The sequence below is a fragment of the Spea bombifrons genome, chromosome 12 (assembly GCF_027358695.1).
Source record: "Spea bombifrons isolate aSpeBom1 chromosome 12, aSpeBom1.2.pri, whole genome shotgun sequence".
NCBI classification, from domain to species: Eukaryota; Metazoa; Chordata; class Amphibia; order Anura; family Pelobatidae; genus Spea; species Spea bombifrons.
In genome coordinates, this window is record NC_071098.1 from 13,430,966 (window position 1) to 13,559,300 (window position 128,335).

Consider the following 128,335-nt stretch of genomic DNA (forward strand, 5'->3'; position numbering starts at 1 on the left):
TTGTCTGAAGGCTTTCTCTTCCTTAGTATTATTATATTCTTTAATATAAGCCGATGAATGTATTTTTTCCCCATAGCTAGCCTTTATACCCTAATAGTTGGCTACAAACCATACATGTTAATTATTTTTTGTATTGGATTATGGGTCTTTATTATCACATTTTAATGAACAGGAGTTTCTGGATCCAAACATTATCAGGACCCCTGCTGATTATTCACAAACATCACTTATGACCTTATTAGGTTTTCTCCAGACTTTATGGCACCTCCATATTTTATATACAAGAAAATAAGGGGGTAGATTGCAACATTTCCTTTTGCAAGTCAACATGCAAAAGAACATTCTCATGCAGTCCAGACAGTCCATGGGTGGCAGCAGAAGGCAACAATAGTTGTTTTTTGGTTTTCTTTTAAACAGGGAGCCATAGTTGAACTTGCTCCCATTGACAAGTTTTGACGTAAAGCCCACTGCTTAACTGATTGGTTACAGTCTTTTACATAATTTGTGACTCAGGTCTCCAGGTTGTCTGGAACATGGAGAAACGATTCAGTTGATGTATTCTTATCAGAAGGCAAAATTGGAACTGAGGGCTATAGTTGTTTCGACTGCGCTGGGGGTTTATAAACACATTTTGCCAGCTCTAATAAATAAACTTTTGACAGTGCATGGTCTATGAAATATTAATTAATATTCTAAAATAAAAGATAGTAATAGGACTTTGTGCAGAGCTCATTAGTGCCTCGTTATTCCTCATATATTTTCCGAAAACTCCTTGGTGAAATCGGATAATGCAGGAATTTGTCCACCGGTGCACACAAAGCAGCCCTATGGGATACATCTGATGGACCCAAGGGGTACTTCAAAACAGGCTTAATTCCTAAATGGAACAATTTTAGATGGTTGGAATGAAAATCGCTTAAGAAAAAGTTGTACACAGCGTTCTTGGTCAGAGAAACTGAATACCAGGGGTCCATCCTTGGAATGAAAAACGGTTTAGGAAAAACTACAATAGAGGAGTCTAACCTTCCCAAGATGCATCTCCACAGCAGGGTGAGGAACAGTGTTGGCAAGGTATAGCTCATTTTACTTGGGATACTTACAAAAATGTATTATCATCCAAAGCAGACTTATGAACAAGAACAAAAAAAAAACATGCCAGGCTGTGATGCGTGCTGGCATTGTGGTGAAATAATTTAAATGGAGCCATATAGTCATGCTAATTCAATATAACTCACATTGGCGCAAAATTCCAAAACTTGCAGTCAGTTATCACTAATCACGACAACTTTCTATACCGGTACTTGCGATGTGAAAAATAGTATAAATGTGGCTTATTATTTAGAGCCGATTTTAGATGATGCAGGATTACAGAAACTCATTTAACCCCTTCTCAACAAAGCCTGTACATGTACAATTAAAAAAAAAACCCACATTGTTCTCTGTAATACATTTTTCAGAAAAAAAAACTACACAGGTAATTAATAGTTTGCATGCCCAGGAGCGTACAGATACTGGTTCAAAAATAAGATCTAACAATCTTTGGGGCTGTTGCAGGAGAACCTTCATCATGCTGCCTGCAACTTTCCTACTCTTTTAATGGCATCATATCTTCCATTGTGTCAGAGGAAGCGGAGAACTCGAGCCATTAAACTTTAAGGTTTGTTAGTGCTCTGGAGCACTGCCTGCTGGGATAAAAGCTCTGCTCTCAAGCTCTGCTGGCAGGTGATAATTCTAACCTTCCATGTTCTAATCATCTGACACCTTCCAACTGAAAGGATGAATAACGTATGCAAAGAGGGGCTATCAAGACATGTCAGACAGTCACACCCCATACTTCTGTGGCATTTAGTCCTCTCTGTTGTTATCATGCATTAACTGTTCCATAGAATTAATACCTCTTAGTCTGTGGGGTATGTATGAGTACTCCCAGCATTAAAAACTTGATTTTAACTCCTACATGATCTCCCTGAGAAGCACATAACCCCTTATTATCTCCAAGGTCACGTACAGTGCATGTTCCATGGCTATTTTCTGCCATGGCTACTGCTTTTAGGTAATAAGAAGGTACTGTCTAGGGACGTGGGAGAAGCGGCGTTTTGCCTCTGCCTGTACAGATCTCTCTGGCCAAGTTGATAGAAACCAGTGCACACGTCTATAAAAAGAACAAAGCCGAAGAATAATAATCGTATAGAATGAATAGACACTGACCTGTATTAAAACCTACAAACGACCCAGGACACACATAAAACTGCAACAAAAATTATTAATTTACATTACAAAAAAATGACAAGCCTGTCATTCCTGCAATGTATGCCCTGAAGAAGAACCTGAACTTTTGGGTCGAAACAGATGCGAGCATTTATGTAACATTTTTGTTGTAATTTTATAAGTGCTCTGGGACTTCTCTTTAAATTTGAATAGTACTACTGCTGTAAACAGTCTGTGAATAGATGCTGCCCTTATATGACATTATATATTATATGTATTAATTAAAAGGAAAAAACATTTTTGGTGGCACTTATTTGTAGGTGATTAGTAGTCCCATAGGCATTCATATTATAAATAGACTAAAAAGGATCTGCTTGAAGAATATATTCTCTGAAGAATAAAAGAAGTGGGAGTTAACGGGTGATGGCGGCATTAATTTGATATTGTCGCGGCTGAAATATTATCTAGTAAGGAGAGTTGTTGACATACCAGCTGCTCCTTGGATACTGGACTGTAGATGCTTGTTATGAGTATAGCTCCAGTATTACAATAGAGACCCAATATTCCCTGCATCAGATGCAGCCTTTGTGGACTAAATAATTAGCCTGAATCATTCATGGATCTCTCTGACAACAGTGAATGCTGCCTCAGTGACGCATGAGTTTTCCACCTTAGAGATGAAGGTGTCCTTTTAGGCTATGCATTAATGATGCTCTTTCCAGCAGAAGTATTCTTAGGGGACTAGTGCTTAAAACCTACATTTTTGGACAAGGGTAATTTCAAGCTGTTAGAGAGCAAAAGTCTATTCCTTACACATAATTATTTTTCTTAGAACAGGCAATTGTTTAACAGCGTTGTAATAGGAACCAGGGGGTCTTAGTAGGACGTCCCTGACCCTTGTTGCCGCCTTCCTTGTAACGAAGGCCCGCTACTATTAATTGTTAGCCACTCCAGTTCTTGGAGTAAAGGTTTGCTGGGTATAAGCACATATACTAGGCCTTCCTCAAAACCAGGCGAGGATTGCACTATTGCAAGGGTGATCTCTGATCACTTTAATTGGCCCATTTACCCTGCCAGATATAGAACAGCCTCTGCAGTACTGTACCTGGCGCCACATGTTCTACAGAGGAAGAAGTGGGGGGAGTGCAACAGGGTCACGTAATGCATGTTAGTGGCAGCCGCATGTAAAGTGTGCGCTGCGGTGAAGATGGGGTTCTGCATAAAATAAGAGGGAGCGAGTACAGGAGGAGGCACAGCTGATAATGAGAGAGGGTGAGAGTGTGTATCGGTGTGAGTGTGTGGTGTTAGCGTTACTTTGGGTGTCAGTGTATGGTGTATGGGTCTAAGGTTAGTGGTGCAAGAAAGCCTAAATGTCAAAAAGTTTATAGAAACTTCGTCAGTTTCATGAATAGCTCTCAATAGGTCACAAGGGTAAATAACTGTATGTGGGGGGAGGGTGGCCGTGCCTATACATTTGGTCATAATTCATAAGGTTACATGTAAAGGAAACAAGAAAACCATTATTCTTTCTGTGCTAATTTTGGGACAGCGGAGACACCATATTGCAGACAGGAAACTTTAAAAAAAAACTTAGTATTGTCATTAACATGCAAAACGACCGTTTTTATTACTAAAGTGAAGAGAAACGGCTGCAGACCAGCGCTAAGCGAATTCTTTAGATCCTCCTACGTAAAATCTTGGCACATCAACACTTCTGCCGAAGTGTCAAGGTTATTATCAGAGTTCTGCTATGTGTGAGCTCCGCTAGATTTTCTACCACTAACAGAATGAAGGGAAATACCCCAGGACCCTCCAGACATGCGGTTTCCATACCAACTGGTAACACAACTGCTGTGTCATGTTCTAAACTTGGATTGTCTTCTTTTTTAACCATTTGAATATCAGAATATCATTTGTTACCTCCTTCACAATAAGACCCATGGAAGCGTGCTTTTATTTTTTGTGATATGCGCAGCTATTGGCATTTTGGGTGTTTGTGAACTTAAGATTTTTATTATTATTAATAATACTAATAATGGTACCTAGGAGCCCCTCAGTGCATGTAGAATACACCAAGCACCCCACTTCCTAGCCACTCGTGAGTTGCTGCAAGATAACCTTGAACCGGTGCTAAATTCTAGGCTCCATGCACCCCTAAGAGTCTCATGAGACATGCTTCCTCTTCTGTGTTTTTCACATGTAACCATTGGGAAAACACGTTTATTGACTTTGTGAAAGTATGTATCTTGTACAAAGTCAGCTTCTGCGTATTTAGCCAAATAAGCTTTATATGACATTATTTGATATGAATGTGAAAGGGTAGCAGCGTGGCTCTATCAGGAAGGATCCCTGAAGGTAGGATTCTAGTCTCAAAAGGAAAGGATACCATGAATTAACACCTCAATATACATCCATATTACTCAAGTCTGTCCTACATAATTTAAATAGGCAACCAATAAATGAATTAAAAAACAAACATACTTAAAGGAGACCTTAAGACGGGAAGACCAAAAATCAATGTGGTGAGTAAGATATAACAGTAAATATATATATTTCAACTGATATATAAGGATGAATCCTCTGAGAGACGGTGTACTGAACTTTAAAACAAACCCCGGCATTTAAACACAAACTGCACTTGACCTTAGGGGCAGTTCAAAAGGCACAGTTATTGTGTGGCTTTGCACTAGTGACCTGATTGGCTCATTGCTGGCCAATGAGGTTACTGTATTTCTGTTGGTCAAGGTGTTTGGTGATCATGGCTGAAGTAGGCAAGAAAATGACTAACGTTCTTTTGCGGTATTTCTAAATAATCCATTGCATTATGATATCTATTATATACATAAAACATTAAACAGCACAGGAATAACTACTGCGTTTTGAGCTGGTTGCAAGGTTCCAGAGCAGTGTTTATATATTGTGAAGGATTAGGGCTGGTATAGTGGGCTTGATTTGGTGTAATATCTGCCTTGGCTTCCACTTAATGTTGGCAAGTTTGAACAAAGTTATCATGTTAATTATGGTTATGTATTATTCCACCTAGGCCAAGCCTGAGCAGATGTGTTGGATGGGTAAACATCATTTAGATATAAGCCAGTCATGACCTTAACAGAGGCTCAGGGTCTCCAAGAACGTGAGACAACAAATGAAGGATGTTGAAATTGGCCAATGGCAAAACTTAATAAAGACAATTTAAATGCTATACTTTTATGAGTATAAATGTATATATAAATATACCGCTGTTCAATCAGCAGGGAGGTTGTAAAGGGTAGAGAAGCACTGTTAGAGGGGGTTTGGGGACATTTACACAAAGTACATAATGTGTTTAGGGTTAAACTCCATGTTGTACAGCTCCGCTACAAAGCCACAAATGTGAATGCTGCCCATTTACCATTAAATAAGTTTTGTCCATCCTGTCTCATGAAAAGTGGATTAAAAATAGAAACTTCAACCCCGCTTGTCCTCTTTGACTTTGTAACCCAGAAGCCTCTTTCCTTTACAGCTGGCGGAGCGAGGTATACAAGTGACATTCCTGTAAGCAGAAAACGTATACCGCATTTACAGATTTCCTGTCGTCGATGACTGTCCAGATCGATGCAAACTGCATTCCATTTCAAACATCAATAGGACCAAATGAAGAGGTTTCCTTACGCCTTTCTAATGCATTTGGGGTCCCAGTAAGAGAAACCCGTTAGTGAGGACTATGAGGTGGTCACACAAATGCAACAGATTCAAATTCCATCACAAAGTTTATGTTGTAGTGACATAGCGGCTATCAAATTGCTATAATAATTGTCCTTATGAATGCCATGACGTCTAAGGAGGAAATAATTTATTCTGAACCAAAATTACCTTATTTCAAGCAGGAGTTTTATCTAGATATACTCACGAGAAAGGCAGCAATTGAGATCAGTTCTCAAGAGACAGTAGAACTCAAACATCGTCATAGCCAAAATCCCTGAGCAGATGCCAGTTGACGTTATAGATAACAGAATGCAATGTGTGGCAACAAATGGCAATACCTTTAATCCACCCAATTATATCACGAATATATCCACCACATTCCTGCAATACTAGAAATATTATGGAGTGACACTCGGGATTCAGAAAGCTTGAGTGCACTCCCTGAATGCATGAGGGAAGAGCATATGTCATTATTACAGGCAAGGTAACACACATATTCATGGCATTTCCGGGGAAGTAAAAATCATAAGATCCCTGCCAATCATTTCAGTTATTCAGAGAGATTACCAAACTCTTCACCATTTGCTGTCCAGTTGTTAGCTTTTCATATGTCTGGAGAGCCGGACATTTGCAGAATGGTCAATGCCCAGAATTTTAAGAATGCAAATATTTAAAGGGATTTATGTATTAATGACATACGGTATATGATATATATATTCTTTTCATGGTATGCAAAGAGCTCCCTTATAGGAGCTGACTTCTGTAAAGCCTTTGAATTAAATGAATATGAGCCTTACCCAAGACCATGTTATGCCAGTGATCAAAGGGCACAGTATTGAAATGCATTGTTGCAGCATTAACCATGGCAGTGATGCACACTTACATTAACCCACACGTGCCCATAATTTTTGGCATAACTACATGTATTTATTGAAACTATCTTCACCTCTTTGCTTGTCAATCACAGATATTAGTTTAGATATATTTAGTTTAACACTTCCTTCTCTTCACACAATCTTACATGTTGCCTGTTCAACACTTAATAGATAAGCATAAGCAGTAACCTCAAGAAATACCGCAGATACAAAAATAGGAACTTACTTTATCTGCACTCACAGTATACACATTAGATGCATTATGCCTAAATTGCTTAGTATGAGACTACAGATCACTAGTCTGTACCGTCCTGGTGGTGTGTGGTTACCTTCTAAGTATTTAAACAGCATGAAACGATTAACAAAGGTTATAGTTTTCGAGCACAGCAGCATTAACAATAGGTGCATAAAGCACCAGCAAAGGTATGAACGCACATGTACACTGTATGCATATAAGTACGTGTGCATGGAGTGGTACCAGGGCAAAATTAATTAAACAGGTCCGGTCTGACTTGCACCAGTCCTGGGCGGCAGGAACACAATTGGGTCACATAAAAGTGTGGCCATCTGCACAGTGCACAAGAGATCCAGGCAAGGTAAGGGTTATAGGGGAGTGACTGTGTTTCAGAGTGAATATGTGTTTGTTAGCGAATGTCTCATATTGAGTATGTGGGCTACTGTGTATGTTACGAGAGGGATACTCTGCATTAGAGGAGGAAAAAAAAAAATAATAAAAAAAAAATCCACAAAGGGATATGCAACCCTTTCCTTCTCTCCCCGACCAGAAGGTCTGCAGGATCTTTTTTGATATTCCCTGCAGGGGTAGGGCAACTGAAATATTTGATAGAAGGACCTACCTATCTCCGCTCCTCACCAGAAAAGCCAGGACCTTTTCAGGGCACTCAGCTCCACCATGGCTTTTGCTGTGTCTCAGTCAATCCGATAATCTGTGCCCAAAAATCTGTATAAAAAAAAAACATTTGAAAAGTCATACTTGATCAAAAGGTACACAGTGCTCGTGGTAAAACTATATATATATAAAAAAAGGACTCCACAAGGAAGCCCCAGCCTTAGGCAGGTGTGATTAAAATTTCCCTGAATGCATGGACCCCTAGCCAAAAAGGCTGGGGCTTGTTCATAGGTGCATGGAGGGGAAAGAAAACATACTTATCAGCATGTGCAACAAAAAAGGTGATGTGCGCTAAGGTCTGGGAACATTTAGCAACCTCAGACTTCATGCCTTAAGGCCAGAGGACCAAAGTTCACAGGTACTTACTTGATCTTAGCCAAATGGCCAAGAAGCTATAAGAGGGCCAAGCCTAGGTTCACTAATGCCTGGGTGTAGAACTTTTTTGGAGCCCCCAGGTGGGTGTGGACATATTGCTAACTCTTCCCATTAACATTCCCGTTAACATTCTAACCACACCCATTTTCTATTGCAACCCGTCCACCACTTTTTGGGCCACTGACAGTGGCAAACCACAACTTCCATCACTACAACCATAACAGTATAGCTCCTATGATTATACAGTGATCCAGACACGGATGGTGGTACAGTGCATCTCTTATTATACCAAGACAGGCACAAACGGTGGTATGGCATATTTTCCATCACTATATATCGAGCCAGACACTGACGGTGGTACAGCATAACTCCCAGTATCACATCAGAATATTAACATGGCATTTTAATTCATAGTTTTTACACCAAGTAGTTGTAAGAAAAACATGCGTCCAATAAAAATACATTATGAAGGGCCAGTTCAAATATATGAAAGGACCAGCTAGAAGAAACTATGAAAGGTTGGCGCATCAGAATGCACAATTAAGAATATGAACATTGATCATATTGAAGTGAAAAATGCCATTCATTGACCCACATACCAGGTATAGATCACAGGTCACACACCCTAAAGGCCAGCCCTGGAACCCAGGTTGTACTTACAGGACTTGCCCCAACACCCAGACCGCACACATGGAAACAGCCACCTTTCTTTCTCCTCCTTATTATCTATGTGTTTCTCTTTATTTCAATATTTTTATTATCCCCCCCCCATATATCTACTGCTTTTATTATTCACTTACTTAGCTGAAGTTGGAGGCCTTGCGCCCCCCCCCCACCACCGCAGTCAGGGTAGCACTGAGGCCGATGATCACAGGAAGGGGAGGATAGGAAAGTTTTCAGCGACCGCTCTCTGCCACCTTGGCGCTGTGCACCCCGTACACCCACCTGAGCTATAAAGATAAAGCTATCAGATAAATACCCTAGCAGCAGTTCACATGTAAACAGCATAGATGGAATGTACGCTCTCTCTTTAAGTAGATCATGTCACTTACAGCAAAAATAAAATTGTTGTAAGACATTCAGGCTAATAACCTTATTCTTAGTTAAAAAAAAAAAAAAACTACTTGCGTATTAAATTTAATTATCTGTTCACGGTTGTTGAGTGGGGCTGTCCCGAAATCCTCCCCCAGAGGCTGTGAAAAGTTTAACTTCATTCCCAGGAGGAACTGTAAGAACCTAATTTCCATATGACTTTCTCACGTCTCCCCTAACATTTTACTGTTAAGTTACTGAGTGTTTCTCCACAAGCCGTACAGCCGGTGACACTTTATTATGTGCGTGATGACATGTCATCGTTAATCTCCTCTGTCAGAACCATCTGTTCTTGTCTTTTACTATAATACAGTTAAAAAGAACACATACTCTCTGGGAGACGTTACAATGGCTACAAACAATGGACAGGCTGAAGGCTTAACGCCCCAGTAATACAACGGCCAAACATATTTGGGACATGGAACAAATATGTAATGATTGGTTGCGGACAAGCCCTCAATGAACTTATATTTCATATACAGGCCCATAAAGGTAGCCAGAGAGTATAATCCTATAGTAATAAGACCCCTGAACATATGAATGTCACTCCCTTTTCCCCTGGGGCAAAACATGGAATAGCATCCAAATAGAAGATCATCCTATGGAGTATAGGAAGTCTTGAACCCAAATGCCTTCAGGGACCGTTGCCAACATTCCGATCATGGATTAGTGAAATTATTTGTCCCAAATGACAACGCTCCCCATGTGGGCTAGTAATGTCCAATACATTAAGGAATTGCACAGAACGGGTCCAGTAATGCTCAGGGATTATCGATGTATTTAGTATTGTAACTCATAATAAATTTACACTGCAATACCTATGATTTTTTTTAGTATAGGATTACTATTAACCGTGCGCTCGCACTTAGAAGAATGGGGCTCCTAAGGAGCAGTTTCCTCTGGTCATAGCCCTGGGGTGGTTGCACAGGGTGGCAAGGGGGTCCTGGGCTGCTCTGGTTTATACATTTAAGACACTACCTGAATCCATACGTTCTACTTGCAATTTTATGGCTAACTACACATTCCCTTTTTGTAACTGGGTGTCGTTATTATTGTTTTATATAGCGCCATCAAATTCCGTAGCGCTGTACAATGGGTGGACAGGACATAACAAGTAGTATGTAACTTAACAATTTGATTTACAGAGACAACAGATGATGAGCATACCTGGGAACTTCTGGGCTCCGGCTACCCGGAGCTTTCCCTTGCGGAAGGTCCCGCTGATGTCGGGGGCGTTCGCGTTGACGTCAATGGGCGTTCCTGCAGACAGCACTTGGCTAAACTTGCCTCTAAACTAGCAAGTTTCTCTAGCAAGAGGGCCTGCATAAAGTATAACTTAATGACTAAGGAGACTATGGAGAAATCTCACTGATTGAGTCATTCATTATACAGGACCAGCCAAGCCCTTCCTGCAGCAGAAGCTCACTGGGATTGGAACTTCATAATGTATAGTGAGGCCGAGGAGCAGAAACACAACTCTCCTGCAATCTCCCCTACTAACTTTAATTTTGATTGTTTTTGATGTATCGCGGTGTTCAGTTTCTATGTCAAACGTTGACAATAACAAAAGGCTAATCCCGTCAGGGCTCTAACATGAAAATGTTGCACCAACCTCACCAAACAAAACCAGGCCTTACCTCAATGGAGCAGACTATTCCGCTTCCCAGCAACTAAACCGTAAAAACCCCTCTAAGGTGAGCACAGAGGTCTCCGCAATGACGAGCAGCAGTGCTGGTAGTAAGAGACTAAAAGGAGTATTGATTGTAGCTTCGCCTGTTTGCAACCTGTCATAAACAATATATAAATAAGTATTTGTAAGTATATATATATATATGTATATATTCACTTCTGGCACTGAAGGGGTGGACAAGATTTTATGTGTAATTTGTATTGCAGATTTAAAGATTTCCATCTCTTAGCCATATACAGGTGATTACAAGCGTTGAGGGTATTATTAACATGACTGACGTCAATGCAGGAATCTTATCCACTGTCCAGGCTTGTAGCGAAAATAAACCAGACTCTGCATTATTAATAAGAAACCCAGTAGGAGCTGGGTGTCCGGAACAGTCAGGGCATTCAATAATGCTTACGTCAAGGGCACGGTTTTAAAAACACTCATTGTGAAACAGCCCATCGAGCCTTCTGGAAAATGCCTTTGGTTATCAATTTACATAGTGATTGTTTACCGCAGTAAACGTCATTCTAGATGTTGCTAAGAGGGGAAGTGATAAAAGCCGCATTTGATGTACATGACATCACCGCCGCTTGGCAGATACAGCTTCCTCTTGCTTTTGGCTGACCTTGAAATGAGATTGGGAGTAAATGTACCCCCAGACCATGGACCACAGAGAAAAATGGCTAATATGTTGTGTTAAATTGGTCAGAAATCCATGTGATAATTTGTCGAAGGCCTCGTACTATGATCCCGATGTTATATTTTGCAGTTTTCATAGTAAGACATGTGTGAAATACTAGAAATACTCGATAAAACAGATTCTGTAGTGTGGAAGCTCCAGCTTTAATAAGTTTTCATTTTCAGCCACTACGGAGAGTTAAGAAAAGACTGTTTTTGACCTGCGCATACATCCTAATACAGATAATACAGATAGAAATATAAAAACCCTTCAGTCCATCTAGTCTGCCCATTTTCGTGGATTTAAGACTCAAGTTTTTATGCCTGTTTCATACATATTTAAATTCCTTCACTGTATTAACCTCTACCACTTCTAATGGGAGGCTGCTCTACTTACTTTCTTAGTAAAGTAAAGCCTTAAATTACATATTATTATTATTATTATCTTTTATTTATATAGCGCCAACATTTTACGCAGCGCTTAATACGATACATAAATTCAAGGGATATGACAAGACAAGAATTGACAGACTAAGACAAACCGATCCATTTGGTGGAGAGAGCCCTGCTTGCAAGCTTACAATCTAGAGACCATAAAAACCCCTGACCATCTAGCTTTACATTGTGACCTCTTATGGCCCCCTGGGTTTAATGGATTTGTCTGCTTTTACTTTGGGGAGTTCAAGTAGAATGTCTTCTTTTCTAGACACACATGCTTTACTTTTACTTTTCTCCTTTCTATCTGGGGTCCCTTTCCTCTATATTCCAATGCAAAACCTCCATGTTCCCCTGTGAAAACTTCATCTTCTCCTATGAATTATTTACTTAAACAGTCAGCTAGATCTTTATCCTTACACTTAAGGTGTCTTTAATCTAATTGTTCCTTGTTCACATCTTCTCCTGTCACTTGTATAAATATGACTGCTTTTATTTCACATTATCTACTTTTATATCACATACTTCTGCAAAGACTTACCTCCCTGACACCATGTCCTCGCATTTCTTCTTGGGCTCCTGGGTTTGATTGGTCGCTTGGTTGTCACTTCACAAGACCATCTTAAGAGATAATGTGGATACCTAACTGTGCAAGAAACACAGGCTCTTCTGTAAGTGGATATTAAAAGGTGCCATTTATGCGGTTTTGGACTTAATCTTGATGTATGTAATGTAATGCATAATTGGTGCATGTTTTAGTTTATTTACAATGAGCCATAAAGGATGCATTGAATTGTACAATGTGCAATGTACATCTGGTTACATTATTGTGCTTAAGTAGGCCATCGTTTCATCTTCTTCAGGTCTCTTCCCTTCCCATGGTCTGGTTCTTGGTTTTAATTCTTGTTTAATGCTGCATTGACCCTGGCAGTTCCTAACTTGCATCTGTCTCATCGGGACTTTCCACATTATGCTGTAAAATTGTCTCTTTGCAAGAACCACACAAACCTCGGAGGAAGGACTCAGACCTGTTCCTACCTGCTGTGTTCCATCCTCAAGAGCCTGGCCTCCAATCAGCTAACCATCTTCACAATTGTTATAGATGTTTAGCATTTTCTCCTAGAATAAACAAATTGCCTGTGATTTCAAAAGATTTTCTTCTTTACTGCCTTCTTTTATCCTGAACATGGCTGTTCAAGAAACGACGAGGAAAGCAGGGATTGTTCCTTTGACGTTCATTTAAACTACAAGATGGCATGAAATAACACCATGTCAGACTTGTACTGAAACATCTTTATTTTACGCAAACCACATTATCCATTTCTGCTACAATAATGTAGACAAACTGTAATTGAAAATGTTCCTTGTGCGTTGAGAGCAAAACAGTCAACTGACTAAGTAGGATGTTTTCAACAAACCAGCCTGAAAAATTAAGTTCGGTACAGCATACCTAAAAATAAATTCCAACATTTCTTATTATTTAATTTTAATGACATTAATTTCTTAATACTATACCGACAATGTCAATACCAAAGATAAGGAGGAACCGTACAATATTGACACAATTTATTGCCTTTAGCAATGTGTTCCTGTGTGTTGAAGGCAGACTGAGGTCTTCCAAGTTACTTACACCTTTATCATATATTTTTACTTGATCTATTGCTTACATACAATGTTCCTTTTTCAATTCTTATGCTGCCCTATAATGTTGACTTTTTGGCAAAGGATTTCGGGAGCCATGGACAGCCTTGGGATACTGGTACAAACACAGTCAACTACCTGCAGGACCATTCAGACCAACTATCAGCAGCTGTCTAGGAGGCCAGCAGGGTAGAAGAAGACTACCATATTTCTCATATTAGTGAACAAATGTATGAGGGGACAGCAGACAAATTTTGTTCAGGTCTTAGTAACCCTAGGGCTGGCTCTTCCTTTGGGCCCTCTCGACAGCCACTGTAGTTTGGAGGTAGAGTGCATGAGCCACCTCAAAGCTCTCCATGGATGACCTCTTGTGGCTTGTCCTTTTAATAGGACTACTGGAAATATAAATATTTTTTTTTTATTTTATTATTCAGGTATCTTTTTTAATAGTTTGCTCACTTTTTTGTTTAACTTTCATTCTGTAACCCAATCCTCATTATTTTAGGTATATAGATTTAGACTGCAGATAAATAAACAATAATATGTCATATAATGTTTGGGACATTATATTACTGTTTATTTTTTCTAAATTGTTAGCATATTGTGGTAAATTTGGTCATTTGTATTACAGAATACTGGATATCAAAGATTATTTTAAATTACAAACTATCCCCTGGAAGCAAAGTTGCAGATGTTTTGCCTCCCATCAAAATCATATAAACTGTATTTTCTGTTGATTTAAAAAAATGAAACTACAGCATGAATCCAACATCTTTGAAGTCATAATATTACATTAAAATACGACTTAATGTTATGCTTAAGTGTATACCCATATTAAATACCTGATTATAAAGAAAATATTGTGACAAAAATGGAAATCACTCACTTTTGCCTTATGTATATTCATTGGTCTTGGTTTCTGATCCATTATGAAATGTACAAACAGCAGTTCCTCAGCCTGTTATACATTTGTAACGCCACACTAAGCATTACATTACAACATTTACAAAATTTGTGGTTAACGATATTACATTTTTTTTTAATGATTGTATGTTGGGTTCTTCTGCTATTGTTTTTATCACAAGTATATTGGGATATTGTGCTCAGTAAATATTGTGGGATGATACCAGGATGTAAAGTGGGACTAGAAGCCTCTGGCACAGCAGCTGCTAGGAAACCTACCCGCCAAGCATCATGGGAAACGCAGTCCATCGCAGCTGGAGTTCCAGAGGTTGCTCGTCTCCTGATGGGAATGAATATGGCACATTTAAAAACTATTCTGTTTATGGTTTCAGAGCACCTTAGAGGTCTGCTATTTATTTCCGGTCATACCCCCTCATCCATACAAAACTCTTCATATCTACAGTAATAACGAGGCAAAGATTCCCATAGAAGCTTCAAGAGGTTTTAGTTACCATAGATACCTGGGAATACATTTTTATATATTTACATTCAGAGTGCATTATTTAGTTTTGTTTAATCTCAATAATAGAATAGCAGAAATCTAATTATTCTTTGCCTCTTATACATGGGGTACATATACTCTATTTAACTAGGTGACATAGTGCTTTGCTTACATTCCTCCATGTTACCCCAAGAATATATTCAAGCTTTGAAGCTCAAAAGTCAATGAAATATGGCTCACCATAGCAAATAATATCAAACGATGAATAAAACCCAAGGAAAGAATGACTGAATGAGTGATTATAACAGATGTCAGGCTTGCGACTAACCCCTTTGTTAAAAGTTCAAATTATTAGTTGCGTCCATTAAATTTGGAAACCCTATGTCCTTCTATTGGGATAAAGGTACCTACATGGAGCAGGACGAGAAAGACTTGACAAAGTCAAAAGCACATGATTACCTGTTGGACCACCGGTGATAGCAGCCACTTAATAACCCCTCTCCTTGAGGCTGAAGGTATAATGGTGGAGGACAAACATAGATATGAATGCTCACAGTATGTAGAACACGCTCCTTCATAACCAAGTTGTGGAAATTGTATGTGACAGAGGTTGAGTCAATGACCCTTCAAACCTTAATTGGTATTAACAGTGGTTAAAAATGCATGGATTGCAGATTACCTCCCTGACTAGACCTCAAATAACGACTGTGGAATCTAGATCTTGGTTTAAAAAAAATCATTTTCATCCCAGTATTTGACACATTAATGTAGTCATTGTTTAGATCTTAACTCTATCTGTTGAAATGTATTATTTGTTGCCATAGAGGTAAACAGACATTAAGACTACTGGCTGTAATGAGCTTCTGCAGTAGCAATGACTTGCTCTTACATCAATTAAACATGTTTTCTTAGATTTGGGTAGGACATGGAAATATCATACCTTGGGTTGTGATTATAAGGTAGGGGCTTTAAACTTACACACACATTTCAGCTATTAGTGATTTTTTTATTTGTGCCTTGGGAGTTGAATTGCTTACTTGATTTTAGCTTGCAGTTTTCTGTAAGCGTCTAGATTTTAGGCAGGTCATTGAATCAAGCTCCAGGGGCCATGCATAATGCCAACCATGGGTAGCGGTCTCAAGAGTAACAAAGATGACTCAGACAATCAAAGCAGTGCTTAGATTGTACAGACGTCATTCAATAATTTTCAATTGGTTCAGGGTTTATGACATTTACTTTTTAACACAGCTAGAGATCAGTCATCATTTAAATTTCCTGTTACAAAAAAATTTCGTTAATTTTGTTAAAACCCGTATTACAGCAATCTCACTTTGACTTGACTGAGTCCAGTTGTCGAATTTGTGACTTGCATGATAATAAAGGATCCATGATATATATATATCTATCTATCTATCCTCGGGTGGGCATCATTTGATTACAGCCAGCGTTTTAATGAAAATTGTAGTGTGCTGGTGTTTACAATGTTAGCAGTAACAGCAATTCTACTCCACAAGTTCACAAGAAAATGATCTAACTCATTAATACTACTGGCTTCTTTTCTAATCTATTTATTAAGTAATGGTATTGACCAGATTATGGCTATTTTAATTCTTGAGATTTACAGAAAGTGCAACATATATTGTGAATGATTAATAACAGGCGTACAAACTATGTTCAAGGTTACTACCTACTACGTAGGGTAACTTATTGAATACTAACGCGTGCGACTTAAGAATATTTGTATTCTTGAAAGAGAATTTCCTCACTTTAGCATTGTACAAACATCCCACTGCCATGTTTAATATATCAACAGTTCATGACATTAAATAGAATTAAATATTGCTATAATACTTTTTCAAAACATTTTTTCTACACATGAGCGATCAATACATTGAATTCATTAAACAATTTATGCATTCCACACAGTGGAACAAACATATGCACACACAAACTTGGAATTTACTTTGGATGTAGCATTGATAGAAATGGGGTATGGTCTAATTTTTCTTTTTAATCTGAAAAAAGAAAGGTATAATCTAGTATGAAAAAGAACCCAAAAGGCACATAACTACCACATTTCACACATTATTTTTTGTAGCTCATTTTGTGTTTTCCTGACTCTAAAATCTATATAGTTTACCAAATGTACAAATCTTTTGCAACAAACAGCAACATACAGTATTACTGTGACTTCAAAACACAGTCAATATTATTAATAGTAATATTATTATTATTTCTTCCTTTTCCTACAAATGTTGAATGTTTGTAATAAGAGTTACACCTTCAGAGAGAAACCTCTGTCTGCATCCATCTTTGAGATATATGGAGGTTTTAGGAGATTTGCTTCTATGTATGTCCAAGCTTTCGCCTACAGGTCTTTCCAAAACAAAAACCTACATAAAGCCTGCACAACTGCATTTGTAGACATAAAAGAAGACTGTTGTAGTCACCCAACAAACAGGAGATTGTAATGCACCATCAGATCTCTTAAGGTAGTCTTCTGGTTAGGTCAGCATCAAAGTCACGCCAAGGCTTCATTTTACAGGCGTCTCCAAGCATCATTAATGTACAAATGGGTTAATAAGTCCCTATCTTCTCCAGATGCTTTTGCAAGGTGCTTTGTTGTCATATCAGTAGCTTAAGAGTAACATTGAAGAAAATATCCTGAAAGTCTTTGCATTCAACTTTTGGGTCACTTAAAAAAAAATGTTTCCCAAAAACAATATTGCTTTTTGATGTTGCTTTTCATACAAATGCCACAATCCAAATCCTTAGTTCTAACTATTGAAGTTTTGATCTGGTAGCAGTTTTAGGCTCTCAGCAAAGTAGAATGTTGACTTGAGGAGAACCACATAATGGCTTCGAGATAGAATTACTTTTCTACAGAACTCTGTCACCAGTCTTCGAGGTTCCAGCACTCAGAACACAAACCTGGGAGCCGCAGCCAACTGAAGGAGCTTTGCCCATATGCTGAATTCCGCATAAAGGACCAGGTCAAGGGTAAGAAAAGAAATGATTTTTTTTTTCTCATTTAGGTTGAAACACAAGAAAAAAAAAACAATCAAAAATTCACACGCTATCCTTCGTTACACCTTGCCGTAACATATGTTAACACACAAAGATACCCCGTGTATTTTTCTAATTAACCAAAACATAGCCACTGTGTTGTGAGTCAACAGTTTCCATCATCTCACAGTCAAAAGGTTCATTGAGTGTCAACGTTTCATAAGGTGCCTGTGGGTCATTTGCCCCCTGGTTTTCATGCATGGCTATGCCACCATGATGAGTTGGGTTCATAGAATACTGGCATTGGCTAGTGTACTCTGTTTCATGTGATAGCACCCCTGGCAACTCGCCAGTCTGATAAGGATATTGTAAAGATGGCTGCTGCACCTGCATCGGTGCTGCCGCCTGTGGCAGGCTAGGCTGTGCCAAGTGCTGCATCTGCTGGGAGTGCAGCTTGTGATACTGACTTAAGAATGGGTCGTATTGCATTTCGTCGGAAGCTGGCTCTATCACAGGGCTGAGCGGCTGGGATAAGCTGAACTGCGTCTGCTGGACTGACTCCTGGTGCGACATTGGAAGCTGCGGTCCTTGCATTGGGTAAGAGCTTTCTGCTATATGCAACTGGTTGAAGTAAGCCTGCAGCTGAGGCTGCTTCTGAAGGAACATACGCTTCTGGTGCAGCCTGTTGGATTAAAAGTCAAAGTCATTTAATCGGCTACTATATTATTTTCTATGGGCGACATGCAAGAAAAGAAAGATACAAAACTCAAAACTGAGCTATCAGAGATAAATGGTTTGAGAAAAATGGTCAGAAAAATGTTTGAGGGCAATAGGTCCATGCCTTCTTCAAGTTTCCATGTTGTTTTAGAATTTCCCAAAAACTTTTGCTCCTCAGTATGCTTGCTCTGTCTATCCGGATGAGTTATGTCATGGACCGCATAAGCCATTTATTGTTAATCAGAATAGTATAGCAAACATTTAAAAATCACAGTCTGTGATTTCTGTCCCCTAGCAGTACAGTCCATTATCCTCAATTCAGTTTTAACAGTACCTGTCTTATGTATCTGTGCTAGAAGGAATTAATCTCAGACCCGGTCTATTAAATTTTAAATACTCCCACATTTCAAAACATTATCCCTAACCCTATTATTATTATTATTATCTTTTATTTATATAGCACCAACAATTTAAGTAGTGCTTAGACGTTGACCTCAGAAGCTATAACGCATGTAGAAACAAGAAAAAAAAGGCAGCCCAACACTGCAGTTTCAGCAAGTGACCCTATATTTTACCATCAAGCAGGGAGACCGTGTTTGAACACTAAGGCACCCTTTGCTTGTTATGAGAAAAAGTCATTATACTTTTTGAGACTGCAGTGTTGCTGACTTGTTTTGCTACCTCAAAAAAGACAAAAAAAGTTGTATATGGTATAAGACAGAGAGGAGCATGTAAACATTGCTCACCGGCATCACATTCTCACCTGTGTTCCTGCAGCTGTTGCTCCAGACTCCTTGGTGTTTCTTTACAATACAGTTGGCAGCTGTTCTGAGCTTTTGCCAACAGACTTACTTTCTGCAACAGAACCAAGATTGAATTAAAGTAACAATTCCCATTAAACACGAACAAAACTAAATGTGTTTGAGAAAGCTTTTATCTGTAGGTCAGCTTTCAGAATTAGAAGCCTACAGGAAATGTCCTGTTGGCCGCACACAATTCTGCTGGTGAGCAATCAGTGGAGCTTCTCAATTGGCGTCCTCAATTAGCAACACCAACCCAGCACATGGACACCTCTTTACTATAGGATTATCCTAGAAAAAAATTGTAGGCTTAATTTCCACCATGTTTCTTGTTGAGATAGCGGCTTAAGACACCTGTTTTTATTTTTGTTACTAGGAATTCTCTAGGTGTTTGTTATATCAATCACTGGCTCGTATTTGTGTAAATTCTGTATTTACTTGCTCTACAAAATAACTTGGGCCTACAGTAACCTTCTCATAGCAGCTTCACACATGAAAATGTGCACCACCAAAGAAATTGTAGACAGGGACAACGTTTTCTAGTGAATGTGTAAAACTGAGGTCTACTTAGCTCTCAATTATTAATAATTTAAAAATGTTAATGTAAGAGGATCACCCTTGAGTTGTATTGTACAAACTCTTTTTCAAATATTGGTAACAGAATTTTTTTCTATATTAGAAAGAAGAAAAGTAACAGAATCAGAAGAATCGATTGCTTGCACTGTAAGTAATATGATTGGGAAATCAAGCAGAAAAGAGACAGGGCTGCTGGATGAGAACTAATATTTATCTTCACCTGGGAACAAATTATAGTGATTTACATTTCAGATATTAGTGTTCGTTAACCTTTGCAAGTATTCTAGAGAGGAGAGCAAGAAAAAGCTAAGAACAGGAAGAATAGGATCCCCGTGCCTCTTCCAGAGGTCTATGCAACAGCAAGTACATTTCATACCTGTAGTCTGTGCTGTAAATACTGTGTCTCCAAACTTTGCCGTCTAGAAAGCAGTTGGGGATGCATGGGGAACGTAGACACATGAGGAAGTTGTGTAGACACATCATGCTGTAAAAAGGCAATCACAAGTAAATAACAGTGCATATGTCTGTGCACATGTCTGTCCCTCACGCACACATGAATGGGCCTTATATGCAGGAGTGTTTATAAGCATCAATGCATACATACACATGTGTTAAGTATGTGTCTGAGTGTACTTTTGTATAGCCACATTTTGGGAATGAAGTCACAAACATCATGTAACATCAAACACTGATCATTTCTGAAAGATGTCGCATTAAACCTTACCGATACATTTGGAATCCATACCTGAGGTTGACTGAGATCTTGGAGGTGATGGGGGCCGTAAGCAAGGTTGGGATCTTCATCTGGTCCCATCTGTTCATACAGCATCTGAATTTTATTGAGTTCCAAGATGCCCTTGGTTCTGGCCAGGTTCTGAAGATGCTGCCGAAAGGCCACAATACCTAAAAAGTGTTATGACAAGAGATATTTTTTGTGTAGACAGGTATATTATATCTACAGGATATTAGAAAAAAGAGTTTTCACAAATATCAAAACAACAAACACCTTAAGTATTTGTTGTTCCACCTTTCATTGTTGTGAATATTTGTCAATGTCTGCATATATTTGTAATAGTCAGACTATATGATATGTGAATTTAGGCAAGGTTTTTACCTTGTGTCAGTGAGGTGTCTGATGCTCGTCTTCCCTCACGGAAGCTGACTGGAGACCTGTTGTGGGCTTCTCGTTTTTGAGAGGAAAGAGCTGGCATGGCCAGATTTGTTGGTGGCAGCCCCATGTAAGGTGGCGTTAGCCTGGTCGCTGACTGGTTGGCCATAACAGCTTCTTTCAATGCTCCAGCATCCTCCTGGAAGTTGAGATCACTCTGAATGGAGCCCATATCATATTCAGAGTCAACACTTCCTAGAGATGGGTTGTTTCCAATGGTGAAGAGTTTTCCTGTGATGGACAGAAAATGAATCAATGATATAATTCACACGGACAAGGAACAGCAAACCAAATCGGGACAGACAATTTTGTCAACTAGAATAATTAAGGTACAATGATCTAATGTATGAACAGAACACATATCTAAATTTTGCAATGGGCAGTATACATTTAACAAACTATACATTTTTTGTTGGTATACTGAATCCACAATTGCAGAAAATGAATATGCATACAATGCACAGTCTGAAATGGAAAGGTCAGGTAACTATCAAGGAAAAGAGGTGCGGCAAGAAGTGTTGACATTGTGTTGAGTCAAATTTAAACTGTAAAGATGGCTACCATTAAAAGAAATCATGTTACCATGGGTGAATAATACTCTCTATATTTACCCTTTATTTCCACTATGAACAATACGTAAAAGTTCAGATAAAATACACTGCATTCTCATGAGAAAACTGTATACATTTAAGTATAACAGAATCAAAATATGAAACATATTTTTGCTATTAATATCTCAGGTAATTAAAGGGACACTCCAGTGCCTCATGCAGCCCCCACAAATAATGCATTTTAAAATATTATAATATGCATTATTTAATTAGAAGAAAAAAAATACTGTTCTGCTTGTTTAAAAACACATCATTATTTTTTATAGCAATTCCATTTGACGATTATTCCAGTTATCTACCAGCGAACATGTCCTCATATCAGTTAAGGAACCCAACCTTCCAAGGAATCCAGGAAGTGCTGAAATTCCAGAGAGGAACTTGAATTACAATTTGGATGGAGTTAAAACACCAGCTTCGAATGCTATTGATTCCCAATGGCAGATTGTCCTTTTTATATCACATATCATGCAAATATGAGTTATAAAACAGGTGTGCTTGCTTTCTTTTGCTTTGATTTGTGTCATTGACACACCAAAACCTCTGATTTGTTTGTTGAATCCCTTTCATTTTAAAGATGTATGATACAAATTAAGTTGATCATTCTGCTTCCTGTGGAATCACAATTGTACCTACAGGCACCTGATCCACATAATTCCATACCAGAAGCAGATCAGTTACATCTAGAAAACAGATATTATAATATCTCTTTGACCATAGCCCATATTTCCATAAAACACCGGCTAAACAATAATATGCCTGTCCTAGCTGAGTCTTGGCGCTCACAGAAGTGAACAACCTGACAAAAAAGAATCTGTATTTATGGCCTAAATAAAATGACAATTTTCCCATAACGTATGTCATCAGCATTTATCCATGTGATGTTATGCTTATAAGCAAATGTATTATGGATGTTTTATGCTATGTATTAAAATATTTGAGCCATTACCTTCCATGTCTGGTCCCACACTAGGCAGTACCACTAACTGGTTAGTCACTTCAGCAAGTGTATGGCGCCGCTGTCCACCGCGCTTTCCTTGGAAAGCTGCAAATGCCAAAGCTGGGTCATCTTCAGAGTCATCTTCAGTCTCTATGCCTTCATCGATGGAGGTCTCCATCATATTGCTAGGCAAAGACTGGCATCCTTTTCTCACCGACACTGGAGGGAGTGGGTCAAACAGACAGCCGTTCACCTGTGAAAAGTGAGGAGAAGGGCAGATGTTGAACAGAGTGGTTGTGTGAAGGCCCACAGAACCTTAATTAATACACTGGTAGGGAAGACTAGTTTGTAATAGGAGGGAGAAGGAAAGTAAACCATTAACTGCTGTTGTGCCGCACTACGCTTGAATGATCTAAAAATTATAATAAATGTGCTGCAGATCAGCATTTCCCAGTTCAATCCTATTCGTGCCAGAGTAGTGAAGAAAGCAATGGACTATTGTTGAACACATAAAAGGTTAAAGCTGTCATGTTGCTGGAGAAAAGTGTTAAGCAACTTTGCTTACATTTGGATATTGCTCCATGGGATTCTGGGAAGTGAGTTAGTAACAAAGACTAATCACTTCCATGTACAGACCATGTGAATTTCAAGGTCAAATGGTTGACCCAAGCCACAGAGTTGCTGAGCTATAGGTAACTAACTGCCCAACTGCGAACAAATATTGTTACTTGCATGGAAAATGTATGATTTTTATCAGTCACACGTGAAAACACCAAAAACAAAAAAGTTAAAAAAAAAATAAAAAAAAAATTGGGCAAGATATAACTAAAAGACAACAATACTACCCATGGCAGGGGAGGAGGTGGAGGGAAAAATGCAGGAAATGGTGCCAGAGACTTGGGAATTTAATCTTTTCTCTTCAGGATGTGACTAAGAAATCATTCCAGGGAAAAACTGCATCCGTGAACAGCTGATCCTATGAACTTCAAAACCAGCGAAGGCCTCCGCTGCAGTATAATTTCTTTCCGGTCTTAATAATGCCAGCGCACGTTAACATTTATTTTAACCGTATTTCCACATTGAGAGGGCAGTAAAGCCCCTGTTCTCACAGAAGGAATGCACAGGCTATGTTCACATAAGTGGAATAATTAGCTCTGCAGAGTCTACAGGGCCCCGTATGAAAGAGGAATCCTACGTGACTTACAATAAAGCACGCTGTGTATGGAACATGGCTTTGCCAGAATGTGTCGTGATTGAAGATGCAGTCTGGAAATAGAATGGGCGAGCAGGCACGTCTCGGTGCGTCCACTATAACGAAAGTTAAATGCTGGGCAATGTTGGCACTGTCCATCGGAGCTGGATAATATTACTAATTTCTGAAATTTAGGAATTCTATTGGGATAGTTAGTGGACTAAAAATAATTAACCAGTTTCATTCAATTTAACACCACTCTTTTGAAATATATCGTACTGATTAAAAATGTCTTTGAGCTTGACTTTAAAACATGACATACATATCATCGTGGGCACAGGAACCAATGTAAGAATACAGAATATTCCACAGGTTTTCAGCAGCAATACTACTAACAACAAGTTTTGTTTTGTGAGACAAAAGGCTACACTTAAACCCCCCACAATATCTACATGGTGCTTACACCCCTGATCTGCACTGCTTATGCTTCCCCTGAATATACTTAGGTCGTCTACCAAGAGTGAAGTGTAATCCATTTATAACCTACTTGCTCACTGTGCCTAAGGAGATAATGGACAACCTTGATGGACCAACCTCACCACATGGTAAACTTTTCAATCTGTTCCCATATTAGCGTTGCCCCCAACGTCCCCTTGGTGACACTGCCAGGGGGCACCAACAAGTAGTACAGGGCTGCACATGCTGAACTGTGAATTAACCCTAATGATGCAAACATGGGGTGGGGGATAACTTGGTAAGTCGTCCAGGGTCCAATGGCATCCTAACTTGGCCCTTACTTTTTATGTTTAAAAAAACAACAAAAAAACTTTTTCTGTGTGTCTGACAAAATACATATGGCCACATCATACACTGTATCTATACTAAATGTTAATATCTATACACTGTATGACCTCAATATGTACAATTGTCATACAAAATAATCCATTCATAATAGAACAGGCTGAAAGTAGCTCTCGTAAAAAAAAAAAAAAAAAAAACACTAATCAGCACTGGCTAGCCAACTTGTTTCTCCTAATGAATGGAAAATAATTTGAAAAAAAGGATACCGAAACCTGCAAAATGTCAACTAAATCAGTAGGCATTTCGAGGCCCTTTAAATACCAGTGTAAGTTTTAATGATCACACCATTATTTTAAGCTTGCATGAAATTTCATGCAGGTTTTATTGAATCATCATATTAAAGTAGGGTTTTAAGAATGCCTGACCCGGTCATCCCCTTACCAAACCAACAGTGATAAGGTTAATATTGTAGGATGATATTTATTAGCTGCGTAGCGTGAATAGAACAAGGATATAAGCTATATACGAGGAGGGTTTTAATTACCGTATTTTTCGCTCCATAAGACGCAGTTTTTTTCCTCCCAAAGTAGGATGAAAAATCAGCCGCGTCTTATGGAGCGAAGATGCAGGCAGGGAGGGGGGGGGGCATATACTCACCAAAAGCGCACCGGGTGCCGCTCATCAGGGGGTGCCAACTTGCCGGCACCCGGCACCCCTCCAGAGACGGACAGTAATGTCCGCCGCTGGAGGAGCAGGCTTGCAAGAGAGCGGTATCGGAGGTCTTTAACAGACCTCCGGCTCCCTTGAGTGATTTTAAGCCGGTTCCCTTGAACCGGCTTAATATCACTCAAGGGAGCCGGAGGTCTGTTAAAGACCTCCGATACTGCTCCATTGCGATCCGCGCGGCAACTGCTGCTGTGGGCGCGGCTTCAGTGCCGCCGGGATCTGACAACAAACCCCGGCGGCACTGAAGCCGCGCCCACAGTGCCCTCTGACCCGGAAGAAGACAGAAGAAGAGGAGCGAAGAGGAGGATTGCTGTAAGAAGAAGACTGCTGTAAGAAGAAAAGAGGTAGAAAAGAAGGTAGGAAATCATTCAGTAAGACTGAGTGACAGTGAGAGTGGATTGGTATGTGTGGAATCTGTGGATTGGTATATGTGTGGATTGGTATGTGTGGAATCTGTGGATTGGTAATGATGGTTCTTAATGCTGCTGTTGGCTATTGTTCATGTTAAGTTATTCAGTTATTGTAATAAATATTTTAGCCCATTTTTTAGCTCAAAATATTTTTTCCTTTTTTTTCTCCTCTAAAATCTAGGTGCGTCTTATCAGCAGGTGCGTCTTATAGAGCGAAAAATACGGTACATTCTTGTTTTTTTTTTTTTTTTACCAGAAAAAATGCACGTCTTACACAAAGGGATTTGGTTTTCTGTTTATCTGTATCTACAGTTTCATTTTTGTTTATTTCTAAAGCGCTCCCATGTGATGACTGCTCAGGGGATATTTGGACCTAGTCCTGTCTAGGCAGTGCATTTTCATGTTGTATTGCTCAATGTTAAAATTTGTTTCTGTCTGTTCTTATTAAACAACATTTGTGCCTATTTCTTTTGATAGAAGAAGAAGAAGAAGAAGAAATATGTTGTGGAACGACCTACTCGTAAAAGGGACCATTGATGTTTGTACTTTAAAAAGAGGATTTGTAATACTAACAAAGACAAGCTTTGTATGAAGGTTTTTAGAGATTGTTCCTGAACCCATCTTGCATCAGCAGATAGCTGACTCATTCATGGCGCCAATAACATGTTTGAAGACCGAGATGTACCCATCTGAAACTGAGGTGACAAATATGTGTTTATCCAGTTTATGGCATTTTAAGGCAAAACATTCCTCTAGTTTTACAGCTTTTCAGCTGGTCTTCATTGTTAGATAATTGAATTAGAGGTAGCATTTTGAAAGGTCGATGGGTAATTATGTTTCTTTTCCATAGCAAATTACAATGCAACAGAAAGCTTTTTTGAGCTTAATTATTAAAAATATTAATAAAGTCTAATCTACAATACATGTGTTCCATATACATATATCCCGTTTTATGTATAATAACCTATGTATTGCTACTATGTAAGCTATGTACCATGTCTGTGGGACAAAGTCGGGGCGAGGGAACTTTGGGTGCCGGAGGTGCTTGTGAAAAATATTCACAAAATAAAACTAATTAGACACATCCACCGCACATATACTCTAAGAAGCATTGTGTGATATCCCTATATACCGTATGTAAAATTATTTTATATAATGGTACTCTGCTGCTTGCTATAGGTCTCCACAGATTGCATACCCCAAAGGCCAATTACAATTAAAAAGGAAATATTTTGCTTCCTTTGGTGCTTTTGAGGTTCTGAAAGCTGTTACTTTCCCCCTCCGAGTCTGTGAGTGCAGCAGCGTTTCAGAAAGGTTCCCTGCGGTGCAGCTAAAAATACAGGATATTACACATTGTTTTTACAGCTCACAACAGCTCGGCTGAGATTTTCTGCAGCTGAACTATCACGACTCTTGAAGTGATTGTTCATCTTTGAAACGTTAATGCACCTATTTTAACCTCCCCCTCAACACAGCTGAACCGCGGGCTTTTACCAAGGTGCATTTCCATAGGGACTGCAGTTTACTGATGGGTGGGAGGTTTAAGATGAACGACCCATTGGCAAGATGCCGGTTAATAAGGCTAAAAGGGTGAGACTTCAGTCTACACCTTGGACAAATTACCTTTAGATCCCAAGAGGTCCTATTTCAAACATTAGACGAGCTATAAACAGGACGTAAATAAACACTGCGTGAATGAAAAGTTTGGTAAAGGAAGCTAATGTAACGTTATAAATCATTATCACAATAATTATATCTGTATATGTCTCATTTATTTCCTTAAGGAAATGATGATGGTATTTCAGTGGGGTGGTGACCGAATATCTATTTGACCACCATTGATGGCTGTGTCCTGACCAAGATATATATTCCTGGTGTTGGGTGCAGCTACACAGAACTTGTGCTTTTTATGGTCCAGATCTCTCTTCCATGGTCTTCTATGATTCTCCTGCAGTCATAACTAAGGCCATACAGATCGATGACAGACAGCACAAAAAAGAATGCTGATGTTGGATCTTAGTTTCACATAAAACAAAAGTAACAAGGCCACAAGATTTAGTGACTGGGAAAATGCTTACGGTGGGTGTATTCACAGCTTCCTCTTCTAGGAATGCAGTCTCAGGCTGACAGGTGCTCTGGGGGTAGGAAAATGGTTCCACTGCAGATGATTCTTGGACAATTGGACCTCTCATCATCCTTACATTCTGTGGCATCATGTTGACTGGAGACATCACTGTGCTGGCCTATAAAGAGATAGGGATGGGCACGAATTTACATGCACATTCTGTCTTTAAGCAAACCAAACCAATTTCTACTACAAAAAAAATGAAGGGGAAGTCCTGTGAATTGTTTTAACTTGAACATATAATATAGTATGCAGTAATGTAGGTTAGCATCGACAAACTCCCTTTACCTGTACAGCTGTCTGTAATGTGATATTTTGGGTGACCTTGTCTGCACCATCACCACATTGAGCCGATTCTTTATGGAAAAAGTATGTAATCTCTTTGTACATAAACTTTCATTGACCAGAGTGGCCGGCTGTGTGATTAAGACCAAAATATTCTACTGTTTATCGCAGATGGTATGGTAAGGAGTCAGAGTTTGTATCTTACAGACAAAACTAGAAAACATACAAATGGCTAATATGCAGCAGCCTGACAAACTAGCACTATTTAAAACAAATAAAGAAACCATCAAAATATTTAGCAAACATATTTTAATCTGATACTAACATATGATGGTAAAGATCTGTGGAATAAAGATGGGGTGTGGGAACTTTCCTGGCAGTGGAGATACACAAGTACCAAACATTTTCTTTCATGGGCTTTTATACGTCACAAAGGAAAGGGCCATCAACAATATACACTCAAAACAAAGTTCCATGTGTGACCACAGTAGTCTATAAAACAACACTAATCAAATGGCCTATGCTGGCCACTTCAGTGAGTGTTAGTGTTACAACAATGTGTGCTGAACTTCTTGTGGGGTCTGTGTGTCATAAGTGTTTTGGGCTTCTATATCACTTCTTCATCAGCTTGCCCTTTCCTGCTAGACCAAGAGTTGGCAGCCTGTGTCTAATAACGTCTAATTATAAAGAGCAACAGTGTGAGTCGTTATCAAGCAGCAAAAGGCCGTGCACAATGCGCTTCTGCATTATAAATCCCAAAAGGGAAAACCACATAAAATTGATAATTTTATAGATTCCTGTATGCTATATTTATAAACAAACTAGTGAAGACTGATCACCCTTTACCCATTCAAAGACATTGCGCCAAAATAGTGCATTGTGTTTGTATGAAAGTGAAACACCTGCTGAGTTAATAATTCCTGTAATCATAATAGCACTTTTGTACAGAAAATGTCAAAAATAAATGGGCTCATGTTTCCTAAAAAGTAGATTTATAACTCCTCCGCTAAGGTTCCTGGTCCTGGTAGATGTCTTTAGTTACTTCTAGGTCCACCTAACTGCAGGATCATTACAATACAACACTCCCTGTTTGCACTTGACAGGACAGTAATAGGTAAAGATGCTGCAATAGATTGCGGTGTTACAGAGATTTGTGTTCCTGTGTTCACCAATAAAACACAAGCACAGTAAGGACTCGATAGAGCAACAGATACTAATCTTCCAGCACCACGGACAAAGCAGTCTGGGCTGAGCTGTGACCTTTACCAAGGACATTCAAGCTTCCAGCTCCAAACCACGGATAACACAAAAATATTTCTGCTCTTCGAATTATGCAGGGTTTGCTGTACACAAAGCCACCGATAACTCTGTCTTCTGAGATATGTTGTGCAAATAACAACGTTGGCTATGCAAAAATGAGCTCAGCTTAACACACTATGCTGTAACTGTCATTGAAATCCTGTTGTGCTCTCTGATTTCTAAGATTACTTATTTGCTTATGAAATAGATGGCTTGTCCAGGACGATATACACAACAGCCAGTTTATCTGTTCTATCGCGGTAATTATTGTTATTGACAGCACATTAACTTCTGTCGTCGTGGTTAATAGGACGTGCAGCTCAGCACATGAGCCGGGAACATGACTGGAATAGGATTTATTAACAAATCATACGCAGCTTAACTCTGGAAGTGACTGATACCATAATGAGAAGGGGTTAAAAAGGAAATATATTGACAGCTTCAGAGCCGGCCTTAGGTGTTCCGGCGCCCTGTGCGAACTACTCCTCTGGCGCCCCCCCTCACTACCCCCCCTCTGCCCCTTCAAACTACCCCCCCCTCTGCCCCTTCAAACTACCCCCCCCTCTGCCCCTTCAAACTACCCCCCCTCTGCCCCTTCAAACTACCCCCCATCTGCCCCTTCAAACTACCCCCCCTCTGCCCCTTCAAACTACCCCCCCCTCTGCCCCTTCAAACTACCCCCCCTCTGCCCCTTCAAACTACCCCCCCTCTGCCCCTTCAAACTACCCCCCCTCTGCCCCTTCAAACTACCCCCCCCTCTGCCCCTTCAAACTACCCCCCCTCTGCCCCTTCAAACCGCACAGGGCGCCACACTCCAGGGGGCGCCGCCGCCGCCGCCGGGTCCTCCCCCGCCGCCACGGGGTCCTCCGCCGCCGCGGGGTCCTCCTCCGCTGCCGCCGCCGCGGGGTCCTCCTCCTCCGCCGCCCCCTCTGCACCTAAATGAAAACGTTGTTTTTCATTTAGGTGCAGAGGGGGCGGCGGAGGAGGAGGACCCCGCGGCGGCGGCAGCGGAGGAGGACCCCGCGGCGGCGGAGGACCCCGTGGCGGCGGCGGGGGAGGACCCGGCGGCGGCGGTGGCGCCCCCTGGAGTGTGGCGCCCTGTGCGGTCGCACAGGTCGCACACCCCAAAGGCCGGCCCTGGACAGCTTCATATTTAATTAAAAGGAATGGAAGAATAGCATGATTTATAGCGGACCAGCAGTGGATAACAGGACACAATGTTTTATGTATTACAAGGGATGCTATCAAGCATTAAAACCTCCATCAAGAGATAACCGGATTAATATGTCATTTTTTTTATTATGCATGGGAAAGAATTAAGTATAAAAATTGGTTCTCTCATCTATGGGAAACTGCACAAGCCTTGGCACCACCGACCTCTGATAATAGAGGTCCAGCAAATGCACAATGATTGGACCTTTGTCTGAAGTCCCATGACTGATGATTACCACAGCGACTTTCCTTTTAGGTACAGAGATGCATAGAGACCCGCACCGTTCATACAGGTGGCAGTATGAATGTTATCAGATCCTCCTCAGTTATTACAGCTCAAGAGGTTGGAGGTCTCTGGGTAAACATGCAGAAGGACTTCCTTTTTAGAGCACCTTTTTGATAGGCATACTGGCAAAGATAGATTAGCCCTCCATGGGACCCTCGGTCATGGTGCCAATCTGAGCCTCCCCCTCCAATCATGTTACATATAGGACAAAATCCTTACTCGCCAAGACCCCAGCATTTAACCTTCTGCACCTAGGCTGGGCTGAAGTTGGTGGCCGGCACTTTCAATGTAAGAGTTGGCAGTGATCCATCGGCATGAGCCCCTCACACAGCTGCCAACTCCTGAGCGGCATTCCCACACCGCGCCCCAAATCTGGAGCGGCATTATTCTGTCCCAGAACCAATATAATTGTCATATTGAATAAAAATTATGTAATCAGCTTGCTTTAGTGTAAAGTATTACTCTGGGCGAGAACACTTGGCATCCTACACTATTTTCAACTAATTTGCGTGTTGCAAACACTGGCAAGCACATGTGGAACATCTTCTACCTCCGCGTCTCCTGTTTCCACGTGCTCCAGCCGCTGCTCACATGGCAGATAAGGTGAGATCCTACCCAGACTTGGTCTTGTATGATAAACAGCATGTGATACTCCTTGGCTCCTAGCCCAGAATCATATTCCTCACCACACCTGGCTCATCAGTTCCAGAAGTCGGAAATCTCTTCCCTATCTAGGACATTCCAGCAATGCAGAACTAGCCTTATCTGCTCCACGTTATCAGAATTCTAGAGAGAACCTAAAAAGCTAACAACTAGTGCCTGAGCCCAGATGGAATCTAAAATTTTTTTATTTTTACTTTTAAACCTTAATTTACAGTGCAGTCACACCAATTGCAAATTACAATGTAAGCATATGTTGGTTAAATGGTTGATTTTTTTTAAAGACTATAATTGCATTATATTTTCACATGCTGGTCATTTGTGTTTTTAACAAAGTCATTTTACATAATTATCGGATACAAATGTGTTAATTACAGGGATCATAATTTCTTTTTTTTTTCTTTTAAACTCTTCCGTAAAATACATTGAGAAAAAAATGAAATCATAAAATATCAACATGTTATCCTGAGCACTTAAAGTGGCACAGCCACCTAGAAAAGGCTGTACGTTTGTGATTTTGGAAGATGAACAGCCAATAAATGATTGGGGTACCATGTATTAAGAAAGATTATGTAAGCACAATTGTTTTAAAATCGCCACTAACAAAAACACATATCGTACAAATTTCCTCTTATTAAATGGAGAAGACTGTTCCCCTCTTTCTTTGTTGACTAGTGTAGTTAGTGGCAGGGCGACTTTAATTATAGTGGCTTTACTCATACACACATTGCCCAATGTAATGTGTGAACACAGTGATACAGTAGACACCTTTTAAAGGCAGTACAAAGGAATAGATTATTATACGCTAATAATACACAGTGAGGGTGGAATATATTGACATATACAATGTACATTTGTACATATGCTCAACATTTGGCATCTTAACCAAAAGGTACTAACAACCATATAATTAGAGTGCTCTAAAACATAATGATACCCTACCCGATGTTCCTTCTATTAGTCACAATGCAAACCAGTTTTCCAGCAATGTATACAGTGCTAGGAAAAATATTTGCCCCTTCTCTATTTTTTTGCTTATTTGTCACATTTAAACGTTTGGTCATCCAACTGATGTTAATATAAGAAAAAGACGATGCGAGTAAATACAAAATGCAGCTATTAAATGATCATCTGATGCATTGAAGGTAAAGATTTATTCAAAACCTCACCCTTGTGAAAAAGTAATTGCCCTCCTAAACCTAATAACTGGTTATACCAGTTACCAGTAACAACAGCAATCAAATGTTTGTGATAACGGACAATGCGTCTTTTCCATTGCTCTGGAGGAATTTTGTAACGCTCTTCTTGGTGTAATTGTTGCAATTCAGCCACACTGGAGAGTTAGAGCATAAACTGCCTTTTTGAGGTCATTCCATGGCATCTCAATCGGATTCAAATCAGGACTTTGACTCGGCCACTCCATAAACTAAATTTTGTTTCTTTTGAGCTATTCAGAGGTGGCCTTGCATGTGTGTTTTAGATCATTGTCCTGCTGGATAACCCAACTGCGCTTGACCTTTAGGTCGCGAACCGATGGCCGGATATTCTCGTTCAGGATTTTCTGCTAGAGAGTACAGAATTCATGGTTCCATCAATTATGGCAATTCACGCAGGTCCTGAAGTAGCAAAGCACCCTCAGACCATCACACTATCACTACTGTTTTCTACTGTTGGTATGATATTCTTATTGTGGAATGCTGAGTTAGCTTTATGCCAGGTATAACAGGACCCATGTCTTCCAAATAGTTCCACTTTTGACTCATCAGTTCACAGAATATTATCCTAAAAGTCTTGATGGCCATCACAGTGTTTTTTTGGCAAATTAATCAAACCTTTGGACAGCAGAGGTTTTCGCCTTGTAACTCTCCCACTTACCCCATTTATGCTCAGTCTCTTTCTTAATGTGGAATTGTGAACACTGACCTTAACTGAGGCAAGCAATGCCTGCAGTTCTTTACATGTTAGTTTGGGTTCTTTTGTGAGCTCCTGGACGAGACGTCATTGAGCTCTTTTAAGAATTTTGGCAGGACGGCCACACAGTAGCGTACCTAGCGGGGGGCGGGGGGGGCGGTCCGCACCGGGTGCCGCTCATCAGGGGGGTGCCAACTTGCCGGCACCCGGCACCCCTCCAGAGACGGACAGTAATGTCCGCCGCTGGAGGAGAAGGCTCGCGAGGGAGCGGTATCGGAGGTCTTTAACAGACCTCCGGCTCCCTTGAGTGATTTTAAGCCGGTTCCCTTGAACCGGCTTAAAATCACTCAAGGGAGCCGGAGGTCTGTTAAAGACCTCCGATACCGCTCCCTCGCGATCCGCGCGGCAACTGCTGCTGAAGCAACAGTGAAGCCGCGCCCACCGCCGTCCGTGCCCTCTGAACCGGAAGAAGACAGAAGAAGAGGAGCGAAGAGGAAGAAAAGGAGCTGACTGCTGTAAGAAGAAAAGAGGAAAGGTAGGAAATCATTCAGTGAGTGTGGATTGGTATGTGTGGAATCTGTGGATTGGTATGTGTGGAATATGTGGATTGGTAAATGTGGATTGGTATGTGTGGAATCTGTGGATTGGTATGTGTGGATTGGTATGTGTGGAATCTGGATTGGTATGTGTGGAATCTGTGGATTGGTAAATGTGGATTGGTATGTGTGGAATCTGTGGATTGGTAAGTGTGGATTGGTATGTGTGGAATCTGTGGATTGGTATGTGTGGAATCTGTGGATTGGTATGTGTGGAATCTGTGGATTGGTAAGTGTGGATTGGTATGTGTGGAATCTGTGGATTGGTATGTGTGGATTGGTATGTGTGGAATCTGTGGATTGGTATGTGTGGATTGGTATGTGTGGAATCTGTGGATTGGTATGTGTGGATTGGTATGTGTGGATTGGTATGTGTGGAATCTGTGGATTGGTATGTGTGGATTGGTATGTGTGGATTGGTATGTGTGGTAAGTGTGGATTGGTATGTGTGGGAAGTGTGGATTGGTATCTGTGGTAAGTGTGGATTGGTATGTGTGGAATCTGTGGATTGGTATGTGTGGTATGTGCGGAATCTGTGGATTGGTAAGTGTGGATTGGTAAGTGTGTGAGAGTGATGGGTGTTATGCTGTACCATTTCCAATGTCTTTTTCATTATATAATTATGCTCTAAAGTACATCATAACTCCCATCACTCTATACTGTTCCATACAGTGGCAGAGCTGGGAGACAGAGGCCTTGCACCCCCACTGCAGGACTCCTGAAAGCTAAGTGAACTTCAAAGGGGGAGAGGGTAGATAGTTAGGAGGGGTTAGATAGGGAGAAGGGAGTGAGACGGGGGGATAGGGGGTAGATAGGGAGAAGGGAGTGAGAAGGGATAGATAGGGCAGAAGGGGGTGAGAATGGGTAGATAGGGAGAAAGGAGGGTAGCAAGAATATTGAAATAAAGAGTCAGAATGAGAGCGAAAATGAATGGATTAATGTGTGGATGAATTGTGTGAATGAGTGAGAGAATTAATGAATTTGTGAGAATGCATCAATGAATATGTGTAAATAATTTGTGTGAAAGAATAAATGATTGTGTGAATGAAAATGAATTAGTGAGTGACTAAAAAGTGTTTGTGTTAATCATAGGTGTATAGTTGATTTGTCAAAAAGGCAAAGATGGTATAAGCAGGGTGTTTATGGGACAAAAATGGCACAGGCAGGGTGTTTATGGGACAAAGATGGCACAGGTAGTGTGTTCATGGGACAAAGATGGCGTACACTCGGCTGTTTGGGAACAATGCTGACTCATGCTGGGCTGTTTGGGGGCAAAGATGGCACGTCCTATGTGTGTGTAATTTGGGTGCTGGTCAGGTTCTATGTGGGCAATGTGGACGCTGTTTTTTTTGGAGGGTTATTAAAGAAAGCACTATTATATGTTCAGTAAATGTTATTTAAATGTATTTATTTTACTTATAAGTTATTAATTTATTTTTTCAGATTTCTTGTTGCTTACACTTGACATACAGTTTACAAATTGGTGCAATAAATATTCTTGCCAACATAATTTTGTAGATGTCTTCACATTTGGGGGGGGGGTGCCACTTACAGGATCCGCCCCTGGTGCCAAATACTCTAGGTACGCCCCTGCGGCCACAACTGTTCCAAGTTTTCTCTGTTTGTAGATAATGGCTCTCACTGTGGATCACTGGTGTTCTAGAGCCTTAGGAATGGCTTTGTAACTCTTTCCAGACTGATGGATGACAATTACTTTGTTTCTCATCTGTTCCTGAATGACTTTAGATTGAAGCATCATGTGCTGCTTTTTGAGACCTTTCAGCTCTACTTCACTGCAGGACAGGTTCTATTTAATTGATGATTGGGTTCAGCAGGGCTGGCAGTAATCAATGTCTAGGTGTGTCTAGTGAAATTACACCCAATTATCAATTAAATTTGGTTAATTAGTTGATTTAGTAACTAATGGGGCAAACAATTCACATAGGGCTATGTAGGGTTGCATAGCTTTTTTCTTATATACATGAAAGCATCATGCATCATCACATTTTGTGTACGGGTTTGTCTTTGTCTTATATTAAAATTAGTTTGATGATCTGAAACATTTAAGTGTAACAAATATCCAAAAATAGAAGAAATTTGGAAAGGGATAAATACTTATTCACAGCACCATATGCCTTATATAACCTCTCCTAAAAATATTACAAGCCTGATAAAGCAGGACCCTATTAATACAAGGTGCATCATATGTCCCTTCTGGTTCAATTAGAAAATAGAAATAATGATCAGGTTAAAAGAAATCTGTGAGAACACGAACTTTTTCCCCTGGCGTTGGAAGACAAAATGAATCACTTATTGCTTACAAATAATTGAAATATAATGGGAGGAGTAATGACATAAATGCTCTCCATTTGCACGATAAGACTGAAGTTTACCTTGGCCACTGTCTGTTCAGCAACTGTGCTTGGCCTTCGTTGACGCGCGTCAATCCTGGACTCTACTGGGAAGCTGCTGCGATGAGATTTGAGCCTTTCAACTAACAAGTAATAGATGGCAGCAAAGTGATTGTAGCTGCGATTCTGTAGGGACTGGATAAAAAAGGTTAAGTGTTTAATGAATGAAAAGTAGTACAAGAATTAAAAGAGAACACAATGATGCATCAAATCCATTGCATAGTGTCTATGTCTTCTTGTTGCATGCATGTGTATGTATTCACTGAAAGTCCTGGATTCTTTGCACAAAACATACACAATACAGAATCTGCATATTCATACTTTAATAAAGGCAGGAGCCTGTGGCATAGCAGGCATTACCTAATCATTTTTTCAGTCCTGAAGTTGTCTCCCTTCTCCTTATCTATCCTAATAAAGATTGTCTCAACCAATCAACAGATTAACAGAAAATAGCACAATAGGGAAGACTAATCATGCAGATCCATGGAACAGATACTTCTCTTCATTGTATACATATTTTTTTTAATACCCTCTGTGTCCTTAAACTCACCTCTATGGTTTTCTGCTGGTCTATGCCAAGGCTGTGCATGAGCCTCAAGACCTGTTCATTGTATTCTCCGATAGACGTTTCTTTCTCCTGACTCTGTGCGTACAAAACAGGCCTATGCACAGGGACCTCTGCCACCATCCACTTGTGCTCTTTAATTTGAGAAATGGAGAGACGTTTCGAGGGCTCCAAAACCAGCATCCTCCTGATCAAATGTTCACATTCTGAAGACACAAAAGAAAAGCAACATATTTGTTACCCAATCAAAAAGAATGAGTGCCAGTGATATCTGTAGGCCAATACATCCTTGAAACAAAGATCTTGATCGGGTCAACTCCTAACGTCACAATTTAATGAGTGTAATTTTTTGTGGCCAATTTAATTACATTAGCTATCTGAAAGAGTTCAGTTGTTCTTAAAACAACATTTTTTAGCAATATTTTTGGCATGAAACACAAAGGTTTATTTCTCTAGTTGAAGCATGAGGAATTAAGGGAACAATTTGACCTCCGGAAGATGCCAATATGGCTAAAGACATCTGCGCGTCTTGCATACTTCTGTCCCAAGCGCATCATATAAATTACCCTAAAGGGTATTATTTTACGTATACATACATATGCAAGATCACCAAATAATTCTACCATTGTTTTCATGGATCAAAGGAGGCCTAACCTGGCAGTGAAGAAATTGAGGATGAGATTTATTACTGCCCTCAAAGGCATCATTATTAGTACTAAACAAGGTAGTGATTACATGGGTAAAATGTTGTCTCCGGGCTGTATTATGGGAGGGTTTGGCAAATTCTGCCAGTCTTGATGGTACATGTGAGGACCAAACCTGTCCAGATTTCATCTATGCAGCCAGTATTACAATTTGTCTTAAGCTAATGTGGCAATGTCCAGGCAATGTGGACTCCCCCGACGTTGTTGTGTTGATACACACAGTGAAACGCGTGTCGAGAATGATTGTGAATTAGAAAGCTAGACAGCACTAGCAAGTAATTTAACAAGTTATTTTGAGAGCAGATTTAGATTTATAGTAGTTCGTTTAGGGAAAAGATAGTGTAGTACTCATATAGATATCAGACAAGTCCAGGAAAATAGGAATTAGCGAATGAATGAGTTTTATATGATATATCTAGGCTAGGTGGTGTGTCCTCTAATTGTATATTAAATTGTAAATATTTATTATGTAAATATTTTTGTTTTCTTATTGATTATGTCTAATAATCATCTGAATATACACATAATAAATATTTTTTAGACCATAGAGTAGGCTATATACTTTCTTGAAAATGAAAGTATATAGTGTTAATATGACTTAGCTGTTTTGGAAGACTGGCAGTCTGAAGTATCTGGGATTTTCACAAACAGGACGGGTCATCTTCCAGCAACAGACTCATGATTTCACGACCCATTTCAAGTAACTACGCCATGGTTATATTTTAAGACAGAGTGTACAATACTTATAAAAGGCAATTTCAAATTAAAGCGGTAAACGTTGCACAGTCAAAAGAAATTGAATGTCCCTGCTTACCGCTTAACATCCAGAATGGCTGTTTATGGATGTGGTCTGTGCCTCAGCCATAGCACTATTGTAAAGACTTACTTTTATGTGGCTTCTGCTCCATCTCATGATTTAATATGAATACTTCACTGCATCACAAAATAATACAGTACAATGGACTGTGAATGTGCTGTGCCATTCTTTTACTTTTTAATAGCCCAAACGTGGAAAAATGACCGACCCCAACACCACTAAACCGCAGGTAGCTGCGACACAATCTCAGGTACCTATTTTGGGGTGGTTTCAACTTTGCTTAACAAAAAGACTGCACCTTTAAGAAACGGCCCATCCACAAGACGATGGGATTATATCCAAATTGTTCAACAGTGACTTTGCTTTATCAGATCTCACAAAATGAGAATAAAATAATTTTCTTTTATATAATTTCAAGACTGCTTTTATGAAGGAAAGAACTTCCTGACATAAGAAATTAAAAAAAAAAAAAAAAAAAAGAGATAAGCCAATTATAAAAATGCTATAATGTAGGCTATTTTCTTGGGGAACAAGTTTTTACCATTTACTTTGATAAGATTCAAGAGACAAGAACAGAAGCGAGGGTGGGCTTCCGTATACCTTTTGTATAATGGTGAGGGCAATTCATTATTATGTTTCATTGGCAAACATTTATTAAATAGTAACAGGAAAAATAATAATACTTTAAGCTCTGGGTTTTGCAAAGTATTGCCATACACATTTTGAGTGATGCTTTTTTTTTTGCTAGAGGAAGAGGGTAGATTTCCAAGTGGTTAGATTTTAAATAGGTGTCATTTACATTTTATGTTATGATCCTTGTCAACTTTAGGTGTCCTGACTTTGAGCTGCTACTCTGCAATACATAGGCCTGGGTCCCCTGCTCTGCCATCTCTATGAGCAATAAGGTCTAATGCAGGGGCGTCCAACATGCGGCCCGCGGGCCAAATGCGGCCCGCGAGACCTCGAGGTGCGGCCCGCGTAAGATCGGCAGCCAGGGCAACCGATCTTACGCGAGCCGCACCTCAAGCCCTGCTACTTACTTGTGGGAGGGTCATCTGGACTACACACAGAGGAAGCGGAGTTCACGTGACATCCTACTTCCTCTGTGCTTTAGCAGAGAAGGCAGAGGGAGGCCGCGCCCCCTGCTGAAGTCTGTAAGCGGCATCGAGGAGCTGCCTTGCAGGTAAGGAGGTGGGGAGGGTGTTTGAATGAGTGTGTGTGATTGAGGGAATGAATCTGTGAATGAATGATTATATGAATAAATGAGTGTGTGTGTGTGTGTGTGTGATAGCATGGATGTGTAAGTGCTGGAACCTAGGCATGATGGGACTGTGATTGCTGTTAGCAATCACACTCCTATCATGCTAAGTCAGCCAGTACATGCTGAAACCTGGCCAGCTGCCCCCCTTGTGTATTGATGCTGCCAGCAGTATGGGGTCTGCACTTACAGCCACCCTGAACCAGCATGTACTGGCTGACTTGGCATGATAGGAGTGTGATTGCTAACAGCAATCACAGTCCCATAATGCCTAGGTTCCAGTATTTACTGGATGGATGTGTAAGTGCTGGAACCTAGGCATGATGGGACTGTGACTACTGTTAGCAATCACACTCCTATCATGCCAAGTCAGCCAGTACATGCTGAAACCTAGCTAGCTGTCCCCCTTGTGTAGTGATGCTGCCAGCAGTATGGGGTCTGCACATCACTTACAGCCACCCTGTACCAGCATGTACTGGCTGACTTGGCATGATAGGAGTGTGATTGCTAACAGCAATCACAGCGAGCACAGTCCCATCATGCCTAGGTATCAGCATTTACTGGTTGCCAAGTCATATTGCTAATTTTGTCCAATTGTGTGTTACCTACTTTTATTAAAAATGTGAGTTTTTATTATTATTTTTAAAGGTGGGGGTCATTTTCGGTTTTGGCTAAGTGAACCCTGAATGTTTTGGTCCAGAATTTTCATTTTAGTTCATCCCTAGAATAAATCTAGGGAATCCTGAGTGAGAGGAAGAGTAAAGGTTTTGTGTTATTTACTTTATTTTAATCTGCATATTTTATTAAAGGCCATATTTTTTGTCACAGTGAAAAATGAGTGCGGCCCGCGCACGTATACAATTCTGATGAAGTGGCCCACTGCAGAAAAAACTTGGACACCCCTGGTCTAATGCATGGATGAATTGAGTCTCTAGATGGGTTACTAAACTTTTACACTAATGACGTGTTAAAATACAAATTAGATGGTTAAATATAGGATGAAAGAGACTCTGGGGACAAGGATCTTAATAAATCTACATACGTCAGAGATTTAGCCTGAGGTCTGGTTTCCACCACAAGGAATCTGAAGAAAGATTACAGCTTTGTTAGTACCAGTAATCCCCTGGCACCTTCTTTGTAAACATCAGGATAAGCACTAGGGGAACAGGACAATGCAGACCTGGCTACGTAAGTGAAATCAAATTAATTTACAGCTCTGTAATTTACTGTTATTTTGAGTCAACACCAATACGGTCACTTAGTAACTCAGAGATGCTAAATCATCCCAACACAATACACTTATTGTTGTTAACCGCATTCTTATTGACATCAGGAAGATTCTTTAGGCTGTACAAAGCAATTTATGTACTATACTGTACTGTACAAATAAAGGCCCCACCACTATAGTTTGGTGCCATTTTAAAAAAATACACATTAGTAAAAGGGTAAAATAGTATTTTCTCACTCTTACTCACGCTCTCTCAAACACTCAATGTCTCCCTACTGCCTCTGCCGCTTCCGTGTCCTCATCTCCTTTTCCGCAGCTCCGCTTTTTCTCATGCTTCTTCTTGGTTCTTCGTTCGCTTCTCCCAGTTATCCACTCAGCAAACCGGGCCTTCCAGAACATATATGCAGATAGGCGGAGCCTCCGGGCACATCACCTCCCCAATTGGAGGAACGGGGGAGAGGCTGTCCATGTGGTGTGCGCCGTGGCTCCATCCTTCTGCGCAGAGAAAGAAGAGTTTCCGCATCTCTCTCTCTTTCTCCAATAAGCCATCTGCATTATTTTGACTTCTTGGAGCACTTCCACAAAAGTGATGTCCTTTAGCAGAAGCGCTCTGGGAGGCCCGGCTCACAGAACCGATACAGGGGAGAAGCTGACAAAGAATAACAAGAAGAGGCAAAAAAAAGGAGACAGGGACATGGTTGGCGGAGAAGGTACAGAGAGATTAAGGATATCCAAACCCCGATTATAGGCTGTACCGCTAATTTAATAGGACAAGAGAATATACAATAAAACTGTTTAAGGTTATTAAAAGGGTTGTGAAAACATAAGTATATTTTCTGTATTTGTTTTTATGGATTATGTAAACAAAATATAGTTGATAAACCATAAGCGAGAACATGCCATTCTGCACACGTGTATTTAAAAGCCTCCAGACCCTGAGAGGGGTAAATCAGCTAAACAACCAATTTTCTAGTTATTATTGCTCTAGAATATTTCCTTCATTATTTCTGAAGAAAGGCATATACATATATAAGAAAATGTTTCAAATGATGATTTGGGAAATATGTTTTTAACACTAGTTTTCTCTTCTAAGTATCATTGATAACTTTTTACTAGATATATTAGATATTGCTCTAGTAAAAATAGAAGAATATTTAGTTTTGTGTTTTGCTACTCGAATTCTAGTCTTTGATCTCAGTACTTTGATCATAATTTCTTTTATTTCTTGGAGGTAAATTCAGATTTTAATACACATACACACCTTGGTACTCGTTAGTATAATATTTTATCCCCTTATCAGTCTGTCGATCATTAAGCTACAGGAGATCGAGAATGCAGTATGAATGCCCAGCTTAGACTGGTGTCAAGAGGCAGCTGCCAGCCCGTTACAGAACAGAGTTCCTCCGTGAAACTCAAAATCAGATTGCCAGGATGCCTAAGTAACATGTGCATAACTCGTTTTAAAGTGAACACAGTTATTTTATATTTATTTCTTTAAACGCATGTTGGGGTCATTTTACATAGACTTTTGTACGTTCTACCTTGTGCAAAAAAATAAATGTGTTTCCTTTTTCAATGTATATTAGAGGTAGAAAATATATCCTCTCTCTCTCATTGTTCCTCTTGTTACTGCTGCTGTGGGCCAAATCCTACTGAAATACAGCAACACCTTTAATGTTTAACTTCAAAAGAAAGCCATAGGCGACTTACATGTTATAATATGGCAGTTAAATAAATGATGGGTATGTTTTATTTCTTGGTTCCAGATTGTGACATGCAGATGTGGTTTTTAGTTATCGGGGTAGAACACAATTTCACATGTACAGGGAAAAAGCTTGTCTAAACTAGCAGGCTATACAAGCACTAACTTCAAGCCCTAACATTGCCCTAGCTCCATGAACATTTTCATTTAAGGTCCCACAAGACCATGTTTTGATTGCAAACATGAAATGAATTAAATGATCTTCAAAAAAACAGCGAAAAGGGAGATGCTTTCCAGACAGTTAAAAAAGGACCCCATAGAATCGATGTTGCTATGTTTAATTGTCAGGAGGTAACTCATTTACAGAAGCGACAAGCAGATGAGCTTTTGTTGAATCTGCTAGAAAAGGTTCATCCACTCGGGAACTTGATGTTAGTAGAGAAATGTTGAGTAAATGGAGCTAGCACCAGAGAAACAAAGGATTCTGTATAAGGGCATATCAAGGTCAGGGAAAGTCTTCTATGTAATTGCAAAATGAGAAGCAAGCTTTAAGGGTATTTCTGACTCAATCACACAGAAATAAATAAAAAAAAAAAACAAAAAAAAAACCATAATATTTTACTCAATATAGACACACAATTTAGTAGCTGTGGGAGGAGGAAATCATTTGTCTCACATGGGGGAGATATAATGCAAATTGCACCCAAATGTTGAGCTAGAATTATTTGGGGTGTAGGGACTTTAAAAAAAAAAAAATCTGAAAAACTATGTATATTGACATTTAGTTAATCAAAAATAAGCTGATATAGCACATCACATTGAAGCACTTTCTATTTTTTTTTCAAAGAGGGAATATTTGATTCATGGCTAAAGATGTTTGTTACCCAACTTCTGCTTGGATCAACGTTATACCTGTCCATCCCCAACTTGCTCAGATTTGCCCAATCACCTGAATGAGTCCATTATACCTGCTTGCACAACAACTAAAGGCAGTGGTATCTAGTTGCCACCCTAGGACTGACCTGGGCCAGTGCTTCCAGGGACCCCACAGGGCATAACTATGCTGAGATACTGTATGACTTCATATCCCAGAGGAACTGCCTCGTAAGGCATATCAATTTTAAAGTAGAACTCACATTTAGGTTTAAGAAGGGTTAAGGGAATATTTGAAGGAACAAATACAGAGGTCTCAATCAGGAGAGAATCCTCTAAAAATGAGGCCATCTGCTCACCCTGACCAGTATTCATGAAGTCTCTAACTATACTCGTGTAGACAAGCTCCGCTGATGCAAAGCTTTATTGGAAGTCATGGTTTTTGAACTTTATAGAGATGATTATGAAACATTGAATTTTCATTCCTTTTCCCAGCTACATGTGGGTTCCGGTTCTAAAGAGCTTAAATCAGAGACCTGTTTGACTAATTCTGTTTCTGACCTTCTCTATAGAATAAGACCAAAACTGGAGTATGCTTTAAGGCATATAGTTTGAGAAAGCAAAAGGCTGGAATGTAATTGTGGACGGTGACTGACTTTTTATAAAGTATGAAAATAGAATTCCAACTTTCATAAAAGTAGAGATCAAATACGAAAAATTCAGCCCATTTTTATAATAAAAAAAATGTATTATAAAACTGGACTGAAACAACTTCATGAAGAACTGAAAAAACATGGATACAGAAATAGCACATTGTAAATTAGTCAAGTGCTATTAAACCAATCCAAACTAAAGGAATCGGTGCTTCCACGGTGCGTGAAACTATTATTTTCATGGAAAGGAAATTAATTACCATTAACAGTTCTCAACACAATTCAAGTTTTATATGCGCGTTTGGATCTCTGTGTATCCCTGTAGAGCAGACTATACCTTCTGACATGAAATATGGAATCCGGAACCTCCCTTCCAGCACCCTCTGTCTCAAGATGGGTAGTGTAGGACCATCAAAGGGCAAAGCACCACAGACTAGGACATAAAGGACAACCCCCATGCTCTGCAACAAGAGGAAAACAGGAGTTATTTTATAGGCTGCTACTGTAAAACAGACATACATGGCAGAAGAACTCCATCAAGTATACAATGTACTTATTAATTCTTATTTAAGAATGTTTAAACAAAGGAGACCTATTAGAACAAAAGGTTGTACATTGCAGACTGCAATTTGAGGGAAGCAATCCCCCCCCCAAAGCTGGTGGTACAAAGTTACTACACCTCTGTTTTACCAGGAAGATAGTGAGGGAATGCACTAGATGGTTCTGGACAACAAACAGCTATGCATGGGAATGGGCATACAAGGGGATCCATCTGGTTTCATCAACTTGCGAGGAAGCAGGATTGGGTGCTGGTGGATCAAGGCAAAGTTGGTACATTGTAAGATATTGTATAAGAACATTGACTATGAAATAAATTAATGCTGTAAACCCACTGGATGCAATACCATCTTACTTTTTATGTTTATTTTTGCAACTAAATAAGAGTTAAGCACCTCCCAACCTAAAACAAGACAAGCTATTGTATGTAAAGTGAAACAACAACTAATATAAAGTATACGCTTATCGGTCATAATATTATGACCACCTGCCTAATATTGTGTAGTTCCTTCTTTTACCGCCAAAACAGCCCTGACCCTTCGAGGCACGGACTTCAATAACTCTCTGAAGTTGTGTTGTGGTATCTGGCACCAAGACGTTAGCAGCAGATCCGTTATGTCCTATAACTTGTGAGGTGGGTCCTCCATGGATGCATGCTGGTGCCATGTGTTCTCCAGGTAAGTGATGCGCACGGCCATCAATGTGATTCATCGGACCAGGCCACCTTCTTCCATTCCTCCGTGGTCCAGTTCATATGCTCACATGTCCATTGTAGGGACTTTCAGTAGTGGACTGGGGTCAGCATGGGCAACCTGAACCAAACTGCGATGCACTGTGTGTTGTGGCACCTTTCTATCAGAACCAGTATTACGTTTTTCAGCAAATTAAGCTACAGTAGCTCGTTTGTTGGATTTGACCACACAGGCCAGCCTTCGCCCCCCCCCACGTGCATCAATGAGCCTTGGCCGCCCATGACCCTGTTGCCAGTTCACCGCTTTTCATTCCTTGGACCAATTCTGATAGGTACTGACCACTGCATACTGGAAACACCCCACAGCTGCAGTTTTGGAGATATTCTGACCCAGTCGTCTAGCCATCACAATTTGGCCCTTGTCAAAGTTGCCCAGAACATTACGCACATCAGCTTTGAGGACGAAATGTTCACTTGCTGCCTAATATATCCCCCACCTACTGACGTAATGTTATGGCCGATTGTTGTGTGTGTGTGTGTGTGTGTGTGTGTGTGTATATATATATACATACACACACATTTTTTATTTATATTTATATATATATATATATATATATATATACACACACATATATACACACATATATACACACACACACACACACACACACACACACACACACACACACATCTTTAAGTCAGCAACAACACGAAGCAAAAGCAAATAGATGAATGCATTCTTACCAATTAAAATGGTCATCAACATTCTATACTACTGTCGTGACAAGTTGCGGTAGTGATGTCATGTATGGGGAGTTCTGATGTTTCCCCAGACAATGCCCCATTTTACGTAGAGGTAAGATGCAGTTCACAAACAGAGGAGATGGAGAATGTTACAGGATTTATGCCTGGGAGGAGAATTCCTTTGTTGAATTTATTGTACCTTACCAAAGAATTTGCCAAATGTACAGCAATCGTCCTAGAGCTGCATATAAATTAACCCTTTAATGCCATTGTTGAAAGCACATGTAAATGGGACAGCCTGTCAGCAAGAGTATACCTCACAAAAAATTATATGTCAAAGAGGGACTATTTGTATTGTGGCGGCTTGACCTTACCAGTTGATTTTAGGTAACACTGTATGTAAGTAGAGAAAAGGCCAAAGAGCTGGTAAGAAAGCCACACATGAGCAGAGCTATAACATAAAAAAATACTGAGTGCAAATACAGAGGAATGTTTGCTGGCTCGGCTCTGCCCCATTACAGATTAGCTCCAAGGCAGGCTTTGGTCTCAAAAAGGATTTATATACAATGTAGTTATATATTTTATTTGTAATCATTGTATTTATACAAGAGAACTTACATGCAGATTTACTGACGTTTGGCCTTTTCATTACTGTGGGGCAATATGATGGATACACACGGGACTCTGGGTTAGTATGACCCCTGGGCAAGTGAGCAGCATTAAGTCATGCCCACTCCTGATCATGCTCCACCCACTCATTATGCTCCACCCACCTCATACTTTCTACCCATTTTAAGTGATTATGACCACATGCTGAGAGTGGGAACCCTAGGGAGCTCCTAGGTATGCTTATTTCCCTTCATGGTCTCTGGACAAATGTTTACCAAACAGACCGGAAGAGGCTGACATATCAACAGCCTGGCCATGTCCAGTTCCTTAACTCTGTCTACTAAAGATGTGGATCTGACACAGACCTTGCAGTGAAAATGTATATTAATATGTATACATTACATTTTTTAACCTTTTCAATCAATGCAATTGTGTTATAACTCAGCTGAGCTGAGAGGCGTGTAGAGTAAAACCTGTATAGCTGGTTGTTCCATGTCCTGAACTAAACTCTCTTGAGTCTGATTTCCCTCTGAGGCAGCCAGACCAGCTTCCACCAAAGAAGAAGGAACATTTTCAAAGGTCGGAATAACTGTGTGTATCCCGTGACACGTGATTTAAAATGGCTGCCCTTGTGAGTCTACTGATAGAGTCGGTCTCTAATACATACATTGCTTATTGTAATTTGAAAACATCATTTAACATTTATAAAGAATATTCAAGTGTAAAATTATGGTTGCTCTGACATTAATAAGTCAATAGGGTAGTCTTTATTTTTTTTAACTGAACACATACAAATGGATACAGTTATGTACATGAATACATGAATGTGAAAGAATGATAAGAAATATACCCAGATATCCAGCTGTGGTCCCTCATACTGCTGCCCCTCGAAGACTTCAGGAGCTGCGTAGGGAGGGCTCCCACACCATGTAGCCAGAGGTTCTCCAGTCTTATAAAAGTTGCCAAACCCGAAATCTAGCAGAAGACAAAGAACACAATCATCCTTTGGTGCTTGTGGTTAAATAAATGGAAAGACCTACAGGATGAGCAGGAGAAAGGAACGTTCACTGTGCAATCTAGAATAAAATGAAGATAGTTTGCATGTCCTGCATATAAATTTCAGGCAGGTTGTCCCAACCGGCAAGATGCATCATACATTGAGGGCTTTATACTTTACAATTGTACATGATGTATCAAATTTAATCAGTACTCTACTGCATGTGGTGTTTTCTTTTCCTAACAGGATTTACCATTCAATAGCTATATGGCTACAATGTTCTCATGATGTTGATCTCATGCAACATAGGCAACTTTAATGTTTTATCTTGTAGGCCTCCTTCACAGCTAGGAAATCCTTCTTGGCTAAGCTCCATCCATAGCAATGTGATCCCACTCACATACATGCTACTAACTGCAATAAGATCCTCCTCTACACTTCAATAAGATAATTCTCTCACACAAGCTATTCTCTTTCTCACACATTCTATTCACTACAACGGGATATCGCTGATGAACATCAGATTCTTTGAACAATATCGCCGTGCCTATGACAGTAGCAAGGTCCTAATACGAGACTAGCCAGGATAAGCACAGGAGCTGCAGAGACTGACACCAGCTTTGTGAAACACACTTGCGTTGCTATGGACTGATCTGAGCTGCTGACATGTGAATGTCATGTGGTCTGCGAGCGCGCAGGAATGAGATGCTCTCAAAAAGCATGAGGTCAGATCATTACAGCCGGATACTGCTACCGCACGCAAGCGGTATATTGAATAGTGACCCACTAAAGCTCCTACTCTTGCTTAGGTTACACAAATCTGTATTTGCCGAGGATGGGAAGAGAGGCAGCAAACGGGTTGCAGTGAAGTCACCACTTACACAAGAGCATACGTTTTGCATACAATGCGTGATGCGCAGTGTGGTCAGTCAAAGGTTTTGAGGCCATACTGATTATAAAGCAAAACATACATTAAGTAAATCAATCTATCATTTTACTGTCTGCAAATGGTTTTTTCACCCTCTATTAGTTTAGATACGTTTGGCAATGATGTAAAATGCATTCAGTATTGTTTTTTTATTATTATTATTAGTCTTGGTCCACCAAGATTACGGTATTTAATTCACATTCGCATGTAGTAAACGTTAACAGACATTAGAATTTGCTACTCCAGCTTAAAGAACTAATTAATTTGCCAAAACTTCACAGCTGGTACTTTTTTGTTTTGGAAATATCTAACTTGAAATGGGGACTTCAGGAACTCAACAAGTTCAAGATGACAAATGCACCCCATCGCAGAAATGTCTTTATCTGGAGCAACGTGTCGTGCTTCGAAGCTAACCCGCACAATACTGGTTGCTATAAAAGCTGGCCTGCCAATGGCTTCCACACGACGTAGGTGAGCTGTTTACATTATACTGTTGACCCGCCTGCAGTCACAAGATTAGCCATAGTACATGTGGTTAACAGTCTCACATGAATGCAGCTGTAACTGCTCCAAGCCATTACATCAGATGGAGGTCAGCCGAGGAACACGTACAAACCAAGCTATAGAACACATTATGTATTAGCGGCTGTATCCCAGGTTCTTAGAAGGACAAAACTCACAAATAAATCATAAAGCTTAAAAACATACAGGGGGAAAAGTCAATCTAAAAATGCTATTCATGGTTAAGCCACGTCATTTTCCAGTGTACGATTTCCATATTTTTGCAATATTCTAAAATCACGTCACTCGTGTTTGCCCGAGGCACTCCTTAATGCATCTTTCTGCAGGCTTAACATTACTGTTCTTCTAAATCATGGAAAGGGGCAGCACCAACACGAGGCAGGGCACAGGAATGTCAGGGGACTACAGTTTTCCATCAATCGCATTTTACAAGCCGAGATCGTATAGCTTCCGACTGTCTGGTTTCACGAGGGACTGTCCTGATTTTGGGGACAGTGGGGAATTATGGGCTGATTTTGAGAGGTCCTCCGATCTTCCATGACTGGACCAGTAAGCTGTGACATTGGTTAAAATCTCTTTTTGTACAGCTTCCACATGGTGTCATATTTCAACTAAAAGCTGCAAGATGGCGGGGCCTGTCCTACATTAACCATACCCTGTCCCAAAATGGACACATGAAATGGGGTGGTATAATAATGGGCTGCACAGGCTACCATGAACACTTTATGATACAGAACAAAAGGACATCAATTTGGAATCATTGCTACTTACAATATTATATATATATATATATATATATATATATATTTTTTTTTTTTTTTTATTTTTTTTTTATGTTTTTGTTTTAAGCTTGCAAGCTGGACTCTCTCCACCTAATGTATCGGTTTGTCTTAGTCTGTCAATTCGCGCCTTGTCATACCCCTTGAATATATGTGTTGTATTAAGCGCTGCGTAAATTGTTGGCACTATATAAATAAAAGCCACTGCTCCATGCTGTCTATTTATTTGTAAATATGTCTTAATTTTATCCCGCTAAAAAATTCTCACACAACTAATATTCTTGGGGTTTTTTCAACCAACTTTATTTATAACATTCCTAGTGCCACAATGAATATTTTTTCCGTGACAACTTTATTGATAAAAATGCTCCCATCACAAATGTCTTCGTTTTTTTGATTACGAAATGATCCCTGAATCTTATGCGTTTTAGATTTCAGCAACGTGAAATCCTTTGTGACTGGAAGTTAACTTTGATTTTCAGTTTGTTCCCTGTCTATATCAAATCACTCATGTTTATAATAAACACCATTTTGATTGGCAAGGTACACAGATGTTTATTGGACATGTCGGGAAATGTGCGTCCAGAAACGTGTCGAAAACCAAGTCAGGTTCATCCGCCAATAAAAGCTGGCAAACGTCTTGGCACGCAGCAAGAAATGCTGGTTATCAATGAAAACCTTTAAATCCATAACAGACACTTTCAGATAAACATTGGCATTGTGATTATTATAAAACATGTAATTGTGCTCAGATTTTATGTTTATAAACACTATTCATACAATAAAAATAAGCATGTTTGTTTCTACTTAAGTTGCGTGTTACAAGACGTTGCCAAGACACAGAGTGTTGCGTACAAAGAAGCACATTGTATTACAGTGTTTTATCCAAGCCATGTTAGATCCCGTGCTTAACGTAGGAAGCTTGCGCCTGGCTTATTCACGGTGACCATTAAATCCAAATAACATAGAGATTTCGACTCACGCATGGCCATAAAAAGGGACTGCATAGTAAGGATCCAGTTGTGGCGTAAATGATGCCCAGGTGTTGTTACTTCAGAAATCATGGCTGTTATATGTGGCACTTCAATATAAATGTCTAAAACAAAAAAGCTCTGATAGAGGCCCAAAAGTTTCCTCAACAGTCCATTCAGTAGCGTACCTAGCGGGGGGCGGGGGGGGGGCGGTCCGCACCGGGTGCCGCTCATCAGGGGGGTGCCAACTTGCCGGCACCCGGCACCCCTCCAGAGACGGACAGTAATGTCCGCCGCTGGAGGAGCAGGCTCGCAAGAGAGCGGTATCGGAGGTCTTTAACAGACCTCCGGCTCCCTTGAGTGATTTTAAGCCGGTTCCCTTGAACCGGCTTAAAATCACTCAAGGGAGCCGGAGGTCTGTTAAAGACCTCCGATACTGCTCCCTTGCGATCCGCGCGTCAACTGCTGCTGTGCAGAGGGCACTGTGGGCGCGGCTTCAGTGCCGCCGGAATCTGACAACAAACCCCGGCGGCACTGAAGCCGCGCCCACAGTGCCCTCTGACCCGGAAGAAGACAGAAGAAGAGGAGCGAAGAGGAAGACTGCTGTAAAAAGAAAAGACTGCTGTAAGAAGAAAAGAGGTAGAAAAGAAGGTAGGAAATCATTCATTAAGACTGAGTGACAGTGAGAGTGGATTGGTATGTGTGGAATCTGTGGATTGGTATATGTGTGGATTGGTATATGTGTGGATTGGTATGTGTGGTATGTGTGGAATCTGTGGATTGGTATGTGTGGAATCTGTGGATTGGTAAGTGTTGATTGGTAAATGTGTGAGAGTGATGGGTGTTATGCTGTACCATTTCCAATGTCTTTTTCATTATAATTATGCTCTAAAGTACATCATAACTCCCATCACTCTATACTGTTCCGTACAGTGGCAGAGCTGGGAGACAGAGGCCTTGCACCCCCACCGCAGGGTGCTGGTCAGGTTCTATGTGGGCAATGTGGACGCTGGCTTTGGGGTGTGCAATCTGTGATCTATGCCTGTAATTTAGGGTGTTTTATCTATAACTTTAATGCTGAGTTTTTTATGTGAATTCCAATTGATCAATATCTGCAAAGCTGGGTTTGCGTGTTAATGTGTTGGTCTGTATCTGCTATGCTATGTTTCTATACATTATTTATGTTTACCAGCAAATACAGGATTTGTATGTCTTATTCAGTTGATCAATACCTGGGGTGCTGTTTCCATGTGTTGTTTATTTGATCTATACCTTCAGTGCTGAGTGATTTCCAGTTGATCTATACCTGCAATGCTGGGTTTGTGTGTTCTGTTGATTTATACCTGCAATGCTATGTTTCCATACATTATTTATGTATACCTGTAAATACAGGATATTTATGTCTTATTCAGTTGCACGTGTTGTTTATTTGATCTATACCTGAACTACAGGGAGTAATTAAAAGAGAGTTGTGGTTTAGTGACCTAGGGGACAAATGGACTTTGGGGATGATTACGGGGAGAGGACCTCCCAATGTCACGGTGCAGTCAGAAGAAGGGAAGGCTGTACTGAGTCTCACAGTGTTCCCCTGATCTGCAGTTGAGGGCAGTACAGCATAATCCCTATCACTATACATCGATCTAGACATTTACAATAATGCAGCATAACCCCTACCACTATATACTAAGCCAGACACTGAAGTGGTAGGCCTACACCACATCAATGGCTTTGTATATAGTGATATGGGTTATGCTGCATTATTGTAAATGTCAGGCTCAATGTATAGTGATATGGATTACGCTGCCCCACCGTCAATGTGTGCTCAGTATAAAGTGATAGGTGTTATCCTGTATCGCCGGCAATGTGGGCCTCAGTATATAATAACAGTTATGTTTTACCACCGTCAGCTTGTGCCTCAGTATATAATGGAAACAGTTATGTTGTACTACTGTCAGCGCGTGTCTCAGTATATAATGATAGCAGTTGTGCTGCACAACTGTCAATGTCTGCCTCAGTGTATAATGAGAGTTATGTTGTACTACTATAAGTGTCTAGCTCAGTATATAAAGATAGCGGTTATGCTGTACCACCATCAATATCTGGCTCAGTTATAGTGATAGGTGTTATGCTGTTCCACTGTAGTATCTGGCTCATTGTATTGTGATAGGAGTTATGCTGTTTCACTGTAATGTTTGCCTCAATATATAATGAAATTACTTAAGCTGCACCACCGTCAATGTCTGTCTCAGTATAGAGTGATAGGCATTATGCTGTACCACCGTCACTGCCTGGCTCAGTATATAGTGATAGGTGTCATGCTATACCACAGTCAGTGTCTGGTTCATATGGTGTATATATAATCATGAGTCGACATGGCAACACCACTATATATGCAAATGCTTAAATGAAAAGAGAACAATGTTATGGTGACTCCTGATTATAATATCAGAATTTTTTTTAGTTTATAGTGTCTTTAGCTGCTTAGCCAGTACTTAATGTGTAATGTTTGTCACTCATTTGTTAGGTCTTCTTAGAAACTTGTTGTGTTTGTTGTTTTTTTGGGGGGGTTATTAAAGAAAGCACTATTATATGTTCAGTAAATGTTATTTAAACATATTTATTTTACTTATAAGTTATTAATTTATTTTTTCAGATTTCTTGTTTACAGTTGACATACAGTTTACAAATTGGTGCAATAAATATTCTTGCCAACATAATTTTGTAGATGTCTTTACATTTGGGGGGGGGGGTGCCACTTACAGGATCCGCCCCGGGTGCCAAATACTCTAGGTACGCCCCTGAGTCCATTGATGATCCAATCTAATCTACTTTCATTCTTCTCTATCATCTCTTACAGCATCCCTTGGGATATGACCTATCTTTAAGGCGTCTCTAAATGCATATTATATATAATTTTGATTGTTGCCAATATTGAGATTTCTGATCCTGATCAGCAATGTAGTTGCCATGATGGCTGATATACGTCATCTACCACTGTTAAATACCTTCTAGCCTGGCACAGTTATGTTTATGAACATGCGATCAGTAGAGACAATCTGTCCTTGGACTAACATTTCTAAGAAAAGAAAAAAACTTCTATTTCTAAAAAAGGTGATGTAAGTCGAGTCTTACTTTCCCGCAGAAATGTGTAAATTGAGTTGTGTTCATGAACTATGGTCAACCACTTTGTACAGTAAAAAGGAGGATTTCTGCAAACTTTCGTGATACGGCATAAAACACGCAAGAAAAACACATAAAACAAAAAGGCTCCACCTGCTGCAGAACTTCGAGAACTTGAAATAGTTCCAACAATAGAATTTGGCCACTTGGCCCATTTTTTCTGATGTAAAAGACTCAGACGTTAATCAGTCCTTAATCTTGTCTTAGATTGAGGATAGCTTTATATCTATCCCATGCATATTTAAATTCCCCCACTGTTTTAGCATCTACAACCTCTGATGGGAGGCTGTTCCATTTATCCACCACCCTCTCAGTAAAACTGTTACATTACATCTAAGCATCCGACCCTCCGGTTTTAGACCATGAGTCCTTTTTTAGTCCTTTGAAATAAACGCTCCTCCTGTACTTTTTTAAACCCCCTTAAGTATTAAACGTTTCTATCACATGCCCCCCCCTCTCCTCCAAGCTACACATATGGTGATTGACTGCACTTCTTCCTGTGAGGTTCCGCAGCAGCTGTGGCATCAGCTACACACACAAAATGCAGAGGATTTCTGTCTTTTCCCAATCTGAGGTATAACGTTTAAAATCTTGTTGAGCAGCAATTTGCCGAGAATGAATAAATCTCAGCATTAGTAAGTAGCGGCCCATAAAGAGATTTGCAGCAGCGGCGACTCTCTTCCACCATTAGGGTTAATCATTAAACGCCTAATTAGCAGCATTCTGTACGGTATCTCCCTTTGAGATTGTGGTAATGCGGAGGTAGAGGGAAGATTTGGGGAGGGAAGACGTGGCTGATAATGGGAAGGTACGAGCGAGATAGGGACAGCTAATTGTCAGAGCTGACCCATTTCATGCTCTGAATGTTAATGAGCCGTGTTTGACGTCAATGCCAAGCTAGCTGTCCGTCAGTTAAACAGAGCCAAATATCTGGGGAGCCGCTTAAAGAAAAACATTCACTTTCACCTTGATTCACTTACAACTGGAAGCGCTGAAGAATTTTTCTTTGCACGCTATATATTTTTTTTTCTTCTTTAAAACACCAGAAAACCCTGCAGTTTGTACCGGGAAGCTTCCATACCAATTTTCTCTATTCAGCTATGTATAAAATTGGTGAAACTGAAATAAAGAACATTCCACTGGTTGCTATGGTGATTGCACCACTTCACACAGAAACCGAATTGATCTTTTTACATGACCCCTTAGTGCCTTAGGGGCTCACATATATACGAATAGTTATTTCTCAGAGAAAACTGAGAATTTCCAAGGGTTAACTTAAAGCAACGTGCGTAGAATACACATATACGCTGTTACTTTATAAGATGCTGAGTAATATATTTGCATTATGTGCTTTGCATTGAAGCGAATGTATTGATGCGTATGACTGTCTCTTTCTATCTAGTGTTGCAGCAAACTGGCCGCTATAATGAGACGCCTGTTTGTAAGACTGTCAGTTGCTTAGCGTTTATCTGAGACTCCACGTTATTTTACATCACAGTATACCTGGGATGATAAAGAGTTATTGTTGTGAGCGAAAGAGATAAGCGTCGCAGACTCTGACATGGAAATGGATCCGTGCATTCAATAGCCCAAACCGCAACGGCGTAAGTAATCGGTCACTATGGAACAGAAATACATCACGCTACTTAAAGAGGCAGAAAACATCGCTTATCTTCGCTTATGGGCCAAATTACATTGCGTGCAGTAATTAATATAAATATACTGATTCTGAAATGTACAAAATGGCATCTATACAACTTCTACACAATATAATAACAATCCACATGAAATGGATGATATATGCAGCCAAAAAAATAAAATAAATAAAAATAAATACATACATACATACTACATATGTGTATGGTTAGACTATCACATATCATTATAATGAACAGATATAATGAACAGATATCTCTCCTAAGCATAGACAAGCGAAAATGCTAGTATATAGGGTTACACACTATAGATTTCCTAAATATCTGTCCTTTGATGGCCATTACACCCTGCCTGGCCTGTTACGCACAAGCGGCAACCTGGAAAAATATTTTGATTTCTTGCAAGTATGGGAAGCGTTAAGAGCAGCGCTCTGGTTAGTAAGGCATGTGACCTTTTTAGTCTAAAGGTTGCGCAGGATTGATTTGAAATGGCTTAGAAGCGAGTTTGGAATGTTCTAAGGAGAACAGTTACCTCCCTCTCAAAAATGTGTTATGGACATAACTATATAAGCAATACATTCCTAATTCGATAAAGGAAATCTAATATGGGGTTACACGCATCCTCAAAGCAATAATATCCAGCCTATTAAGGGTGGGTGGCCGACGACCAAAAAACACTTGGCTCCTAATAGATTTCTAAAGCTTCTAGTTCATGTATCTGTGTGTCAGGTTTGCCGAGAGAGAAGGATGCTTATGCTATAGTTATTTACAGATTCATTAGAACCTTTACGTGAAAAGCCAAAGCTTTCGGTGTGTGGTTCTAATAAAACTGCATCTACATCAATTGGAATGTTCTCGCTAGCTTGCCATGGCATCTTTGGGTCTAATACAAGGGTGTAAGTGACCTTTGATGTAATTAAGGTCTTGGACAGGCTGTTGGCAAGAACACCGGCACGCTGGAAATCCAGCATGTGAAAAATAATTACGTGATTCACACATTGGGTAAAGTTCCACACACCATATATTCTGCTTTTAAAAATACAAGTCAGTGGACTGTTAATTGGAGTTTTGAAATCATATACAGGGACCATATGTGATGCAGAGACTAGAATCGTTATACCGCCATCTGAAGATCAAAGGTAAGCAGCTAGTGGGCCTTTAATGTAACTGCCTCCTTAAGTGCTCACATATAAACTGGCATTATTCCACATGACAAACCTTCTAAAGCAATAGTCAATAATATTGCAAGAACTACACTCGCTTAACGCTACATCAAAAAGCAAGGGATGATCACCAAAGTAGTTTCAGAATATTAATATATACAAATATATACATACATACACAATGCACCCCAAATGCCCTTATGGTACTATGAACTAGACGCGGCTGACTGTTTGCATGTATGTGCCAACCTGGACTCTCCCACAGCAGAAGTTAAGTGGTTGCCACCATCAGAGCAGCCCAAAACCTAATGGGCGGAGGAGTCTGAGATGGTTCCACTCACATTGCTCTCTTCATGACTCCAAGCTGAGAACTGTGTTAGGCTTGAGCCTATTAGCCAGCTTGACCAGCAATATTTTGAAGTGACTAAACCTTATCCTAATAACAAGTCAAATTAATATGCCATATAAATTGAGGGAAACAACGAGGTGCACACTAGAAGGCATCTAAATAGCTTCCATTGCGTTGTCTTCTCTTCTGAGGAGGCCTGACAATAAGCAAGCACTGGGTTCCACAAATAGAGTTATTTGTTCCACGTACACTTAAGTGCAATCCTAAAAACTTGGTTAGCTACCTTGCTGATATTTAAGTAACTTTTGATAATACATGTAAATGCATATGAAAAAAATACCTGCTATCTTGATGTTCATATGATTGTCCAGTAGCAGGTTTTCAGCCTTCAAATCTCTATGTACAATATTGCGACTGTGACAGTACTCCACCGCGGAGAGGATCTGCCAAAACTTCCTTCTGGCTTCAGACTCATTGAGGCGACCGTGATTAGCCAAGTAATCTATTGAGACAAGGGTAAATAATTACATTATACGTTAGCTGTGGTGCATCAACACATACAAGTGCAATACCAATGCAGAAGACTATGAGAACTGTGCTCTATTACAGCTAGCCACTATTGATCAAAGCTGATTGTTAGAAGGGTCCTGCTTGGTTGGCTACCTTTTATGGACAACCTATGAAGTGTTGCATTTGGTGAACATCATTGTATTGCCCTGAAGTCCAACTAAGGATTTATGTGTACTCCCTGCATGCGTGGGACATCAGCACACCCAGAACGTCTTCGGGTGAACCTCTGCCTCCACTGATCCCCAGGTCAGCTTCTTCTACTCCCGGGGCATAAGAGTGGCATTTTTTCCATTTCGACCCCCCCACCTGCTAAAGCCTGTCTGGGGTAGCAACATCCATATAATGTGGCATCATATGGTTTATATAAAATAACGTAAACAGTTTTGTTTAAATAAACATTTTATTTGAATACATTTGTACTAGTTGTATGAAAGTTATCAAACTAGCAATGGTCTATAGGGAACATCTTCTTAAGACTGTGAGCCTTCATTCACAATTGCCAGTTGTAATTAATTCTATATATATATATATATATATATATATATATATATATATATATATATATATATATATATATATATATATATATATGTATGTATATATATAAATATATGTATGTATGTATATATATATATATATATATATATATATATATATATATATATATATATATATATATGTATGTGTATATATATATATATATATATATATATATATATATATATATATATATATATATATATATATATATATATATATATATATATATAGGCTTTTTCAAGTAAAGGAGGACCCTGGATCCCAGTACATGTTATTTATACAACTCTGAAAGAAGGTAACAGGGTTAGAATAAATGACTTGTTATATTATAAAACAGTGCTTTGCTTACATCATTCCAGGAAGAGAGCGGCTCTGTGTTCCAGGAAACGTGTATGATGCACAGCCTTATCACACAAGGCATTCTACCCTTAGCATTATTAACCCAAACGGCCGACTCAAAAACTGGGTTGTTTATGCAGCTATGTTTTGCTCACATGTGCCTTTTGTATCCAAAAGCAACCTAGAAATATTTAAAAACAACAAATTCTTCCATTCCATCAGGAGGTAACAGTGTAACACCAACAAGGTTTGTATAATAATTCTTTAGACCCGTACCTAGTTGGGACATACGAAATATCGAAACTGTTTTATACATGTGACTGGAAAATGCATAACTTTTTGTTTAGTTGCAGATTTAAAATGTACCGGTACGCAGTACAGATGGTAGCCACACCGGGCTAGGATGTCAAATGGACCCTGGGACATAAACCCAGTTCTGTGCTCAGTAATGTAGGTTAGCAATGAGAAAAACCTGACTATCTCATTTAAAAGTTCCTTAGTCTGGAGGCGGCCATTATTATCAGTCATGTGATATTTTGGGTGACTCTCCCTGCTCAAACCACCACACTGAGCGGATTCTTTATGGCAATGCTAATGAAGTCCTCTTGTTTGTTCAATGAAATCTTTGCCATACGGGCCCTGGTAAGTGGGGTTACTCAATGCTGGCCCACCAGACGTTTGCCCAGTTTGCTAGATGGCCGGTCCTGGCCTGGACTATTGTATAAGATTAAGAATTCTGAAGAATTGGTTGCTATGGTGATGTAGTTGTAAAACAGTGCCGGAGTTTTAGAGAGAATTAACCATCATTGTCAGCAACAAATATTTCACATAATTATTAGAAGTTTTTTGCACACCTGTCCCATTGATCCATTTAGTTTCAGCCTTTTCTTTCAAGATGCAAATATAAAATTCCCAGTGTAAACTATTTTTGGTTTTGTTGTCTCGGTTTTCAAACAGAAATCACATATAATGAACTATCCGAAATGAAAAAACGTCTTTATGGTTAGATATTAATTATGCGAGGAGAAGATTAAAGGGCCTCAACCATGAAGAATGCATTTTACGGATCTGTAGGGGAAAACAACTTTAAAAGAGCTGTTCTCCACTATTTGCACACGTTTTTAAATTAATGGAAGCTCTTTCAGTGCATGCGTGTGGGGGGGAATCTCAAACCCCCGGGAATCTTATGCAAGCCAATACGGGAGCTGGCCACATCCGCCATGTTTTCCAGGACGCATTTACTTTTTACATATTGCTGATCAGCTCAGCTAAAATGCTGCCCTGCAGTATGTGGGATGTATAGGCTTATGGAAGGGAACCAATTAGTCAGAAAAACATCCCCCATACTGCAGGGGAGCATTTTAGCTGGGCTGGTCAGCAATATGTAAAAATGATATGCGTCCTGGAAAACATGGCTAATGTGGTCACCATAACGCGCATGTCCAAGCACGTCTCCTCTAATTCAGACAGCTGGGCAGCAGGACCACACTCACGTATAAAATGCATTAACGTGTCCCTTTAATTATTATTTTAAAGGTACTTTGCTACGAAACATTGCAATAGAAAAATAATTCATTGTGTTGTTTTATTCTTTCCGCTGAAGGTTTAATCACATATAAACAGAAAACTTTTCAGATTTTTTAGGGCAAAGAAGCTTGGTTTTGCCTCACAACCTCACAGTGTTCTAATACGCCTTGTGAAAAAAATGGCTGCAACGAGCAGTAGTTTGGGGTTTGTCTTGATGCTATAAATGCACTGCAGCTAACACGTGAAGCACATGTACTGAGATAGATAAGATCTTACAGACACATCAGCCCATGTAGAAGCACGTGTACCAAATCCATTCTTCCATCTCAGTCTACGTCTGGGTTTCTCATCCTTGTCCTCACGTACACAAGGTTAAAAGGATCTTCTAGTCTGAGCACAGGTGACACAGTCTGCCCGACTGAGATGGATTATCCTACTTGTTCTTCGGGATATAGGCCATGAAGTCCCCAACGCATTTTAGAATGTAAAGGACAATAGATTTGTTTCCCCTCCTACCGCCTAGGCAAGATATAGAGACATCATATTTAAACCACTTTCCACCCCTGATCACTGGATTTGGTTTATCATTCTGGCAAGAAGACTGTCTAGGTTGGGATCATCATCTATTGACCTTTATAAAAGTTTCCTTCCACCTACACTCTGAGAAGGCGAAAGGTGCATCTGACTTTCAAACTTTCCATGAATAGCTAAATTATTTTATCATCGTTACCTACAGCTGGTGTTTTTGTGATTTATTTTAAATGGAAGCACATATTATCCCTCAGAAGGCTCATATACTGTATGTGGCAAAAGGTGGCCAGACTGGTATAACTATTAATTTCCAAATGATCACTCTGGTTGAGTCTACATTGCGATATTCTAAAAATTATTGAAATGCTTGACTCTCCTGCAAAAAAACCTTAGTTAGTAAATATAATCTACCCATTCATATGTCAAAAATATCCATACATTATACGTGGGTTTGAAAGAGAGAATTTCACCATGAAGTCCGGATGAAAGGAACCGTGTGTGCGATAGTTTTACGGCTAATTGGGACTTGAGATTTCACAGTAGATGCAGCTTTCAACAGCGTCACTAATTACAATCATTTTCAAATAGAGAGTCCTATTGGAGTCTACTGACCTTCAAACCTCCTCTGAGCTATTCCTAATGAGCTAGATGAGTGATCCAGGGAAAAGCGTCCGTATTGGAATAATCTCGCTTAAATGTCCCTGTATGTTCTGAAGCCATTACTCAGACCCCGGGGTATATGCACCTGCATTCCGCCAGCTAAAAGGCAGCAGACACAACAAGCGGATTCAAATCGCCATTAACCATTGCTGCGCCAGGCAATCCAATGCTTTTTTTTTCTGTTGCGTTCATATTTCTTATATACGAATAAGCGCACGTTCAATGTGTTTTTAAATTGCACTTTTGTTTGTGCATTAGAATAAATGTACTTTCCGATATAAACAGCAGTTTCCATGACAACACCCATGCAAGATTAATAAAAAAAAAAAAAAAAAAAAAATTATATATATATTAGGAGATTGTCTATGGCAAGTCTGGGCAAATGCAGCCCAGCCGGATTTTAAAATAGTATTTTTAAAAAGTCTTCTAAGGATAATCTTTCATTTGATTACGTCCCTTTGTTAATTATAGGCACTGCCAGACTACATTTGTCACGGACCGGCATGCTGTTTTAAATACCAAATTCATCAACCTTAAAAAATATAGTTGTTTTTTTTTTATATATAAAATAGGCAAAATATAGGTTGGCTGGGCACCTCTTTCTGGGACATTCAATAAAATATAAGGGGCAGAGGAGTTTTGGTGAGTTTAAATATTTCATTGTAATGACTTCACTGTGTATTAACGTATTATTTATTGAGTTATGCATGCCGAGCTAATTCATCCCTTCTTGCTATATAAATGTGGCTGAGATTGGTCTTCTTAATACGCCAATGGTTGTGGCTGCCTTTCTTTGGTTTGGTTTGGTTGTTCACGTTTCACTTGGAGACACACTTTTCAGCCAAAGCCATGATGGCAAGTGCCTACAAGACTATTACTCCAAAAACAGTTCCTAAAGAACCGGTGACCATGAGAGGTCAAAGGGAAACACATCGGCTCAAATGGATTTCTATAAAGCTCTAAGACGAAGCATGCGCTGTGGCTGGCCTCTCCGCCAGGCAAAGGGTTCGAACGTGACTTTCCTCAGCTAGGACAGGTCTCAAGTTACACTTCACTGGGGAGGTGATAAATGATGGCTTGTTAGCAGTCCTATGAACAGAATATTTACAAAGTGCTGGGATGACGCAGTTAGGCTCTTGGCATCTGCCTGCGATACTTACTCTTCGTCCGGCAGGGGAATTTAGTAATAGAGGGGGGGTGGAGGACCTTTTAAGTCACACCAGAGATTACAATTTAGAGTTGAATAAGAAAAAACTAACACTGACCTTATATAGTAGAAACATCTGACCTAAGTTGCAAATTACTAGGTTTAACCGGCAATGCCTCAGGGGCTTTTAGGGACCATAAGCAAGTAACTGAAGACATTAATACACTAGAAAAAAATGATATTGTACAAAACAAGCAATATATATACATTTTTAACACTAGACAACAAAGGGTGCTTGTGATCTGGGTAAACATGCAATCTTTACGCATGAGAAAGTTACTGCCCCTTCTAGTAAACTAAACCCAGTGAAAGGGATTAGTAGAGTCAGGTGTTTGAAGACTTTGGTGAGCAATCAGGACCAATTTGGACAAGCCCAGTCTAATCAATTTTAGGCTAGAACTTGCTATCAGCTGAAGCTGTCAGCACACAAGGTTCTAAAGCCACACCAGACCACTTTCAAAAGACATTGTTGAACACTGCTGGAAAACAGTTGTTGATGCATATCAATCTGGATAGGCTTACAGGGCCATTTTTAAGGCTTTGGGGCTCCACTGAACCCCTGTCAGAGCCGTATTGATCAAATAGAGAAGGGTTGAGCCAGTAAACACTCTTGCCCAGAGTGGCCGTCCTGACAAGTTCTGTCATAGCAAGCTGTAAAATAAACCAGGAAAGCACACAGGACTATAGAACAACACATAGGGATCATCAATCCCCTGTCACCTTGACTAAGGTCAGTGTTCAAAGACATTGGGCAAACATGGGCTTCATGGCAGACTAACAAGGTGATTACCACTTCTCTCTAAGAAGATCGTTAATACTCGTCTATAGCACCTGGATGCTCAAGAGTTCTGGAACAACACGAGTCAAAAGTGAAAAGCCAATACTGCAGTTCACATTTAGAACACCGTACCATATACAAAAATGTTCTTCTTTTCGACATGTTGTCTATGAACATCATACCAATGGTCAAGCATGGTGGTGCTGGTGGTGTCAGGCCTTGGGGATGCTACATTCATAAGTGGATAACTTGCCATAGTTAAAGGAATCATGAAATCTGCTTTGTATCGGGGAACTGTATAGGAGAATTTCATGCCATCTGTCCATCAGCTAACGCACAACTGGGCCAATGTTTTGGAACGGCCTAAGCTAAAGCCCAGACCTAAACCTAAGCATTTGATTGCAGTTATTGGTGCTAAAGGTCCTGTATCCAGGTTTTATGTACAAAAATTCAAAAGCATCAAAGTTTCAGCATAATACGTGTGTCTTCACTCAGGTTTTAGCTATTAGGGTTTGTTTTAAGATCTAATTAACTTGCCAAAATATGCAAAATAGGCACTCACAGGGATTGTTTTTGTCAAGTCTCAACCAAATTTTTGATAAATAACAGATATTTTTTATTCATAAGACATTGTAGAGCTCTGTTCCAAATATAGGATACCGCAAAAAGCTCATAGCCCCAACTTTGCATACCCATGGCAATTACACAACTGCATGCTGTATGTGCCTATTGTATGTCCAATCAGTAATTTAGATTTTTCTGGAAAGATTCCAACACCCAGAGCCATTCTCAATGTACCGGAAAACATCTAGTTGGATAACCTCATCATCCTCAGTATTATATAAAACAAACAGAAAGCACAAACGCTGGACTATTAAGAGAGAAGATCAGGTCCCAGCCCTTTGTCACGGAGATTATTGACTCAAAACAAAAACAGAATACTCTTTAGCATTCCATGCGCAACTTTAGCTCGGGAAGAGCGTCCTTAAAGAAACACAGGTCCTTTATTCACAGGTCCGGGATCAAGCATTCTCATGTGGCGGTGTCACCGCGAAGTGTCTGACTGTAAACATTTTAAGAACGCGGCACTAAAAAGCAAGTTTACAAAAGCATCTTCTATTCTGATGTCAAAAGACACTGGGCGAGACTCAAACCGTCTTGACGGCCACACATATCCAAAGGAAACACTTTCATTTGTAAAGATAATTATACTTATTTTAAGATTTTTTTTTTAACCTAAGTGAACAATGCGGGAAAAGCTCAACGTTATCTATTTCTCAGTCTGGCGAGGTTACCCAAAGTTAAATCGCAATAATTGCCTACAAGTATTCAACCCAGGGGGGGGATCACAACATTTGTTAGAATCGCTAGGCAATGAGGAATTTACAATTATAAATTCTTTTTACATTTTCCTGTAAAAAAACACACTTTGTTGAATTCATTAAGGTTGTTATAATGCTGAATGTATTTTTTTAACTATTTAAAAAGGGGGTAAGCAACACATTGAACATAGTTAAGTTTCTTTTGCAAAGTTTTGCTTAAATAACGTTCAGATGATTGTGAAGGAGGTAAAAGGGGAGAAACAGCGCTGCGGTGGGAGAGAAGCTGCAAAAGGGGTACCTCTACCAGAGAAAGGATTAGTGACGGCAGCACTACTCCAGACCCTGTGATCGAAGGCTGAGCCATAGATAATGGGGACAAAAACATGAAATTATAAATATATATATTTTATATACATAGCAGCAACATGTATATTGTGTTTCTTTATCTTTAGTGTTTAGGTATAGCTAAATCATGTGTCAATATACGAACTCTACCTGAAAATATATAGCCACTCCTTGATGCCCCTCTACACCATGTAAATAGCATTTCATTCACTGTTATTTTTCAAACTGTTTGCAGCCGAAACTGAGATCCCCCACACCTCTTTAACCTAAAATTCCCAGAAAAATGACGGGATTTTTCCACTTATCCACCATACTCTATCAACAGGCTGAACTCTATGACAAAAGACTCCCACGAAACCCGTAACTCCCTTAGCCTCGCTATTCTCAAAAATGTAGCAGGAAATTGCAAAATGTCAAATGATTCCCTTTCAACTTGTTACAGGAAGCCCTGAACAAAACCGAAGTATATCAGGCGTCAGAAAGAACATCGCCAACGAATAATTCCGAGAGCTTATCCCTGGATGATCCAACGGAGTCATATCTGCTTGCCAAGATGAAGAATAAATATCATGAACACAGAATGATAAGATATAAAGAAATATCCCGTTAAATATCAGTGTGACCGTGTCTTAATATAAATACCCCCATGCCACTGCTTGTCACTGGATCGATGTCTCCTATCCTCCACATGTGCCCTTCATCCCAGGGGCATTATAAGATGGTATTATATAAATCAATAAAGAATAATAATAATAATGATGATGATAATAATAAATACTAATATGACCTCTGCTCCTAGTAGCACAAGAGTTGGAAGAGCGCCATGTTATTCTGCACCCATGAATTCCAGGCTGAGAGCTCCGCTAGTGTCCTGCAGAATAGGGGGGGTCCAGGGGTGCAGAGTTCTGGGTCCCCAAGAACGTAAGATGTGAACGCATGCGATGCATTACCTGCAGTTACACGCCACTTCACATGCATGAGACACGGATGAGCAAACATACACTGTCCATGCTTGTGCCCTCAAGACCTGTACACTTAACGGCACGTAATGACACATGTGCAACTGTCCATATTATGTCAAAGAATGCCCTTCTTCAATTGTTTTATGCATGTACTGTGCTCGGTTCCAACATTGCGCACGCGCAGCTGCCCCCTGTCCCAAGGACTACAGCAAAAGACATAAGCCTTCATCAGAACTGTACTGGCAACTTCGCGCTGTTCTAATGCATTATATCGATTATATTTGATTGTTTTGATCTGTTAGTACTGTTACTGGGGATTATCAAACACACTACACAATAAGTAGGATTTGGGATGATGACAGGCTGATCCGAGGTTGAATTATATTCATATTGGGGTTTTTTTTTTTCATGTTTTGTTCTCAGTACAAATAACGTACGCTGATCATTAAATCGCTGTTCTAAACTGGAATCTGTTACTGGTTTATTTCCGGGAATGCAAGGAATACAATTACAGCGAGCCGTGAAGAGCAGCTTCCTGTCCCAGAGCAGTCACACTTTCCTGATTTGGCTGCCATGTGCAATAATGTGGAGAATATAAAAGTAGGTGTTTATCAGACAAAATATTCCAAGGAAAAGTTAAAAAAATACCAGTATGGCAAAATAGACAAATTAATACCTCTGCTTATTTAGAGAAAGACTCTTAAAGAGACTATACCAATATCCATATTCTCTGGTCTCGAAAGAAAAAGAATTGCATAGAGCCGTGTTTTAACTATTTCGGCGCTGAGAACCGCTGAGTAGCTTACAGAGCCCTTCAACTCCCATTGTCAGTCACCGGTCAGATATGGCGGAAAAAATAGATTGCAAGCTCATTTGAGCAGAACTCCCCCTCACCTTATGTGATATACTACTTGTTATGTCATGTTTACTCATTGTACAGCGCTACGGAATATGATGGCACGATATATAGTGCCAACTGTCCAGCGAGGCTATATGTAAAAGGGCATTTTAAACTGAGACAGAATGTGTAGAGGACTCCGCTCATTAGAATTTATAAAAGAATGCAGAACAAACAAGGTAAAATAGCTACAACCTATGGGAACTTCATATTAATCATTAGAACTAAAAAAACATGTTTTTAAAAAAAAAAAAAAAAAGTGGAGCTGTTTTTAAGAGATGCCCGCATTATGGCCTGGTATAATGAGGCACACAAAAGTCATCCACCTCATGTCTTCCAATCTCATCATCTGCATTAGTTATAAAACCAGTTACACGTTTTTTGTTCAGAAGTGGATTGTTTCAATTCAGTCGAACTTGTGAATTTTTACGAATGCTTTGTCTAATAATAATATAATGCTCGTTGTGTGTGAGCTGATATAACAATGTTTTATTTTGTCCTCTTTTGAGAACCTAAAACAAAGTTGACTTCTCTGGACCAACCAGGGACAACAGATGTCCTCTGTTGATATCCACACTGGCACAAATCAATATGTTAAGGTACCTTGGAACCTGTCATAAACTGTGTGCAGGAAAGGTGAGTGGGCGCAGGAAAGGTGAGTGGGCGCAGGAGGTTCCTCAAAGGTCCTGGACACCGGACTTTTTTCTTGGCCACCATTCTCATACTCTACATTATAAAGTGAGTACATTTTATAATGGCTTGTGCTTCACTCATCTTGCGCTTGTTACAGGCCCACATTAGGGATGACATCAGCCCAGCTGCATAGTTTAATGCCAAGAACACAGAGTCATTGGACTTGTTCACTATGATGCCGATTCCATTAATGTGGTTGGGTAACAGGGCATGTTTCGGCACGACATTCAGGTTTGCGGAGATCAGACAACGTTTAAGTTTTCTATTTTTCTGACTAATACCGACAAATAACTAATCATCTGATCACAGCATGATTTTCAAGTGGAACACACAAGCCATCATTATTTTTAAACCCAGATGTGGTTGTTACAGCATAGGTCTTCAACGGCTAAAGAAACGCCCTATTATATAAATATGTTTTGTTTTTCCTTTTTTTTATAGAAGTGTTCTTTAAAAGGGACATATGATCCCCACAGGCACCCCCCATCTATCCGCCATGCGGGATAAGTGTCCAGCCAAATTGCCAATCTGTGGAGGAGGCAGTGCACTTCAGATCTGAAGCTGCAGCTTCTACTAAAAGTATTTTTTTTTCAAATAACAAATACATATTACTTACAAAGTACATTAATATACATACATTGTTCAAGAAGCTACCTGGGACACTGTCTCTTTAATGATATTTACATCATTCCCCAGGAGTTTTGTTAGCTGCCGATCTCTCTAATATCACTACAGCCCACAGAAAGTGGAATTATATGACCGCATAACTCCGCAGAGGCCCCTGTTCTTCATTTCCAACAGTACAAATACCGCTTCCATGGCAGTGAGTGCTTTGTTCAGAAATAAGAACAATTATACATAATAATCATTGTTAAAAGTTTGTCAAAAATTAGGAGCAGTTGGGTCCCAAGGATTATTTTCTGTTTCTTTTTTTAAATTTAAAGATGTATTGCTTTCGCATTAGAGGGGGGCTGTTCATTGACAAGTAAAGCAGGCTCCATTCCTACCACATCAGACCATTTCTTTAACACACCAGGGTATTAGTCGTGCCAATGTGTGTGCGTCACCTCTGAGAAGAACGCTGAAAATTTCCAAGAACAATTCACTTTGATTGGCTAAGGAATTGCATGTCAAATGTTGTTTATTAGAAGGCCTGGCAGCCAAAATTCCCACAGCATGCATTCTGGAAAGAAAGGCACAGCTTGCATTCAACTGCACACATTCAGGGAATCTCTAACTCTCCACACATTGCAAAGTCATCAAAACGAAAATGCCAATTTTTTGTGATCAACGGAAAAGCAACCTGCGTTAAAATTCTTCAACACAATTCTGCTAAGGTATTATGTAAATATATTATCATTTGTCGAGTCAAAGTAAGGTTTGGACAAGTTGCTACTACATGACTACAAGGGGCCTGCTGATGATCATAAGAGGTTAAGCCCACTGTTTGATAGGCATCTCCTGGCACTTGAGATGCTATAAATGGAGGCTTTCGCGATGCTCAACTATTCCCTTTATCCCACCCTTAGAATTTCAGTTTGTTCCTTCCAGGAATCAAAAAGGAACATTGATATAGACTTATTGGTCCAAGAATGGTGGAGTCTGTAGTTGATGGAGATACATTTTACTGGAACAACACGGGAAAAGATGTAGAGTCACATAACCTCAGTGTCATAAAACATTTTTCACATTTGAAGGAGAGACCTCTCAAAACCTCGTGACTACATTTTTTTCTCCATCGGCCGAATAAAAGGCATGGCCTTTGACTAAAGACTCCATCTATGAAAACAAAACAAAACAAAAAAACAAGATATTGCCGGTTGAAGTAGGAGAAGACCACGTCTGATGTAACTGGCAGGAACAACTCCACAACAGGAGGAAATCTTTATTTAAGAATTGTGCGACAGCTGTTGATCTACTGCACACGTGGGAAAGGTGGTGATATCATGATTAATCTGCTTTTTGTCAGCCTGAAAGAACATTGGAAACAGACAAATATGTACATGGTCTATAGCCAGAGAAATTATCAAGTTAACTCTTTATGGTCTCCTGGTCTTAACGGAGTCATCTTATTCTACCATATCTGGCACATACCAGCTTGGCTGTTATTAAGGCGTACTTTGAAGTGGTTAAAGTTGTGGCTCCCAGGACCACAAGTATGTCAGGTTGCCCCTGTAGCTAATATAAAAAATTCATTCTTATACATACACTGCAAGCCTATGTTTGCATACCAGGCCAAGAGGGGACATTAAGACCTGTGGCGTTTGGCAGTAGCGTGAAGCAGACAGACATTCCAGATGTTATTCTGCAATTGATTCAGAGCACTATCCAATACCAAGCAAAAAATAACTGGGTCGAATCTAATATCTGTATGATGAAGAATTAAGCAACCAACATATTTTTTTTTCTTTTAAGTAATTTTATTGCTTACGGGATTTTTGCGCTAGGGGTGAAATCAAGAATGATTACGATGAAGAAGAAATTATTTTTGATGCTTTAAGGGGAAAAATGTAAATAATTTTTTTTCCCCCCTTGGTGTAGCCTTGGTAGAAGGAGTGAGAGGAAAGTAAGATGCTTCGCCTAAAAATGTATTAATTAAGCAGGTTTTGCCATCCATGCCGGAAGGTCCCTTATGTTTAAAGTAAGAATCTTTAAAACAGTGAAATGATAAACAGTCAATGAAAATGGAAAAAGTGTTGACCATATCGCAGACCTCCATTGATTTTAGAGCTCCTGGGGAGATCAGAGTATAAACCCCAACCAGCCAACTTTCCAGTGAAACAGTGGGGCTCCTACACATGACAGTGCCTACAAAATCGCGGCATACTCGAAGTATAAATGTAATATTATAATGTTAGATCCACTTGCAAAAAATCAATCTTCTGGGGTTACATTCATGCATTTTATCCTGATTGAAAAAAGGCACTGCCAAACTCTCAAAACATATGGGTGTCTTTAGAATTCCTGAAATGGTACAAAAAAAAAAAAGAGAAAAAAGTACAGAATGTTTAAGGTCAACTGCAAAAGAAAATCCTTGTTTCCAAGCTCAGAAGAACAGGAAGCAAATGTTAAAACAATTAAGGGGGAATGAATTAGTCAGGTAGAGAGTGACGTTATTTGAACATCCTGGATATCACGCAAGATGTATAATCGCTGTGGAAAACAAACAGAAATCCTCTCTGGAGTCTCCTGGACATAGAAATGTCCCCTTTTCATTATTTTTATGAGATTCCGTTGGAAATTACCATAAAAAAATACAGATGCTACTTTGTGTGATTAATAGGTGAGACCTGGCAAATTCTGTGCTGATTTTTAAATAATATTAATGATGATGACTGTTGTACTATCCCAGCAGTGACGCAAGCGCATAATCCTGCCATATCCTAGAAGACTCTGCTAGTCTTAACAGTTAAACATTTGACACACAGGGCCAGATTCACTAAACCATGACACAGGAGTTTGGGTGTTGATTGTGGGGATGCTCATCAAGCAACTCCTGGCAGGAGCACAATTTGCAACTCCCGAACGAGCAAGACTTTCACACGAGTTGCCCAACTCTCAGAAGCACTCAATACAAATCAATGGGACTCACCAATCCTTGGTGTAGTGAGAGACCCTAGTAGGTTTCCACTGCCCAAGTGCAGGAGTCATCTTAAATGGTGCTAATAAAAACCCAAAGATAAAATTTCATCTCAAGCCTTCTTTGAACCAAGAAATACATTACGCAGATCTTTGACTCTCCCCGTGTAGGTCTTGCATCTATATATCAAAATCCAATACCAAATTACACTTCAAAGTTTTACAAACCCCAGACCTCTACTTCTGATGTCATGTCTAGCGTACAATTAGATGCTGTCAACCAATACATCACTTTTATTATTGCTATATTACTGTGCCAACTATGTTTTTTTCCAACCCCTGTCCATACATTTTCTCATCTCTAATTTCTTTCCTTACTGATCCATCGCTATCATTAAGCGGTATGCGTGAAGCCATTTGCGTGATGAACATAGACACCCAAGTGCAGGGCTGCACCTTTAAACCTTCCACTATTACACAAGTGACGGCACTTCAAACATTCTATAATTGCCATACGTAAATGCAATCTTCCAGATGATGGAGAAATTCAGAGCACGCACAGATTGAAGGCAGATCTTGTGCTGGGAACGCAGCCATATACAGGATATAGATGTGCATCCACTGTGATGAAAGATATTCGTCTGTTAAACATAGCCCCGCACATCTTCACATCATCAAAACTTGGAACATCTCATAGCTTTTGGGAATTTAAAACAGTCTTAGATGTTAGTTCACATCAGGGCAACCTGTAGCTTTCCAGCTGTGGTTAGCCCTGTAGGCCACTCATCCCCAACACTCCAGAGGAACAGGGATGCTGGGAATTTTAGTCCATCTGGAAGGTCACATTCATCTGTTCTATTTGTTTTTCTCGGATGATTTCATAAAGAAACTAAATATTAAACATTGATATCATAACTGTGCACATTTACCCTGACTCAAGGTATTATTCTCCAATGTGATGTTATTAGTTCTCTGTATTTAAAAACGTTGCAGGCTTTTTATGTGTTTTGTACATTTTAAGGGATATTACTAAAACTTATCACTTAACAAAATCAGCATGTTCTAAAAAGCTAATTTCACTGCGGTTCTACCCATGCCTGAAGTATCCCAGACTTGCTTGGTGGTTCCTACACCTTACTTCCAAATTATGAAATGTATATTTAGATATCCTAGAGAGACAGAGGAAACAATCTCGGTAACTTTGATCTCTGGTTATCAATGTACAAGTTATATATAGGCTAACAGATGCCCCGCATTAGAAAACTGTGGGGGCTTCAGATTACCCAGTAGGAGGTCAGTAAGTAAATACCCATCACATATCTTTTACACGCTCCGCATTATACAATGCGTGAAATGTTAAACATGTTTAAGAGGACAACAGCGGTCATATAACTGAAGCATCATATTATAGAAACTGATACAGGCGTGTGAACACGTGGATGTGTGTGTTAAATGTTTCAGGGGTGATAGCAACGAGGCCACTACATTCGTATGTAACTTATTTATGATAAATGGATATATCCCCAAATGTTCCTCTTTAGGACCCCCTCTCCAACCCAGAACGCTGGGTATGAGTGTATCATAGTGTTCTACATTCTTACGCATTACAAAAATGAGCATAAACAAAAACTATTCTAAATGTTTAAATCAGTTACCAAAATGTATCTTAATAGGCCTCAAGGTCATTTAAAAAGTCTTGCTACCTGGCTATGCCTCCAACCACATCCCTGAAACAATGGTGTCCCTCTTTGATCGTTGTTGGCTGTAAAGTGACATGCATTTGCCCGCTCTCATTATGTAGACTTACTTTAGTTATACCTGGGAACATCCTAGGGCAGGATACCCAGAGCTCTCCCTCTTCTCAGGGAGTGGCTTAATCTGTGGAGGTGGGGATAGCCATGCATGGGGCTGGGCTAGCTGCACTTGGGGGCGGGGCATAGGGAGAGAATGGGTATGCCTTTCCCCTGCCCAGATAAAGAGGCACATAACAGAGACCCTAGGAAGCCACACTTCACTTGGAGACTCTGGGTGAAACCTGGCATTCCCATGTATGCCTATAATCGGCAATTTAGTTACTGTTCATTCCAAGCTGCCCCCACCTCAGCCGGCATCGGTACTGCATTAAAGGGCATACTGTGCCTTTAAGACACACAGCACCAGGATATGACATCATGTCCCAGCGCTCAGTGTCTGAAAGGCGTGCAGAAATCTCCTGTAACCGGCCTATTGAGCAGAACATCGGGGGCTGCCTGTTGTCCAAGTGTGCGATCTGCCCCCAGTTTGGCAACAGGGGGACTTCTGCCAGCAAGTGTAACTGCCTATAGTATATTTTAATATATACAAAAGGGAAGGGAGAGCAGCCAGGATCCTCAAGGGTACAGAGAAAGTTCCAGTTTGGTAGCGCATGGGAGAAGAGAGAAGATCTCTGACCACAGATCCGTATGACAGTATAATGTGGGTGCCAGGGAATGGCAGCAGGTCCACAGAAGAACCGAATCACTCTACTCACCTACACTGTCTCCCAGATCTCTCCGCACCCATAGAGGGGTGGTAGAGAACCGTATCAGTGGTGTGGCATTAAATACTTTGTAACCCGTGACAAACCATGCAAACTATCCATCAATATACAAACGTTATGCATTTTCTGAGAAAAGTCTCTCCTTGAATAAGTTATAGATATACTAGAGATAACATTCCAACACTGAGAGGAATTTCTGCATACGCCATTATACAAAGTCCCTGCAAACCCTATACGTAAATTCATTATAGGGCCTTAGGTGGGTTTTAGCTATTTTTCCTTCTATATTTAATAAGATTGGAAGAACGGTATCAGTCACTATCTAGCAGAAAATACACGTCCAGGCATTTCCGTTGCTATTGTGGTTTTTGCAGCTCAGCTCTCACGGTTTAAGATCATTTGCAAACTCTAAAAAACATATTCTTCAGACAATTTTAATAATAGATGTACTTACCAAAAATCTCTCCATTTTTGGCATATTCTGTGACAAGATAAAGCATGTTTTTGGTTTCCATAACCTAAAAAAAATAATGATATCATATCTTAAATTCTATTTTATTTTGGTTTATAAATGTTAACATGCACATGGACAAAATAAAGTGATTATACACTATTAATAATCTAAGAAAAACAAACTTAAAAACATTTGCTGTGAATTCTTGTGCAATTTTAGCACTTTACAAATATTTCAAGTTCGAGTATTTTACCATTATACTAGTTTTATGGTACTATTTTTTTTCATTTAGAATCTAAAAGTCTTCAAGCAAAAGGGTCCCAAAATAAAAAAAAAACTACCATAAATAACATCAAAAGTAAGCAGAATGTTTTAATCTGATGACATCACCACTTGTTGGGAGATCTTCCTAAAACAGCTAGAATGTTAGATGGTGCAAGGAAGGGGGGGTCATTTATCAAACTCGAAATAAAAGTTATTCACTTGTATAACATTTAAGGAGCCGCGGCTCCCTGGTTACTGGAATTTAACAAATCCTGATAAGACTGATATTCCTGCAATCAGACCCATGGATGTTTTGCCAGCAGCACCCGCTGTTGACCGATTAGGCCACTCGTTCTGAATGACCCCTATGACTCCTCCTTATGTTGTGGAGAACGGATAAGGCACGTTGCACAGTAGAGTAAGAACATATACCTCCTCAATCACTTTTTGCATGTTTAAACACGATATGCTTATTTAAAGTCTGTGGTTGATCGGCCTCATATGTTATCGAGCGTTGACTCATTCTTTCAAGGAGTCTTAGAAGTCCTATCCTTATGTAACCTTAGTTCTCCAGCTTTTTTACCCAGCTGACAATGATAAAATTAGCATCCTAATTATTCTTTGCCCCTTCTTTTTTGGATATATCACCACCAGAAGTAGTTGGCCCAAAAAATTAAAATACGAAAACTTGATACTCGGACCAGCCCTTGGTTATTCCAAAGCTCTTTTAAGGGTGACAACATGGGCCATTTTTTCCTTGACTCACATACATGTTACGTGTTGCTCACTAGTCTTCCCTGTTCATGAAACTCACATAAAGGAATTCATCAAGGTTATACATCAAACATGCTGCGGGGCAGCACTTTGCACGTGCAGGTCCGCAACATAGGAAACGTATATATGTCCTGGTAAAAATGGGGTCACCCTAGCTCTGGCCCGAATGGAACATTCCTGCTGACTGGACCAGATTTGCAGTTGCTATGGTGATATGACCACTTTTCAAACTTTGCATTAAACGTGCTCTTTATAAAAGGCTCTCGATGTGTTTGGAGGTTAATTCACCTCTGATATGATGTTTATTAATGTAAAACTCGCCAGCCTGGGGTCAACGGGAAAAGCAATAGCAACACGGGATACATAACTGTAATTATAGGGATAGTAAATTATGTTTTTTTCAATTATATTACAATGCAAAAAAATACCTTTGTCCGTCATGTACAAGAGCACACAAAACATGTTAAACTGTGGATGCAAATAGTAAACCTGTAAAAAGTGGCGCATCCCCATTTAAATATTTAACCTCTACATCCAAAGTAATATATATGGAAAACGTATACATATTGCGTATCCATAATAGAGCGCAACTTTACGCATCACACTAATTGCTAAATCCCCCAAATTTCTACCATTCCTTACATATACAGGGCTGTGCCCCCCAATTTAAGGTCTAGGATTGTCACACTAATTTAAATAGAATATTCTAGGTGAGTGATGATGCCCCGTTAATCCAGTGAAGAATACACATCATCAGGTGACGCAAGGTGGGGAAATATTTTTTCACAGAGCAAATATATTCATGTTTAACATAAAGGTTTAGACCAGGCATGTCCAAAGTCCGGCCCGCGGGCCAATTGCGGCCCGCGTTCCGGACTGATACGGCCCCCAAGTGAGCCACGGGACTTGGCGTCATCAGCCGGCGCAGGGAGAAGGAAAGCGCGAGATTTGGGCTTTCCTTCTCCCTGCGCCGGCACACAGCCCTCAGTAGCGTACCGAGTGGGGGGCGGTCCGCACCGGGTGCCGCTCATCAGAGGGGTGGCAACTTGCCAGCACCCCTCCAGAGACGGACAGTAATGTCCGCCGCTGGAGGAGCAGGCTCGCAAGGGAGCGGTATCGGAGGTCTTTAACAGACCACCGGCTCCCTTGAGTGATTTTAAGCCGGTTCAAGGATCTCCCTTGAACCCGGCTTAAAATCACTCAAGGGAGCCGGAGGTCTGTTAAAGACCTCCGATACCGCTCCCTTGCGATCCGCGCGGCAACAGCTGTTGTGCGCCGGGGTTTGTTGTTAGATCCCGGCGCACAACACTGAAGCCGCGCCCACCGCTGTCCGTGCCCTCTGAACCCCGTGCCCTCAGAAGAAGACAGAAGAACTGAAGAAGAAGAGGAGCGAAGAGCAGGAAAAGGAGCTGTAACAGAAAAGAGGAAAGGTAAGAAAGCATACAGTGAGAGTGGATTGGTGTATGTGTGTGGATTGGTATGTGTGTGGATTGGTGTATGTGTGTGGATTGGTGTATGTGTGTGGATTAGTATATGTGTGTGGATTAGTATATGTGTGTGGATTAGTATATGTGTGGATTGGTGTATGTGTGTGGATTGGTATATGTGTGGATTGGTATATGTGTGGATTGGTATGTGTGTGGATTGGTGTATGTGTGTGGATTAGTATATGTGTGGATTAGTATATGTGTGGATTGGTATGTGTGTGTGGATTGGTATGTGTGTGTGGATTGGTATGTGTGTGTGGATTGGTATGCGTGTGGATTGGTAAGTGTGTGAGAGTGATGGGTGTTATGCTGTACCATTTCCAATGTATTTTTCATTATATAATTATGCTCTAAAGTACATCATAACTCCCATCACTCTATACTGTTCCATACAGTGGCAGAGCTGGGAGACAGAGGCCTTGCACCCCCACCGCAGGACTCCTGAAAGGTAAGTGAACTTCAAAGAGGGAGAGGGTAGATAGTTAGGAGGGGTAGATAGGGCAGAAGGAAGCGAGAAGGGGTAGATAGGGCAGAAGGGAGCGAGAAGGGGTAGATAGGCCAATCATACTCCTATCATGCCAAGTCTGCGAGTGCCTCCTGGAATCTGGGTATGCCTGGGCATGATAGGAATGTGATTGCTGTTAACAATTATATATATATATATTGTTATTTAATTGTTTTGTCCTATTTTGGTGTGTTACTTACTTTAAATAAGTGTTAGATTTTTTTTATGGTGTGTGTGGGGGGGTCATATTCAGTTTCGGCCAGGTAGTTTTGAAGTGTGTGTGTGGGGGGGTGCCACATACAGGATCCGCCCCGGGTGCCAAATACTCTAGGTACGCCCCTGCCCTCCCCTACACAATTTCTTCATCAGATGCCCTTGTGGCTGTGTGTGCCGGCGCAGGGAGAAGGAAAGCCCAAATCTTGCGATCTCGGACGTCGCTAGATTTGGGCTTTCCTTCTCCCTGCGCCGGCACACACAGCCACAAGGGCATCTGATGAAGAAATTTGTAGGCAGTGGCGGAACTACCGGGGTCGCGACTGCGACCGGGCCCTGGAGTTCTGCCAGTCAGTGGGGCCCAAGGGGTGCCGAGCGGTTGCTGAAAACGACCGCTCGGCACCTCTTGGGCCCCCCTGACTGACAGAAATCCAGGACTCCTCTGCTCGCCGCTGCCGCCGCCGCCTGCCTCTGCGCTGCCCAGAGTGCCGTGTTGGAAGTGTGAGGTGTTTGTCTCGGGTGCCGGCGCTTCACGATGAGCGCTGGCATATGACGGCACTCAGCAGTGAAGCGCCGGCACCCGAGACAAACGCCTCACGCTCCCAACACAGGAGTTGACGGTAAGTGACCTACAAAGGGGAGTAGGGAGGGAGTGGGTAGATCGTGAGAAGGGGGGGTAGGGAGGGAGGGAGAGGGTAGATCGTGAGAAGGGGGTAGGGAGGGAGAGGGTAGATCGTTAGAAGGGGGTAGGGAGGGAGAGGGTAGATCGTGAGAAGGGTAGGGAGGGAGAGGGGAAATTGTGAGAAGGGGGGTAGGGAGGAATAGGGGAGATTGTGAGAAGGAGGGGTAGGGAGGAAGAGGGGAGATTGTGAGAAGGAGGGGTAGGGAGGAAGAGGGGAGATTGTGAGAAGGAGGGGTAGGGAGGAAGAGGGGAGATTGTGAGAAGGGGGTAGGGAGGGAGAGGGGAGATTGTGAGAAGGGGGGGTAGGGAGGGAGAGGGGAGATTGTGAGAAGGGGGGTAGGGAGGGGAGATAGTGAGAAAGGGATAGATGTGGTATGCCGTTTTCAATAAACTTTGCATAAAATAGTTAATTTGCATTTAATTTTAATGGTTCAGAAAATGTCAGGCAAAATGGTCGGCCCTCGCACATGTTCACTTCATCAAATCTGGCACTCTTCGAAAAAAGTTTGGACATGCCTGGTTTAGACAAACTACTGAAAGGTACACGAGAAAAATGTATTAATATCATTGGTACAAATACACGTCACAGAGTGATCCGACGGGAGCAAAAAGCACTGTTTGCCGTTGGCTATTGGAGGAAGGCAAAAAAGCCTTTCACTTAAAGGTGCAGTTCCATTATTTGCACGCTCTAGTATGTTAAACAAATAAACCTATTTTTTTTTACTCCTTATTTTTCACTTAAAAACAATGGAGGTTTTTTAAAGAAACTTTTTCCTTTGTCAACAACCTATCAGTGGCTGCATTTTGAATCACATGACAATTAAGTGTTCCCAGCAAAAATTATGAATGAGGAAGATTTTCCATAACTGCTTTTTACTTATTTTAGTACCAGAAATGGTGTTTGTTTAAGCATTCTAATTTAGTTTAAGTGCTAAATTCAGTAGAGTAGTCAAAACAGCGATTTTAAAGGGGAAATGTCGCAGAAAAAGTATACAGCAGGGCTGCCTTAACTTCTCTGCTGCTCTGTAAAATGCCATTTTGACCGTTCCATGTCGGAAAGGCTAATGTGTGTGGGCTTATTCATTACTTTTTTGGCAAACTCTATTTTTATGCTTCAAAAAGTTATATAACTCTTTGATTGCCAGACGACAAGTTTTGCGTATATGTATGGCGGAGCGGGTGGTGGTGGTGTTTACATTGGTTACAAATGGTTGCACGTTCTATGGCCTGGTAGTCAAAGTGTTAATGACTATTTCTCGACCAGCTCTAACAGACCACAATCTAGGAAAGTCTTGAATCCTTAATCAGAGGTTCAGTTTATCTCAATGACTCATTAGTACTAAAGTAAGAAGCTCCACTGATCGTGCCTCGTGAAGCAATCCTTGGTATGGAATTCCTTTTTTAAAATGCTTCCTAGAGCATTCATCAATCTACAGTACACCGGAAGTGAATGAGTTAAAGGAGGACTCATTTTATATATACATATATACACATATACACACACACACACACACACAATATTTTAACTGCTTCAGTACAGGATTGCTCATGTACGTACCAGAGTTCTATAGTTCATTCCATCATACCTTTTGGAACTTACAAGGTTAATGTTGAAGTTATATAAGGTTTCGGAAGCAGAGCATATGGAAGAAAACTTATTACAGACCCTATCACCAAATAACACCTGCCTATTAAATTGGTAGAAACTGACTGCTGCACATTACACCCTCCATTTCGTTACAGAATTTAGTCAAACCCTGCACATAAAGGGTAAACGTTACCTGGTAAAGTTTGATAATGTGGGGATGATCCAGCATCTTCATTATCTGCACCTCTCGGTAGATTTTCTCCAAATTCACAGCATCCAGCTGAGACTTGTCTATTATCTTTATTGCCACCTAGAAGAAAACAGACATTATTAGGAACCAGAGCTTACCAAGGTATATATTTACGTTAACTATGTAATTATAAAACAGATAAAAAGGTTATAACGCAGGGAGCTCTCGAGGTAAACACATATTCTGATGCCAGCAGAAACCCGGCTGCTATTCATTGCTCATATACTGCACAGAACCTGCATAGATATAGTGTTATCACATTCTACAGCAAAAAATGCAGTAAAAAAAAGGGTTAATACGCGATACGGTATACACTATGCTGTGAGAGTTTTCTTAACACCGTACCGGCCGCCTACAAAAACACTCTTTAACAAAGTATAAATGTGTGTATGTAATGTTTTTAAAAATGAAAAGAATATATTAAAAATGATTTTAAAAAAAAGTTAAAATTGAACCTCCAGTTATTACGCAAAAGCAGCCGCAGTACACAACAACCAACGCGCGATGGTCACGTGGTGACCTGGTGGTGACCGCCGCACGTTGCTTGTTATGGTGTACTGCGGCTACTTTTGAACAGCTCTGCTCACGTATTTTTAAGGAGATGAAATAAATTGTTGTTTTTACGCCCCGTCCTCTGTCTGCGTTTTCGCTGTTGGAAGGCGGCCTGATACCGGGGATTACCACTTATGATGTAGCGGAGGAGGTTGTGATTTGGATTCACTCCGCCGGTGTGGAAGTCCCATGGATCAGTATTGAGTGCTCCTAACTATGGGGACGAAGTCGCCGCACTTAAACATATAAAACTAAGAAATATAAATCTAGTTCTGTGTACAGTAACGTAGGACAACATTAAATAAATATGGGTTTATCTCTTTTTTTGTTCCAAAAAACCTTCGTTTATCTGCAGACCTGGAGGCCGCCATTGTTATCAGCCATGATATTTCGGGTGACTTTCCTGCTCAGACACCCCACTGAACCAATACTTTATGGCAGTGGTTGTAAAGTGTTTTCGTCCGTAGACTTTCATTAGTGAGTGTCTGACTGGGTGATTAAAACCGAGCCATTCTACTGTTTACCACAGGCAGTATGATAACAAGTCAGAGCTAGAACACATAAATGCATCTGCCTGAAAACATTATATAATGACAGTACTAAAACTATTATAAAAACTATTAAAAAGATACCAGTAATAAAAAAGGTGGAAGTTCCGCTTTAACATCTTTTATTCCTTTTCTCTTTGATCTCTTATCGCTATATGTATGATACATAACTTTTCAACATAAAAAAAAAGAAAAACCCACACCACTGACAAGAGTCAGGTTAGTAAAGTGTATTGCTACAGATATTTCAAGGACTAAACGGCTTAAAAATAACGATTGCAAAGTATAATATGCTATTACGAGGAACGTGCGTTTCTTGGAAGTAACTGGTCTGGTTTACGTAATACTAAATCGTAAATCTGTCGAAAGCGGCACATTAATTATAAGTCCCTGACCGAAAACATTTGTAATGTATTTGGCGCCCTGGAAATACATAATCTATTAACTGTACGTGAGGCCGGGTGACACGATTTAGCTGTAAGCAATGCTAGACCGAAGAAGCAGTATATGCCCTATGATAAGAGGATTACTGACCCTAGACACCCTTGATAGTTGGCTGACCGCTCTATGTGACACTGGTCAAGGCCGAGGATGGGAACCTACCAGAGGTGCACTTGGTGGCCTCCTCTAGTCACACGCAAGGTTGGCCAACCTGCCATACCTGCAGGAAATCATTGGTGTTATGCCCTTGACACATATATATAGAAAAGGGCTACCTCATCAACACAGCGGGTTGGAGTCCCCCATATACACCTGAAACACAATGGACGCATGGAACGTAACTCATGTCCTCCTGTATTACCCTTCTAAGTCGACCCACGCTGTGAATAATACTGCTGACATTTCATGACTCAAATAATTTCTCCGAATTATATTCATGTCCTCTGACACCCTGCGACAGCTGGCAAGGGACTATAAAGATTGCAAAGAAAGACGGACGGATTACGTTCACATCCCTCAGGATACCTTGAAGACATACTTTGTTTTACCTCGGTATGGAGTTTTACAGTGTAACCCTTTCCTGTTATAAAGACAGAAAAGCACTAAATGCTACAGATATATCAACACAGTAAAGCTTAATCGGGTGTATTAAGGACAAACGTAAGCATGCATCCCTATTCTTGATATGGGATTAGAACACTAACATTAACACCAACACAGAACATTAGTTCTCAGGATATGCCGGGTATACATTAATATAATTCTCAACTTTATGTAGCATGATGTATTGTTTGGTATCATGGTAACTGAATGACATCACTGAGTAATGGGTAAAGAACATACAATATGTGTTTACATATTCCAGGTAATCTCTGAATCATGACAGACACAATGACTCTTTAAAAGACACCTTGTGCATAAAAAGGTTGCCATGGTAACTGCATCAGTTTGACTACATAGCATCTGAAACGTTCTTTGTGCACAACTTCAGATTAACGTACGATACACACTATTGTATGATATGCATGCATAATAATTTTTTTCAGAAAAAGTATATGTTGTATACGTGTGTAATACCATAGTGTACCATACCATGTATGCATTAAGGGCTACCTTACTGTCCCAAAGACATACAAAAGAGTATGACCCCTATCTCCTTCAATTATAGAAAATCAGTTTTCAAGCCAAAAACAATGTTTAATTACAGATGCGCTAATATTCACACCATCTGTAGAGAATCCTAGGACGCTGGCAGGTAAGAATCCCATGGGTATTGATTTAAGCAATTGCTTCTGTACAAACCACTTATCTCTATTTTTCAGCCGCTGCCATGAGATCGAAACAGCATAGGAAACAATCAAATCTGTCATATTCACATTATTTCATTTAATGTATCATTATGAACACTCAAAGTCTACTGAAACGTTTGCTTCATTTGTGTCCGGTGTATAGAACCCATAATAAAACATTCTAAAGGTGCTATTCCATTTAGATAAAACATTAATTGCACATTGTAGTGTGTGGAACAAATACACCTTTATGGATCTTTCCTCTTAAGGTTTATACACAGACATTTTCAAGAAGCACATTTCCAGTGCGCAGGAGAGATAAGAAGGTGCGGGTGGGAGGGGGCATGTAGGTTTGTATGTATATGAGCATAAATGTCTACCCGTAAGTGTATGTGAGCATAGATGTCTATGTGTGTTGGCACAGATCTCTATGTATAAGTATATGTAAAAATCAATGTGTGTATGAGCATGAATGTCTGTGTATTCATGTATGTATGTATACAATGTCTATGTGAGCATGGGTGTTTATGTGTAAGTGTGTGAGGATAGATGTGTATGTGTAAGTGTGTGTGAGCACGTATCTGTAAGTGGTGTAAGATGAGTATGTTAGCATGGTGTAAAAGTGAGGTTGTGTTAAAATAGACTGTGTACCGGTGTATTAGTAAGTATGAGCAAGTGTGTGTGTTAGCATGTGTAAACTTTGGTAAGTGTGTTTACATAAGCTGCTTGGGGGCAAAGGTGGCACTCATAAGCTGTATGGGGCAAAGGTGGCACATGTTGCTCTTTAAAATTGGGGGGCTCAGGGCAATTTTTGTACCAGGGCCAATGTAAGAGGATGTGCTGGGACACCAAGACCAATCTTTAGCCGTCGCTTGTTGAACTTTTTTAATTCCAGAGAGACATGGACACAAACAGATAATGGCTCATGCCAGATAAAACGGGGAACACATGTATTTATTCGTTATCTGAAACACACATATGTACATTTAAAGTGCTGCAGAAAAGCTATACTGATAAGGGGAGTTTTTCTTTGGGGTGGGGAGTGCAGAATCACAAAAATTTTATTACAAAAAACATAAGTCATAACAACATCCATACGAAGCATTCATTTATGCTAAAACACCGTGCACCGTGTATAAATCAACATGCTATTATCTGTGGAAAATGGCATGACCTTGACCAAATCAATTGATTTCCTAAAAGCTAAGCCAATTCATGCCAACAATACCCCCCCCAGCGTGTTGCCCGAATACATCCTATGTTGTTGTAGAAAGCAAGCTTGCTTAAATTCAGTCCATAAAACTCCTGGCAGCGGATTCACAGCTAGGATGTGTCCCAACGGCTTGATTTCCAGTCTGGAGCGAAGCTGGGCTTGCAGTCATCGCGTTCCAGCTCCCTCCTTCTATCAGTTCTATTGCATCCAAAAACGAAAGAAACAGACAGCCAAAAGCAGGAGGAAAGACCTTGCGGTTAAATAATGAGGGTTAATAAATAATAATAAAACAAACAACTGGGTTTTGGCTTATCAACGTTCGTTTTCTTAGGCTCACCCGATAGCTTAGCTACTGGCTGAAAACGCTACTGCTAATGACGTTAGCAACCGGAGTGAAAACGTGCACCTATTATGTTGCAAGCCAGGACAATACCTAAGCAAGGACATTAAACGTTTACAAGGGTATATTCTCTAATAGACAATTAAATGTTCTACGTCAGCAGTCCCCATGCGGCAGCAGATGACCGCACATTGCCGGCCAGTTAACAGCTATTAAAATGTAAATAAAGTAAAATGAAGATTTTTTATAAAAAAACGAGCATGTTTATTATAAGCATTTCTGGTATGAATGCTGTATGTGGAGCAATCAGCAGGAATATTCTGTGGTTTCCATAGTAACTGCCCCACATTTAGCACGGTGGCCTGGAGTTGCTTGTCATAGTGACTCCGTGATCGGCCCTTATATGTTTTATATTTAGAATATAATTTTAGTCTCCCAATAGTATTAGATTAAGGACAAAAAATTGGATGACCATTCTTTGGTGAATCCCACAGGCAATGATTTCCCGAGAATCACCAGACCACAGAGGAGCAGGGAGCTGCAGCTTCTCCCTAACGTGAGTCAGTTATTTTTTTATTTCTTGACATTGAAAAAATGTTCTCAAAGTACTTTAATATACATTCTTTTTTTGGAGAGACTGTCAGGGACATTACACTGTCCCTTTAATGCAAACAGAAACTGAATTGCACAAGGCTGTGCAGCCAGTACTGGTTGGGAAAGTTCTGTGACTTCCTATGACCTCGGTGTCACAGGGTGAGAACAGGAGCCTAAGACAAGACTAAACATTACATCATGCACGCCGGGGCCTGACACACATAACACACATTGCTGGAATTAGCCTGCTGTCATTGTGTCATACTTTTGCACATCATATGGTTTTGAAAAACAAACACAAAACAAAGTTAATTGATTCCCTACGCCCATTACACGTGAAATTCTAATGTAACAAGTGATGCTAAACATGTTACCATTAAACCGATACTTCCAGGGCGTATCTCAAGACAATTAAAGTTCTTCAAGACAATTAAAGTCCTTCAAGACCACTACATGCACTCCCGCTGTCTTCTGACCTGGCTAAAGACATTTTAATGCTAAATCACTGTGGTGCATTCAGTGGACTATAAGAGTCCTGGTAAGATAACGTGCATCATACCATACCTCCCAAATGTCCTGGTTGTTGTGAGACAGTCTGCCCCTATAGTGAAAACCCTTAATAAAGACAAACATTGAAATATAAACCACAAGAACTGCTTTTACAATAGTTGCTGACCTGCATGATGCATTTTATAAGCAATCACAATTTAAGTAGACAGCTGACCAAGCTATTAGCAAACAACCATGCAGACAAACTGCGGGTATCATGTGAGAGAGCTACGAAAATAAGCTTTTCAGAAGATGTGGTAGAAGCCAACACAGTGAGGGACTTTAAAACCACGGCATAGGCATATTATACTGAATTTAAGACGAGACCAAGGACTGGTTAAGATTTGCGTCTTTACAACAGGAGTAGATGGGATTTAACCTTCGAATTTAGATTTTTGTATCAGTGGGGCATGGCTGCATGCAGGCTCACTATATAAGTGAACTAGGCGACTGCCTACGGCTGCGAGTCAGTGCAGAGCTCCAAAAATCACGTTCTTTGCTATGTTAGCAAGCAAGGTTAGGCTGGAGGTTCCACCAGAAACCCTAACTCCAGCCCTCGTCACCCGGGTGCAATAGAAGCGACAGCCACCTGGATCTAGAGGCACTAGTATGAAAAATAATACAAGAACACAAAGACAATAATAAAAGAAATAGCTAGAGGATTTCGTTTTATTAATTGCAGAGTTTATAAAAGCTTTTTTTTTTCTTTCAATAAATAGAGGATTAGTCATTCCACAGGCCAACGGAGTCATTCTGTCTAAAACACCAGCCTCAGCAGGGGTAACATTAATAAAGGTGTGATGAAGAATTCAACGTCTGTTATTTATAAACTAGGGCTGTGCGTTAATGGCTCTGAATGCTCGGTAAAGACACAGTTTTTATCCCTTCACAGACAATACACAGAACATTCTAGGAAGAGGACTCCTGTGGGCAACGCTTCAGTAGGGGAAGGCAAACCAATTCACTTACACTGACTGAAAATTCTAAAATGTAAGCTCTGGAATTCTATATGGTGGAATATATTCAGGAAACTTGTGTGTTCCTGCACATTCACCTTGAGATTATTCTGTAGTAATGCTTAGATATCCACTAACATGAGTTGGGTCAAACACACCCCAAACTTGGCTGAATTGGCTCAGCAACTGGGCCAAACAAGGTTTGGTATCTACCACGTTAGAAGGACCTCTGAGCTGTAACTGTATGTGAAGCTCCAGAGCTAGGTCATCAACATAGATGGTCCATACTATGAGCTGCTTTGCCTTTAATAATTTTGCAGAGAACACTTAGACATTAGCTTAGCTATAGAGTAAGGTGGTTTAAACCCATAGACAAATATACAGAACCAAATATCTGCAGATATGCCATCCCATGGAGGAGCAAAAGAGGCAGCTAGAATTGCTTAAAGAGGAGTCCTACGGCATTTCAATATCACAGGCTCTTGGACAGTTTCCCACATTTGAATTGTTTCACGGTGTTCTATTCTAAGCTGGAGGATGCCTCGGAAGTGGTAACGTGATGATACAATTTCACTAGTTACAGTAGCTGTGGTTCACTAAAAGTAGAAACATTAATAATAAATGCTGTTTTGGGACATTTCGGAGCAATAGAACACCAGGTGGGGAACCATAATATCAAGACTCAAACCCCAAATTGGTACAGTCCAATCCAAACTTGAGACTTTCAGGAAAACTAGGGGTTAATGGGCTTCATTAATCTTGAGGAATCCCACCTGTGTATATGTATACCATGCATGATTATTTCTCCCCATTATCTCGTTATTATCTAGTTATTGTTGACAAATTACCGGTAATTTAGTTATGGAAAATGCTTTGTAGGTGATGGTCCCTGTATACGATTTGTATCTGTTCAGAGCTCATTAATTCTATCCAAATGTTCATCAAAAAACAAAAAGGAGAACCTACAAAATAATCAATACAATTTTAAAAAGTACATGAAATTATATTTGAACATGAACCATGGTAAGGAATGAAAAATATGGTCTTGTAATACATTGATTAATATGCACTAATTGTCCAAAAAAGTCCCTTTAGAAGATAATGGATTTTGCGTTTTATTCTGAAACTGGCGCTTTTCTTTCAAAGGCGTATCTTCCAATATCACAGTAAAGACACAGAGACGGAGAAAGACAACTTCTAGTGTAATGACCATTAAGCTAGGAATTTTTTGGCATTCAGGAGGCTGGAATGAATTCTGAAAACAAAGGGGTTAATACCTTGGGGCCGTATTTGTATGGTTGAGCAGTGATTTGTAAAGAAAATATTAGGAGACATGCTATGCGCACATGACTGTGCCAATGCCAAAAGAATTGAAGACCTTGTTCAAGAACACTTAATCCGTGTAAAAATATGACCTCTTCGATTTAATGTCCTGACTTTGCAAAGTAGCCGCAGCTTATTTGGGAGAGGAACAATCTATTGTCTTAGATCTAGATAAATATTTGGCCATGAACGCCGAAAGCCAGGTGCAACGCCACGTATTCCTTCTGTATCGGAAGGCCTGTCTCAGCTGACCTTGCCTGTCAAAGTGTTGGGTTTCTTTTTGAACACGGTTAAAAAGGTATTCCCTTAGTAGCTGGCCAAATCAGTTTTGTTTAAGGTTTATGGAATTATTATTATTAGTATCTTTTATTTATACAGCACCAACCATTTACGCAGCGCTTAATACAATACATAAATTCAAGGGGTATGACAAGACGAAAGTTGACAGACTAAGACAAACCGATACATTAGGTGGAGAGGCTCGGCTTGCAAGCTTACAATCTTGAGGGAATGGGGTGACAAACATAAGTCACAGAGAGAGGGTGAGTGGTAGTGTGGTGGTCGTATCAATGACAAGGAAGTTCTAGCAGACATCAGTTATAGTCGGTACCCATTTACTACTTGATTAGTTCTTGTTCATCCCGAACACTAATTAAGACCCCCAAATATAGGTATGCCAAGTCTTGAAGACTAGCAAGACTTGAATCTGCAATGGCAAATACATATCAGATGCCAGCCATACCCGCCAACTTCATTAAAGACGTCTATGGTGCAATCACAAGACGCCTCTTTTTTTCTTACCTTTTGACTTTCTTGTTTGCTCTATATACTTTTAAGGCTTTTTAACTACATTTCAGGTGTTCCCATGGCTGTATTTTTTTTCTGATCACATTTCATATTATACGGAAGCAATGCAGCCCTTAATTTTGTATGGAGATGTTTGATGAACAATTCTGAAAATCCATTACAGGTATTTCTATCTAAAGTAATGATTACATTTTTAACTGCCTTAGCAGAGCCTTTCACTCGGAAATTACACATAGACATTCTAGTACTAATCACCGGCTGAATTATGGTTTTTATGCAGCCTTGCAATATTAACCCCTTAATGACAAAGCCCATACATGTACTAGGCTCAAAATGCATTGTTTTCAATGGGTTTAGGGACCACCCATTGTCCTTAAGGGGTTAATTACCGTTTTTAACATACTCTGAAATATGTAACAGAAATGTAATTTACAGTACAGAAGATGGATTAAGTGAACTTTCTGTCTGATATTAAAGATAATCAGATGGGCCTAGGATATGACATGGAATGAAGATAACAATATTTTGTTCCACAATGTGCCTCAGTGCTCAACATACGCAGCTCCATGGTAAGCAATATGGCCGTGATAGGATAAGGTTGGACTTGCCGAGAGGAGGCAACTTTAGCATAGCGGCGACCTAAGCGATATATGGCTAATATTTATGCTGCTTTAAAATAGTGTTTGTTAGGTGTGTGCGGATGTCTTGATTTGTTGTTTGTACATACACAACGTTGGATCCTTTCTGCATTATGGATACTGCTGGAGCCTAGATAGATTCTAGCTTTGTCCACCACAACAGAGACAAGGCATTCTACTGGAAAATAATGCCTTCATTATAAAATCTCTATAGATTAAATAATGACTATGTGTCTACTTACACATATAAAGCTGAGCCGAACATATACCACCCGAACATAAGTGATCTACAAAACTACACCACAAAGGTGGATAGTTTGGGGTTTTGGATATGTAGTACAATATTTAATTGCTTCATATTATCACCTCTCAAAGTAATATGAAATTTAAACAATTAAAAATACTAATGACAAATAAAATACTTATAGCTAGCCCTAACCATAAAGACCAAGTCATTTTCCCACTGAAGACGTGTTGCCCAGCTCTGAGGAGGGACAAGGTTGTCCCAGGGCCGTCTACGGCCAAGTTTATTGATAATTCAATCTCCCCCTGCAGCTACAGAAGGCGCTAGGAACCTTGCAGAGAAGTAAAATGAAATCATGGCTATTAATAACTAAAACACAAAGAAGATTTTTTTACACAACTGTAAATGATGTATTACTTGGACATTTTACTAATGTAATCATCTTATTGTATGTCTCAGTAATACCCACAAAAACCACAAGAATTATCAAAAACAAACATACTATATTAGCGTCAGCTAGTATAATTATTTTTTTTTTATATAGCCCCATCGTATTCCATAGCGCCGTACAATGGGTAGCTTTGAAACTAAAACATCAAACTGAAGAAAGGAACACGCATTAGGGATCGCCCACCTAATTCAATTTATGCATTTGCCATTTAATTTTGAACCAAATGTTCTTCGCTTTAAATATGACTTCACCAAAGGTATTCCTCCCCTGCAGCCAGACAGCTGTGGGACAGCATGCGGGTGTCTTAACTACACCGAGCCATGATATCATGCCTTAAACAGGCCTACAAAATAAACCACATACAATAACAAAAGTGTAAGTGAAACAGGCCACGCAGTTCCTCTATAATACACAATAAGCACAAGCCCCAGCCATTCCGCTCATATTAACCCCTCACTGACAAAGCCTGTACATGTACGGGCTGAAAATGCATTGTTTTCAATGGGTTTAGGGACCGCCCATTGTCCTTAAGGGGTTAAACTGTTTTATGGCACCACCAGAAGCAACATTTTACGATAATCCGACTCCGCTCAAAAAGAGGATCCAAAACAAGGTTTCAAAACATGTTTTTATATGTTGTCCTTTAAGATTACAGCACATTTAACATGCGATTTCAGGAGAGAGCACATTTTTCTGCAGCGAGACAGAGTCGAAAACATACAAAATGTAATAACGAAATCCCCCCGGGCTATATTAACTCTCCGTGATCATCACAGATCCGTGTATGGGATTTTTATGTGTTGTTGGTTACAGCGGCAACAACCGTTAGCGGCTTATATACTTCTTAACCCCATTATTGTTCTACGCACATAGCTCGGCATTGAGGTCAATCCTTTATATCTACAAAGAGCTTAGTAAACAGAAGTATCCTGACTTTACTCACTAAATCGAGACAGAGATGAATGTAGCCACCAACCTTGAAACTTGCTCCCAGCTGTAAAATATAATACATAACACTTTCATATATTTCGATATTCCCTTCTTAACCATTAGGGAGAGACATGTGGCAAGGACAGGTAGGAAAGCCTTTAACGTGGTTAGATTTGAAATGTTGGTGAAATATTAGTATGGCTGAAACCACTAAGTTATTGGGTTGCACATCTGTAGAAGGGATTTGAGGTCCAGAAAGCTTATGTGACTTTACATCTTTTTCAATGTTGGCCCAATAAATGATATCACATCTGGCTGGAAAAAAAGTTTTTATGAACAAGGCTCCCAAAAATATATCACATCAATTAAAAAAAAGAGAAAATTGTCTTAAAATATTGATCTAGCCATAACTGATCATAACACATATAATTCATTTAGAATTCTTCCCACAATATTAAAGTTCCCATGCATATCACACGTGTAGGAAATTCTGTTTGGCAAAATTATCAAAATATCTGAAAAAAAGTACTAAAAGTGACATGCGACCAAAATAAATACACAATGTTCCTGAGGCTTTGGCGCATTCCGAAGATCCTTTGCTAAGTGGGTTTGCTATTTTAATGCCTATATGCCCTAGACACTGAGAGCCTTCACATGACATACAAGTTCTTGACCCAGACAAATCCTCTTCCCCGTCGTCTACATCCTAAGAAGCCTCTAATGTTCCCTTGCCTTACGCGAGACTTGAGTACAGGTCACCCAGCTCTTCATCAAGAGCTTATTATATAAGTATGTATTGGTTTGGTTAGACAATGTGTAGTTAGGGATAAGTATAAGGACTGCAACTAATACACACATAATATCCTGGTATGCTGAAGAGGACATACCAAGACATTCTCTTCCAACTTTGTGGGAACAGTTTGCGGAAGGCCCTTTTCTACTCCAGCTGGTCTGTACCCCAACGCACAAAGCAAGGTCCATAAAGACATGGTTGGATGGACATGGTTGGATGAGTTTGGTGTGGAGGAACTTGGCTGGCTGCACAGAACCCTGACCTCAACCTCATCGAACACCTTTGGAATGAACTGGAACAGAGATTGCGAGTCGGACCTTCTCGTCGAACATCAGCGACCGACCTCACAAATGCTCTACTGGATGAATGGGCAAAGATTCCCACAGAAACACCCAAAATCTTGTGGAAAGCGTTCCCAGAAGAATGGAAGCTGCAAAGGGAGGACCAACTACATACTTAGCATTAAAGTTGGTGTAATGGTCAGGTGTCCCAATACTTTTGTCCACATAGTGCATATGTATGTATGCATGTACATTCCCTATATGTGTACATACACATATATAAACAGTAAACACCCACACACTCCTGATTATGAGTAACCTTTAAATTACACGAATGTGATAGATATCAATGATGTTATATATACTTTATTGCATAACATACAAATTAAGGGAATAGAAGTCATGTAATGTTAAATTGCAACCCAGAATGAGAGAACTGTATATACATATACACAAAAGAAAAACTTACTTGCATGCCACAGTGGTGTAAACTTTAATTTAGTCAGATTTGTAAAGGATTTTATATAGTGTTGTATCAATAAGTTTCAGTGATAGAGTCTAACCCGTCTTGTTAAGCACTGCAGGTCTCTGAAATTCCTAAATAATACTTACATCTTTGACATACTGTATATTTTATTCTGTTGGGGAATAATTGTTAATATCAGATGTTCTTTCTGTACACGTAAAACAGTAAAATCCCTCTTTTCTGTAGAGCAGGAGACACGGGATTAACTGTTCCCTTACGGTAGGTGAGATCTCAGAAGGCTATCACTACAGCATGGTTTTAGTACATAAAGTGAAAAAACACTGAATAGATCACATCGGTCTGTTTTCAAGGTGTGGAAACCAAAGCATAATTAACAAGTACAGATAAACAGCATCTGTAATTGACAAATGCTCACTGGAAAACCCCATCAAGCAGTTTAGCAAGAATGAGCAATTTTCAGACATTATATCCCTGAGGAACGAATGAATGTACGAAGCGATGAATTGACAACAGAGCAACCACAAGGCTTAGATGTCATTATCTATCCATCAATGGTATAAGAGCTTGTGCACAGATCCTGGGTCCCAGTGCTAATTTTTAGCAGGGATATAGGAAAATCACCTTATTACTTTAAGATAAAAGCCTGTAGGACTAGCTGTTAAAGGTCATCACAGTCTCAGCTACATGGTAATAAAGAAGAGTCGACGTGGCTATCTTAGCAAAAGAAAAGAACTCCCATTGTTTTCATGTAATTGAAGCAAGGGGGTAAAATACAAATAGGGATACAGACACTGGCTGGCATATGCCAACAAGTCAATTCTCTGAATATAGAAATCCCACATACTATATGTAAGACAAGAAAACAGCTGACTGTTATGAAGTCATGCTTGGGTCACTGATTCCAGGTCTTATGCCCATTCTCCCCACAAAGAAGATGAGCAGCCGAGGAGTAGGACCTCCTTTGATCTGGGGGTCGGCTGGGAGTGTTATCATGGATTAGGGTCTAGAGCAGCAACCCTCATAAATACATCACTACGCTACGGAATTTGATGGCACTATATAAAACAAATAATAATAATAATCACTGCTTCACAAGCTTATAAAGGATTAAGAAGCAAGGACATCAGAACAAGACCATGATATTTGTAACAAGACATGGGACTGAGACCTGCAAGGGTAAACTATTAACGTTAATATCACCCGAGGTATTACTATTAAAATTAAAAAAACACATTTTCAGCTACCAAAGATAAGCTAAATGGGGAAACCTACAATTTTTGTATACAGCGTTATCTGTAAAAATACCAAATGTCCCTTCCATAAATTGACAGAAGCGATCTTTACGGTAGAAAGTGAGCAATCTCTATAAGCACAGCACAGGGCTTAGGTACCGACGCAGTTAACGTTAGAGCCAGAAATCTGGCCACATAACAACATGCGCTTTATGTAATTGCTGATGAAAGTAGATAAAATGAGGGTGAGTAAATAAACTCGGAGTTTGAGATGCCTATAAAAAAATGAGAAATATTTGCGCAAAGTAAACATGGCTTTTATTCTACCACAGGCTATCCTGCCAAGATTAACAAGGATCAGCCTCTGAATGTGCTGCGGCTCAGCTCTCAATGTCAAAGTCAGTTCTTCGTCAGTTTGGTTGGAACGCGCCGGCCCAGCTACACAGCTGTACCCCAGTGTAACACAGCACTGCTCCGACCATACATTCTCACAACCATTTCAGTGACCATGACTGACCGGCTCTAAACGCTCGTCCATAAAGATACAAATTCATTCATAAATTAAGGTTGACACACTGCCCACATTTACATATTCAGAACGCAGCGTGCATGGACGATGAAACCATAAGCCCAATTTTGCTGGTTACTTTTTATTAGGTTTTTCATTACGTCTGTAATTGACTAGACCAACACGAGTATGGACAGAACGTAGATGAAAATGTGATCAAGAGACACAAATAGTAGGCAACAAAACTATGTCAATTTCTGTACTATATTATATTTGTCCATCCTATTCACTGAAGGAGTAGATCTGGTGGTATTTTCTCTATGGTAGAACACAGATGGAGAACATGCCTACTGGGATACTACAAAAGTAAGCTCCTGTTGTGGCTTTCATAGAGGTTTGCCACCGAGGCCAATCATTTAAAGGGGACTCATTCTGTAGAGTTTGGCATGTATATACATGATTACACTTTAACCCCTGGCTTTAGGTTACATCCGGCTGGATTCTTTCCATTCCACTCTGAGAGCACATCCCATACCATATTTCTCTAGAAGCTTACTTAGTGACTGAGCCCCTGTATGGAATATCACCACTTATCCTTTTTGACATGTTTAACTTAATAGTTGTAGAAAACGTGCCATGGAACGTTTCATTACAGTGCTTGCTTATTACTATTCAAGGATGTATTTATGAGGTTCACTGCCGTCAGCCTAAGCAGGGTTTGCCACCAGCCCTACAATGCTGTCTTCTTGTGCAGAGTCCCCGGATATGATGTCATATTCCAACGCTCTGCCTTCGGTCACACTGAAAACATACAACATAGGTCTACAAAGCCCACAATTTAAATGGGCCTGTTTCCAGCAAGATCTCTGTTCCCAGCTACCCAACCAACAGGGAGATCAGTTGTGGAAAAACCTGAAACCCTAGGCCTACATGCTCTAGGCTAAAACGAACTACTGTTACTATTAGCTAAACCTATGGTCATGGTGAATTCTAAATGAAAACTTGATATAACTTTCCTATTTGGCCTATTTATGTCACATATTAAATACTAGAAATAATCTACAATCGCTTGCATGCAAAATAACACCATCACTGATATCTCCTACTACCTGAGGATTCCTTATTAAAATAAGTGCATTCATTTAAGCATGTGACTATTTTGTTCCGTTAAGGAATTATTTTCCTTTTCTTCATTTACATTAGAATGTCAATTTACATTAGAAGTGACAACTCATTAAAAGAATGTTTACATCAGTAGAAACGCCTCACCATACTTTACGTAACTTGACATTAAAAATAATGTATATCTAAACTTTTTCCCAACTTCGCCTCGCAAGTTCTCTTTCTTCAAATACTTGACCGGTTGATAAAAGGTTTGTTTCCAAATTACAAATACATAATTCATTTCTGATGTCATTAGCTACGAAGAGTTCACATGAGGTTGGGCTGATTAGAATAGTAGAGCTCAACTTGATGAAGTCACCAGCTTTCATAAAGCCAATTTTTTGGGCCCTCTGCCTCGACCTTACACAGTCGTACAATAAGTTAAGAACTTTTTAAAGGGTACTGTGATCTTGAAGAAGAGAATGCACTTTTAAAAAGCTTTTGGGCTGATCTGGCTACTTTGCATATTTGATTAAGATAATACAGAGATATTTATCCAAGGTTCCTCACACCCTTGGGCCCTGAGGTGACTTGGTTTGGCACAATTTAGTGATAATGAGAACATAAAAAAGTAATAACATTTATCTATTGTATCGGTTCCATTATACATAATTGAACTGTAAAAAAAAAAAATAAATAAATAAAATGGGACTATAAAATGTTTTCTTTTCTTATCTACCTCTACCTGACCCATGGGACATCTTCAAAAGGCGCCATTTTGTACACCGACTGCCTGCTGGGTATGGCAGGACACGACGGTAAAAATACATCCAAAAACGGACTCCACACAGCCATTTTTTTCTTTTATACATCTGATTTATTCCAAAATGGTCCAAAAATAAATACAGCCACATTTTAAATAAGTAGTGCATATACAAAACTTATATAAAACTTATACCAGTTACAAGAACTGCCCACATTCACGCGAATTTCCCGGAAAACCAGGAACGTTCCCAGAACGTTTCAACGGCACGACGTGAAAACCTGATAAAGGGTACAAATTAAGAAAATATTTTTGAAGCATACCATAAAACCACTTCCTCTAAGCGCTAATGAATATGTGGAATACACGCACATTTAAAAAGGTCACGTTGCTGTCGTTCATACAACTAAAAGAATGACAGATGAAATTAACCCTTTGGTGCCCCAGACACGAATTGTCACAAAACGAAAGCATTGGTTGCTAGGCCCAAAATGTCTTCAAGACATTTATCAGGTATCTGCTCCTTTTTATCACTTAGACAATTTTCTGACCTCTACAAGGTGTCCACTTTGGTAATGTCATGGAATGGTTTTTTTAAACCACCGATAACGTTAACAGACGTTTTAGATTTTCTCTATTATACGTTCTCAAATTACTTGAATACTAATTTAAATCAGACTTCAAGGTTTTTTTTTTTTGTTTTTTGTTTTTTTTTTTTAAAGAAGACGGCGACCTCATCACTGTTTTAACTATATTTTCATCCACGTTCAATACATATAATCACCTCCTCAACTTTCAGAATCTTTCATCTTTTACACAGAAATACCACTCTATATCTCATATATTTATTTTTTTATACTTGAAGCCCCCTCGAATTCTGAACGAATGGCTCTTAATATATCAAGGCATGGTCGTTTGAATCATTTCCTATGAATTAAAGCTATGAATAATTTGTCATTTCTGTTTTTTAATGGTCTCCTTATGATCCCTATCCCTTGACCAACCATGCTGCCTACCTGATGTCAGGAGGCAGTCATCATCTCAAAGAAATGCTGCTTACTTTCCAGAAAGACAGGACGAGTGAAGCAAGCCTAGATATCTGTCATTGTGATTGATTGTAAAACGGTAACCGATATATTGCTACAGATTATCCGTCTGTAATCTGATAAAAAAGAATAATGTCTGTGTCGGTAAGTCTATACTTGTTTCATTAAGAATTATCAGTGATTGTCAGCCTCACTAATAAGAAATGGTTAACAGGAGATCCTTCACACCATGTCGAGAGTCATTCAGTGGGTTTGATCTGCCTTTAAATTCAATCTGGTTCCTTCCATAGCGAATTACAGTCAGTGCCGTTAAGTTGTTAGCTAGAAGGTTCTGAAGGATCTCCGTGAGATCACTGCTAATCAATCGACATAAGAGGAATGGATCAATCAGGTCCACAATAAATCCTTTAAACTGGAGGACTCTTCACGGATTAATACCCACTGTATCCAAACCACCTTACGTGCTGCTGGACGATTCCCAGGGGTAGGTGGACCTGTGACCCCTAACATTTTACTACCGGCTAGATTTGTATGCCATTTCACATTGATGGCCATGGATACATCTCTCTGGGCTTCCCGTGGCTCCTTAAACAGCTTTTTAGATTTTCATAGTTTATTCAGTCTTGGACTCATTAAATAGCCTCTTGGATGAAGTACCAAATCCATCCTGACTCATTAAACAACGTCTTTCACCATTCAATAAGGGAGAAATAACTTCATTCTGGCATTCAAACCAATAATGATCCCTTTTTTTCTATTCAACGGAGGAATTTTTTTTTTTTGGTTGCAAAAGAAAACAAAAAAAAAAGATTTTTGGACAGAATGTTGCAAAATCACTTATAACTTGAATCCTGAATGCGTTGCAAGAATAATAAGGCAAAAGGCAGAGTAATGATACGCTGTGCGCTGTAAGAATTCTCTCTGGGAATAGCAACTCCTCTTGTTGTCTTTGGTCTCATTTCAACATGCGCAGAGCAAATTACAAGCGACAGATTCCACTGCTGAGAACATTCTTCCCCAGGGGGGAATTCGGCATGTTGTGCTTTTTAACAATAACTCCACAGACACCTGGGTTTATTACACACGGGTTCGTATAGGGAAGGCTCTTTTAATTGTTTAATTCTTTATAGACGCCAAGACCTGCAATCCCGCAGAACTAGAAGCTTGTTTGAGCAGCGCCTTTCTCACCTAACGTCCAAGTCTGAATAAACCGGTGATATCACGTGATACTCAGATCGTGTTTGGCCAACGTACTAATCCGAGGAAGAGGTTGATGATTTACAAAACGTAATTTGTCAATTTACAAAAGTTAAATAAAATGTTCCTCTTTTAACAACCAAAAAATGATGGATTAAGGGCAAAAATGAGGGCATTTTCAAATATCTACTAACAAGTCTCCTACGAAGTTAAATCTGTATTTTTGCAATATTTTTAATAAATGTCTAGTTATTTATTCTAGAGTGAACAGACACAATCATGATGAACCTATTTACCTTTACTGTGTGAGATTGTTCTTTGTTTGGAATAAAACTCTGCTCTGCCTTTACTTCTACAAGCGAGAAAAAAAAAAAAGAAAATGAAATGAAAAGAGGAAAAAAACTAAAAATGCATTCCTATTTCTGATTTGTGGAGTTGTTTGTCCTGGAAATCAGAAACACAGGCTTATCATTCTAAAATGAAAAAATAAATATCCACGCTCCATTCAAGGATATGGTCTTCAAGGCCTTGCTTCACCCCCTGCCTAATTTCCATAACCTCACATAATCCATCAGGAATGCAGAAAAAATCCCCGCTCGCTTCAGGCCAAACTGGCATCGCTGCTTTCCTACTTCATTGCGAATGTACCAGGGGAACCGAAACATGTAGAAAGCAGCTGGTGCCGAACCCAACATATAGGTAGCAGGGCATTAAGACCTTTCACACGTCATACTACATGTTACACCGCTTACAAATCTAGAGCAGTCAATCATCACAAAGAAAGATTGTGTTTATTAACTGTGCTTTATTTTCACTCAAAAGCAATATTTAAAATTAGGAGAGCAGGCCATACACAGGCATACTTGGGAAAGCTTGGAGTTGACTCGGAGTCTACAGATGAAGCCCTGGTCAGTTTCTTATTTCTTCCGACAGAGAGCTCCATTTGGCGACACTCACCCAGCGTTCATGTTCTGCCTACACCCCATCCATTTTACCCATGCCCCTTCCCACTAAAGACCTGTCCCTTCCCACCACTGGAGAGCTCCAGGAAGTTCTCCGTATGCTCGTATTATGCTATATCCTACACTCCCATCAAGTATCTGGAATCCATATGGAGAGGATCCACACATTGTTCATACACTAACTAGATATTTACAAGCACATGATTAAAACCAAGTGTAGCGGGATAAAGAAACAATGAGATTATGGACCATTCTAAACCTAGGACAGTTAGTTGGTATAAATTTGGCAACCAGACTAAGGCTGCAGTGATCAGACCATATTGACCAGAGGAGCGTGACTTGAGGATATCTATGAAAGGTTCACCTGAATGTTTTTCTGCTGCCCGTTGGTCGCCCTATTCAGTATTGGTTATTAGATATTTTTTTATATCATGAGTATGTCCTCCCGAAGTGCCTTAATATGAGTGAATACCCTGTAAATTCCCAATCACGTAATGGTTATCTGTATATATTAATGTCAAGGCTTGAGAAACACACTTATCCCATCGCCTGGCATGAGCGGAAAATTGCATGACGTGGAAATCTGTAAAAACGCAAGCTGGTGAATAATGCTTTGTTTTCGGACGCTCTACCCCATAATTTACGTTTAGCTCCATAGGAGGAATAAAATGATAAAAGCTGCAGAGGCAAATTAATAGATTATGGTTACAAAACCTGTCTTCTGAAGGCTTAACCACATACAACACAGGGACCTTAAGAATACTTTTTGGTTCCATTGTCACATGACAATTAAGTGTTCCCAGGATAAAGGAGATGAAATTTGGTTCAAAGAGAAAAAGATTTGGGCATTTAGCATGTACTAGAAATTATGATTCCGATGCGACATTTAGTTACGAAAGCTTTATGTTTAGCAGAGTAGCTGGAACAGCATATTTAGTATGACTTCCTACAGCAATCAGACCGGTAGATGGATTTTATTATTTATTGATCCTATTACGTATGGGTTACGATATACCGGACCCGGCCAGGGCAAATTGCACCTACACCGATTAGCATAAAATAACAAAAAATGTTTTGTGTCGGCAGTAATTTTTAAGAGCCAAGTCTACCTGTCTCCTTCAATGTATACAGCCCTGATTAGAACACCAATTTAACTGCCAAGTAACAACAGTAACAAAGTGGGTGAAAAGCCTGTGACCTTGAAATGTCCTACAGGCAACTTTTTAACTACAGCTCCACATAGCTTGGTGGCGTAACGGAAAAACACAAAATAACTTTTTTTTTTTTTTTTTTTTTTATTCTTTATTTACATTTTCCAAAATAATATACAGGTCGAGGAAGATAACCAAATAACAAAAACTGAGACTTTTTCCAGCAGGGTACCACGACAAAAACTGCAGCAAGTCTCTACATTTCAGTCGACAGATACAGTTCTTTCCGCATCCACTCACTGAACATTTTGAAGAATTAGCTGAAACGTGTAATTATATGAATTCAAAAACAGTAACAAAGATAAAATACATTGAAATAAACCTAAACTGAATACAAACACAAGGACTACGTCAATCATCCCACTATGCTCCAGATTAATGGCCCCAAAGGTAAAGCTATTCAAGTAAACGGTGATTCCCCGGTAAGGGTTACCTGGGGCAGGAGTAGAGCGGAGGAGCTATGCAAACACCTCTGCCATTAGGCTGCGGGTTCTGTTACCGCTGGGTCCAGTTTTAATAATATAAAAGTCAGGTTATCCTAAGTATTTAAAGCTAGGAAGCTGATCACGCAGCGGATGATGCATAAGAACGGAAAACCACAGAAGAATTCAACAGATAATGCTTACAACCCTTCCTCCATTAACCCTTTCTCCAACTATTAACCCTTACAACATGCCTTGAACATACTATTAACCCCTTTGCATCACAATACTCTTTTAGGCTTAAAAATACTAAGGGTCATACATGAACAGCATTTTTGTGGAACAAATGCCATAGCGACCCCATGAAACGTTAGCTTTGTTTATCTGTAGGGAGTCTCATGGACGAGGACACAACGGTCAATTCCAATGTTTTAAATGTAATAATAATAATAATAATATATAGTGTATAAGTATGTATTATAAAGACTTTAAATGTTTGGTGCAATAGAAACCCTTTACATTCTATGGTTAATTCGGCAAATAGTGAATTGTATAATGGATAAACAAGGATTATCTAATTATGCATTATGCAGGGCCATCTTGGTTTTCGCAGAAGAGAAGCTCACAAGGGCTGAACCGGTACGCGACGTTGGGGGGTTTTCTACTCTTGTGCAAATGCCAGCTTTAGTGGGCAAATCCCTCATTTTGGTGTACAGTCCACCCGTGAAATAACATAAAAGTTTAGTATTTTCAACTTTTGAGGTCATGAAATGATGAAATAATAGTTACAAGCCACACAGAGACAGATTTCGCCAATAATCTTGTTTACCAGGAGTTCCAGTTCACAGGTTTTGCGAGACCCTAAAATATAATGATTACTACATCCTAACAGTTTTACTAATCTGCACCCGACAGGCCTCGTAATGTATGTTTATCCGGAGGAACGGGGGTTTTCTCCAGCCTGTGTGCGCACAGCACGTGCGATAAGTGGCATAGAATACATTTTAGAATCAGCTCGCCCCGAAGGTGCCTCATACACACCGGTAACCTAGAAATGCTTCCCCCGCTCCCACCGTCTCATTAACAAAGAACATGGTGTTCTATCGCAGGATAAAAAGCAACAGAAGACGGCCTGATAAGAAGCTTCAGTACAAGGCAGGAGATGCTGATCGTCTACACGGAAGGGTGCAGCTCTAGCAATCAACACGAACGCCTATCGGCCAGATAACAGGAGAAACCGACTTTCATCCGGCCGTGTCCGCTGCTCCCAGGTGGAACGTTCTTGGGCCAAAGGCACACATACATTTTATATACATCAAGGTCATACTGCAAATGGGATGGGACTTTAGTTAAGAGATGGCACAAAAAATTAACTGCTGGGCTCAAGAATATTTGATGCCAACGCATAAAAACTAAATGCCCCTGGCCACCTCTCGATAATCAAAGCTTAGCGATACGTCGTTCACCTTTATGAATCTCAAATGGATCGTTGTAATAAAACAAACTAGAATATGACCGTACATCCCGTCATTAGTTACGGTGACAAACCTATTTCTCTCATACAGTCGTATGGCACAGAGGTGCGCAGAACCAAAAGGACCGATTCCACTAATTTCATTATTTAGGTTTTCATTTTTTGTACGGCGAGCTCATGGTTGATCAGCAACAAAATAGCTTCTAATATAAATAACTTTTTTTTCTCTTTTTTTACACATAAAAAAAAAAAAAAACACTACTTTTTATTTTCCTCTATACATTGATGCCGTAGCAAATTGTGATTTTCTGCCAAAATTTTCCTTCATATTAAGTAAAATGGGCTTTCACTGTGAGCCATGCATATCCACCTCTTTTTAGTATAATTTTTTGATCGGGAAACCAGTCACATGAAGGTAAGCCGTTATCGGTTTGATTATTATTATTTTTTTATCAGTAAGGTCTTAATATGTTTGGGGGAAAGAAGAGACAGGAGAGACGCGATAGAAACATTGAAATACTTTACGGGTAAAGTGCAGGAGGGAAGTTTATTTCAAAGGAGAGAAATGTTAGAAGGCCATAATCTAAAACTAGAGTCAGAGATTCAGATGTGATTTAAGGAAGTTTTCTTTTACTGAATGGGTAGTAGACAAATGGAACAGCCTACCATCAGAAGTAGTAGAGGCTATTACAGTGAGGGAAATTTAAAAAAAAAAAAAAAAACAACCATGGAAAAGTATAAAACTATCCTGAATCTAAGATGAAACCAAGGACTGATTATGCTTTAAGTCTCTGCATCAGGAAAAGCGGACATACTAGATGGACTGAATGGTTTTTATCTGCCGTCAAGTTCTATGTTTTTGGTTGTGTCACTTAATCACAAGGTCTGTTGATTCCAAACCAACGCGTGTCTAATCAGATAAAAAACAAACCAAAAAAACTAATGCAACTCCAATGAGATTATTGAAAACTTTAAACTAAATTAACCCCTTAAGGACAACAATGCATAATAATAATAATAATAATAATAATAATACATCATTGTCGTAAGAGTCTTATTATAACGTATAGAGATCATTGTAGATAAAAAAAAAAAAAACTAACAACAAGTCCCTACATTTGTAGAGATTATTATAAAACCAAATTTGTAAGACCGCAGGTACGCAAGGTTGTAATATATATTTTTAAGTGAAAAGAATGGATTTCAGCGGTTTCTTTAGCGCAGGTATAGCATGGTAGGTTTGTATTTTCTAGAACTTGTATTGGCGTAGAAAGGGTTAAATTAAAACCAATATACTATTATATTTTTTCCTTTATAATCGCATCAACAATTCACGCGGCGCGTTCAAGGGACTCGACAAAACTCAAACTCGCAGGCCAAGATGATCGGATAGGTCAGGTAAAGCGGGCATTGTTAGCAAGTTTGCGGTCGCTGTGTTTCTAGCTCTCTGCCCGTACGCAGGGTGTTTGTTTCAGCCGAGTTCGCTGCGTTAAGCTTCTTTAGACGCGTCTCCACATTTTTACAATATGTTTTTTTTTTTCGTATAGTTTGGTGCATGCGTGTAAACGTGTATCCACGCAATAATACTCAGCTTGTCTCATTAGACTGTTTAGTAGATGTTGTTCTCAATGTCCACGTTTCTGTAGCAGTCATAGTCTAGAATCCATGGTCACTGTTTTGGTCAGGGAATGGGATCCCAAGCCATGTATTTTTCCCCGCCGTTTACTAATAAATGTTCAGATGGCCAGAGAATCGAGCCTCTAAAGTCTGAGGGTTGAATTTTCGACATTGTACACTCTCTTGCTCCTAAAGTTGAGGCTAGGTTATGAGGCCACCATTTATGATGCACCAAAGACGATCGGTGAAGAACAGAAAAGAAATACATACTATGGATGAACCTGGACCATGGCAGACACTCGACAGTAGATGACGCTTCCCGTGTCAGTTACTGGCCTTTCCTGGTCACCGGGACCAGCAATACCCAAATAAAAAGGGATTCCAGAGCAGGGTTTAGTTCCGCTTCCAGGGTCCGGGACCCTTTCCGCACTGAAATACGATCTGTTGTTTCACAAACAACTTCTACCGAACACCAAGGAGGAAAAACGAAGCATTCAAAATATGTAGGTAAACACGGAGCTATCCCACCGGGTACGCTCGCAGACACTAATTTCATAACACCGGCATAGACCCGGCTATCAAACATACAAAGTGCCAGTCTGCACCAAACAACACTCGTCGGGGAACGCATATTACTTAAAGCAATCAAACGCTGCTACCTCCGCTGGCACGGACTGCAACGCGGAATCGGGCTCTTTCTACCGAGCATTAGACAGAGGCAACGGCAAGCATTAACAAAACGCCTGCCCCGAAATCGCTTAGGCCACAAAAGAAAGCACTCCAGGGGTTACGCACTAAACTGTAAAGTGCTGGAGAGTAATAGTTTGTATTTTTTTTTTATATATATATGAAAAAGAAAGTTTTTATAGGAAGGCTATAATTTGGCCTTAAAGCTAGTAAAGTGGAAGAAACGGGAGAACGGAAACGATGAAAATAAAAGATGAATAAGAAAAAAACAAAACACTAACTCTGGGAAACTAAAGAAAGTTTAATGAAAAATAAAGTAAATGTATATGCATATATAAAATAATGAAATATGCCTCAGATTGGTGCTTTTAAATACTATTTGCTGGGTGGGTGTTGATGTCTTGCTTTATTATACAGTATATATATATATATATATATATTTTTTTTTTTTTTTTTTTTTTTTTTTTTTTTTTTTTTTTTTGCAGAATCCGTTCTTTTAATAACAGCAAAAGTTACATGTTTTTACTTTTTTGGTTTCCTGGGAGACGCCGGTTTTAATTTCCTCGCAGCCAATGCAAACGATCCTTATGACTTACTAGCATGCATTCTTATCTGTTTAAGTAAGGGCAGCATCATAATTAGATTACGAGCAGAGAACAAACATCAGGATGCGCAATTAAACAGTAAAGGGATGGGCAGTGTTATCGCCTAAAGAGATTAGACAGTGATCATGTAATAATGTATCCAATGCAGTAATGTGTCACTTGGATTAACAATTATTACAACATTAATGAACAATTTACAACAAAACTATTTTTAAACCTAAAAATCATGTCTGTATCTGCTAGGTGTTGCTTATTGGATACATTATTTTTTATTTTTATAGCAGCAACAACTTATGCAACTTTCAAAACGAGAATCAACAGAATATGATAACTATATATATATATAGCTAGATACATAGATATACAAAAGTTAACTTTAAAACCTACATAGAAAAAAAAAAAAAAAAAATATATATATATATATATATATATATATATATATATATATATATATATATATATATATATATAATTTATATCTTCATATGGGACTTTCCATTATAGTTTTTTTCTTGGGGGGGGGCCTGAATAAGATGTGGTAATTCCTATTTTGTCATTTTAGAGCTTAAACATTTTTATTATTTATTATTTTATTACCAAAGACCTATTTTTCTTGGTATTTCTTTTTTATTTTTGTATATGCATGTGTTGCATTAACAATCATTTTCTTGTAGACATGATTGGGTTGAAATTGTATATTTGCTATTTTATTATGAAGATTAATTTAGATAATATTTTTTTTTTAATTCTTTTTATTTGCAACTCACTCCCTTTCCATATTTCTCTTCATTTTTTTATATTTAACCATTTAAATACACTTATTTTCATCAATATATTTTTGTCTATATATAATGGTAAAATACATGCATGCTCCTAGAGAAGAGTAATAATTCCATTTTTTTCTTTGACTTTGACAAGAGGACGTTTCCATGACAAATACTTCACTATTATTAACGCTGATGTCACGACTGTGCCAATATTCTCGCAATGACCTTCCTGATACCTGTTGTCTGAAGAAATATAATCTTTCCTTTGGGTTACAATGAGCGAGACTCTTTCAGTAGATTGTGTTAATATTTGACGCCATATTTCGAGTCAGATTCTCAAACTGATCACACTCGCGTCAAAACTCTACATTTCTAGATAACGTGGAAGGGTTTGCGGCAATAATTGGAGCTCATCACACTCTAAGGAGGATAATTCTTCATTACAAAAATAAGTTCAGCTTATTCTCACAATTGTCAGCAGAATCTGGCGTTATATGTCAAAAGCCAAATGTTCTCTGTGACCTGAATTCAGGGTCAAGACAACTTGTGTAATCAAAAAAGAGCGACACATTTGCACATCACCAGACCAGGAGCTGCAACAGGAAACCAGGGTGCATGAGAGGTTTTAAATGCCACTTGTGCAATTCAAATGAAAGGCAGAGAAAAGAGCGACATACTCAATACCAAAGAGGCTTTCGTACAAACTGGGTTGGTCGGCGTTATAGAATCCCCAGAACTTCCAAAGAACTCCTAAAGGAACATCGACCTTGTTGCCAAAATGCTAAATTGTGTGAGCGGTTTATAAAATCGCTCAGACTTTCAAATAACTCCTAAAGGAAAACTGACCATGTCGGCAAAATCTAAAATTGTGTAAACGTCTTAAGGAGATTAAAGCCGTATCATTAAAAACACCTGTGCCATCAAGACGCACCAAAAGGACACATACGACTAGTAGTTAATTTATAAAAAAAATAATCATTGTTTTCAATCATTATGTAAATTAAATTAATGACCAAGTTAAAGATGCAAATTTGTTTACCCATTGATCACAAAAAATGACCCCTTATTACAATTAAATTATAGAGAGACCAAAGCCCACCTAAAAAAGGTCATGCATAATAAACACTATGGCATTTATACACTGTCAATTAGGAGGAAAATGTTTTTTTCTGCTATAACCTACACCGTGCAGCCCAGACATTTATTATGCAGTCATCACAGTTTCTCAGACCATGAGAAGGAAAAAAGATCAAGCTTAGCTTGGACAACTTTCACTTTTAGGTAAGAAATATCAGTTTACATGTCCCACTATGGAGCAGAGAGGTCAAATGAAATGTCTACTTCAATAATAAATGAATAAATAAATGATTAATCTCGATGGAGACAAAGATCTCCAAACTTATATCGCCTTATTGTAGAATTGGGCATATTATTTTATACATCGAGAAATCACATCAAATACTGAATTGAGTCTATTTGTGCGTTAAAGTGGCATCAGGACAGTGTTATTGGAACTAAACCTTAAATTTGGATAACATACACTAATCAACACTTGTCTCAGGTTGGCTAAAAGAATAGCAAGTATGATATGTACAATGACCCAAAAATCAGGATTTCATATTTTTTTTTAAATAAATAATAAAATAAAAAAGGCCCATTTGGTTTTAACTTGTTTTTTTGTTGTTTTTTGTTTTTAAATATTTCATATTCTGCTACTAAATGGTGCCTTTGAAAGGCACTGGGTAGGGAAACTAGAATAAAGCAACGATCATTTCTAGGGTAATTATTTAGCAATTGGTTACTATACTCCTTTGTATATAAAAACATTTGTAACATTTAAAAACAAACAAAAATATCCAAACACAAAGAGACCGCACAGTTGTTATATGTGAGTGACATTATTTGCCACTTTTTACTTGTTATATATATATATATAGTGACCTTTAGAGCCACAGTTGTCTCTCACAATAATGCATCATCAGAAACAACTGTCACCTAAACCAACCGAATCCCAGAAAAGTTCCACTTCTTTTTATCATTTAACCCCCCCCGACACTCAAAGGGTTAAAAGCAGATGATCAGACTTCGAAAAGCAAACAATGTCCAGCACATCATTTTAACAGGAGAGAATGAAAAGTTTGTGTCACACCGGAGGCTGGGGAGGAATAAACCCAGACACACCGGTGGCGATTTAAGATCAGCAGCTTTTAACCCTCGGTTTGCGGGAGGTGGGGGGAAATGAGCAGCCAGGGCACTAGGAGTTGGTGGTCACTTGAAGGATATGTGTGTTCGGTATGGATGCGGTAGGGGTTACTTGCCTCGGTTTTGGTGATGCGGTGCCGGGCCAGCTTCACCACAGCGAAATTCCCCTTCCCTAACGTGCGCTCTATGTCATAGAATCCGACCCGGACAGGACCCCTCTGGACATGCTTCTGACAATCCGCCATGACCATGCTGGGACCCCGGACAGCGAGATCCAAGGGGACAAAGACATCAACCGGCTCGATGGTCTCCCCCAAAACAAAACCCCGGCAACGGGGCAGAGGATGAGCAGCGAGTCGCAAGCCCCGCGGCGATCAGCTCGGGCTACCCATGGCTGACAGCCGCTCTACTTCTACTGGATCCCGAGTAAAAAGAAGGGGCAAACACACGATGTAGCCAATCAGAAGCCAGCATGCGCTGCCCAGGTAATGCTAACATAAAAGGACTTCAGCCGCCCCCATCAAATTAGGGCTCCAGATCCAGATACATCACAGTCTGTACCGTCCGGCTTCCAGAGTGCGAGAGGGTGATCTATCCAGAGCCGGCAGGGCTGATCACACATCCAGGCTACAAAAAGGCACAAACATGACGGCGGCCCCCCCGCCGGATCATAAAACAAATGAATCGGATCAGTGAGAATGAGGCCGCTAAAGTCTGCTCATCAACTTGCTGCACACAGAGTTACATGCAGATGATCCAAAGTGTGGGGAAGCCGGGCGCACGCTGCCGCGCTCACACATATGGCAGCTTATCGTGCACACCGGGGCTCGTGTGATCACAGCTCCGGCAGAGTGTCACACTCGGGGAGTGGAGGCAGCTGTACAGGAAACCGGTGAGCAGCTCAGTGCAAGGCACTGCTCCTCGCACAAGGCATCATGTTCTCAGGGTTGACGTCCATTGACGTCAGAGCCACAGGAGGTCTCGTGGGCGGGGCTTATGCCTCTCTCCCTCGCTCTTTTTTTTTCCTCTTCACAGCTCGCTTGCCAAATGGGTTGCCCCTGGCAACCGGAGCCAGCTCTGACGTCAGCAGGCCTTCTGCACAACTTGTCAATCAAGGCTACATAGATAGGGGAGAGGGAGTGTGAGCAGAGAGAGGTCACAGGCGGTGAGGAGAAGCTCATTACAGGAATCAGATCAGGGAAGAGCAGACACACAATAAACCAGATCAGCATATACTCCGGGCTGCCTCTCCAATTAGCAGTCTGCCCCTCTGTGAATGTGTACCTTCTACATGTGATATACACAGTTCTACGTGTGAATGACATGTATGTGCATATACTATACATAGATATATACTTTAACATATGTATAGTATAAATGTGGGCGTTTTGGAATTATATATGTGGTGTATAAATATATATAATGTACATACATGCGTGCCTAAGAATAGTAAGGACGCATCAGTGCACACCTACGTTAGCACTCCGCTCATTACCTGATCAGCGTATATATATATATTTGTGTAAGCGTACATAAAATACAGTGTGTGTGTGTATGGGGAAAGTCGGTGTATATACAGTATATATATATATATAACAGAAAACGCAGACTGTATAAGCACCTGTCTCACATCAAATAGAAGGCGTCTCGTTTGCAGTTCTAGCTGTCACTAGCTGTTTAGGAGAGTCCACAGCAGACCGTACCGCATGTATTTTAGCAGAAGCCATAATCTGAAACTGTAACACGGTGATTATATTGAAACATGTATTTTTCTGGCCCAGCTTGAGGATATATCATTAATATTATTATTATTATTATTATTATTATCATATATTGAAACATGTATTTTTGTTTGTGGCCCAGCTTGAGGATATTATCATTATTATTATTATTATTATTTATTATCATATATTGAAACCCTTTTGTGTGTGGCTCAGCTTGAGGATATATATGAGAGATGCATATATATTTGTGGGTATCATGTAATGCGTGTGTTTTTGTCTCAAATAGTGCACATATATGATATCAGTACTCACTCATGCTTGGTTATATTATGAGGGAAGTAAACAAATGGTAATAATCATACCTGGGAACTTTCTGGCTCTGGGTACCCAGAGCCCCCCTTGCGGGTAGGAGGTAGCGAGACACACGCTACTTTTAATGGGGTAGTGGCCCGATTGGGGCTGTGCCGCAACACCACTGCCATGACGTGGAGGTTTCTCTTAGTGACCTGGAGAAGCGGCACTTCACCTGGAGTCTCCGGGCACAACCAGGTGAGTTCCCAGGTATGGTGATAATCTGGGGATACGATAACAGAGACCTTTCACACAACTGGTAATAATAACAGATACGATTACCATCTTTTCTTATTAGAGCCATCCTCAAAGGGCTCCCTTGTCCACCAAGAAGAATTTGGGCAGGGGTTGTCCGCTTGTATTTTTCTATGAACCTGTCTTGCCGGTAGACGGAATCTCGCCAGCTCTTAACATTTGCGGTTTATTGTATTCACTAGAATGTATGTTTGCAGGTAGGTTGAACCCTAGTGAGGTTCTGTATGAAGGACAGAGTTGCCCATATAGTGCATCAAGAAGCTGACAAAGTAAATTGAAGAAGTCACTTCATATCAGCTGCACGTTGTCCAGTGCCAGCTCATTCCTTCATGCAGTAGAAGCCTACTTGAGTTGGCCCTCCATAATGAATAGATCAACAACTATTCATAAATGCATACAAATCAACAAGGATTTTGTTGCACGTGCACTCATTAGTTCATTGCTGCATTTATCTATTAGTCCTGGCTCTAATAGCTGGTAAAGAGATGGAATCAAGTCTTAAATCAAAACAACCCCATGGAAACCGGAGCATTGATGCAATGTAGGTGATTATAATATCGGTTTTAAAACAATACAGCCAAGGTAAATTACAATAAACATAGTAAGCATATCACATATTAACCAACCAAGTTGCACCATAGTGCAGATCTGCACGTTTTTATTTTTTAACTGCACTTTTTGCGAGGGCAAAAGAGGAGAGGAGTCCCAGTGGACTTCCTGTTGGCCATGTTGAAGCCATGTAATATAACAAGTGGGATGGATGAAGCAATTACGTAAAATTGCCCTTTAATCCAGTTCCTCTTGGTGTGAAGTATGATCCGCTATCATCATGGAGATTACTCAATGGCTTCAACAACAAGCTTCCACGTATTCCAGGGTATATACTACATATATATACCACGTATATACAGCACATCTAAGACATACCGGTTTCCAGATTCCTTTTGTACCGGAATTTATTTGTGTAATAAAACGCCATAATTATGTGTTTTACAAAATGTCTGCAGTTTAACCCCATCTTTGTCTGAGAGAGGGACACGAGTAATACAGCCTGAAGCTATAAGAGAAATAATGCATGGATATTCTGAAAGGATTGTTTTGGTACTAATTCTTATTTCTCCTTGGAACTAGGCACAACCCTAACAATATGCGATCTGCAGCCTTATCTGAGGTCCCAAAATAAGCTCAGTAATTGCGGCAGCAAAGTTTTCAAAGTTAATAACGATTCGCTTGCTAGATGAGGAATAACATAGAAACATAGAAACATAGAAAGTGACGGCAGATAAGAGCCAGAAGGCCCATCCAGTCTGCCCAACCTCTGAGTACTCTCCTTTAGTACTTGCCCTTATCCTATATCTAGCTTGGCATTATGCCTATCCCATGCTTGCTTAAATGACTTTACTGTATTAACATCTACCACTTCCACTGGGAGGCTATTCCATGCGTCCACTACCCTTTCCGTAAAGTAATATTTTCTGATGTTACCATTAAACCTTTGCCCCTCTAGTTTATGCTTGTGTCCTCTTGTTGCGGTTTTATTTCTTCTTTTAAATAAACTTTCTTCCTTTACTTTGTTGATTCCCTTTAAGTATTTAAATGTTTCTATCATATCCCCCCTGTCCCGTCTTTTTTCCAGGCTATATAGGTTAAGATCCTTTAACCTGTCCGGGTAAGGTTTATTTTGTAATTCATAAACCATTTTAGTAGCCCTTCTCTGCACTTTCTCCAACATATCTATATCCTTCTGGAGATACGGTCTCCAGTACTGTACACAATACTCCAAGTGAGGTCTCACCAGTGATCTGTACAGTGGCATGAGCTCTTCCCTCTTTCTACTGCTAATACCTCTCCCTATACAACCAAGCATTCTGCTAGCATTACCTGCGGCTCTACTGCATTGTCTGCCTACCTTTAAATCCTCAGAAATAATTACCCCTAAATCCCTTTCCTCACACGTTGAGGTTAGGACAGTACCAAATAGTCTATACTCTGCCCTTGGGTTTTTATGCCCCAGGTGCATTACTTTGCATTTATCCACGTTAAATGCCAATTGCCACAGCTCTGACCATTTTTCCAGCTTACCTAGATCGTTTGCCATTTGGCTTCTTCCTCCAGGAACATCAACCCTGTTGCAAATTTTTGTGTCGTCGGCAAATAAACATACCTTTCCATCAACACCATATGCAATATCACTAATGAAAATATTAAAGAGAATGGGTCCAAGTACAGATCCCTGAGGTATCCCACTGGTAACAAGACCTTGTTCTGAATATACGCCATTGACTACAACCCTCTGTTTTCTGTCACTCAGCCACTCCTTAATCCATTCAACCCAATAAGGAAAATATGTAATGACCCAACACGCATTACACTGACCAGATCGTCAGGGGTGACAAACTGGACTACTGTCTCAGGGAGCCCTTATATAGGAAAGTTATGGTCGTCGCAGGTTCACATGATCACCGATCATAATCTGATAGGATCTCCAATCACCTTTTTCATCCAATCAGGAACTCCACCTACCAAAATAACTTAAAGGAAGACTAATTAAGTATCCAAATGTAGTAAAAAACAAAGCTCCTGACTGATACAATACCAGATACAGTTACATGTTCTTCTTCTTCAATTTGTTTTTATTTGTTATAATAAAAATTAGTCTTGAACTGTACTTTAACCATGATGGTACCATCAGAGTTTTGCGCTACGAACACCAAAAACGACTCTGATGTCACACATGCCCCTTGCATGTTGCAGCTAAGACTATTTTATAAGACTCTAAAACATAATGAATGTTATTTTCAAAACCATAGTACTTAGATATTAATAATTAGATTCCCAGTGCAGAATCTCTTTCTCTCTCTCTATCTATATATTTATACATACCATGTGTGTATATATATATATATATATATATATATATATATATATATATATATATAGAGAGAGAGAGAGAGAGAGAGAGAGAGAGAGAGAGAGAGAAATTGTATATAACATTAAAATGAGACATATTTGTTGTTTTCAGAAGACACACAGGACACATGAAGCCTACAGACAAACAGAAGAGAATATGTGAATAAAACAGTCCAGACGGATAATATTTTTTAAATCAATAAACTGCTGTATACTATGTTACGTGGTATACAATAGTTTATTGATTTGAAACATATCTGTCTGTATTGTTTAATTCATAGCATATTCTCTTCTGTCACATGTTAAAACAATAAATAATAATAATGTTGAAACATATTTCTGTAGGGTCTCTTTATATATTAAATATTAACCCTTTAACAGCCCAACATGCGGTTTGTATGTAATGACTCATCAAATGTTTAACCAAATGACTCTTGTACCTGTCCTCATGAAAACCTTAATTTCTCATTATTGAAAGATGCTTAACACGCACTCAAACTGGGATACCAACCGTGTCCTACTGGTAACAAACTCACCTAGTAGGATTTAGATTTCATCGGATCACTGTAGAGGATGAACATGTCAGCTCCAGACCCTGAGACTTTGGGTCAACCTCTGAGAGTTCCCAGGTATGACGATGTGCTCAGGGCCGGCCCAAGACATAGTGCCGCCGGGGCGAAGTTTCAAATGCCCCCCCCCTTACGACACCAGTGCTCATTATCCACCCTTACTCTCCCTACCTTCTCATTATCTACCCTTCCTCTCCCTACCTTTTCATTATCTACCCCCTCCCTTCCTATTATCTACCCTATCTCTCCCCCTTTCTACTTCACTACTGTGGCGTCCTGTGGCGAGACTCTCCCTGCTCTGCCGCGGTGTGCGCTGCTTCACTGCTGAGCGCCGGAAATGACGTCATATTCCGGCGCTTAGCATCACAAGCCGGCTCCGAGACTGAGCTAGATGGCTCGCAGAGGAGAGGGGCGCCGAGCGGGTACTGACAACTTGATAAGCGAAAACCACTCAGCGCCCCTCTCTCTCCTCCGCTTAAAAAAAAAAAAGCGCTTGGGGCAAAGTGCCACCTCTTCAAAAGTGCCACCTGGGGCAATTGCCCCACTCTGCTCCATGGCAGGGCCGGCCCTGGGTGTGCTTTAATTTATGTAAAACAACATTAGAGCCTCACTTACTGCGTGATACGGGAAGGTTAGTATGAGAGTTTCATACAGCCCAGTCATTATGTACCTTGCGAAATAAATAATGTCAGGGATCAAGTATAAATATAGCAGATTTCAAACCATCTGCTGTGTAACTACTTATGTTAAAGTGTCTGGTCACTCCTCCTGTTCTCTGCACCAGTTCTAAACATAAAAAAATATTTCTGAAATTGATAGAGAAGAGATCAAGTACATGATGGACTACAGATAAAAATCAGCTGCAATATCTATATTAAAAAATATAGCTTAGCGTTTGCTCAATGCACAATACAGAGCCCTGAACTAATATTGGCATCCTTGGTATATATGAACAAAGAAGGCTGTGAAAAATTGCCTTTATTGTTTAACCATTTCATATTTTCTTTAAAAAAAAAATACACCAAGAAAACTCTACTCTGGTGGGTATCAAACAATTGCAAACAAAACACAGGTTTTTAAAAAAAATATTGAATATATGTGTCACTCCTGTGAATTCATATGAGAAAAATATATTTGGAGTATATTCCCATTGATTGACTAGAAACAGGAAATTGTTTAACCATGACTTCCTGTTTCACAGGGGTATAAATATGAGATAACACACAGGCCTAATTCCCTTAGCCATTCATCACAATGGGTAAGACCAAGGAAAAAAAGAAAATAGCAAAAGTATAGAAAATGTCCATTTCTACCATCAGTGGAATAATTAAGACGTTCCAGTCAACTGGAAATGTTATGAATTAACCTGGAAGAGGATGTGTGTCTATATTGTCTCAACGCACTCTGAAAAGGATGGTTCGAGTGGCCAAAAAATCTTCAAGGATCACAGCTGGAGAATCTTGAGGTCCAAATGTCTCCAAAACTACAATCCAATGTCACCTACGACAAGCTGTTTGGAAGGGTTTCTAGAAAAAAAGCATCTACTTTCATCCAAAAACAAACTCAACTGTCTTCAGTTTGCCAGACACTACTAGAACTTCAAATGGGAATGTTATGGTCAAATGAAACCAAAAGAGAGCTTTTAGGCAATAAACACCGGAGTGGTAGCCATATGGAAAAGTACCTCATTTATAGAAAGCTTAAAATGGCCCGTAGTTGGATCTTCCAGCAGGACAACAATCCAAAACATTTATCAAAATCTTTATAAAAAAGGGTTTACTGACCTCAAACTCAAGGTCCTACCATGGCTATTCCAGTGCGCTGACTTGAACCCGATGGAAAACCTGTGGGGTTAACTGAAGGAAGAGAATCCACCAGTGTTCTTCTCGAAATTTGAAAGATCTGGAGACAATATTCATGGAGGAATGGACTCAGATCCCTTGCCATGTATTCTCCAACCTCATTAGGCACTAAAAGGGTGCACATACATTTAATAATTTATTGTTTTGATAAAGGTGTGTTGTGTTTGCATTTGCTTGATATCCATGGGAGCAGAGTATTTTTGTATATTTTTTGAAGAAAAGATAGGGTTGAACAATAAAGATCATTTTTCACAGCCTTCTTTGCTCATATTTACCAAGGGTGCCAATATTAGTGGAGGGCAGTTTTCTATGCTTTAAAGCAATTACAGCTAACAGTATTTTTAATTATAGGACAACTGTCACAAATATTGTAAAATGTAATAAACACAGTCATATTTATACTGTTCTTTGATCTAGATTGGGACTTGATTGGCCGTGGGACCCACATTGGCTGATGTGCTTTAAATATCCAAGCCTGTCGTGATCCTGATACAGCCCTGGGTTAGATACATCCATGCAAACTACGGGGCAGGTAGAACGAGATATGTGATGCTTACAGAGTGTGCAGGTGCTGACTGCATGCAGAGCATGTCTCTCATTCCTTTGGTCAGATTAGACGTATCTTGACCAAAGAAAAGATTACAGATAACACTTGGAAAAGTAGGAGAACCAGGCAAGGCAGCCTCACCAAACATCAGGTAGACATATTCTTTATGATAAAATGTATAGGGAAGATAAATGCAGCATTGACACCTTGAATCTGCTTCCATCCACCAGGAATAGAAGATTGGAAATGAAAGGCCATTCTCTGTGGCAATTAATAAAAGCCCCACCAGCACCTGCTAATAATACATTGTGTACTAAAGGCAGCTATGGCATTTTTACGCTGTTTCTGTGTATGATGTAATAATACAATTCAGTCCAATTTGCACATAGCTGCACATAGCAACTCCAAAGCAAAACAAGCAAACACATTCTTTTGTGTTCCTCACCCTTCTGGTACTTAACCCCTTCCTTAACAAGGCCTTTAAGTGACATAAGTACCATACAGGTTTTTTTTGCCATTTCTACCATATGTGGGTTTAATGAAGATTCCCTTTTCAGTTGCCACACAAATTATACATCCTTTTTTTTAGAAAAAAATAGGGCTTTTGTTTGAAACCATAGAAACACGCAAAAGATAATAACCGTGAGTGCTACTATGTAAAAAACCTATTGTCCAAGTGTTACAATGGACTTTATATAAGAAATCTAGCCTTAAAGTTGTGAACTAGAGGATATATAAAGACACAGTGTGTTGCTATTTTAAATAAATGATCGTTAATCATAAAGTTCGGGTATAGTGTAAAGAATGTATTATTACATTTAGTTTCCTGGGACTTATAAATAAATCCATTTAACTAATATTAATCTACTCCATTTTCAACAACTTGATTACCTCACGTTGCCTTAGAGACATTCCTGGAAGTTGACTCTGGATGCTCTCTGGAATCTTTATTCCCTGGTGTTACACCAGCACCTGCTGTTATTCTTCACGACTAGCTGAAGATGTTGCTGTCTGGCAACTCTGTTATAGCACAAGCTACCAGCAATAAAATTGATGACAGATCTCAGTAGTTACCCTTGACTGTGTAACTACACTGCTATATTGCAGCAACAGCTTCACTTGGTACCTATGGTTGAAGAACCAAAGATCTATTGTTTAGTGGCCAACTAGCCCTTAAACAGAAAGTGGGTGGCAAAAAGCCCTACTTCTGTACACAAAGTATAGGTTCCGGTGGATAATTCAGCATAAATTTAAATAAAATGCATGTTCCTGCACCGCCTTTGCAAGAAGCCACAGTCTCTACGTGAGTTACCATGAATGGTGGCAGAATTGAGCAGTTGTAGCAGTAATATTCTTGGCATTTTTACTTCTCATTCAGCTCTACTCTTAAGCAATTAGATTTGTATATCCAGTCTGCCACTTAAAGAAACAATAGACTATTTGGGGCTTATTCACCCACTGCAATCATTTCTCCCCACCAAGACCAGACAATTATAAGTAAGGCTAGAATTAGATACATAGAAGAGTTTATATCTACCAAACAAGAGCAGTAAAAGGTGTATAGATTATAACATGACGTTTTAAATTGTCCAGTACGTTATTCATTAACTTATACATTTGTCTGGAGTAGCAGAATCAATAGGATGTTTTAAGACATTCACAGTGATGGCTCCAAATGTAGAACTTTGCTATAGAATTACTTTTATAAGTATGGCCCAATGTGCTCTACTGGGAGACATGCATATAACAAAATAACAATGGTTCTCATCTACACTTTCATGAGTTCATTGTTTTAGAGATTCACTTAATTTCTGATGGTTGCACTGATATGTTTATAGAATTTATTTTAACTGGTTTTCCTTTTATATATACATTTTATATATTTTTAATATATCGATTGGATAAATTCCCATTTCTATTCAAAACTTTAAAACAGTGTCCTTGGTTAATTTTAGGATAATTACTAAGGGCCAAGATGGCTGAAGAAGGACCCCAACATAATAATGTTCATCACTGGGACCACTTCTGTCAGATACAAAAGCTGAATGTTCCAGGTCTTTTTCAATATTACACTTAGGTGGGCTTAATGCAAAATGCTTTAGAGGCCTCTATACTGGAGGTCTGATGAGTTTCTCCTGAGTTCAGCTGTTCTAGAAGTGAGTAACCCCATATTCAGCAGTGTTAACACTGTTAAAATAAGTTGGTTGGTCAATAATCCCATCAATGGACTCTTGTTTTGAGCTCATATGAGTTGAAACTGAATAAAGGGCACACCTGTGCTCAAGCAGTAACTTCTTCACTATAACACCTGGTACTTGGTTCTTGAATCTAGCCCCTGATAATCCAACATTTGAAACAATTCTAGGGAAGTGCTATAAGAGGAAGTTTGGTTGTTAGCACAAATTTTTGGCAAATCAAACAGTAACTAAAACACAGGGTCATATCCCTGGTAATAACTTTTGTTTTTGTTTCTACAAATGTAATGCAATTATGGTTTGCTTGCATTTGTTCCTAGGTGATAATAGAGCCCTGGACAATAACAGCACCGTCCCATTCAGTTCTCCCTAACCAAACCTCCAAATTCCCTATCACGGCAGTGAATCACGGGGGCAGAGAAGCTTATTTTTAGTTTTGACCTTTGTTAAATAGAAGAAGTGTCATCAGACAGGCAAAAGCTTATGCCCACAGAATAGGCCAAGGGTACTGGTTTAGAGTCCTAGTATTCAGACTACCATGGCACAAGCAAAAGGCAGATTTAGTTACTTATTTAGTCATAAAAACATTTACAATAAAAATAATATATACCGTATTGTGTGCAATTTCAGAATCATTCAGAATAAGTCACCAAGTACAAAAATATAATTTACTAAATATATCTGCCTGAAAGAACGCTCCAGAGTCAGTGCTGCCTGATACATTTTGAAAACGTAATAATAAAAACATACTTGACGTTGGTTATATTATAAGATAGAATATATACACATGTATACACAGAGTTGTGTAACAAAAAAATCTAGGGCCTGATGCAAGACATACGATTGGGACCCGAAAAGCTTGAATGTAGTAGCGTCCAGTTTCGGTACCTCTTACAAAATAAAACAAGAGACACTTCTTTATTTTAAAAGCTTTATTAAATGTCAGATATGCAATTATTTGTCCGCGGTGCGGACTTGAAATAACTTCAGCACCGCGACACTCAACCTTTATTAACATGTTACAAAGTGTCAAATAATATTACCACAACCAATTTGACACAATATATATAAATAACATAACCAATTGTAAACATTTTAATAACCACTTAATAACCAACTTAATAACCAAATAAGTAACCTGCTGGTATGGGCGTGTCCACCTGTATCCATGCTGAAACTGCCGGCGTCCCCTAGCGCGGCAGTCACATGACCTTACGATTCACAGAGGCGCATGCCCCTGGAGTGTCCTGCACTTACACCTCTGTGCACCACAAGTAACCATACCTAGATGGTTAACTCCTGCACCGTACCAGCTTAAAACCAGAGTACCCGGCAAAATGCCAAAATCAGGGGAGGGACGGGCGGGAAAATTTTCTTTAAAATGGTTGCCCCTATAGGCCACGACCCTTCCTTTTATACCCCCAAGGGAGGGTAATTACCCCCTCCCTTCTGGCCCTGCACGTGCCACTAACGTAACACTTTCAGTGCCAAAATTTCCCTTAGTCATGCCTTAACCCCTTCAACAGGCCTGACCATGGGTACCTTGTCCGCACTAAATTCATGTGGCCCCTCCGTCCAATTTCTTTCCCTCCGGGGCTGTTCTAATCCTACACACAGAGACTTATACACAAACTAAAATACTTACTCACACAGTAAAATTCTTACACACACAAACATACTTGCACATATACTAACACACTAACCAGAGGAGGGCTGGCACCTTCTGGCCCAGGTAAAGCCTACTTGCGCCTCGGTCTGAAGTGGTCTCTTGGGTAAAAAGGCCTGAAATGCACAGTTTGATTTTTAGTCCTAGTCTGGACCTTAGGTTGTCCATACATCACTGAAGACTATGTCTTACAGGGCTAGGTTATTTATTCCTCATGTTTCATACCCCTGATCCTGTCAGTACTCCATGCCAGCTGTCCCCTTCATTTCAAGAAACATACTGTGTAAGGTAACAGGTGAATTAAGGAGATGTCTCTCCTTGTCTCATATTCTTCTTATTATTATGGCCATGGGCGTGCGCACGTTACAGAGCGACATCATTCCATTTTGAATTTCAGCGCCAACTCCAAATTTGATGCCAACTCCTCATAGGAATCCTATTTAAACCCCAGCGACCAGAACACTCCCAGTGACCAGAACACTATGCCCTCAGGTGGTCACACCTAATCATCCTGCCCCAGTGCATTCTTATCAAATTGATCCTGTGTTTGTCCCCGGCTTGATATCGACTACTCTGGCTCCTCGACACAGACTCTACGTAATGACTATCCTAAACTCTGGTTTCCTGAACACTGTCTTTGGTTATACCGCTCGTGCTCCCTAGGAGTTTATCTATGAATAATTATCAGAAATCCCACCTCTGCTCAAACCCAAAAGGCTCAACATGACGGGGAACTGGTTGAAGGGCAAAGAACTCTTCCAGGGCCGATGGGCTCTCTTTTTTGGGTAAAACAGTGTCCTACCCTGCAGTATTGTCTCCTCTGGTATGCTGGTTTTCTGCTTCTGTTGACCATGTATTGGATAGTTGAGCAATACCAGCCTTAACTTTGGTAACTAAAAGGACAGTGTGTTCTGCATATTATTTTCAGAAAAGTTTCCTCATTTTGCTCATGTTTATTTTCATGTATACGTTGCAAAAATATATCATTTTAAGTAAACCGGAGTAGGAAGACGGCAGTATTCTTTGCTGGGAAGTAGCTTTAAAATTATAACCTTCTACCCAGTTTAAAGTATTTTTTTTTAGCATTTTATTAAATACACCACCTTTCCCTTTAAACTGCAAATCAGCAAAATATATGCAATTTTACATCAGAAATAAAATATTTCGTTTTCGTTAGTGATGAATTCCCTTTGAAGCAATTATTTCAAAACTAACATTTCCATCTACAGCAATCTGGAAATTATCTTAATTTTTTTGAAAAAAATAGGACATTTTCTTACATTTTAACAAATTCTTGCCTCATGTTCCTAATTAGGAACGATTAATTCCAATATAAAATTACTGAGTAGATTAAAGCAGAAAATAGAAACATATTCAGTTCTGCTCAGGATATTAATAAGTAAAATATTTTTATGGCTTACAGAAGCTCAGGAAAGGCAATTTTATTGTCAGTCCAAAACACTCATGCTTGATGCTGGGGCTCCCTCTCTTGGCCTTAAAATTAAATGTAAAGTAAAAAACAGATCTTGGGAAATTTTGATCTGATAAAAAAAATAGAACATTGACCCCGTTTTTAATTAAAAACTGAAGTAAAAAAAGATTTAAGTGAAATACTAGATTGTGTAATATTAGGCTTGTGCAAGATCAGGCACTTTTCCACAGAGCCCCAGAGCTTCCTGACATGTCCCACAGTACTGCCTTTGACACGAAACAGTTGTGAGTGCCACCTTTGCGACCCAAAACAGTTTGTCTTGGCCATCTTTGCCCCCAAATAACACCCTAAAGGGGTGCCTGAATCCATAAAGCTGGCCCAGATCAGCCCCACATTCCTTTCGGGCCATGCACCGGACCCCCACCATTTGTTTACTATGGAATCAGCGTAGTATTGTACTCCTCCACTATTTTTTTTTGGTGTTGAGGTGAAAAGCGTGATTGCATGCTAGGGTAGGAGGTGGGGGCAATCAATATTAAAAATGGTTCTGCTGTACATTTAACACACTAAGATAAATACACGTCTAGATGTTTACTGCTTTTACTGTACATCTTTTTTGAAATAGAGTAACCAAGTGTCCTTTGATAAACACATTCATACACACTATGTGGACAAAAGTATTGGGACACTTGACCATTACACCAACAGGGACTTTGATGACATTGCACGCTTAATACATAGACATTAATATGTATTTAGTCCCCCTTCTACAGCTGTAACAGCTTCCACTCTTCTGGGAAGGCTTTTCACAAGATTTTGCAGTGTTTCTGTGAGAATTTTTGCCCATTCATCCAGTAGAGCATTTGTGAGGTTAGGCACTGATGTTGGATGAGAAGGTCTGGCTCCCAATCTCCGTTCCAGTTCATCCAAAGGTGTTCAATGGGGTTGAGGTTGGGGCTCTGTGCGGCCGGTCAAGTTCTTTGAATAAAAATGTATTATGTATTATAAAACACCTCTTAAATGTTTGTCATTTTATTCAGCTTTGTCAACCTTTCCTCATCTGTCCAATGTGTACCTTTCTAAAAATGTCCACACTGGGGGTGAGGCCTTGGTTTGTACACAGAGAGCTCTTTACGAACAGGTAGGTGCATGTATTCAATTTTTACATGTTTTCAGGTATTTATTGAACACCTTGCATAGCTACATTGATTGGCTGAGGGTATTTTATTCAATAACAGCAAACATCAAAGACGTTTTGAGGGAGTAGGAGGAGGCTGCTACATTCTTCACTTGGGCTGAGAGAGAACTTGGCACAGGACAGTTTGAGGTCATTTGCAAAAACCATCCACCACAAGTAGGAAATCAATGAATATTTACCTTGAAACAGATGAGAAATGATTGGAATTCCAAATCCTCTCTTGCGAAACATCACTGACGTGAGTGGTGAGGGACGATGGCTGAGAAGATTTCACTGTGGGGACCACACACACACACGGATGTATTTAGTTTTTTTTTACAGTGGAAGTTATGAGATACACAACCCCACCAAGACATGGCTTTTACAGACAATTTGGTTGCTAATTAAGTAAGCAGGTCTTAATGACTTTAGAAATTTACTTCTAGGTTATACAGTGCAGGTAAAATATTCGGATAGATACAAGATTTTGACAAAATAGGGAACTGAAGCATGCAGACAAAAAAAGAGAAGTTCTGAAATGTATTATTGAAACAATAATCATGTGTCACGGATGGAACATTATGATATTGACTGCATGTAAAAATAGTTGGCCCATTTTGCATGTTTAAAGCTTCAAGGCATAAATGGTATTTGTTTTTCGTGTTCTCCAGACTTACTTATTTTTGTCTCAAACATGACTCAGTCCCTCTACTTTATTTAGACTCTCGACACCTCTGCAGGAAAGCTGCTCCATGAAGCCACGTTCCTCTCAGCACAAAGATTTCACATAAGATGTAAGCTCGTTGGAGCAGAGCCCTCCTCGCCTGTCTCTGTAAGTCAAATTCTTATGTTACATACTACTTGTTATGTCCTGGCCACCAATTGTACAGCACTACGGAATTTGATGGTGCTATATAAAACAGTAAATAATAATAATAATAAGGTGGCTTCATCACAAAACAATTATCTTCTTTAGATGAAGTTGATCTCTTTTATTGGGACAGCAAAAAAAAAAACCCTAAAAAAAAAAATCAGACTGTTATCCCTAGGCTGTCAGGCAGAGGTTTGTGGAGCGTAGCGTAGGAATGTGAGAGTCTCCGCAAAATCATATTTTATAGAAAAGGGCAAATCCAAAAGAGTAGTCAAGGCAATCCAAAGGTCGAGGCAGGCAGAGTTCAGAGAGTCCAAGGACGGAAGCCAAAAGGTCACAACCAGGAATTCACTCAAAGCGAAGCTTTAGCGGAGATAGGGTAAAGGGAACAGCTACAAGGTATGTAGCTTAATTAACAAGCACTGAATGAAGGGAATGCAGCTCTTTTATAGTGGTAGCAGGTGTAGGCCACTCCCCTTCACACCTGGTTTCCTCCCCCTTGTATCTCAGAGAGAGAGGTGCTGTGAGAACGCTCCACCTCTATCCCTAAGCAGTGAGCACCCCCTCCTGTGTTGTAACACCTCCAGGTGTGAGACCATGTCCCCTCACAACCAGAAGCACACGCACGCTTGTCAAGTGTGGCACGCGGCGGAATCGAGGCCGAGGATGCGGCCTACCACGCGGATGTCCGGTCGTTCCACGTGAGCTGCCCCACGAAGCAAAGAATCCCGGGGCGAGGTAGGTGCGAGTCTCTGACCCTGACATAGGCATTCTAGTAGGTAGCATTCTCCTGGCATCTGCTACAGTCCAGTGGTCATGTGTTTTACCCCAAGCCAGCCGACACTCGGTATTGCACATAGAGATCTGCGGCTTGCGTGTGCACTGGGGAAGGTTTAGCAGGGCAGAAATTTCATGAATTCACATGAAGGTGGCATCTTATGACAGTATAAAGTCACTGAGCTCTTTGGTACTTTTTCTTGAGATTGACTATAGAGATGGCTGCCTATAAGTTTCATTTTATAGACCTCTTATCAATAATTAGGATTAATAAGGCTTGTCCACATACTTTTGGTCATATAGTGCGCAATAAGGACCTTAGACTGATGACTGAGCCTCAATGGTAGACATTTTTGTGGCTTAAGCGAAAGTCCAGTTACATTGCATGGTGCAAATGCATTGGGGTCATATAACTAAATATGTATTATATTTTTGTTTAATTTGCTCTGTAAAGTAAGTCATGGCTATTTGCTTTAAGATATCAGCAAGGGATTGTTTCTCAATCCCATGTCTGGTGACGTCAAGCATGATGTCAATACACGTTTGGTCAAGTACTTTAATTTAGCCTCTGTTCTACCATCTCATTAACTGTGATTGTTCTCAATCATGTTATACTTTACTCAAGTGAACATCTAATTATAGCCTAGAGGAACTGATGTTAAGCATGACTTCAGCAGTTGGGTCAAATACATTGAATCCACCAGAGTGTAGCACTTGTAATCGTCAAGCTATTTTACATTCCGGTTTCAGAGTAGGTGGTTTCAACATATTTTGAGATGATCTCTGATACATCTATCACACGAATGTTCAGAATGCTTTTCATGACCTTTATAAATGAAAAACCTTGCTCATTCAGGCTGGGCACACAGTGCTATTTGCATTCATTTACCTATTAAACATGGTTTTGTTTAGTTAGCACAGGGTGGCTGAGGTCTGATTTCCAACTCATGACGACCGCAGGCATCATATGATTCTAACAAATGGCTTCAATAAATCAGTCTTTCGAAAAAAAACGTGATAACCTCTTTAATTCCGTTTTCTCTGCCTCGCTCTGCCAGTTTGCCAAACCTCTTGGCCGGGACACTACTGAATTTTCCGGCTGTGTTCTGTTCCTTAACTTTTATGATTGCATTCTCAGTGAAGTAAATGAAACCTCGCTGTTCACATTGCACAGATGATCTACATACACATCAATTACAATGATGAGAGCAGACCTGCAGTGCTTTCTCTCCCTCTGAAGTGATGGCCAGACATAGTCTTGGCAGAGAGCCTGTAAATTAGCTATTGTAGATTCATAGGCTGTTCTTTGAAGTTCCATGTTCTAAGAGAGAAGCAAATGGACATATTTATGCCTTCAGCATGGCATCGTCAGTAAGAGGCATACCACCAACACGTTACATTGAACTTTAATGCATTCAAAATATTTGTATCCACAAGAAGAATGGAACAAACCAAAATCCTGGATTGACTACAGCACAAACTGGTGGGGGAATGATATCTGCTGACATTGTCCAACTTTTTAACAGAGTAAGATATAAGATGTTTAAAGGCACAGGTGGATGGCTGGAAATCAGCTCTCAGTAATAAAATTCATATCTGCTCCTCCGCATACATTATTATTATTTATTGATTAATATGGGCCATTCTGCAGTGGTGTATCATGCCCTATAGAACATTAGACATCAGGGGAACAGTGTTCATGAACATTAAATTAATGATGGGATGCAAACACTGATTTTCGGCTGGGTCACACCAGGATGACAACCCTTTTCCTTTATGGGACAAGCTAGCATTTGAAGGACATCAATTAGGGCATTTCTGGCACCTTCTGGCCTGTGGGGACAGGTATAACTGACTGCACCCCTGGTCCACCCCCCTCCCCCAGTAATTATTACACTAGCACACACTCACTATACCACATACACACACTTACATATATATATTTATACACTTATACAGAAACGCTCCTTCACACACACACACACACATGCTTACTCCTTACCTCCATTTTTATCAATCATGGTAAGTTTACCCAAAATCAGATGACCTGGAAAATTTCAACTTTGAATAGGATGCTGTAATGTCAGACAAATTTTGTTTTGGGGCAGATTGGAAAAAACAATTAAATATTTTTGTTAAGGAAGTGACTGTATAGATCACTATAGTTTCCAGACTGACCATTTAATACCCAACAATTAGAAATAAAGAAAGTATAAGTAAAACAGGGTGGTGGATCCATTGATGCTTGTAATAACATTTCACAGAAGTGTGGTCTTGATTTTAATTTCTTTTTTTAAACTATGTATATTTTTGCAGTGTTAGGGAGCTGTTCTGTCTTATTGGAGCTCATGCTCATTCAATATGAACGGATGGGGAGCGATAACAGGGACATTATTTACATACAATGTCAGTGAGAATGTTACTTCCAGTTCCAAACTGAGTAGACCTAACGCAAGGGGGAGTCCTATCATAAGAGCAAAAGAAAAAACTGGCATTGCAAGACACATGGGATGCATGGAGCAGATGCTACATCAGCTAATAACCCAAATGGCATCCTGGTCCTGCAAGCTATTGCTTCTGTAATATATATAAAGCACACAGTCACAAAGTTCTCATAAAGTGACAATATTGTGGATTGTATTATTATCCCTGCCCATGACCTTTTGATGATCTGCAAGATACATCAGGAAAATAAAAAGGCTTCAACCTTAGCAGCAATAACAAAAAGTTCCTTGGTGGAATGCTAGATCACTAGGATATACGAATCTGAAGGTTTGTTCTAGTATACAGCTATAAGAAAAAAATGAAACAGCTCTACAAGCTTTTTTCACTCAGAATCCTTACTGGCCATTGGCGAACGGGATCAAATTTTTTTTGGATGTAGCTGGCAAAGGCCCATCTTCCCCTAGAGGGCCACACAACATGCTCAGCTTTAAGACCTGAGATAAGAGTAATTGAAATGCAGTTCATTGCATCTATTTTTTAATGCCAACAGCACGAGGACTGTGGCTAAGAGTGAATATAACAATGTGTAATAACAGAGAAACCCGGAGCCCAGGACTGAGGGTGTCTTACACACAAAACACGAGAGGCGGGTGGAGACATGGAGTAAGCGGTGGTGTAGCCATATGCATTTCCATTTCTTATTTTAGATATTGGGGAAACCCTTTACCCTGTTTTGTGTCTAATGAACTACTGATCACCCAGTCCGCCAGAGGCTCTACCGGTACCCCAGTTCCTTTGTTCCCACCAGGGCAGGATTGGTCACGGAGCACACAGGGTAAATGCCTGAGCCTATGTAATCACTTGCTTGTGGGCTAGTGTACGCTAAATACCAGGGCACCAGTCAGACCCTGGTCCCCTATATCTTGATGACATAGTGCTTGGGAGCAGGGAGATCTTTGTCTTCTTGATAGAAAATCTT

At 39.8% G+C, this 128,335-nt stretch overlaps 1 protein-coding gene and 1 long non-coding RNA gene across 2 annotated transcripts; both read right to left on the reverse strand.

The window, feature by feature from the left end:
• Positions 1-8,968: 8,968 nt before the first annotated feature.
• LOC128469985 (uncharacterized) lies at positions 8,969-14,813 on the reverse strand. Its single transcript, XR_008346008.1, has 3 exons — positions 14,759-14,813; positions 10,782-10,928; positions 8,969-9,002 (listed from the first exon to the last, which is right to left on the reverse strand). It is a non-coding gene; the product is annotated as an uncharacterized LOC128469985 (long non-coding RNA).
• A 1,720-nt stretch (positions 14,814-16,533) lies between these two features.
• SIK2 (salt inducible kinase 2) lies at positions 16,534-80,398 on the reverse strand. The gene is made up of 14 exons (XM_053451390.1): positions 80,286-80,398; positions 74,580-74,643; positions 57,997-58,158; positions 47,963-48,087; positions 44,848-44,971; positions 37,261-37,481; positions 36,693-36,845; positions 28,004-28,168; positions 22,806-23,049; positions 21,195-21,479; positions 20,826-20,983; positions 20,457-20,564; positions 19,468-19,559; positions 16,534-18,669 (listed from the first exon to the last, which is right to left on the reverse strand). The coding sequence occupies exons 1-14, from the start codon at positions 80,325-80,327 to the stop codon at positions 18,120-18,122; spliced, it is 2,493 nt and encodes an 830-aa protein (XP_053307365.1). The 5' UTR covers positions 80,328-80,398; the 3' UTR covers positions 16,534-18,119.
• Between the last annotated feature and the right edge of the window lie 47,937 nt (positions 80,399-128,335).

Excerpts from the sequence above, each read along its gene's own strand:
- SIK2 (XM_053451390.1), bottom strand. The coding sequence starts at position 80,327 with ATGAAGATGCTGGATCATCCCCACATTATCAAACTTTACCAG. Across the intron at positions 58,159-74,579 it reads CAAAAATGGAGAGATTTTTG|ATTACTTGGCTAATCACGGT; the intron begins GTAAGTACATCT and ends TTGTCTCAATAG. Across the intron at positions 20,984-21,194 it reads AGACACCTCACTGACACAAG|GTATTGTGGCCTTTCGGCAG; the intron begins GTAAAAACCTTG and ends AACACTTTTTAG.